This window comes from Tenebrio molitor, chromosome 3 (assembly GCF_963966145.1).
Source record: "Tenebrio molitor chromosome 3, icTenMoli1.1, whole genome shotgun sequence".
Taxonomy (NCBI): Eukaryota; Metazoa; Arthropoda; class Insecta; order Coleoptera; family Tenebrionidae; genus Tenebrio; species Tenebrio molitor.
The window spans coordinates 17719757-17863935 of NC_091048.1; the positions used below are offsets into that span (position 1 = coordinate 17719757).

General features: G+C 32.9%; 2 protein-coding genes and 1 long non-coding RNA gene across 4 annotated transcripts; all 3 read right to left on the reverse strand.

Annotated features, from left to right (window-relative positions):
• Positions 1–540: 540 nt before the first annotated feature.
• On the reverse strand, positions 541–87772 carry LOC138125226 (5-hydroxytryptamine receptor-like). The gene is made up of 4 exons (XM_069040434.1): positions 87390–87772; positions 78249–78718; positions 6453–6696; positions 541–2446 (listed from the first exon to the last, which is right to left on the reverse strand). The coding sequence occupies exons 2-4, from the start codon at positions 78631–78633 to the stop codon at positions 1561–1563; spliced, it is 1515 nt and encodes a 504-aa protein (XP_068896535.1). The 5' UTR covers positions 78634–78718; positions 87390–87772; the 3' UTR covers positions 541–1560.
• On the reverse strand, positions 22174–22680 carry LOC138127119 (uncharacterized). The gene is made up of 2 exons (XR_011158102.1): positions 22399–22680; positions 22174–22331 (listed from the first exon to the last, which is right to left on the reverse strand). It is a non-coding gene; the product is annotated as an uncharacterized lncRNA (long non-coding RNA).
• Positions 87773–105013: 17241 nt separating the features above from the next.
• On the reverse strand, positions 105014–107538 carry LOC138126781 (uncharacterized). Of its 2 annotated transcripts, none has more exons than XM_069042559.1 (5): positions 106655–107538; positions 106300–106584; positions 106040–106247; positions 105627–105985; positions 105014–105566 (listed from the first exon to the last, which is right to left on the reverse strand). In XM_069042559.1, exons 1-5 carry the CDS (start codon positions 106766–106768, stop codon positions 105078–105080), a joined length of 1455 nt encoding a protein of 484 aa, XP_068898660.1. In that variant the 5' UTR covers positions 106769–107538; the 3' UTR covers positions 105014–105077. The 2 variants fall into 2 exon arrangements, with proteins under 2 accessions (XP_068898660.1, XP_068898661.1); XM_069042560.1 differs by having other exon boundaries at positions 105623–105985.
• Between the last annotated feature and the right edge of the window lie 36641 nt (positions 107539–144179).

The window sequence follows — 144179 nt, forward strand, 5'->3', positions numbered from 1 at the left end:
TTCTCAAATTCTGACAGTGTCGAACAAAAAAAGATTTTTACATCCAGTGAAAAAAAAATAGTCACTTTGACAACTGATTTAGATCAACATTTTTTTTAATCAGTTTTCGAAAAAGTTGTTTTTTTGAGCAAGTGCTTAATATAAATGGAATATTTATATGTATTTGCAGTAAAGGCGCGTAACGTGAGCGTTCCACATTTGGTGAACATTTAGTAAAATCGGTTAATATCTAGAATGTAAGCAACAGTAAAATAATACGAAACATTGCTATTTTCGTGAAGCTGTTCTCATTCTGCAAAGTATCATTATTTGGTGTTCACTAAGAATTTTTGATGTTAATTTAATTTTTTGGAGGACAGCGCTAGCGGTGTATAATTTAATTTGGTGAACATTATATTAATACCCTCTTAAAATTATACATTAAAAAACATTAAAAATTGAGTTTGTAAACGGAAAGTTTAAATGTTTTAGCCGCACACATTTGCAGTAAAATACTAAAAATATTGTTGTCGAGATTGACATGTTTTTTAACATTGATTTTTTTTTATTAAATTTTTTACATGAATATACAATATCGTTAGGTAATTAAAATTTAATACATTTATTATAATAGAAGAATAATGTAACAATATTTCGTTGGCGTTTTTATCATTCTTAGGGCTCAAAAGTATGATAAGAACGATCCAACTTGTATTCGTTTTTTTACAGTATAATTAATTAAGAAACAATATCACATTAGACATATACACTATTAAGGGAAGCACTTTCTTGAATTTTCCTCAACAAATTTAGAATTAACGAAGAGGGAAAACTATTATAAATATACATGCCATAAAAACTATATGACAGACCATAATTTACTATCAGGACCACTCGATAACTGAATAATAAAAAAATAAATGCAGTATATTATGGCCCGATGTTTTCCCTGGTTGATTGTACATCACATTTTTTCTAAATACTATCTAATAACATCACAAATAAAATTCTCAGTGTTATAACTTTATTGCATTTACAGTGGTATTTTACCCTCTAATAGTATCTAATAAGTGTTTATTTTTAATAATTTGGATAATTAAGCTATTTACAATTTTACTTTAGTAACCTACCTTGTTGTCGCCTTAAATTTAACTTGTTAGTCTTTCATTTTGATAAAAATACTAAATTGGTCTCGTGTAAATGAAAAGGTGACATAAAAGGGACAAAAGAAAAAAAACTGTTCAATGAAACGGTGGTGGTCAATTGATTAAAAATTCAGTCATAGTTCGGATGAGTTTTTTGTGACCTGCACAAAATCCTCACAGTCCGTATACCCGTTTTGTATTAAATTGGTTTCATCTCAAGCATAACTCTTCTACTCAGACTATGTTCATGTTCACTACTACTACTTTCACAGTCTATGGGCGATACAGTGTTTCGTGATCGTTTATCGTCGGATCAGTCACATTTAAAGGTAACATTTCTTGGACCAGAAGCGACAGCTGTCGCGGCTACGCTAGCGGCTAGTCTAGCAGCTATGGGATGTTCCGTATCCGAAGGAAAACGATCACTTTGCCGCCATCATTGAAAATGTCTGATTCCAAAATGCTTGTTCCTCCTGGCGTAATTCCTTCCGCACAAGATCTTTTTGAAAGCGTGCCGAAACTCCGGACTAAATATGGTGTATATAATCGGATTCAGCGTCGAATTGAAATATCCCAACCAAAGGAAAATCGAGATCACGTATTTTTCGAACAAGTTCGCGTTGATTGGCAACAACACCGCCATTATGAAGAACGGCAACCAGCACAGAACAAAAGCACCAGTTATTATGGCCAGGGTCTTGGCCGCTTTTCTTTCGCGTTTCGAATCTGCACTGTCACGTGATTTTCTCTTCACGGGGTAATGTTGCGGTTGGTATGTCACGCTACAGTCGGTCGTCGTTGGCATGTCTGCCTCGAGACCGTTAGCGAACGACGTCTTTTCAGGGCTGGAGTTGTTGGAAGAGACGGTGGTGAATGCTGTCGTCGTTTCGGAGATTGTTGGTAAAGGTCGTCCTATGATTGTCACTACTGCTGCTGCGATGCCTCCGGTGCCGCTGGCCTGCGCCAGGCCTCCTGCTATTCCTCCTGCAGCAGGATTCTGGGAAGAGGTGTTAGCGCCGCTTCCTATTACTTGCCTCCTTCTTATACGTTTTCTGGCAGTTTGGAATATTCGCCAGTACAATATTAAAATCACCAGGAGAGGTAGGTAAAAGGAGGAAGCTGTTGCGAAGATTTGATAGTAAAGATCTTGGCTGATTAAACATTCCTTATCTCGTATCCTGTCATCCCAATGTGGGTCTTTCCAGCCGAGCAGCGGAGCGATGCAAACCAGAAATGAGACGAACCAAATTATGAAGATCATCATTCCTATTCTCTTCGACGTCCTTTGGTGAATGTAATCTATATTGGTGACAGCCCAATATCTGAAAAATTACACACAATGTGAAGTAGGAAATTTCAATTTTATTATTATTGAACGTAGTCATATTCCAATTCTGCTGCAATATTAAAATTATTTTTATAATACTCGTAAAGTGCATAAAATAACTCCGACTCAAGATGTTATTACGTTTATCCTTGTGCTTTTATATCCATCTGAATAACAGACACTTCCTTGATGTTTTCAGTTATTGTGAAAATCCATCGCCGTAAAATCTATTTTAACGTTTGTCCCTCAGCCCCGAAATTAGATGGCTGCGTGTGAAAGATAAAATTTTCAATAATGTCTCTACATTTTTGTACTTATTTAAAATTGGAAAGGTTGTTAACTGAAACCGACCAAGTGCTTGACGAAATTAAATAAAGTAAAAATGTTACGATTGTCGTCTTATTGAGTTGCATCGATCAAAGTCAATAGTGTAACCATATCTGCTTGTTCTGAATTTTCCATAATTTCGTTTAAAATTCCCGTCGTTTTCATCGCTAATTTATTAAGCCAAAGTCGTCGCATCCGAGATTTAAATAACGTTCGATGGAACTTCGAGGATAGGTATTTAGCAAAAGTTTGTTTCGAGTGTATGTGTAAAACGAAGAGAACTGCTCAAATGGCGTTTTACACTTGACTGCTTTATGCAAATACACAGAGAAAAACTCATTCGAGCGGTAACTGCGTCTATTGGTTGTGATACAAATCCATATTTATGCTGATCCCGCTATTACATTCATCATTCCTGCTGCAGTTTTACGTCACTACAGTGCAAGGGTGCATTAGAAGTTTGCCTATTTTATTTTCGTTCAAGGAAATAGTATTTTATTACTGCGGCTCTATTCGATAACTACTAATTATAGATAGGTACCGAAATAATTATAACGTTGTCACTTTATCAGTTTCGAATTATGCTCATTCTCCATAAATTGCGAATGTATGTTGGCTTTGAAGCCAAATGTATTTACCTCGTTTATTAATGCATTTAGATTCTACTGTGCTAACAAAAGACAAAACAGACCATTGAAATTAATATACAGGATGATTCAGTAACCTAATTAATACTGTTTGTCGAAAAAAACGAAAAACAAAAGATTAACTTCTATTTAACGGAACAACTTACTCATTTTTACACAACTGAAAGGTACCAAGAATTCCAACAATTACTGGGAGTGAGTTACATAAAAACCTGATTAAAAATTTATAGTTCGAAATGAATCACTTATTCCTCTATTATCAGTCAGTAGATAGTATCTTCTTAAAAAAGATATAATCCCCCTTAAGATTCCACAAAGTTGAACTGGTTTGACAACTTTAAAATATATTTCATACAAAAAATTTAAGTATTTAAGTATTGAAAACGAAATACGTTCCTTGTAAAGTTTGTCCAGCGAGATATTATACATAGAGAAAGTAGCGTAAAATTTGAAATATATTCTTCAAGCAGTAACATTTTTACCCTGAAATTATGCTCTAATTAATGTATTCTAGTGCGTTTTGTAGTTTTGGGTCAATTTAATACAATTTAAAATCTCCCAATCTCTCACTGGACGAAGTATATTTGTTTTGTAGGTAATGTTTCACGATTCATAATTTCTGAGAAGTCATCTTTTAGAGTCGGAACACATTTAGTAGTAGATACATATACAGTACGGCCAAAAGTAAAGAAACATTTGAAAAACAAGTATTACTTCTTTTTCTGCGTTTTATTTAAAATCAAACTAGGAAAAAAACATCGTAGAAAGAATCTGAAAGATGCAGTCATATTCAATTTTAGATGACTATAGGTAGTTTCTTTTGAGTCGGTATACATCTGCATTTCCAAACATATCAGTTTTTGCAGATACAATTCGAAGTTTTTAATTTGTTTCTTTACTTTTGACCGGTATCGTACATATTATTTAGTGGGTCCGTAATAGCCATTACACCACGCGAGTTTAGAATGCTATACGTTTGGACAACTTGATAGTCTATTCTTTCTATTAGATACCGTTATTTTCATTTTGCATTTGTTGCTATGATAGGCCATGCGAGAAAAAGAAAAAATATCTGTATTTTAAATTTCATAAAAATCCGTTGGCAAATAACCGAAATGTTAGGCTCGAAAGTCTTAGCTGAAACACACTGTATAATAATAAAGGTGTAATATTATTCCTTGTTAAGCTTTCCCGTTTCACATTTTGCCCATATTTTATTACTTGTGAAACATTCAATATCTATTTTTAATTTTTATAAACACCAAAGAATTTTAAAATACGAGTATACAGTGTCCCACCAATTTGCATTTTGCGCATGTTCTACAAGATTATTATAAAAAATTTTAACACGTAGTTGCCGGGATTCATGGAATATGTACGAATTTATCGCCTCTTCTGAACAATAAATTTGTTTTGTGTTATGCTTTTGTTTTTATAATGTTCCAATAAAATTTTAAACAATTAAATACCTAGTCGTATCTTGTGGGCTAATTTGGTTTCAATTATTTATTAATTTTTTTTTTTAAATAAAATTTCAAGCCCCTTGTAATTACACAACCAAGTACACACATTAATTTATGATTTGTTATAATATAGTTACGCTGTTTTCACAGTCAACTACGATTTAAGAAACATTTAATAACCATGTAGGGTGGAATACTGTTCAGTAGTGAGGGATCCGCTCTATAACATTCTTACAATTGCACTTGAACGTATTCAGTGGAAACTTTGTATACACGTCTATCTCAAAAAATGTAACTTGCATCGGGTTTAAAACTTTCCACGTGAAGAACTACTAAAGGCGGTTGGTAGACAGTTGTATGCGGATGTGATGTTTCTACGAGTATATAAAATTTTGCATTGCTATGTCGACTGCACTTCATCATTAGAATAAATAAAAATTCGTGTCCCAAAATACGAAGTTAGACGCAATACATCAATTTATATTCATGTATGACTTCTCGAGAACAAATCAACATATGTATAAATATTTTCATTATTGCCTAATTATTGCAAAGTCATATCGATTTTCAGGGTACCTACTTCACGAGTGATAATGAACCCGTCGGAATTGAAAATGCAACCCACAATACACTTGCAAAATTAACCTTAATATTGCCCACGTCGATGTCCAGGTTAACTTTGCAAATGTATTGTGAGTTGCATTTTCAATTCCGTCAGGCTCATTATCACTCGTGAAATACCCTGTATCTGCTAATAAAACACCTAATTTACTTCAATCTGAAAAGACTTTGGCTTCAACAGTTTTTTGTTTTTTATTTGTGTCCGTCGAAGTACTCTTAACTTCCGGAGTTTTCAATATGAATTAAATTTTTAGGAATTATTATTATCAACTATTTTATATTCTTTTTCTTTAATGACATTCTATTATTTATTGGAAATAAAATATTATTATTATTCTACTTATTGCGTTATTAAAAGAAAATTCCTAAATGAATTGAAGAAAACCTACTTTCTTAATTCTTTAAGGTGTAGTTTACGTTAACAAATTCGTTTAATGTCTGAATACGTTATAGATAATCCGACTAATTTTTTTCTTCTAAGAACGAAGGGAAGCTCAGCTTTTACTTTCGAGCATAAAATTAAAGTCTCTCCCTCATCTCTTTTCTTAACTCAATTAAACATAATGAAATCAGGTAAGAATTCTTCGACACTTTAATGAATAACTCAATCCCAGTAGATAATATAAACTTCTGAAACAGTCTTTCAGAATAATTGTGTTTCTGTCGTTCAAATTATAGCTGGGTGTTTAAGGCACCGTTAAATTCGATTACGTAAGAGGATTTATTATTCGGTTATAATCAATTCATTTTTGGGCAATCACAAAAATATGCGTCTGCCGTTCGGTTAACAAAAAAAAATCGTTGACCTGAACTGCGAGGGGTTTACGGCCTAAACCGCGGCATGAAAATAATCCGGTCAAAGCCTTTCTTTATAAGTCATGGCTAGGGGTTGCGAATTTTATTTTCAGTTGATTAAAAGAGGATTGATGGAAGATTTAATTACCTGTCCAGTGCGATGGCCACCAGGTGCAGGATCGAAGCCGTACAGCAGAGGACGTCACTGGACGTCCACATGTCACATAATTCTGGCCCCAGAGTCCACTCCTGGCTAACCTCGTAGACTGCCCCTAGAGGCATTACTAAACAAGCCACGAGGAGATCTGCCACGGCCAGGGATAATATTAAGTAGTTTGCTACGTTCTGAAGGTTTCTTTCCAGGAGGATGGCCGCTATGACGAATACGTTTCCTGAAATTAAATTCGCAATAATCAGAAAGAAACAAAACGATTCGATCTGGGACGAAATTTATATCTGGCGTGTTGAACATTATTAAAGAGCGGTGGTGTTAGGTTTAACTCCCATTTTCTCTCGCCAAAGTTTTGTGTGTTTTGTATTCCGTGAGGAAACGTCGTAAAGCTGCAAAAGATACAACACAAACATTTCCCTTTACAATGAAAATGAGTAAAAACCATCTTTTTTACTAAAGCAGATTGCGTGCCATACTGTTTGGTATTCAGGGAAAGTTTCAAGTCTACTTGTAAATTTGAGATATCTTAAAGTAATTTTAATAATCATTTAGAGGATGGCAACCCCGATGTGTTTACGGCATTAGTTGGGCGTGGCTTCTTGAAACTTTTATAAGAGCTTTCGTACCGCTCCTCAATATATAAATAATGTATTTATTGTATATCTTCCACCAGGGAAAAATTTATAGTGGTAGAATATTTCATACCGGGTTATAGGAGGTAGTATATTTTCTAAATTATCTTGAGAAAAATTAGGGTATAAAGCTGAAAAACTGTAACGCTTTTAACATTGTTTATTAACGTACTGGAAAATACGAGTATGGTCGTGTCTTATTTTTTGTAACATGGCGATGCAATAATCATTTAGTCAAAAGCTTTATATTATTACACAAAAGATATTTTATTGAATCGTTCTGACGAACTGTTTCATATCCTGCACAATTAAGCTTTTCAGCTTACCGGTCATCATTTATCACATCGTCGTTACCAAAATATCCCTTTTGATAAAACGGTTTAGTGTATTTGTCATATGCATATATTTAGTTTACTCAGAAATATGCGATAACAGAAAAGTTGCAATATCTTTCGTGGAATCGAATAAAATTGAACAAGAAGTAAACAGAAACGAGTTCGTCGTAGGCAGTACAATTTTTGTTTGTATTTTGTGAGTTTCTGATGTTACGGAATCAAAGTTAAGAATTCTTGGCGCCACCACTAAATATCACCTACCAGTAAGAAAATTGTTAAATTCAAGATAAGTACAATTTTGCGCTTAAGAAAAGTTACTTATAACTTCCTCTATAAGAAGATATTCCAGATTCAAAAAAAGTACAAAGAATAAAAAAGGACATTGACAATAGCACATTTTATGTAATTGGTTGTCATAACAATTATACTAATTATTTTTGTACAAAGGTAGATGAAACCAATGAATTTGTTACATTTAGGGCCAGTTTACAGAAACGAAATTAAGTTAATCGTAATTAAATGCGGGATTAAGTGAACACGTGATCAGATTGAACCAATCGAATATTTGGATTCGTGGGTTAATCGCGCATTAAAATTTAATTCGAATTAAATATTTAATTCTCTTTCTATAAACTGGGCCTAAGCATTTTATACTAGGAAATAACCTTTTAATATTAAAAGAAGAGTTAAAGTGTAACGTGAAGAAAATAAGAACGAATTTATCAAGAATTTACAAAAAAATGAAAAGAAAGAAAATTATTCAAACAGAATACAGTTCTGCAGTCTGGAAGAAAGAAGGAAATTGCCTACAATATAAAAAAGAATATGTATTCTAGAGCGGAAAATATACCCGTATCTTGCACTAATTTAATTCGTGTTATAATTTACCCCAAAGATACATGGAATGTTTTTAAATGTTGCCACATTTAGTGCAATGAATAGGTCCATATCTTCTACAAAAAAGAAGATTGATTTTTTAAATATTTTTACCTGATCTTTTAATGACTACTTAAAAACATACTGCTAAGTTGTTCCGCGAATTTTGGGGTACCCAGTATACAGGGTGTCCCAAAAATAGCGTACTAACTACTTACTACCGTATTCAGGATGTTTAAATGTACACGAAAAAAATATGGAAAAAATTTTTCAGACAAAAAAATTTATTATTATTATTTTTATTATTAACGGTAATACAATGTAAACAAAGATGTACTCGTACATCATTACCTTGCAATGTTACCGTAGTGGATTTAAAATATTTTTTTCGATTTCCAAAGCTTCTAAATTCACTATTGTGCAGGATTAGCTATTGGTAGTGAGTAATCCTGTACTTTGTGATAATATGTACGATTAGACGTAGCTGTCATGACAATTTAATACATATATTTCAAAATAATTTTCCTGTTAAGTGCCACTTTCAAGGACCGCCAAATTAGCAAATAAGTCCAATAGAATTTTTTAAACATTTTTCTGACGTTTACGGTAGTCTCTTCTACACCGTAGTGCACCGTTAGTATGCGATTTTTGGGACACCCTGTATCTCTAGTAAACGCTATTAACCAAAGAACAATTACATTTTGGAGAAAGACAAATCAAAGTATAAATATGATTTTTTTAAATTCAAGGACAATTAATAGAATTAAAAAATTCTATATTGCTGCATGCACATGTCGCACCTGTACTAAGTACAAGAAAAAAGCGGAAAATGACATATTTAGGAACCATAACCTTAAAGATTTTTTTATATGGAAAACACGCTATCTGAAGTAATAAATACAAGACCATACTTCCAATATGAAAATAAGGGACTTAAAATGCACCACAAAGGCTCATTGAACTTAAACAAATGTTTGTTACTCATTAACAGTAATTAGTTATTTCTAGCAATGTGCTTTTGTTGTTGTCTACGCAAAAAATAAACATTTTAAGATGCTTACTTTCGTATAAAGAATGAGGTATCATTCACTGAATTTATTTATGTAACATTTAGAGCCAGAAATAGAATGAAATATTTAATTCGAATTGAATTTTAATGCGCGATTAACCCATAAATCTGAAACTTCGATTGGTTCAATCTGATCACGTGTTCAGTTAATCTCGCATTTGATTACGATTAACTTAATTTCGCTTCTGTAAACTGGCCTTAGTATAATATCGAGCGATCAAATTAATTTGTAAACGCGTCATCCATGGATTTGAATCCGTATGTCTTTTGCGATTGATATGTCGAGATCTAACCTGTGTTTCGCGCTGTAATTTATTGGAGGGTGGAGTTCAAGTAAGGACATACGATTTCGGATTCATGGATAATTCGATTACAAATTAATTTGACCGCTCTTTACATTCTAATGATGACAAATGCCTTTAATCGAGCTTCCCAAAAACTTTATGGTTAGAATTACCTAGCTGTACCTAGCATTAAAAGGTGACGATATTATTTTGGCTTGGTGTATCTTTTCGTAATAAAAAAACATCTGGATAACCAATATATCGTTGTGGAATTATAAGAAATCGGTATAATGATAACAGTGTAGAATGGTTATTTATGATATAAGTGTTAAAAGTAAGATTTTCTTTTGAGAGAAGGGAAGATTTCGGAACGAGCGCAGTGTGTGGATAAACCCTTCGAACAAACTAAAATCACTTTTCACATGAATATCATACACTATTTTTTTACAAACAGTACAAACACCATTAAAAACCCTTAAAAAATGAAGTTATGTTAAAAATATAATTGAATGCAGGACGCAGAAGAGCATGTAGTCATGGAGTGTTGCCTATTTTCAACACTGTCCCTCGATTGTAGCTAGGTAGAGCTTATTATTCTGGTATCCATGGGTCTTTCCGTGCTGCTCTGTCAAAATGTCATTGTGACAAACGAGTTGTCATTACTTTTAACACTAGTGGAAAAAAACTTAATTTTTAATGCATATTCGCCGTGTTAAAAATTGACTTTTTACTAGTGTTTGTAGAAAAATAATATTATTAAATAAATGAAAACATCGAATCTGAATAGCAATATTTACCTAATTGCTGTGTTTATAAAATCAGTGAGTTTCAATCTACATAGTATATAGTATGTAGTAACCGTCACACAGTGGCGTAATTACAAATTTGCGTAGGTACTTGTACAAATGTTTTCATTATTTTGTCTACACCTACATCTTTGGCTACAACATTCTCTATAGTTAGAAAGGATGATTTTCTGACAGTTCTTGAGAAATTTTTATTTAGGTAATGATCTTTCTGCGCTTGCAGTACTCATTGGCCATGTCAAGAGTAATATTAAAGCCACAATTATATTTTAGATACTATTACAGTTTGTCCAGCAAGAGATTGGTTGACATAAAAATCACAAAATTCTACGTCGAGAAAGTATTGCATAGCGGACGTAAAATTTGAAATACATCCTTCAAGCAGTTACATTTTTGCTTTGAAATTATGCTCTAATTAATGTATCCTAGTGCATTTTGTAGTGTTGGGTTACAAGCCTACAATTTAAAATCTCCCAATCTCTCGCTGGACGAAGTATAGCATCTGTGATCTTGGACAAAATTAAATATTCAAGATAGTTAAAAATTTAATTTATTTATTTTGGATTATCAGTCACACATAAATCTGTTGTGTGACTTCTAAGCCGAATACCTCAGTTAGATCTTTATTATAAAATTTCTGCAAATCCTTTCCGATTTTTAAAATCTCATCTATACTTAAATTTAAATAAACACTTGGTACGAGGAAGTAAAATTTTTCATTTACATGCAGAAGTGATTTATAACGTTGAGACAACTGTGGTATTATAATGTTTTCCGACGACCACTATGAAAAATGCGTAAATTCGCACAAATAACTATTATTGAAAGTTGGCTATTGCATGCAAATAGCGAACCCGTGTGCAATGAAACTGGTTAGCCAATCAGATACCTTCTAGCCTGTGCGCAATGAAATCATTGCACACAGTTGTAGTAACCATGGCCACCAATGTATGTTTTGTCCGCAGCTCTGTCGAATAATATTTGAAGTTTGAAGGAATACCGAATATTAGCGTTTTTTTTGTGGTCGTCGGAAAAGTATCATGTATACCACGTGTTGAAAATTCGATTTCAACTCTTGATATACTTTTATACAGGGTGTCTCAGAACTCGCGGATCAAATTGAAACTGTATATTCCTTGATGGTAATGAAGGTAAAAAACGTTTAGAAAAATATTCAGGGTGCAACAGCTTTTTAGTTATGAATTAATCAAATTGACCAATAGAGCTCGATCTAATTTTCCCTTTATGAGAAAATTGAGTACCTTCCCTCAATTGCCAAGCAACGTATAATTCGATGAATAATAAAATTATTTTCAATATTTATCTGGTCAACTTGTCGAAACAGACGTCAAAAGTGACAACTACTTTTGAAATAACCAAAAATGGGATAATTGCGCCAAAGGCAGGTGAACAATTGTATAGAATCTAAATCAGGGAACGCAAGAAATTTCTTCTGGCAATGAATGAAATATGATTTGTTATGAGTGAAAATTTCCAGAGCAATTGTAACCTTGAGGGGTATGGGAAATTGACGGGAGGGATATGATGAATTGAACCAAGATTGAACCTTTGTTGATGGAAGGTAAAATGGCGACGTTGCGTCAAGTGAGTAATAGATATTACTACCTTAAAAATCTTAGTAAAAAGTGAAATATGCAGGGCCTGTGAAGTGAATCGGGATCACAAGAAATTTATCCTGACTCCTGTGCATACACTCTGCATCTGCAACGTATTAGCGCAGCTACACGAGCGGGACTCGTCATCGTCGAAATGAAAGAAAAGACTTTTAGGAACATTCTTGACATTGCAAAAAAGCTGGAGTTACACGTAGGTTTTGAACAACAGATCAAGCATAGTGGCAGTTTTGAAAGAAAGAAGATAAAACTGCATTGAACTAACCTATTTATTTTAGCATCATTATTAGTAAAAATTTAAGATTAAATTTTATAACTGAACGATGTAGAATGCAACAAATGAAATAAGAAACATGCAAAATAAAAAGAATAATTTATAACAAGTGTTCAAAATGACCACCTTTCAACTGAAGGAATAGGCGAGCTCGTTTTATTAAATTTTCCCTTGCCAGTCTAAGCACATTAGGAATACCTAACAGTAGCCAGTGTTTCGTGAATTTGGTCATTTAGTTCTTCTAAAATATTGATAGGTTCGCGGTAAATATAGTTCTTTAAATATACTTCTTCTATCGTCGTCATCAAAGGACTGAAGAACAGCATCTTCAGTCTCTGCTCTGGCGTTCTAACTTCTCGCGGGGGACCACCAATTTCTTGTCAGGTAGGCACCAATTACCCAGTGTCTCGAGCACGGTACACCAACCGTAGAAATACGTTATAATTTTGATATGGCAAACGTCGTGGAAAACGTATTGCATATTCCCTTGCATCCTCACGTGCATTGCGCCGGCAGTCTCCATAAATTATGGGCATTTCGGCATACTCTGACAATTTCGAATCAAATTATAACTTGACGTTGTCAAAATCTTCACAGTTGCCCAAACATTTACTTGAAATTCTATACCATTCTTACTAGAATTATGTTGCTAGGCAATTCAAACCTTTGGTTAAATTTACGTGAAATTCAAATTAACAGCGTCCTTCTGATTGGTCAACTTTAATTATTCATTACAAAAAATCGATTATACCCTGTCCTTTTTTTTAAACGCTATTGCTTTCAGTTATCACCAAGGAAAACGCACTGTAAATTTGATCCGCGAGTTCTGGGACACCCTGTATATACTATTACAATGCGATAAGAAACATGAAGTTTGAATCTGGATTCCTTATCATCATGACGAGAGTCACACATCAAACTAGTTTTTGACTTGTTTTTCGGCTTCTTGCTTAATGCTGAAGTATGTAGTTTTTCCTAGTTCCTAATAATTTTTTGTCATTTTCTAATTCAACTGAAGATGAACTGGTGAGTCCAGTTGAGTTGAAATCGACTGATTGCTCACTTTTATGTAATGTTTTTTTAATTTTTTTAGAACGTAATTTCGAACTTTTGCTCTTGGCTTCTTCCAAGGTATTCTATTTTCTTCTCTTTGTAGCGCCGCTTGTGAAGCTCATTTTATTGTGTAAATTAATTTCTTATAAAAAAATCGTAACGTTTTTGTGCATTAACTATTTAGAAACTGATCATATGATCTGTAAATTAATGTAAAATAATGAATAATGTAGGTACAGATTATTGCACAAGAAAGCAACGAAAAATTTTTTGTATTAGTTATACAGGGTATAATTGAAATGCGTGGACAAATTTTAACCACGAGCTACTGGCTTCATGTAGAACTCGAAAAGAATATTTGAAAAAATCTATGTAAAAAAATAAAATGACATTTATTTTTTGAGCTACAATTTTTTTTTATTGCTTTTATTCTTCTACGTTGTCCCACAACCTCGTAGGTAAAATTTCGGCACATTTAAAAAATACACCCCCTGTATATCATATTTTATAAAATGTACGCCAATGCGAAGTAGCCTCTAGGAAATATGCTTTAAAACATAGAAACCGCATTGGTGTAGGGCGGCTGGGATAAGAAAAATGTTCATCAAGTCAGTGAAAATAATGCAGTCGCTGCACTCAAACGCAATTTATGCCCTTCAAACCCCATCTCCAGTCCTTCCCGTCACACCCCCGACTCTTGCTGCAAAATTCACATAGTGCCGTTCGGATTGCTCTTAAAAGCAAAATTATATGTCAACGACATTATTAAATAAAATTCAGTGCCAGTTTTCTGCAGCGTTGGAAAGGATTTTAATGTTTTTGATCTTTTTGTTGGACTATTATTTATTTTCCTTATAGTTATTATTATTTATTTGACATTTTGAATTACATTTAGGCATTATGTGTACATGAATGACGAAATTTTTATTTTTGCCACATTCGTCCTTATTACCGAATCTATTTATACATACAAGTAAAAATTAAAAGCTACGGAACTAATGGAAGCGTGGGTTATTAATATCAGTAATTGTTTGTAATGTCCCTCTTTTAATTGGATTTTAGTTACACTATTAGTTTATGGACGTAGTGTTGACGTCACATTTGGTAACAACATAACAGGCTGTCAATAACAGGTCGAAGGGGGGGATAGAAAGTGGGCAAAGAGAAAGATGGCTTTTACATTTTGACATTCAATAATGGATAATGACGCGAACTCAAATTTAATATGTATTAATGTAATCACAGTGGAGCTGTCGTCCCATAAATTCGTTCATATTCTGTAATTTTATCTCGTTGCAATTTCACCAATCAGTATGTTCTGCGATCGCTATTGACACACATTTTCTTTTTAATTAAACTCAAGAACCGAGATCAACCTTGAAAGTGATTGCATTGCGCCGTGTAAAAAATGATAATATAATTTAAATCCAGGTAATAGAAGACTCTGCGGAGAAATTGGAAATTTCTGACGTCACAACGTGTAATATCAACGACCCCTGGAGGTTACGTGGAGTCAAGTTGCGCTGAATTTAGCTGAACGTGCATCTTCGTTCACATAAGGATTTTCAGTAATTAGGTTACACATTAACCTCTTGTGAATATTGACCGGGTGTCAACCCTTTTTGACTGGACAAGAGGACAAGATAATCTGTTAATTTAATGTTTTGTTATCAAATCCAGGTTGCGGCTTCGTTTGCGAATATTTAATTAAATCGACGGATTTGCTAAATGGTTGATCAATTTTTCCGAGAGAAACCCTCCGGAGTTGAGTGAATACGTGAGATTTCACCGGAAACGTGAAATATATTTTAATGACAGAAAGCTGCCGGTAGGTGGGGCGTAAGCTTGTCGATGCTTTACCTGTACTTCAAAAGGCTTTTCACTTTTCAACTGAAATTTTACAATTTTATTTTATCATGTAAGCTCTTAACATTATTATGTCGGAGATTTCAAAGTTAATGGAAATTAGAAATTTGATTTGAGATTATGTAATTTCAAATCGGAAACCTGCGCAGAATTATTGTTGGCATTTATTTAAATGCTGCAATTTGCGGATGAAATCGCCAGTTTCGGATGGAGGTTGGTCTTTTGTGGCCTCTAAAGGGTTTTATTAGCAGGAAAATTTTCCGCATACGTTTGCTCGCAAAAAGTTAATGTTGGTTGCATTAAAATTTTAAAAGGTTTTTCTTCCAGTTTACACCGACATGTAAATCTTACAATAGTTTTCCGACTAGTAAAAATTAACCCTGTTATAATTCTCTATTAAAAAAGATTTATGTACACATCATTTGCCTGGTTTTATTTAAAACTGCGGTACGGATGAAAAATCCGTCCGTCAGCTTCATATGATTGATAACCGTAATAAAGCATTTTCTCTCGCAAAAATCTACCTAGTCACAAAAGATGATAAAATATCGATGCCGAGGTACCTTTGCACTGCATTGTTTTTAGAACCTTCACTTTATTGTGGACGACAGACACCCTAAGTCAATTTCTATTTTATCCTTTATCGTTCACGATTTTTGTTCAATTCAATTTCATAAAATTGAGGTTTTTATTAAATGTTTCGTGTATTTACATACAGAGTATTTCACGAGTGATAATGGGCCCGACGGAATTGAAAATGCAACCCACAATACATTTGCAAAGTTAATCTGGATATGGACGCGGACAATTATCACTCGTGAAATACCTTCTATAATTATTTTTTAATTGAAATTAAAAAAATTAAATTACTTGTGAAATTTTATTTAATCTATAAACTAGTGCTGCTAACTGAATCACGATAGCTCAATTAATTTTTCTGCGATTGCATTATAACGTGCTTAAAGAATTTTGCTTGTTGATTTACAGCGGTAGTGATGGAACAAATGATACAGTCAAAAGTAATGTTTCACAACTTTTTCTTCTCCCCAATTTAACAGAACTTCCGTTTTTGATTCTTGAGCTACTTGCAAAAAAGGAAATGTTTCAACTTACGCTTGTGCTTGTTTCTTCTTCTTTTATTTACTTAATACACTTTTCATGCAAATCTTGAAAAGATTGTCGCCGAATCTTTTTTTACGGAAACGTTTTTAGGAAACAGGGAGACATTATTAAGCCGGCACAATATAAAATTGTTGTTTTGATTCTTTAGATGCGTCGCATATACTCGTAAATAAGATTTCAAGAACGCTGAAAATTCCACATTTTTTTAGCTACACAGCAATATCCGGGATCAACTGCTGCTAAATTAAATTGAGAAATTAACTAAAATATTTTTTAAATGTATGTAAATTTGAAATTTTCTGTATTAGATTTTTTATCTTGAGAAGGAGAAGATAATAACTGCAGTTGGTGCGGTGATTTGTTGGACAGCAGAAATGGTGTCAATATTAATGTGGCTTTTTGTACGTCGTACAGTTGGATGTAATTAGGGTGTAATTTTTAGCAACCTGAGCATTTTTTACGGCACAATGTGGTATAATTAGTCTCATACAAACGGTCGAAATGGGAAAAAATCTAATTCGAGAAGTTGAGCATGTCCTCTAACAAGCCCATTGAATGGTGTAACAAAAAAGCTCCAGAAAGTATTTTAATCTGAAATTTTGTTCAGACCGCAGAAGCCATATTCGGTTACGGCTGTGAAGCGGCCAATGGAATAAAACTAACAATGATGCAATTATCTGACACTGATCCAGTCATTATAAGGGAGCAGCATAGTTGATTGCGGATTTCCCATTTGAAATCCAACTGTCGGTTCATTTCCAATTAGCCTGGATTATTCAAGCGTTATCTTAAGGTAGTTCCACATTAACAAAGGCTGCCAAACAGAAAACAAACTTCCTGGGTGAAAAGCGGCAATGCATTGACGTCACAAGTGATCGGTAGCACCGGGAAGCATCACAAACGTATTCAATCATAGGGACAAGTGAAGAAAACAATTATGCGGCGTTACCTTAAGTTTACGCCAAATTGTTATCAGCACGCAACATAACGTTTGACATTAACCTCGAAAATCGTTTTTTTTACGTGCCACCGCACAAATATGTCTTGATTATGAAAATATTCCTTCTGTTAAAATATGTATCAGTGTGGTAATGAAACTAGGAGTGCGTGAGGACATAAAACAAATGCCTTCACCATAAAAACAAACGCCCTTACACAACAAAGTGGAAGGTTTTTATTGCTAAAATATCACCTACACTACACTTAATTAAAGATATGCAAACATTTTTAAAGAATATAATATTCCACCATATGGTCTTTTGCTGAAGTTTTTGGCTAGCAATTACACATAAGTGTCACTATAAAACACCTTCACAAAACTCTCTTTTTCTACTAGAGTTTGGAAAACTAACATATTTGAATACTAATTAGAGTTAGGAAAAGTAGAATATTTCAACAAGGACGGAAATAATGTTTCAATACTAAAAGTTAAATTTTGATTGTTTCCTGAGATACGTAACATAAAAAGTGGTTAAATATACCGTGAGTTTTTTATTTCACTGAACATAGGATTCATGGATCTGTAAGTTTGGTTGCCTATTTCAAATGAATTGACTTGTCCATTTTAGAACTGAACATAGCCATTTTACATTGTATGTTAAGCGAAATAAAAAACGCAGTGTATAAACTTTCCCGTTTATATCGCGCGTTCGAGTGAAATCCTGGGCTGAGTAGGCCTTGGAAAAAGTATACCGTTTAGAACAGTGTAAAGTTTGAATTTCCCGCCGTTTGACACGATGACATTTGTTTATGTTTAATCGGGACATAATCGAACATGTTTGTTTTCCGCAAAGGGTGCCCTTAAATATTTGCTTCGAGAATAGGAATTGTTGAGTTATTCTCTTTTTAATGTAAAAGATTGCAAAGAAAGAAAAAAAGAAAGATTTTTTGGCTCTAAATTTTAGGTTAGCTGTCAACAATATCCAATTAATCTACGCTTTAAAAAAGCACAACAACTGACGGTTTCCAACGCCTTCCCAGCCCAGGATTTCATTTGAACGCGCGATATTCCTAACTTGACATCTGTCAAAGTCTGTTTTTTTAGGACTGCTTAAACTAACACGAAAAACGTTGTTCAATATTCGTGTGCGGACATTTTTCAGGTAGTTATTCGAACTGTTTTGCATATTGCTCAATATCAAATTATTCCCTATATCAGACATTTTAATAGAATTTCCGTAAATTTACTCGAGCGAACACCTTAAACGCCTTCACAAATTTTGTTTTTTTATAAACAAAATTGTTTCTCTATAGTAATGAAAGCAGAACAATTTTTATTCCGCTTTTTAATTTAGAAAGAATTATAGAAAATTAAAAATATCCAAATTTAATTAATTTTTTAAAATTTCATTAAAAAAAGTTAACTATTTTTCATTTAGTGAAAAAAGTAATGATGTCATCAACTTTGTTTAACTTGGTTTTAATCCATGAATGAATACAAGGGTGTATTTTTAAAATGTGCCGTAATTTTACCCACAAGGTTGTGGGACAACGTAGAAAACTAAAAGCAATTAAAAAAAATTGTAGCTCAAAAATTAAATGTCGTATTATTTTTTGACATAGGATTTTCGAAATATTTTTTTCGAGTTCTACATGAAAAATTTTTTTACGCATTTCAATAACACCCTGTATATTCTACAAAGAAGTGATTTATTAAAATGAAAATTGAATAACAATTAGAACAATTCGTAACATTAAACCCACCTTTCTTTAGTCCACTAGTAATTTCAGGATGTTCATCTGAATCACTCATTTTCACTTTTATTGAGATTGACAGAAAACTGACAATAAAAATAATTGCAATAAACATGTAACGTTTCCTTAGTTACCACAACCGGCTACCGCACTTGATCAAAATGGGAGCCCAAAATTACAATTAAAATAGTTTTGATTTAATTGAATTTAATTTTTTTTTTATAGACAACTCGTGTTAGCGTGCTTTTTTTTCACGCGTGTGGATTATTCAACTCGCCTACGGCTTGTTTAATAAACTTCCACACTTATGAAAAAAAGTTGCACTTCTAACACTCGTTGTTTAAATAACTATTTCCAAACTCCAGTAAAAAAAATATATGTGCAATACGTAGGAAATCCATTTTATTTCCGTACACGGCATGCATGCCTGATACGAAAAAAAATTACATTTCCTAACTTATTGCACAAATAGCTGTTTCATTATACAAATATATTATACTAAATTAAAAGCGTCAAACTTTAGTGGAATTAATTTCTACTAAGAGTGACGTAAGGAACAATTTGTAGAATATCCTAAGAAGTAATTATATACTGCTCTAGCATGATGTTGCACTCTGGCAAATTTAATATTATTACGCGAACTCCCTTATTGAGTTAAAAGTATTGATTTTCGATAGGGTTGTTTCTATTAAGTTTATTATTAGGGATAATGTTATATTGCTATAGTTAATTATACGAGTTGAGCACAGCTTTACTATACCGTTTTATTCAACTTCTCAGTGAATTCCTTGACCGTGAACTTCCAACTGATCTATCATTAGTTGTTAAATCCTTTTCCGTGAGAACTAAAAATATTTTTTTTGTTCGACACTGTCAGAATTTGAGAATTTTGTCCTGTGTGATGGATTTTGATAAATGTCACAACTTGTCAAAACGAAACGTCAAGCTAATTTTAAAGATTTTAAGAGATTTGGAGCCGAACAAAAAATCGTTGTATTCAACTCGTTCGTGTGTAAATTGGGCCTCTTTTGGCATGAGTGGGTCAGTTTAAAACGCGAGTGAAACGATCTAAACTAAAATGTCAATTTAATAAATGGCGATCAAATTAATTTGTAATCAAGTTATCCATGAATCCGAAATCATATGTCGTTACTTGAACTCCACCCTCCAATAATCACGTGTTCAAGATAAGAATACATTCTGATTGTCTTATACCTTTTACTTTTCAAAATTGTTTTAACTCGTCATATTTGGGTTAAGTAGTAATTTTGTTTAGATGCTGATTTATGTTAAACAAGTTCCTACTAATATATCCAATTTCGTTGCTCTTAACAACGGCCGTTAAAGTAAACTAGAATATCCGTCGATTTGCAACATGTTTTGGACGAAGGGATGCATATTTGCACTATAATCTTTCAAAATCTGGATTGGTGACAGTGAAAGTTCGCTTTATGCAAGTTTTTCTGTCAGGAACGTTCACTATTAGTAGTATTAGTACAGAATTTTCACCCTTCATCACATGTTAACCAACATGTTTATTGATTCGTGTCCTTGATATTCCCATGATTAAAATGACCTAAAAAGGGGCAGATGATACAACTTATCATAACAGAACCTAACATTTACCTTCCACAATAAATCATTTTTATCATTAGTTTTTTCTAAAAATAAACTGATCTTGTCTTGTATCAATACCTTAGACTTTTTCGCCTGATAGCCAACTGTCTTTTTTTCAAAAAAGGTACCAACTTTAGAAAATTCGTTACATCAATGCCATCCCGTATGTTCAGCATGGCATCAGCTTCAACACTGAATACGTGCTCCATAAACTTGAACTTTTCAATATTTTAAATTTTTTCAGTAAATAAGCCAATACAACATTTTTCGACATCGTTTTCACATTCTTATTATTACATCGGTCTCTAAAGTCACTGTAACATTTTTCAAACTGCAGTTTCGATTTTTTAGGTATTAAATTAGGCACCGTACGATTTATAATATTTTTTAACTCTGGAGGAGTGTACACGAAACTACAACGTCATAATTATCAAAACAAATTGTTTTATTTAAGCCAACTTTATATTTATTGACAGTGAAGTAAATTTTACTTGTTCATTTTATAATTAAACATTTTCAGTTGCACAAAAAATGTTGTGTAGGTACACCTTGGCCGCGAAATCCTGTAATTCTGGGATTGTTCTGCCGCGACCTCCGCGACAATAACTAATATATTCCTTCCTTTTTGGAGATCTGTTAAAGGGTTTACACCTGCTGGCCAATCTATTTTTTTTTAAATATAAATAATAAAAAAATTTAAGCGATTTGGAGCCTTTAAGGGGCTCGTCAAACAAAAAAACGTTGTATTCAACTCGTATGTCTGTCAATTGGACAAAAAACCCCAATTTACACAAGAACTCGTCAAATAATGTCACAAATTAACACAGGGTGTTTTCGAAGTTGAGGCGTTTCTTTTAACATGTGATAGTATGCGTTGTTGCTGCGGCGTCCAGAGAGTACGCAGAGCGACAGAGAGACAGGACCGGACTCAAAATTTTAGAAAACAATAAAAATATACAGTGAGCGGGAAAAGTATGGAATAAATTCCGTAAAAATTAAAGAAAATTTTTTTCAAAAAAATCTTTGGACAAGTCAATTTTAGTTTATAAAAATACATGTTTTAGTACCAAAAAAAATTCCAAGCAGTTGTTTTCGAGTGATGACGTCATCGATGCTTTTTTTAAATGGAAACCACCTATTTTTTTTTCTTGATGCTGATAGCCCTTTTAATTGTCTAAATCACGACCTTCTAAATAGTCGAGACGCTTGACTCTCTCCGGCCTGTTCATTTTCGGCGTTCGCCGTTTGGCGCTACTTTGCCGGCGCCGAAATTGGCGCGAAACGTTAAATGTCAAAAAGATGACATGTAAAATGCTATTTGGAGACGTGTAAGGATTATAAAAAGACAAAAACATTCAATGAATTGGCTTCAGAAAGTTTAAATATTTGCCCAGGTAGGGATTTCAAAAAATCTTTTAATCAGTAATAGACTTGCAATAATTTAAAATGTATTTTAAAAATATTCTTCACTAACATAATGTTGTAGCCAAGCCTTTCCAATAGTGCTGCTAATGTACCGATCCCGACTGAAACATTCTCTGTCACCGCAAACACTCCTTTGCCTGCTTAAATCTTCATTTTCTTTTCCTTCGTCTACTTCCAATGTTGTGGGTATTATAACAAGTACTGAATTCCGTGAAATAATTAAATTCATACTCACATCTCCATAAATTTCGTTGTATTTAAGAATATGTATATTGGGAACGATTATCTATGCAATTAATATGCTTAACTAACCGAAAATTTACATTAAAATGTAGTAATCATGTCTTTATCCGACAAAGTGACAACACAATGACAGAAAGCCAAGTTTCAAACCGCGTGGTTCCGAACTCAAATCGCCCGTTCGCTAGCGCCAAACGGCTTACAAGTGCATAATGGTATTTTGCTCAAATGAACAGGCCGGAGAGAGCCAAGCGTTTGCGTCTCGACTATTTAGAAGGTCGTGGTCTAAATGACAGTATAAAATTTTTGTTATCTTACATAAGGAAATTTTTGAGAAAAAAAAAAGTTAGAAAATAGTTATTTATTTAACGAGTTCGTGTGTAATTTTGGCTTTTTTTGGCATGAGTGGACCAGTTTAAAACTCGAGTGCAACGAGAGTTTTAAAGGTCCACGAGTGCCAAAAAAAGCCCAAATTACACAAAAACGAGTTGAATACAACGTTTTTTTGTTCGACGAGCCCCTTAAAGGCTCCAAATCGCTAAAAATCTTTAAAATTAGCTTGACGTTTCGTTTTGACAAGTTGTCAAATTTATCAAAATCCGTTCACACAGGAGAAAATTCTAAAATTTTGACAGTGTCGAACAAAAAAATAAATTTTATAACGAACAAAAACAAGTCAAAAATCAAGTAGGTAAATCAAACAGTCAAATGTTATTGTCAATTTCATTCGTATGTGTTATTTGTTTTACAAAACGTTTTCGAAAATGACTCATTTAACAGAAACATAACGTATAGAAATTTTAATTTTGATTGGATGCGGGCATAAAACTAAAACAGGGGAATTTCTTCATAAACTTGCTTATTGTTAACAAGCTGGGGGATGGCAATTCGAACATTTAATTCCATAATTTTAAGTACTTACTAAAACAGTTTTTGACTTGTTTTTGTTCGTTAAAAAAATTATTTTTTCCAAATTTATTTTTTTTTTCTCAAAAATTTCCTTACTTAAGGTAAAAAATTTTTTATATTGGCATTTAGACAATTAAAAGAGCTCTCAGAGTCAAGAAAAAAAATAGGGGATTTCTATTTAAAAGAACTATCGATGACGTCATAATTTGAAAACAAATGACTGCTTGGAATTTTATTTTGTATTAAAATATGTATTTTTATAAACTAAAATTAACCTATGCAAAGATTTTTTTGAAAAAAATTTTGTTTAATATTTAATGAATTTATTCCATACTTTTGCCGCTCACTGTACAATCAGTTATCTCCGTTAATACCAAGGTTAATACAAACATTTTACTAAGAAGATTTAGGCTAAAATTGTTAAGAATAACGTATAGTACCTCGTGTTACAAGGAACGCCTCAACTTCGAAAACACCCTGTATAAGTCGGTAGCCTTTTAAAGACTCTTCTCTTTATTTGCGACAAATACCTCCAAATAATATTTTTCGTTGACGAAACAACGAACGATCAGAAATCAATCGACAAAAGAATATTCAATTGCTCGTCCGCCTATTTATTCTTTTTGATATATATATATGTATAAATGAAACCCAAATATTTCCATTATTCGAAACTAAATAAATTATGACGCAATAAGAATACGTAAAGGGATTTTTTGTTCGACACTGTTAGAATTTTAGAATTTTCTCCTGTGTGAAAGGATTTTGATAAATGTCACAACTTGTCAAAATGAAACGTCAAGCTAATTTTAAAGATTTTAAGCGATTTTGAGCCTTTTAGGGGCTCGTCGAACAAAAAAACGTCGTATTCAACTCGTTCGTGTGTAAATTGGGCTCTTTATAGCATTCGTGGATTACTCATCCCATAAAGAGTCCAATTTACACACTAACTCGTTGAATAATATACCGTAAGAGCAAAAAAAAAGCCATCAAGGATAGCTATGAAAAAGAAAGTGCTGTGTCTTTGATTAAGAAATTCGTCATGCATTATTGCATTTTTTTTCCTTGCAACTTACAGTGCATAAGCGCATTCTGGACTGTCATAGCTGTCATTGACGGCATGTTTTTTTGCTCTTACGGTACTACCATTAAGAAAACAATACAATAATCATTTCTACACCGAATAATGTAAAGTTTCATTATCACTATACTTTTCTGAGTAAGTACTCATTATTAGTTATTAATTAATTGAACTATGTTATCGTGAAGAATTTCGATTATCTGTTAATTATAATTCTCACCGATGTTGTTATTATAGGAGACATAAATTGAAATTTTTATTTAGTTAGCAAGAATTAAGATTTTGGAATTACTTAGAAGAGTTTACTCGTATTACGATTATAGGCGTTTTGAATTTTTCGTGTCTGCATCGTTGTTTGTTAATACCTGTTAGTTCTTTTCCATGTTAAAGAAGTTTCCGTTTCAAGCTTGTAAAAAGGCTTTTTGTGGCTAGCTTTAAAACTACTTTCACAGGAAAGACCTAACACAACAGTTGAGATTTACACGGTCTCTAATCTAACAGCATAATTCCAACTTCTTTTTTAGATTTTTGTATTAGTTTTTTTGTAGGATATTTAAAGTTGCCTTCGATTATTTCTCTGTAATTAAACTTTATATAACACTATGAAATTAGGAATTGAGACAAAAACTATGTTTTTTGTTCGACACTGTCAGAATTTGAGAATATTCTCCTATGTGAATGGATTTTGATAAATGTGTCACCACTTGTCAGAACGAAACATCAAGCTAATCTTAAAGATTTTAAGCGATTTGGAGCCTTTAAGGGGCTCGTCGAACAAAAAAACGTTGTATTCAACTCGTTCGTGTGTCAATTGGGCTTTTTTGGCACTCGTGGGCCCTTAAAACGCTCGTTTCACTCGCGTTTTAAACTGGCCCATTCGTGCCAAAAAACACCAATTTACACAAGAACTCGTCAAATAAACTACTATTTTGTAAACTTTTAAAAGCAAAGCTTCAATTGTTTGACCACTGGTATCTCACTAATGTTACTATAATAATATTTATCTTCAAGCGGTCGAAAATCGCGCCTTTGTGTATCTCCATAAAGATGGTTAAACTGTCATTTTTTTTTCTGAGCGGAGTAGAAGTGCTTCAAGTTCTAGGAATAGAAGTGTCCCACAGGCGGCTCGACCGGGTCAAATGTAAGATCATTTGAAGTATTTGTCACGATTTATTTATCAATTACACGAAATATTTAATAAATAAAAAATCCTCATTAAGATAAAGCCTGTAAAAAAGCGAAATAACGAAATGATTATCCAATATTTAACCGATTCGACTGTGGTTAAAGACGAGCCGCCCGTTGTGGGACTTGTGGGCGGGTCCATGGATGTCAGATCAGATGTCAAACAAATGTCAAAAATAGCGCAAGATTGCCCTTCAGTGTTAATAAGTAAACAGTTGTAAGTTGTAATCGTTTGCTATTTACGTTTTGATAACGACGCCTCCAAAATTGATGCAGATCGCGGCAAACTCAATGTAGATCTAATCTGACCACAGTCCCGGGCGAACAGTACATAAGATTTGCTCCTGATGTAAAGTTTCTGGCTACATAGGTAAAATTCTGAGTTCGCTAGAGGAAGAATTAAAAATTATTATTTTAGGTTAGGTCTTACTTATCACTAAGTGTGATCGCTTTCGATGCAATGAAATCACCAATTTGACAATGAGAGATGTCGAAGATTTGAGCTTTGGGAAAGTTTTACGTGGATTTTTACAGAAAGTACATCGGATAGAATGGACAGCATTGTAGACTTTACTAATATTATCGAAACTTCAAGTACTAATAACAAGGGAAGTAGAAATGACTAGTGCCTTAAAATTTGGAGATTGTACTGCAAGAAAAGAAAAATTAATAAGTGAGTTCATGCTCGATTTTTTTTTGTAGATTACACCGCAAATATGGAGATAAATATGTAGTAATTATGATATTAAAATATAAATATTAAAATGACTTTTACATTTACGGCCGTCGGCAAGGCAACGGATGCGAAATTAAATTTCGCGGCCTGATTTAGGCATTTCGCGTACGGTTGCACACAATGTATTTACAAAATAGCTCCTAGTATGTAGTTTGACTATTACGTACGAAATAATGTAGTGCTTAGTGCAGTTGTAAATTTTAGTTGCGTGCTGCTGGTTTAAATCTTAAATAGATGATATCAAACCATGCAGAACATGGAGACTAATTGAATTGAAAGTTTCACATATTGAATGAGACAAGATGGAAAAATTAGTTTTTATTGGTATTTTAAATTACAGACTATCTAGATGCAAGTTACAATAAATTGCAAATTGAAAGAGTTTAAATATTCTTGGTGCAAGAGTTGAAAAAGTGTCAAGGTTTCATTGAAAGTATTTATTGGCACTACTGTTTATTTGTTAATTGTGGTATTTTTCCGGTAGTTTGTCAATTTTCGTGAATAATACATATAACGGAATTGTTATTAGGCAATTTCACCATGTATGATTGTTTGATATTAAGTATATCGTGCAGATTTGTCAGTTGATAATAAATAACATTCGTGTGTAACAATCGACAATTTCGATCTGTTTAATACATGGAAATACCTTGACATTTTTATAATGGCCTTTCGTGAAGTAACATTATTACAGTGAGATTAACTAAATATCATTATTTATGACAGTTGATACTCCTTAAACGTAAAGTCGAAGAACACTGTTAGAAAACTTAAATTTTGGTTCAAAGCTTTAAGAATCTTGAGGGATTAACGAAGTATAGACTTTGTTAATGACTGTCAAAGTTATAAAGTTTTTATCGTTGTTGAAGCATTTGAAAAGCGAGACGTGATGCAAATAACTAGAAAGGGATAAGTTCTATAGGGTATTAAAAGGCTTGATGAGGGTGGCCAAGTTCTACTGCTGACATCAACTAATAATGTTATCCGCAGAATATACAGACTTTGCCAACTACGCGAATCGAAATGAATCAAACGTTGAATAATTCTCAGGTATCGATCAAAGTGTCCAAACTATGCTTGCGGCCTTTCTTCGCCTCTAATCTGTACTATTCGTCAGTTCTGACAACATTATTTCAGTGAGTTATAGATTTTTCAGGCTGTGCGTCAGTTTTCGGCCAGTATTCATTTTAATTAAACGGAAAGTTTGATTTATCTTTGTATAAGCTTATCGTTAGCAAATAAGAGGCGTCTCGTAAATTTTCTTAGATTCAAACTTGAAGTTGACAACGAAATTTTCTTGGGTTTTCGTTAGAAATCAATTGTTCGATTCGTGCCGTCAGAATGAAACTTTTGAATGAAATAAGAAGTAACGTCAGGAACTGAAAACTTGTTTGATAAAATGGTTTCAACTTCCAAAAAGACATTAAAGACTAGTGAAATATTTAAAGAATCTTTAGAAAGAAACTTCAGATACGAATTTATTTCAAAGTGTGTAAGCAAAGGACTTTACATTTTTGTTTAGATGGTTGCATAAAATTTAAGGCATCCAATTTTAAACTTCGTTAATCTCTTGTGTTAAAGGTTGAAATGCAACTTCGCACTCTAACTTTATTAAAAAGTTTTAGCTCGCATCATTAAATAGAAAAATATAAACAAAACGAGCGATAAACTTTAATGCGAATAAAGTTTTTTTGGTCTAACAGGAAAGCAGTTTTTGATATTTCGTTTGCGCCATTACTTTGAAGTTTGCATATTTGGGCTAAAATTATATCCGGCCAGTTTTACAAGCAACTGCAGTTTTTAATGTTGTTTTGAAGTTACTTTACTGTATTAATAAAACCACAACACCACAACAATCGTTTTCTGAAAAATATAAAACAAAGGTATTCGCTAGCTTTTATCCAAAGCTTTAGTGTTACAAAAAGATATTTGCAACATAAATTCGTTGGTTTTAAATAGACCCCCGACCATTAGAGATGCAATAAAACAGAGTTCTAAACGTGATTTACAGTACAGCTTCTACCACAAGTGTAAGACGGTTGTAAATTTCAACTGAAATTTGAACTACCCATTTTGTGAAAAAAATTTAATGTAGGGACAGTGAGAACATTGTGGCTTTAAATAAGTATCCGTAATAAATTTCAAACCAGTAAAGTTGCACGCGAGCTTTCGAATTATTGCTTAATTGCTACGGCGATAAATTATGTGAGCTTTCAACTTTAGCCAAACTATATTGTGCACAGTATCCTAATCCTTGGCGGTTTAAATATATTAATTTTGTTGCAAGAGTATTTAGCACAATTTTTTTAGGTGACAGTATTGCGGTTTGGTTTTCTGAGAGTGTTAACCCTAGTAAAGTAACAAAAGCTCTTGGCTTTCGAAAATGTTTATAAGGATTGACATATAGCCTCCTTTGGGAGAATCGTTTTTCCTTTAGAGGCAATGAAACCCTTACAATCCGGTATATACTCCAAAAGGGTGTCATATTTCTTTTTTCATTTGTCACCGAGAAAGTAGGTAATTTAAAAAGTGTTCATTTACTTGAAAATGTACGGTTCATTTTAAGAAATTATTATTACCCTTTTAGTTTAATTCAAGCGAAAGAAACGAAGTTATTCATTTAAAAAAATTAATGTTCAGAGAGGGTTGTTATTAAAGATCGATCAGTGGGTAAGCTTTAACGTATTTTTCGATTTTGAAATGATGGATACAAATTGCACACTTTAAAAGACTGAGAAAAGTTCAAAGTTTCGTATAGACGCTTTGACACCCTCTTTCTTAATTCTCGAAGCTTTTCAAGTTGCAACCCTTTTAAGAGGAGAGCGTTTCTCCTGTCAAGTTCGTTTAATTACACATGACCGTTTTTAATAATGTTATTTTAATATTTAAATTTCCGGGTGGTTCTCTAAATTATATTGATTATATTCTTTGTTTTTTAATTGAAAGAGCATTTGAATGTAATCTGTTTTATGTTATGTTCGAACGATGATGTTTGCATCATTTAAAAGTCGCATAAAATTACCGTCCGCTACACGAAAATTTCCGATGTGAAGTTTTTTCGCTCAAACTTTTTCTACCCAAATTATTTTCATGAAATGCAATTTCAAGCATATTTTAAAATTTCATGCATCGTTTCAGTGCATTCCTTGTTGATTAAAATTGTCCATTTTGTGAGAAAAGCGTTTACTAAATTAAATTTCGAAGTTTATTTACTCAGACTGAAATAAATCACGCATAAAAACACAAACCGTTCAGATCGGATCTGACGGCCAAAAATTCGAAGATATTGATTGAAAGGAAAAAAGGGATTTGCACGTTTTCCTTTCAACCTAAAATACATTTCATTTATTTCCATTGAATTATTTATAACAAAACCGTGGAAAACCATTATGGAATTTTCAATTAAAACACAAATTCAATATAGCTGCGTAAGGTTACGTACCAAATATAATATTTCGTGGTTCGACAAGGTATTATAACAGAAGGTTTTTTTGTTGACAATAACAAAAGCTTAGGTGAAATTTGATTAAATAATTTCGGCGGTGCTTATCGTGTTTTCAATATTTTATATAGCATATTGTTGTTTTAAATTGTCTCTGTTATGGAATTTTAATTCAATCCAATCTTTTTAATTGGGATTTTTTTTGTGTTTTTGTCAATTATAATTTTAATTTTGTTTATTAATATTATTAATTTAAACTTGAGGTGGTGATGACAATGTTTGGTGAGCTGTTTTATATATGGAAAACTTTTTTTTAACTTTCCTTACTAGTAAAAAATAACAAACGATTGATAACAAAATATAAGCACAAAGGGTGTTGTCATTAATTAACTGTTTTTACTTTTCAGAGCTTCCAATTTACATCATAAATAATATTTTTTAGTGGAGATATTTTGTTAAACGGTGCTAATAACATTAGCAATAATTAAATGTAAGTGCAGGAAAAATCTGCTTTTGTTAGTTTTAAAGATAATTTTACGAGATAATAATTCACACGTTTTTGGTAATACTTTGGGTTTCTTGTTTTGTGTTAATTAACGTAATGAGAAAAGGCGGGAATAAAACTTTGTCCCTTTCGCGTATAACGTTGACATTAGATTAAAATTTGAATATGTAGCAAAGACAAATTTATCATTATGCAACATAGTGCCTTTGATATATTGTTAAGTATTTCTATTAATAGCTACCTTTCTGGAACGGTAAGTAGTTGTATATTTACATTAGAGACGTTAAACAAAGCAAGATAAATGAATTATGTGATTTTGTGCAAACAAACTAATTTTTATTTATATAAGTGCAATATCCGGAGTATTTACAGGAATTTTCAGAAAATTCAAGGAAGAAATAGTTCAAAATTAACCGACAAAATTTAAAAAGGTAAGTAATGGGTTGAAAGAAACGTAAATAAATGGCAATATATTTTTTGTTATTCTTTGATGACATATTGTAACTAAATCTTAAAAATGGATTATGTTTTCAATATCAATTTTTGGATTAACATCTTGACTAAACATTATGTACGAGTATTTGCAATTTTCACTCATCAATACAATGTAAAGTATAACCTTTCAGCAGCTTGATCTGGCCTATAAAATTTTTATGGCACATATAAAGCTTAACCAAACTGGATGGCGCAGCAATAGAATTTAACAACATTGCTTTTCACCGTTAAAACAAAAGTTGATTTCTAAAGAATCTTTTAACAATGGTTTAGATTTCCATTTCAGTGTATTATTTATTAATCAATTAGTTCTTGTTCGCAATTGTCTATATGTAAGACAAACTTATAGTGTATTTATTAATAAAATATATTTCATTCAAATTTGAAGGAAATTAGATGATGTCAAATCGTTTTCTTAATTTTGAATTAGTAGTAGTATTATAATATTCATCTATCCTTACTTACGAGAAAAAAATTGCTGTACCGTACGAAAGTGACTGTTGTAATTATCTGAAGAAAATGTACCTATACAGACTCGTGAATTATATTTCAAAATAATTATGACATATGTAGGTACATTGTGCCATATTTGCAACTTCGCAGTTTATGTTCTTTATGCCATGATTTACGAATGCAATTTTGCGATTGGCCATAATCCATGGAACAATGAGTCATTACTCACGCCCGTGGCCAGCATTATGTGTTATGTTACGCATATACAGGATGTTTCTGAAATACGTGTGTTAATTTTAACCAGTGAAAGGACGCGCCAAATCATAGAACTTTTCTCTATAACATTTTTACGAAAAAGCAATACAAATTGATTTAAAATTTGGAATAAATTAACCATCAAAGTGTATACCCGCCTATGGGTAACGGCGAACATTTTCTGTTGTGATAGAAGCAGAGCTTTGTTAAAAAGTTCCATTGTTATAGAAAAAAATAAATAATCAAAATTTAGATTCTCATGGTTACAAAAAATAGAAACTACTTAATCATACAAAACGACTCGTTTGGTAAAAATTGTGGGGCAAAAAATCTTGGAATACTTTTACGAATTTTACAAAATGTTATAAAGAAAAGTTTCATAAATTGGCGAGTTCTTTCACTGGTTAAAATTAACACACGTATTTCAGAAACACCCTGTACATATACAGGTGCTCCACTTAAGACTTTCCAGTCTAATATCTCGGTTGTCAATGGATTTTTATGAAATTTATAATGCAGATATGTTACACCGTGAAGATTCAACTAGTAATAGTAAAATTACCTCAAGTAAAAAAATGTAATTTTAACACATGTTTCCTTTGTTGAAAATTCAGCCCAATTATTATTAGATTGTTAAAGATAAAAAAATAGATGTCTACACAAACAATTAACTAAATCACTCGTCTGATCCAACGAACAAATTAGATTTTGTTGTTAAAAATTTGATCTACGTTTTGAAGGTATTTGAACAGTCCTCTTTTGAAACAATTGATGAAACGTTGCCAAGCAACATTTGTACACCCCTTAAAATTTGTCAAAAGTGGGAGCACTTTATTAGAAAAGTAAAATTGTATAAATTTATTGAATAGTAGTTTATTTGACGAGCTTGTGTGTAAATTGGGCCTTTTTTGGCACGAGTGGGCCATTTTAAAACGCGAGTCAAACGAGCGTTTTAAAGGCCCACCAGCAAAAAAAGGCCCAATTTACACACGAACGAGTTGAATACAACGTTTTTTTGTTCGACGAGCCTCTTAAAGGCTCCAAATCACTTAAAACCTTTAAAATTAGCTTGCCGTTTCGTTTTGACAAGTTGTGACAATTATCAAAATCCATTCACATAGGAGAAAATTCTGACAGTGTCGAACAAAAAATATTTTATTAAACAATAATGGCAGAAATTTCAATATTGTTGAAAAAGGAAATACATTTTTTTCCCTACCGGTTAGAAATGTAGGCTGTGGATACCTCATTTGAGGTGAGAAAATTCAACTGCAAGTAATGAATGGCCTGCATATTTTTTTGGAAGTTGGTAATTTAAGACACGGCCAACAAAGATGAAGTCGATTTCCCGTATTTCCGGAAGTGTCGTCATTTTGAATAGTAGTTTACTTGACGAGTTTGTGTGTAAATTGGGCCTTTTTTGGCACGCGTGGGCCATTTTAAAACGCGAGTGAAACGAGCGTTTTAAAGGCCCACGAGTGCCAAAAAAAGGTCTAATTTACACACGAACGAGTTGAATACAACGTTTTTTTGTTCGACGAGTCCCTTAAAGGCTCCAAATCGCTTAAAATCTTTAAAATCAACTTGACGTTTCGTTTTGACAGTTGTGACATTTATCAAAATCCGTTCACATAGGAGAAAATTCTCAAATTCAGACAGTGTCGAACAAAAAAATATTTTATTTGAACTTGGAGCAGTCCATTATAGTCGGCTACAAATTTTCATATTCATAGGATTTTGGGAAATCAGAAAGTTTTTAACGAACGGGCTACGTGAATCGGCCTGTATTAAAAAATTGTTTTTCCCTACCGGTTAGAAATGTAGGCTGTGGATATTTGAGGTGAGAAAATTCAACTTTCTCGCTAAGGTAAGAAAGGTAATCATGAAATGTTTTTGGTAAAACTGTACCAAAATACAAATGTCAAAAGTGTCAAAAGTGAAATAAGTTATGTATTGATAAATGAAAGCCACTTCAATAAAGCAAGTTAGTAGATCAATCATATAACCTGGAAAATAAACAGATAAGCTAGGTAGGTAGATTACTTTACCCTGTTTATTTCAAATTTTCGAACAAACGTCAAATCTTCAAATGCGATGACAAGTTAATTAAACAAATAACCCAGCCTACTATTCAATTCTCAAAATTTTCGTTTTAATCAGGAATATAACCATCTTTTTTTGGCTTTTTTCAACGAAGTTGTGCCGGTAGGGAAAAAAATAGTATTCAAACCTTGTTAAGAAAGTGCCCTTGCAGACCTTTAGTCCAGTCAATATAAACATTCGACCTTGCAAAAGGTCATGTAGTTCTGATTTTTTAATATGTTCTTTGGACCTAAGCCAAGAGTAAACAACCAAATTTGCAACTTCGAAAGACTTGTGCGCGCTGCGTGGTAGCCGAAGAACAACAACATTTTCGCACTATTTTCAATTTTTGCTCAATATCTCTTAAGATATGAGTCTAACAGAAAAAGTTGACGTTATCTTTTTTAAACAAGATTAAATTCACTTCAGTTTGAGGTCTAAGCAAACGTTGTGCGTCCAGCAGTTTCCGAGATACAGCTCTTCAAAAATTGGGTATTTTTTCCAAGAAGTGAATTTTTTTTGTTTATTTCTCTTTTTTTATTAGATATCGTCAAAAATACTCGCCCCATGAGAAAAATCAAGGGCAATGAACTGGAAGCGTATTTATTTAGCTTTAAACTGAGATCTGATGGGCAGCTGCAGGTCCAATGCTTCTCTAAAAAGTGGCATATAACCGAAAACCTCGAAAAAGGGAATTTGGAAAAAATAAATGAAAACAAGTTTTCAGCGCATCAAACATCACGTATAGGGCCTAAACCGATCAAATAAGTTATTTTAACGTAATTTAGTATGTGTGGTTAACAACTTGAAGGGAGTCTGTGAAGTCGGTGGAGAAATACTGCCCTCAGCGCCAGACTTGTTCTGATTGTATGGAAAATCATCAACTAACCCAAGTATGCTCCTTTGGAACGGGTTCATTAAGCAGGTGACAAGTGGTCTTGATTTTTATGGCTCCAAAAACCTGCTTCGTTACTTTTGATCAACCACTGTTCTTTAAGGCCAGAGATATTGTTGAGGGTGGCCAACATTCTGAGTTAAGCTGCGTGGTTGTGAGGCTTGGAGAGTTCCATCTCCTCATGTCATTCATGGGGGTTGTATCGGTGCAATAATGGCAGGGAGTTGCTTGAAGGCGCTATTTATGACTATTTATACAGATCACAGGCCTGGACAAGATGCTGAATGGTCATGCCTATTCACGAGCTGTACGAGCACACATTTTGAGTAATCTGATTTTGGCTCGCATTATTTTGGATGAGGTAGACTTGACTGGGAAAGAAAGAGCCGAAACTGAGAATAAGCTACGTGAGAGTGAGAGGTCTCCCATCTTGTTTGTAAAGGAAAATAGGACTTACCAAAGCCTAAGAGCCAAATTCAAAACTGCATTGCATAATTTGGAAGGTAATCAAAGCTGTGGGACCAATATTTTCACATGTTTACTCCCGTAAAACTATTCATCCAGGCAGAGCGTCAGGGTGATTAAGAACCTTCACCTGTATACTATCGATAAAATGCTACCTTGTTTTCACTCAGTTGGTCACTATTTCTTCACAAAGAGTGCCCACTTATATTTGCAAGATATGATGGCCTCTAGAACAGCGGATGGATCCAACTGAGTTTAAGATATTCATAGAACAAAATTTTACAATCCGCCGATCCGATAAATTTTGGCTCGGCCTATGGTCAGATTTGATTGCTGATGTGGTTTATGAAAAGCTACGGTGGATTGGCACATGTGCGTGGAATCTCCAGCAGTGAGCTAGCACAGTGGACAGTAAAAATGGGGTTCATGATAAACATACTTGTATATGCCAGGACATGTATCCACCGGAGATCAAATTAAAGCGCGCCAATGAATGAGAGGAAAATAATTTTTGGTCGATCAAAATCAAGACCACTTGTCACCTGCTCCATGAACCCGTTCCAAAGGAGCATACTTGGGGTGTTCGATACAATCAGAACCAGAACAAGTTTGGCGCTGAGGGCAGTATTTCTCCACCAACTTCACAGACTCTCTTCAAGTTGTTAACCACACATACTAAATTACGTTAAAATAACTTATTTGATCGGTTTAGGCCCTATACGTGATGTTTGATGCGCTGAAAACTTATTTTCATTTATTTTTCCCAAATTCCATCTTTCGAGGTTTTCGGTTATATGCCACTTTTGAGAGAAGCATTGGACGTGTAGCTGCCCGTCAGATCTCAATCGAAAGCTAAATAAATACACTTCAAGTTCATTGCCCATGACTTTTCTCATGGGGCGAGTATTTTTGACGATATTTAATAAAATAAGAGACGTAAACAAAAAATTTTCACTTCTTGGAAAAAATACCCAATTTTTGAAGAACTATATCTCGGAAACTGCTGGACGCACAAAGTTTGCTTAGGCCTCAAACTGAAGTGAATTTAATGTAGTTTAAAAAAGATAACTTCAACTTCTTCTGTTAGACTCATATCTTAAGAGATATTGAGCAAAAACTGAAAATGGTGCGAAAATGTTGCTGTTCTTCGGCTACCACGCAGCGCGCACAGGTCTTTCGAAGTTGCAAATTTGGTGTTTTACTCTTGGCTGAGATCCAAACAACATATTAAAAAATCAGAACTACATGACCTTTTGCAAGGTCGGACCCTTTTTTATGTTTATATTGACTGGACTACTTAGGCACTTACAAATCTCGCCTACGGCTCGGTTTATAATCTTTGCACGCGGTCTGCAAGAAAGCACTTTCTTACCTTGGTTTGAAATATACTATTGCAATAAATAAATAACAATAAAACATAACAATAAACCTCAATTCCACCTGTATTTGTGCGAAGAGGGGTGACCAAAATTCGACGATAGTGCGCATTTGTTTCATATGCTTCCACGTTTTTGCATCTGCAGCTACGTTTAACACAGTTTTTTCTTTTTTCTTGCAAACCAGACGTCTTTCAAGGACGAGTTTTTCCTTACAGCATTTTTTATTGACGATCAATTTTTTGATATGCCGGGTATCAACCACCAAATCTGTCCATTTAGGCACATTTAGAATTACAGATATTTAAAAAAAAATATCAGTTGCTATGAAATATATTTGTTTAATATTGTATTGACAGTTATAATTATCATCCGTACAAACTGGTACAATGCCATCTGAAAATTTTTGACGTAGACGTAGATAGTAGAATTACTTTTTGCTAAGAAATGCAGGAAATGGCAAACAAAGACAAAAACTTTTTGTCTTCTATTATTACCGATGAATGTACATTTCTACATTTACGTTAAATAATGACCCAAACAACCAGAACACTCGATATTTGTCTCAAGAAAATCCGCGAATAAATTTAACTACAAGAACGCAATACCCTCAGAAAATTAATTTTTGGGCTGGTATATTTAATAATCAAATAATTACAGTAGGAAATTTAAATTCACAAACATATTTAGACATTTTGATAAATGAGGTTGGCCCTCAATTGAAGAAGTTGCACATGAAGATCAAGAGATTTTGGTGTAATGTCCAAGCCATTTCCAAATCGCTGGATTGGCCGTGGTGGTACCATAAACTGGCCGGCCAGATTTCTGAATCTTGCACCATGTGACTTCTTTTCGTGAGTCTATCTTAAAAACAAAATGTAAACCACACTCAATTTATTTGAGGTAGTACTTATAATACATTATTTAGCAGAAGTAGAAAAAATACTTTCATAAATTTTAAGTAAAGTAAAGGGTGATATTCATAAAAAATAGAACATACTTGTAATTAATAAAATGTAAGTAAATAATTTTCCAGAATTTAAGGAGATGTAGTACTTAATGTAGCATCAGCATATGCTTAGAAAATCATAGAGAGATAAGTTTCTACAACTGTCTATATTCATAAAATACCTACTAAAATAGAGAAGTTACTCACAAAAATAAGCATATCCTTATAAAATCACAAGTCTGCTATTCATTAGACTTACTCGTATAAGTCAATTGACTAAACTAGGCTATGCGCGTCATACCAAAAAATCAAAGAACTGATATGATGATTCAAATACATTATATACTTTTAGATTGAACTGATACTTTTAACTAAATACTGATGCTTATAAGTATTTGCTCATAAGTAGATACTAATTTTTATGAATATCACCCAATGTTAACAATAGGAACTTCTAAATTCTGAAAAAATATGTTTTCCCGGCGCATCCACCATATACATGCACTGTGAACATAAATAGTCTCCCTTCCGTTTTGAACTGGGCAAGATGGAGACATCGGATAAAACCTGGTGTCTAAACGCTGTTCAAAAATCAAAAAACCATTGTGGTGCAAATGACTTATCTGTCACTGCGATAAGTAATTGGAAATGTCATGAAAAATGTGTGTTATTTGCACCACAATGGTTTTTTGATTTTTGAACAGCGTTTAGTTTCAAACGATGTATCACATAACCTCTTCTGCTAATTGAAATTACAAAATTGACAGTACTATCTTTACAGATTCATTTTTCAATTTTTTATTATTATTATTATATTATATTATTTGATTCAGTTTTGTTGCCTATATCTTGCGTGGTTCAAATGTTAGGAGAGAGGAGCTTTTCTGTTCTACTGTGTACTGATACTGATACGATCAATTTGAACCTAAATTTCATATATTTTTTTTCGTGTCTTCGGCCGGAATTTGGTAATTTGTAGATCTCGAAATCGTCCATAAACACATGTCTTGCGGGCCTAGTTCGGCAAAAAGTAGGGATTTTGAGTTGTCAGCAGTTTCGGTTGGCAAGTGTCAATGTCAATTCTGTCCATGGCTGTTTATAGAAACCACGTTATCAAAAACTCATATTCCTTCCAACATCGATTTGACGATTTTTAGGCAATGCGGGGTTGATTACGTTTTGAGCGACTTCTTGAATATGGATTGGTGTATCCATTATGCCAAATGGTTGAGGAAAATATCAGAAAAAACAAATGAATTAAATTTAATAAATGTCCCTAATACCAATTATTAAAACAAGTGCTTTAACTTTCATTTAACAAATACATATCTGCAAAAGTCGGCACTAAAAATTGTGTCACACGTCCAGAAATGGTTTTGCGAGTACTCGGATTTGCAAGCCTCGGCTATCGCCTCGTGATACAAATAACTATTAATTTGTGGTATAAGACAACTCTCAAACTATTAAAATCACTGCAAGATTTGTTAGTTTAGTGAGATCCTATGTACCCTTAGGCTGACATGTTAATATAATGAAGTAAATTCCTTTAATACTACATAATGTAATGTGTTAAAAACAAATACTTTAAAGGTGTGGCATCATGTAGGTAGTTATTGCTTTTTAAATAAAGAAAGAAGAGAACATACTGTTGCGGAACATTTTGTAATTGTATTGTTTGTAAAACAGATGTATTTCGAAAGAGGAACAAGAAATTTAAAAAAATCGTTCCGTGATTAAACGTGTTTTTGTGTGTAAGCCCTATTACTCGACGTTAAATCATCACTCTGTATGCATATTTCACAGAAGTGTCGCGTTTAAATAAGGCGCTTTGTCATCGGTCTAACACTAATTAGTAATTACAACGCAACATGCAAAAAGAGCTTTTGGGATTCTCGAAAAACCTGTGCCAACGACTCACGTCAGTTTTTAACTAATGGATGTTAACTTTATTATTTTTCCATGGGTTCCATGCTTTATTAAGTCAAACTCCAAAGTCGATTTAGTCTTATCGCTTTATCTTCATATAAAAGGTCCTTCACTCTTACAGTAAACAAAGTTCTCGAACTCGACGGCGCATTGTTTGAAATACGAATTGAAACCTCTCAAGTTTCATTAAACGTCAATTTCGACTTAACGTGGAGTTGAGGTAATTGTAACTGGTGCACTCTGATGTCACAATGCATAAAATTAAACTGAAACTTGTACACTTTGTTGCTTGACACAGTAGTCGTCTACTTAGATTGGTTGAAATGATAGGCAAAAATATATGGGGTTTGCTGTGAAACCTGGGTGATGTTTGACCGTTGATTTACATATCTGTTTGGCGTCGGTCCAGGTCTTTTATCAATCATGGCAGTAAAGTACAGTGAAGTGGGTAAATGGAGTTGCCGAAATGCTCCATCATCAGATACTAATAATAAGTCAGTTTATAAATTTATGATATAAACGAATGCATTGATGAGAATGTGTTCTTAGGAACTAATTTAGCTGGACCCGTTGGCTTTCATTCATAAATGCTAAAGCTAAGAAAAATTCAATTAACCGAGAAGAATCTCCGGTTTTGGCGAAAACACGGTATACTTGATTATTAAATTCCTATTAGAAGAAAGTCTGATGGATCGATATCGATTTCATCATTTAAACAGCACGAAGTAATTTCATTTTGTTTTTTTTCCCTAGGTTTATAAGTCGGACAAGCCCTCTTCCATTAATTTCCTATTTCCGTTCGATTGCAATAAATGCGGCTCGTAATATATTTTTTATTTACATTAAGCCATTGTGAAATGACTAAACCAAATACAATTTCCAATGTACTGCTTCATTCCTCGGAGAGTTGTGGCCAGAATAAAATGACCTTAACAATGTTTGCCTGTCTAATAAGTAGACCCCGATACAAGGTCGCCTCGTTTACATTTGCAACCACTGAAATTTATGCAGATTTGTAATTTTAATTTGGCCCCGGGGTGTTTGGGGTCTGATTTATCCGACTATTGGGAGTGAATTATTCATCGTATAATAATAATCTTAAGACTCTCTGAGCCGTCTGAGCTTGATTATTTGACGCGACGTGTCATAAATTAGGTAGATTTGAAAAAGGAGAAGTATGCAAAGATTAATGACGCGTCTAGGTTTGTAGTGTGTGTAGAGCGAGCAACAGTTTTGCAAATGGGGAGAAGAGCATCCGACCTTCAGTGGAATAGGGGTAGCACGTTAGTGTTATCAAAGCTCCCTCAGCAACGCTGAAATGCCTCAGTTGTTGCGACTAAAAAACTGAAAGGCTGAAAATTCATCCGGTTTGCTTGATTCATTTCGCAATTACCCGAGCCAGCAAATTATCTTTACGACCGTGATTGATACTTTATTTGTGTAATTTCTTGCCGAGCACTCGAGACCATATTGATTTCGAGGTTGAGAGGCCATTATTAATGCCGCTCGAGTTGGTGCAGTATAAATAAAACCATATTGCCCCCTTAATCTACCGAAATAGGAACAATCCTTATTGCAACAGTAATTTACTGGTTATCCAGAAATAAAGAGAGAACGTGTCACACCAAAGGAACGGAAGCTGACTGGGTGCAAAAAGACAAATGAAAAACAAATATTTTCAAAGTTGTATGGAAATTTATATTTCGGAGTGTTATTTCGAATTTGAGAGAAAATGTACCCCGTCTGGCGAAGCTTCGGTTCCGGAATGTTCGTACCCGACGCCGTTCTCAAACAACGTAAACTTCAGCACTGTGGAAGCAATTTAGCGAAAAAAAATCATCTGTTGCTGTCAAAAGATTAAAACACCTAACTCAAACTTTATTCAAATGAGGCTACCCGTTCAAAGTATTAATTTTCACTGACGTCACGTTGCCAGGTTACAATATGACGTCATTATAATAGAATCATGCAATATTAAAACTAAACTTTGTTCCCTCGTGCTTGTCGTAAAACTAACTTTGTACTTGCTAATCTCGGTGCACGTCTGTTACAAGTGCAAATTTGATAAACACTAGATTTAATGGTCAAATGCGATTACAGTCTAATGATCGATTGTAATTATTTCGCTTAAATTAATTATTTGTTTTAAAAGAAAAATCAATACGTGCAATACTTCCGAGTATAAAAATGCATATTCTAGCTTATCATCGTGGCGTCTTCACATTTACTACAGGCCGCAAATGGTGGTAATAAATTTAAGAGCACACATTTCTAGTTCATAAAACTAAGCTTTTATTTAGAAGTTCCTATTCGTTTCAGAAACCAGGTACATAAAGCATTGTCTGACCTACATTGCTAAAGCGTGTGCTTTGGAGCCAAAAATCATTTGCTTTAAGTATAGTGCGATCAAGAAAATTTGTAATCAAGTCTGCCTTGGAAATGCTCGTTATTGACCTGCACCGACAGTTAGATAGAAAAAATGGCAAAAGTGATAAAATTAAATAATGTTTTATCATTAAACACAAATTCTTAGGATCACTGCTAGTTCATTTATTATAAAATTATAAAGGATTGTCTCAAAACAGAAGGTGAAGATAGGAAGTTTTTTGTTGATCTTTTATGTAAACGTGTCGGGTGGTGTAAGCTACAATCAAATATCTACCAAGAATTTAACGAAAAATTAAAATTAACCTTAAGAAATCAGTTAAGTAAAAGCTACTATTTTTACGTTGTACATGTAGAAAATACAGTGTGGAATAAAATGATTTACATCTAGTTACCTTTGCATTACCCTTGTAAAAATACGAAATGCCGCTCTACAAGAAAAAGAAAGCCTAACCTCAAAATATTCCAAAATTCCAAATGTGATTTATTGCGAAGGGATGATATGAATGCAAAGTAGAGATTGAAATTAAAAAGGAGCTAACAAAAGCAAGTCACAGCTAGTGTTGAAAGTGGCCACCAACGTTTGTTAATTCAATTTAGTAAATTGTAACAATTGTCAATTCGATTGATGACATTTATTGACAGAACTAATAGTTCGGCACTTCAAAAAAAAAGTAGAGCGGTACAGGAAAATTTACATGTGCAAAAATTCCAAAGGTAACTAGATGTAAATCATTTTATTCCACACTGTATAAATATGACGACTAATGTACTTATTTCTGTTACAGCCTGTATACATGATAAGATGTACAATAAAAGATATTATGTAATAATATAAATTCCTATAAACTATACGATTATAAGTATTCTATGAAATAAGCGACATGGTAAAAATGATCTTATATTTTTTGCAATGCCCAAAATAATCAAAGTAACGTCTGTCGAGTAATGTTATTCCACCAACTGGAATGTTTCGTGCTTTTTGCCTTAGAATTTCTTCACAGTTATGGGCCAGGAGAACCTTTGCCGAATAAATTTGGCCAAGTGGTGAAACTGTAGAAATTTTTCTAGTGTGAATAAATCTACCATTTCGTTTCAATGGATTCAGTCTCCAATAGAATATTTCGCAGTTATATATTAGATAAAATTCCACCAAATCTTCGTCAAAACCGTATATTTCATGAGCGTCTTTATATATTGGGATTGAATTATGCCAGTGTTTAATAAGATCATTTATACTTCCTTTCCACGTACAATATTATTTTACACATTTGTGTAGATGTAAATCATTTTATTCCACACTGTATTAAGTACTTATATCAAATTAAATTATGTAATTTTATTTACTCGTGTCTTCAAATTAAGTAATTCTGATTACTAATTTGCTGTTTTATCTCCAAGGCTGACCCGATTACAAATTTTCGGGGTGATACGATATTTACGTGGTTACATCAATAAAAAAAATGCGAATATAAAGACGAAGACGTTATACAGTTGTTGCTTAATCAATCATATTACATACTTCAAAATGACTCGTGACTAAACTTGTCTTACATACTCGTATATGAGACCTGTACTAAATAGTTATTTGTGTATCAAGGCCAAAAAGTGCATCTTTTTTGTCCGAGTCTGGGTTTTCTAGTCGAGGCAGAGCTGAGACTTGAAAACAGGCGAGGGCAAAATGCACTTTTTCTCCGAGGTGCACATTAAATTTTTTAGGCAACCGCACGAACTACAAAGCAAAAGACATCCTTGAAAAAATTACAAATTCATTATAGTAATACATTTTAACTACAATGGTACATAAATTAGGTTCATTTCTTTTTGATTTAAAATTTAGAAAAACGGTTTATGATAAACCTACTGAAAATAAGAATATTTACTCGTATTAGTGAAAAAACAGGTGATTGTATTTGGAAAAAAATATACATATAAACAATCAAAAAAATAAAGAATTCAGCAAAGCCTGACATAGTTGGTCCAGGATCAAAGATGTCTCATGATCCTATAAAAATGGACAACACATTTCCATCTTGATAAATTCTTTTATTAAACAGGTTATCAATGTCAAGTCATTAAATTTTATCTTCAAAGTTGAATTATACTGTGTAGAAACTAGTTATGGAATAAATTCAGTCATTTCAAAACTAATGATAATGGCATTTGTCGAAAACGCTAAAACAGGTCAATTTTGTTTTGCCATAATGCTTATTTTAAGTTGCTTCAATTGTTCATGACGTGATCCATTTTTGAGCGGGTAGGCTTTGAAAATATTCAGGAAACAAATAGTGCGTTGTATTCCTTGCGAAGTGGGCTTTCAAACAAGGTGTCACTTTTGAAAAAAAAGTTAGGGGTGGTTGCGCACTTCCGGGAGGAGATATGCAAAAACCATACTCGTTTGTACCAAAATATAGGCAAGGAAAAACAAAAATCGACTTGTTTCGGTATTTTTTACAAAAATCGCCCATGTCCAAGTTACGAATTTTATTCCAGTTAAAGTTTCCATACTGTATATAGTTCACTCAAGTTGCAAAAAACCACTTGTCATTTGAAACAGCATTTTTTTCATATTTTTGAACCAAATAAAGGCACAAAAGGGCCAGAAAATCATAGTTTGGATTGAATATTTTCCATATAAGTACAGTTTTAAAATAATTTCAAATGACTAATGCTACAAAAGTGCTGTTGCAAATGCAAAAGTGGTTTTTTGCAACTTGAGTCAACTTTACCTACAACGTGTTTCACATAAGAGTACAAGCCTGACGATCTCAAAATTCCCAGTTCCCAATTCCCAATATTCGATGAGTAACTAGGTGTACGTAATAAATAAATAATGTTTTGATAAAAAGTAATTTGTACGTCCCTGATTTTTTAAAATTTCTCCTTTTTCACATATTTGTGGAAAAGCTCTCCAGTCATTATGTTAGTTAGGGGTGTCCAAAACCACGATTTATAATTTTTAATGAATCTGGTTCCCATTGTAAATATTATTAATAAAATCTGGAATGTAACACTTTATAACCATGCCAAAAACGTAATGTATTGGAAAGGATATACAGAGAGTCCCAGAACTGCCTCCCCAGAGAAAAAAAAGGAGTATTTGGGTAAATGTGATAATCTGCATTTTAAAGAAAAAAAGTCCTATCTCAAGCGATAATCGAGAAAGAACATCCTAAATTTGACCAATCAGAGTTGAGCACCATCAAGATGGGATGACTGCAATTTTACGTTGCCGGGGTTTCGAAGTCAAAATTCCAAGTAAACTTTTCGCTGATTGTTGCGATCTATATCAATAATTATTTTTGCTGTCTAGCAATCTGTTAGATTTTTTAGTAATACCTGAGGACGAGCTGTTGGGATTGGTGAAATTGAAAACTTTATGTAACCTACAGGAAAATTTATTTTAGTTATCTTGGAGTCTCTTTTGCTGTCGGTACTGTTTTCTATGGAGAGGCATTTCCTTGCTTAAAAGATGTTTTCTTTTTTATTGTTCATCCGATTCTTCTTCATATTCGAATAATCTCATTTTATAATAAACAGCCTGCTCATTAACCTTTGATATTTTTTTCTTTAGCAATCATTCTTAATTCTTTAACGGTTTTACTAATGAGATCTCGTCTTTGACTCCGGGATCTAAAGATCCCCTTGTGAAACTTCGGTGAACTCTGAGTATCAGATCTGTATCATCTGTTTGTTCATATTCTTCTTTAATTAAATTTTCCAGATTTGGTTATTTTTTAATTAAACCACTTTCGTTGAAATAATTTTTTATATTTAGAATAGTTTTCTATACAGGATGGCCCACAACTGCCTGCCCATTCGGAAACATGCATATAATATAGTCAATTCTAAACCTAAAATTCCTTTGCAAAAAAATTCTTACTTTCTGCGTTTGGGAGATAAGAACGTTTGAAAGTTACCAATCACGAAATACCTCGCTCCGGAGGACTGCGGGAACAAAATACGTCAGTGTCAGCGAACCTAATCAAACAGTTATCAGCATCAAAAGGTTCGTTCACCAAAAAAATGTACACTTGAATTATTTTTCACTCCTTAGCAACGTTTTTACTGTAAGCACTACGCCTGAGTGAGAGCTTCTGGGATTGGTCACTTTGAAACCTCTATATCTACCAAACGAAGAACAAAAGACCTTTTTTTTCTGCATTTATGCCATTCTCATTGCTGTTACCACTAGCACATTTCCACTGGGGAGGCAGTTGTGGGCTATTCTGTATAGCAATCGATTTTAATTTTCATCCACTTTTCATAAATAACATTTATAAGTTTTATAAATTCCTCAAGACTCATTTTAAGCAGTCGATCTTTTCTTATCATACAGGGTGTCTTAAAATTATCGTATTCCGACTTTAGGGCTTAGTAGGGGACATTCTATTGATCAAGTAAAAATGTAAAAAAAAAATTGCTGTCACTTTGAAAAAAATATCAAAGTTGCCAATATTTGTTCAAAAGTACCTGATCAATATTCTAGCTATGTTGTACTTCCCTTTTGAACAAAAATTGGAAAAATAAAACTTTTATTTTTTCAAGATAAAGCTGTTTTTTCAAGAAATGTCTTTTCATTTATATTTTAATATTTTACATAATCACCCTCACCATATTTCAAAATGAATGTCAACTATTTATATTTTTTATTTGAAGAAAACATGATGAAAAGTTTGAACCTTCAGACCTATACCGGGTATCAACCACCAAACCTGGCCATAGGTACATTACACATATTAAAATAAAATATGAGTTGCTATGAAATATATTATTGTGTAATGTCATATTGACAGCTATAATTATCATCCGTACAAACAATGCCATCAGGAAACTTTTGATGTAGGTAACGTAGAAAGTAGAAATAGGTATTTTTGAAATTTGGAAAAGGGAAGAACGATCACAGGGCAGTATTATGCTCAATTATTGAACAAATTTGACGAAACAATAATATGTTTCATAGCAACTCATATATTATTTTAATATGTGTAATGTGCCTATGGCCAGGTTTGGTGGTTGATACACGGTATATTTTTGTAAAGACCCCCCCTATATTTTTTATTTTATTTTTTCGAGAATCCTGAGATTTTTCCCTACAAGACCCCCGACTTGGAAGGAATCTGAAACAACTTTTTTTTGGGTTTTAAATGTGACTTCAAGCAGTTAATTATTAATTAACATTTTATTAAAAAATATATTTTGGCAAAAATTAACAATTCAATGATTGTTATTTTATTGTCATTACTCATTAGGCATTTTGCAGTAAAATTGCTTTGAAAAGTATAATCACTTGTCAACTTTGACAAATAAATGAAATCTGCTAATTGTTCTGGCAGCAAAAAATCCATGGAAATATTGTTCAATGTTCAGCCCATATTACCCTCGAAAAATAAAATTGTCCCAGATTTATCTGAACATGACTGTACGTATCTGGTGTTCATTTAAATTTTCGGTCAAAGTTGACGTTTAAGAATCGATTGTGAACGCACTACCAATTACGGATCACGATTAGCTGTTTAGATCTTACGTTCTTACACGAGTGGTGTGTTCACAATCGACTCTTCAACGCCAACTTTGACCGGAAATTTAAATGAACACCGATATGTGTGCTCGCATCATCATCTGCGTGGAGATTAGCCGTCTACCTGTTTTGTTAAGTTGATGTAAAAACACTTGAGTGTTTTTTTAATTATTAAATGCGGAAATCCAAATTAATTAACAACTTAAGTTGCATCTTGGGAGTAGCGAATTGGAGGGGTCTTAGAGGTTGTAGCACCACAACGATGAAAGATATGGCTGACTTTTATGATGATTAAAAATGGGCATTTAACTGCTAAAAATAGGTTAAAATATCAATTTGTCCTGACAATAATTAGCCTTCGACTTTGAATTGATTTTATGAGATTTTTATGAAACTTAAGAAACAGGGGTATTAATTAAAAGTATTAATTTGTCCTATGTAGGCAGTTAAAAATAAAAAACGAAAGAATAAAAAGTATGAGTGATTTTTATGATATAAAAAAGGGAAATTTTTTTTTAAAATAGGGTAATATTTATGATATTCGTAGTTAAAAACTTTGGTTAAAATACTAATTTGTCCTATACAGGCCTAGTTTACTACTGAAAATAGGTTTATGTTTGAGAAAACGGCTCGTGCAGCGAAGAAGATTAACTCGCTATTGGACAGTTGCCAATCCAGAAGTAGGCCACACATAAACTTTATTATCCAATAGAAAAGATATTATCTAATATCTCTTTAGCACGGTGAAAATTTGTACAACCAGTTGCTCACTTTTTTATTTTGACTTTCCATTCATAATTTTTTCTAATGTTTTATAAGTTTATCTCAAAATACTATGTACCTATTCAATTTTTGAAACGTACCAGTTTAATTTCTTTTTGTTGTGTAAAGTATCCGATCACTTTTATTACAGTTGCTGTAAGTTATTAGAACAAAGTTTATCTGAAACGTGACCGGTAAATAATGAAGCTATAGAACGAAGTTATTCCAACAGATCTTATGACTTGCACACTAGGAAGGCGGCCTATCTGGTGAAAAACACTTTGGTTTTTTCGTACATACTGATATATCGTTAAGTATGAAAAAATAATAAGTATCCGTCTGAATACTTCAGACGGATGTTGTATAGTTAAGAAGTAAAGTGATAATTGGGGTTTTATTTTCCAGTATTGCACCCAAGTTGTTTGAAAATTGAAAATTTTAGTGCTTTAAAGTTAAAAGCTTTTATAGCTTTGAGACATTCTTTGGCAAAGTTGGCAATGTCGACATATACTGAAACAATACCAATATGAAAGTTTGAAAACTTATACTTACCACAAAGCAATCTATCATTTATGTTGTTTGTACATACTTCTTTTCTTTAGATGAAAATATATGTTTTATACGAAATATTGTTTTCACAATTAAATTAATAATGAATGAAGTGTTACCAAGTCGTTCTTTAGTAGAAGTGGTAGTATTGATAACATACTCAAGCGGAAAGTTGTGTTAAATCTTTCTAGAGGAATCACGAAACTTTTAGATCATTCATAACCATTATGTAATTGTAAACTACACCCCCTAAGATCGATGCAACTTCTACATTTATTTTGTGGTTATAAAATTTATTATCAATGTAAACTTTATATTTTATATAACGTTTTTTTCAAGAATTCTTGCTTTAGAATATTTTATTTAAATTAAAATCTTCCGTAACGAAATTTTATGAAATTTTGGTTTATTAAGTAACTAGACAACATTGTCTAAATGTCGATATTTATGAGTACATGAATAAACAACTAAAATCCACAGAAATCGATACACGAAATAACATTATTTAATTAATTAAATGCCCAGAGAGAATATTTGATTAATAATATACCTGACACTATAGCAAATATAAAACAAAAGTCTTTACATGGGAGATATTTTAAAGAGCTAGAACAGCCAGAAATTAATATTCAAGCTTCTCATGCATGGCTTAAAAAATCAAATATTCATCCTGAGACTGAGGGTTTTATATTTGCAATACAAGATCGTGTTATAAATACAAGAAATTATAAAAAACACATATGCGGTTTACAATCGATCATCGATAAATGTAGGATTTGCGGAACTGAAGGGGAAACCATTGAACACATCATTTCTTCTTGCACCGTTTTGGCTCAAAGCGAATATAAGAAACGTCATGATATATTCGCAAAAATTATACACATGAATTTAGCAGTTAAATTCAATTTATTAAAGGATACACAACCACATTACATTTATAAACCAGAAAGTTGTTTAGAAAATGACAATTACAAATTATATTTTGATCGCACAGTTTTAACTGACATTCACATTCAGCATAACAGACCAGACATAATTATTTTAAATAAACGACAAAAGCAAGCATATCTTTTAGATATAGCTGTTCCAAATTCACACAATATAACACAGACATATAATACAAAAATTAATAAATATTTAGAACTATCCGTTGCTATGAGAAATCTTTGGTGTTTAGAAAAAATTTCGATTTTACCATTTATAATTTCAGCAACAGGAATAGTACCACAATCTCTTTTTAAAAATTTAAAAATTTTGGACTTAGAGAACACATTGGTGGTTGAAATTCAAAAAGGTATATTATTATACTCATGTCACATTGTGAGGAAATTCCTTAACATTGACACAGAACATAAAACACAAAAAAGTCAAAATGTGGAGGCGAGACGCCGGTAATTATGTTGATAAGCACTGCACTATTACTTGATAGTATTATCCGTAATAGTGTATGTACTCCGGCAAAATTGCCGTGCCGCCGGGTGGAGGTGGGATACGACTAAATTCATTTACAGAATAGGTCCGTTCGGATTGTACATATACCTACATGGTGGAAACTTTAACTGGAATAAAATTCATAACTTGAAAATAGGCAATTTTTGTAAAAAATCCCGATTTTTATTTTTCCTTGCTCACATTTTGACGCATATGGTTTTTGCATATCTGCTCCCGGAAGTGCGCAACCACCTCCAACTTTTCTTTTTCAAATGGAAGGGTATGTTAAGTGACACCTCGTTTCAAAGAACACTTCGCAAGGAATACAACGCACTATTTGTTTTGTAGATATTTTCAAAGCCTACATTCTAAAAAATAAAAACCAATTTTATAAGTTTAACATTATTTAATACAAAAAATGTTCAAAATGGCCACCGTTTGTTTGTTGGCAAATTGCAAATCGATAGTAACCTGGATCCCTTAGGTTTTGTAACATTTCCGGTGTGATTTGCCTAACTTCATGCCTAAAACCGAAGAATATTGAAGCCCTAAAGCAACGTTTAGGCATGAATCATAAAATTAGCCAAATCACACCGGAAATGTTACAAAACCTAAGGGATGCATGTTACTATCGATTTGTAATTTGCCAAGAGAGAAACGGTGCCCATTAGCACGTAGGCTTTGAAAATATTGTTATACAGTGTGGAAACCACTTATCGAATAAATTCAGTAATTCGAAAACTAATGACATTTGTCAAAAACGCTGAAATAGGTCGATTTTTATTTCTCATGGTGCTTATTTAAGTTGCTTCACTTGTTCATGACGTCATCCATTTTTGAGCTATGACGTCATCACCATTTTTTTTAAATCACAACACTGACTTTTTTTTCTTTTTCTGATAGACCTGACTACTACCTAAACGATTAATGAAAAAAATTGGTACCTTAGATAACAATTTTTTTGAGAAAATGACAAATTTTACTTCAAAAATTAAATTAAATTTTTAATGTAAAAATTTTAATTGACCTTAAACAGAAACAAACAAACATCTAAGGTTAACAATAAAATGTAACGCAAATGTTGAAATTATCCCCCGCCAACTTTTGGCACTGTACACCGCGCTCAATAATGTCAGGGCTGATTTGTTCCATTTCAGCGCGAATTCTCTGTCATAAATCTTCTAAATTGTTTGGTCTATCAAAGTAAACCCTCGATTTTAAATAACCACATAGAAAAAAAATAAATACATTAAAAATTAAATTAAATTTTTGAAATAAAATTTGTTATTTTCTCAAAAAAATTGTTATGTAAGGTACCAATTTTTTTCATTAATCGTTTAGGTAGTAAGAAGGTCTATCAGAAAAAAAAGAAAAAAGTGGGGGTTGTCATTTAAAAAAATTGGTGATGACGTCATAGCTCAAAAATGGATGACGTCATGAACAAGTGAAGTAACTTAAAATAAGCATTATTAAAAACAAAAATCGACCTGTTTCAGCGTTTTCAGCAAATGTTATTAGTTTTGAAATTCTGAATTTATTCCATAAGTAATTTCCACACTGTAGAACATCAACCTTTAGTTATAAGAATTTTATCATAGAATGGAAATGTAAGCTTATTATTTGATTTTATTTATTATCTTCATTCTCCGAAAACAAAAGGGCAACCAACCCCGACACAAACCAAAATTCTTTGTCTTATATTTATAAAAATGTGTAATATCAACAATTATGTCAACTTGAACTATAAACTTGTAAACAGAGAATTTGGTCGCGCGAACACTTACATTTTCACACCGCTTATCACTCATTCAAAATATATATAAACCATCACTCTCGACAAGACACTGAATTACGATTATAACATTTAATTCATTCCTTCGAATTCCATTATTGTTAACACTTCGTTAGTACTTATACATCAATACAATATAAAATCGAGTATTTTGAGTAATAAACACATTAAGAAGAAAAGTGCATTTGTCTCTCCATTACGAGGTCTCATAACAATATTCAAGAAATAAATAGTGGGTTGTATTCCTTACAAATTGGCCTTTCAAATGAGGTGTCACTTGATATACCCTTACGTTTGAAAAAAAAAAGTTGGGGGTCGTTGCGCACTTCCGGGAGCAGATATGTAAAAACCATATGCGTCAAAATGTGGGCAAGGAAAAATAAAAATTGACCTGTTTCCGTATTTTTTACAAAAATCGCCTATTTCCAAGTTATGAATTTTATTCCAGTTAAAGTTTCCACCCTGTATGTGTAAAACTACGAGAAATATAGAGACTACAAACATCAACGGTTAAGATTCCAGAAACAATGCTAATTACCAAATAGAATATTTCCTTAACTATTGCACAACAAAACATTTTTAGATTAAACTTTTAGAATAATCACATCACGTTTCCAACTGACATTTCGATTGCAATTCTCATTACTGCGCCTACAAATTACCAATATAATTTACACTGATGGATTGTCAACAAAACAGAAACATGTCATTGATTGTAAATGATGCTTAGTAATACAAATGTGCAAAATCAACGGAAGTCGTTTTTTTGCAACAACATGCTGTACCAACAATTTAACATTTATGGGTCAATTAGTGCTTCAGTTCATTAGCAATTCTTTTTTAGATTAGTTCCTTTTAACTTAATTGTGGATTAGCCCTAGGTATACATATAAGACTAAAGAGGAAAAACAGAGACCGTTACTCAAATTCATAAAGAAACCAACAAAAACGAGGTGAACAAATTCGCGATTAACTTCTTAAAAAATAAACTAAATTAGTGGATATGTGCTTAACTGCTTACACATAATACATTATAGTTATAAATTATGTAGAAACGAGAAGGCAACAACATCGAGACGTTATAGAGCAGGTATGGGTTAAAAGCTTATACTGGAGGAAACCAATCTAATTTAGACTTTCGGTTCTTATTTTTTATTTTATTAAATTTTGATGTGTGCGAAAACTAAGACAATTTTCAAGAAACATTTTTGTTTCGTTTTGTATAAAAATGATTTGTTAGCCAAGTTAAGTTACGCCTCTGCATGTGACGCACGTCTAATTCAACCTGCTAAAATAGGAGTTATCCACCGAAGATATTTTAAAATTCAATTTGAAACTTATTTCTTTGTGCAGAAATTTTATTTAACTTGTGGGATTAAAAAAAAAAATCAGTGAAGTGTGACTGTAATTCAACATATTTCTTTGTTGACATACAACGCAGTTTGTCTTTGTGGGCGAATTTAAAAATGTACCACTGTTATTACATTTCTCTTTGAGTAGACAAAACTAAGCTAGCAAAACGTTGTTTTAATTTAAAATAATCGCAATTAAGTCGACTAAAAGGAAATGTACATGACAGGCAATTATAATTTATCGTTTTGTCAGAAACCACATTTCAAACAGTCTTGGAAGGATTTATGAAGCTAGAATGTGGTCCTACTTAATATTTTAGGCTACTGTAATCGAGTGAAGGAGCTCGTGTGTGTTATCCCGGAAAGATTTATATTGACTTGGGGTTGAGCAAGCAATTTATGATTTTCGGGACTGACTATAATAATTTCAGTGAACATTACCTTAGAAATGCTTGAGTAAATAAATCTTCTTTTTGCTATATTTCTTGAAAAAATATAGCGCTCTATTTATAACGGGCTTTACTTTTTCCTTTTTGAACTGTGATAAAATACCAAGAAGTCAGGAGTGTTCTAGAAACACATTTTCAAGTTTCATCTCTTCGTGTTTACAAAAGTCGACGGAATCTGCGTGATCACAATCGCCTTAAAGCTTGATCTATATTCCAGAGCTAAGTTTAAATGGTTCAGTTTTCGGTTCGACATTCAATAAACATCGCATTGCTCGTGAGATCTTTTGTTGTAGCACTGTTTTATGTTTCCGAGTTTGAAGTTATTTCGTTAAATATTATGAGAGAATGGGTGACATGGAAACAAATAACTACTTAATCACACGCTGCCTTAACATCACCCAAGAATTTATTAGAAACCGATGTTAGTATGCATATTACATACAGTGAGCGGCAAAAGTATGGAATAAATTCATTAAAAATTAAACAAAATTTTTTTCAAAAAAATCTTTGGACAGGTCAATTTTAGTTTATAAAAATACATATTTTAATGCAAAACAAAATTCCAAGCAGTCATTTGTTTTCGAGTTATGACATCATCGATAGTTTTTTTAAATGGAAGCCCTATATTTTTTTTCTTGATTCTGATAGCCCTTTTAATTGTCTAAATGCCAGTATAAAAATTTTGTTACCTTACATAAGGAAATTTTTGAGAAAAAAAAATAATAAAGTTGGAAAAAATAAATTTTATAACGAACAAAAACAAGTCGAAAACTGTGTTAGTAAGTACTTAAAATTGTGGAATTAAATGTTCGAATTGCCATCCCCCAGCTTGTTGACAATAAGCAAGTTTATGAAGAAATTCCCCCTGTTTTAGTTTTATCCCAGCACCCAATCAAAATTAAAATTTCTCTAAGTTGTGTTTCTGTTAAATGAGTCATTTTCGAAAACGTTTTGTAAAACAAATAACACATACGAATGAAATTTACAGTAACATTTGACTGTTTGATTTACCTACTTGATTTTTTGACTTGTTTTTGTTCGTTATAAAATTTATTTTTTCCAAATTTATTATTTTTTTTCTCAAAAATTTTCTTATGTAAGATACCAAAATTTTTATACTGTCATTTAGACAATTAAAAGGGCTATCAGAATCAAGAAAAAAAATAGGGGGTTTCCATTTAAAAAAACTATCGATGACGTCATAACTCGAAAACAAATGACTGCTTGGAATTTTCTTTGGTACTAAAATATGTATTTTTATAAACTAAAATTGACCTGTCCAAAGATATTTTTGAAAAATATTTTGTTTAATTTTTAAGGAATTTATTCCATACTTTTGCCGCTCACTGTATATACATATTTTTTCTTCAAACGTCCGTAAATTATGATATTATCCTGCTGCATTGATAATGCTAAAGTGACACTTCATTGTCATGGCATCTAACGAGCTGACGAGCGGCAGATAAAGTTATTATCTCCGCTGAGGGCGTTCGTGAAGTTATTATCTCCGCTGATGAGCGGCAGTAAAGTAAACTAGCTAAATCATTTGAAATTCCTACCTGGTTTCTTAACATGTCTTAAATAATTTGTTATGAAGGTTTGAAGAAAAAATAGTATATGTTATTGGGAGCAAAAATGGTTTTATGTGATTTGGATGGTTTGTCTGCCTCACTGCGTTCGGCAGCCAATCTACCAGCCGCAGCACATAAAACTTCATTTTTACTCCTCATAACATAATATACTATTATAAAATTTGTGATTTCTCCAGAATTGTAGGAAATTAATACTCCAAATCCTTTGTTTTCCTGATAAAATAAAGAATCAGGTTCTGTTTGGTGTCTTAGATAGTTGGAGAACTATAAAATTCGGGAAAGGCGGCGTTTGCATGAATAAATCATTTCATTTTTAATTAAAGCCTTTATTTAAGCGGCAATATTTTAGTTCGTTAACGATCATAAAGTAGAACTTCTAATTTTCAGTTCTTAGTGAACTTGACAGTTTAAATAGATTATGTTATTCTCTAATTGAATAAGAAAATGCGAATTGACTTTATCAAGATTTTTTGTTGTTGTTATTGTAACGGTTGGTTATAAAATGATAACCATCAAACTGTCATTTCAATATTTTCTCTGCGGTAATTTACTTTTTTATTTACTTATAAGAACAGATCTTTGCTTTACTGCAAATAGTAGCGTCAGCTAGCGTGATGGTTTAGTTACATTTTCATAATCACTGTTGATTCATTATAAAGTTAAAATTAAAAAATATGGAAATTTTACATGAGATAAATATAGAAATAAATAAGTACCACAAAAAAAAAAAACAGAAAGAAAACAGGTTTACTCGGTGTCATCGCTGAATTATGGAAATACATACTACAAAGTAATTTCATTGTTTAAGAATGGTAATAAGAACATCGGACATCTAATAGGTGAAGAAATGAAATTTAGAAAATATCGATCTGTGATAGACGGAGAGTTCACATTACAAATACATTATAGAAAACCATAGAGAGTTCAACAAAGAACACTTAGCTTTATAGGCTTTGATAAAACGTTCGATAAGATTAACTAAATTATATATAAAGACAAAATATGATACACGAAACACTTAATTGGAAGAACGGAAAGTCTATAAGAAAGAACTCCAACGAGTACTAGATCTAGGAGAAAAATTAACAGAGGATGTCCAAATAAATAAAGGAGAACCTACATATTACAACCGATTTGTAGAATTAGAAATGAAAAAAGACAAAATAAATCAAACATATTTAACATCAATGAAAGAATAGAAGAAAATAGGTGAAAGGAACATCTAGGTAAATAGAATAAACAAAGAACTCCTACTCCTGAAAGTACTGAATTATAAATGTAGAGTAAGAAGTGTACGTAGACAAGATGAAGGCATGTACATGCCTAATACCTGAAGGGAAGGAGAAGAAATTTCTTCTGCGCGCCGACTTTATTTCGAAGTATTATCAGTGCATATTAATTTATGTGAAGTATAGTGAATTCTTTAAAATATTTTTGACACTTCAATGTTAGTAAAAAAGATTTAATTGGTTAGATTGCTCCAAAAACAATGAAGGAAATTACATGAGTAAACACGTCTGTTTTCTAATTGTAATTTCCCAATTTCATCATCTGCGAGGAGCTATTGTAAGTTAGAGGTATTGGATTCTCTCATGGCCTATGACCTTGGAAATAGCTGTGCGAAAGCGGAGCAATAAACCAGTGAAAAATCTGTAAATGAAAACTGAAAACGTCGACTACTTTATATGCAAATAAACGAGAGAGAATGACGATGTTTTCCGGTCGGTTTGTAGCGCCTACTTGAGACCGATATTCGTTGTTTGCGCAGATATGACTCACAGCCCATGAGAAAATCCAACACCTCTACTAATGTGTATTTGCAACGAATTACACGACTCGAAAAATGAAGACAAGATCTGAAATTGTACATATGACTGTATACATGTAGGTACGCGTATTAGGTCCTGTTTTGATATTTATAGTTCCTATGGCAAACTTTACTCTTTATTAATTAAAATAATGCTTTCATAATGCTTGTATGCTTGTCATACATGTATCTTGGATGTTACTGTTAATTTATAATTTCTGAAATATTGCTATGTAACAACCCATTATTTCAATTTGTAGTGGATGAATATACCTGTTTGTACTTTGACTGTTTAGAATTATCACTTTACATCCGTCGTGATGCTCAAAAGCAAATATTTGTGGTCGGGTGAAGAACATTCGACCTGAGTAAAACTAGTTTATCTGTTGCTCCGCATAGTCGATGGCCATAAAACATTTCGCTCCCAAGCGTTCTATGTCCGAAAACTGAGATGTCACTAGATACACCTCCGAGGGATGAAATGCGGGAACTAACCCATATTTTCAACGCGTTCTCCTAATTTGGAGAACACCAGATTTATAACCTGACGAGAAATATAAATTTATACCTGCACAAATAGCGCTTTTTTGATTTATTTAGGCAATCCGTAACAAAGTTTTTTTAATTACCCATTTTCACCGCGGGAATCGTTTAAACGCTCATTTTCGACTTGCTCTCCAAATTGAACTAATTTTTCTTCCCGAGACGGCGTTCTCCTTGGATTTTATATGAAAGCAGGTATATTCTCTGTGGCAACATTTTTGTCGAAACGCTAACAAAAATTTATACGTTTGTGGACCTGGGTTCGACAGAATGATTGGTATATGTACTGGGGATTTCAGGTGGTACGAATATATTTTACATTCAGTAAATAAGTTTCAGGAAAAGTCTGGTGCTCTTCAAACTTGTCACCACCCACTTTTAATAAGAGTTATGGTGTTTAATGTAAAATTACAAAAATCTGTAACTTTGAAATGGAAGTTGAATTAAATTGAGGTAAAAGAACACAAACACGGTGTAATTTAAACTGACATCGCAATGTATTAAAAAATTTGGTTAAATATTTAAGGGAAATTTGCATTGTGACGTCATACTATACGTTGACAGCCGTTTTATTACCTAATGTTCGTGGCTCGTACATTTTTCATTAAAATCCATTACGTCGACGTTGCCAATTTGAGCTTATCCGAGCTTTTCGCTCAAGAGTGGAACAAAACACGTCCTCCTTTTTTGTTATTGTTCAGAAACATCGGCGCCACACTGAAAGCACCTTAATTACTCATAAATAACAAACAACTGACCCGGAAACTGTCGTCGACACATATAACAGTAATAATGGCGTACGGTGTAATGATTGTGTCAATTTTTGATACCATTTTGCCTTATACAATTTAGATCACGTGTTATTGAATCCTGACCCTTCATTTCCGTACAAAACAGGGCCAAGGCAAATTACAAAGCTGCGTCTCTTGTAGGTGAAAACGGAAACAAAAAAAGAAACAATAATTACATTTATATGCCACTAGAGTTCACCAATGTCAACCAACAAACCGTGCAAATGCGATAAAATCCAGTGGCAAACGAAACAGCTTTCGAATTTTCATGACTCTGCGAATTTCTGTGTTGAGCAAAATTTAATTTATTGTAGAACAAGACGTAGGTCTGAAAAGCAACGTCTCAGTTTTTTTGCGATATTTAGGATTATTACAGCGAGTACTGAATTAACAATGACGTTGAGACCACTTAAAGGAATAACTGAAACTAATTATATGCCCTTGGTGTAAGGAGGTTTTGTTCCATTTAGCTCAGCAGGAAACAATTTCTAAATGAGCCAAGACAAATGCGATTAAATTTGAATTTCATTTGAGAGGGCTTTTTACAATAAAGCGTTAAAAAATGATTGCAGGGACATATCGATTCGGTCATAAATTTACAAATGTTTCACACTTGCGCAGATGCGGCCGTTAAATTTAACGACAATGCATGGGGATTAGCTGTCGGTGGTAATTTCTCTAAAACTGTGGATTGACGGGAATGTTAATGCGGTAAATAAAAATTCCAGGTTTGAGAGATATTTGTTCTGTCATCAATAGTCGGAGCCATTGTGGCGGATTCTCTTGAATGTCTGAGAGGGAAACAGTCTTATCATCAAGTATAAGGATTTGGAAGCAATCATAGCACAATGAAGTGGCTTGTCAAAGCCAGACTTATCTGTGTTCCTCTTCTAAATTGAAAGCATCCGAACATTATGTCAGTAATTAGATGTTTTGTATCAAGAACATACGCCATTTTAATTTTCTGCGGCGAGAGCTGGTGCTCTTTTCGCGATCTGACGTGTTACTTCCCCTTATCCACGTCCGCTATTTCTATCACAACTGTCTTTAAACTAATCCATTGCACACTTCTAGACGTCTATATGTGTCCACCAAACGAGTCTGGAGAATTGGACGGAGACGGTAATGGTGATTTTTGAGAGGAATTTCGAGAATGAGTTAGGGTTGGTGTAATATCATTACGGCATATGATGTATTGGTTATTTTTCTTGAGGGAATTTTTCCATTTTCTCCGTTTGAGCAGATGTTGGAATAAGCGGCAAGTTTAATGGGGTGTCCAACTCGCTTGCAATATTCTGAATTTAGATGTTTCCAGACAATACAAATGGCAGTTATGGTATTAAGGGCACGCAGAAAGCAATATTTGCACAGAAGTACGCACGACCTCACATAACTGTTACATTGGATTATGTTTGTGTTTCCAATATTGAAGATTTACTCTGACTTGCAACATTCCTAGATTACTAACCCGTGACTAACTTAATACGGGAACATTTGAACACATGCACGAGTAAAACACTAATTAAAATTCATTAATAAAATTATTATGAGAGTCATTTCTGTTACTTAGTAGAATTGTGTTTTTAACGGCCTGAATCATGATTCCGACGTTCTCAAACGTTAGATGGTAATCATTAAAATGCTGGAGGGTAGAAAACTTGGTATGTCAGTTGCATTACATTATTGTCTAACTCTGTAACTTTTAGAGTAACGAATATGACTGGAAAACCGGTTCTACATATCACGTGTAATACGTTCATAGTTCGCATTTCACTAGGTAACTGGATTAGTTCTGCACTGAAACTTTGCTACTGCGGGCGAATCAATTGAATGTTTTCAACAGGGAGAAAGCGGAAATGGCGAATTTAATATAGCGAGGCTCGGATTTAACTGAATCTGTTCTTCAAAAATTACAACTGATGGAAATCATGTTTCGGTGTTGTACACCGGAAAACACACCAAATGCAAAACAATTCGGTTGAAGAGTATGAGTTGTTACGGCATCAGCGTGTGAAATTATATTTTTCTGCTCTTATTCTTCATGCATTATTCAAACAGTTCTGCTTCCGTATCGTGATTTTAACATTCCTAAGAGCCTTTTTATTATTCGCGTTTTTTTTTTAAATTATAGAATTGTGTTATAGAGCAGGGTTAAAAGCTTTTTCATTATTTGTAGATCTTTTCAGTTTTTGTCGGGGAAAAAATTCAAATGCGGCGATCGACCAGTTTAATTTTGTTCGTCGTTTTATATTTTTGTGGAGCATGAATGCAATTAAAGTAGCTGCAGCCTAAGGTCAATTTAGGACGGATATTGGATTCAATTGAGTGGATGTATTTTAATTAATTATGATTTCCCAGAGCAGGATTTCAGTGGATGCACCTCGTAGGTACTCAGAATTTCAGTGATCTTTGCTGTCGTAAAATTCCACCATAAAAGACAGTGGCGTTCAAGGGAAATTATTTTGAACGGCAAAATAACTAACTCTCATATGGAAAACCGAGTTCGTTTAATAATAATAGGATTAGTGATCACGTAAATTAAAATTTCGCCGTTTTCTCTTTGTTTGAGAATAATAAATGTTTGAACGGTTTTTTATTAGTTTTTTCATCGTTCTGCTAACATTGTTGGCGAAACACTTGCTGGCGTTTAACAGAAAGTTTGGTATTTTAGAAATTTAGTTACTTAATTATTGTTATTTCATTAGTTTTGTCTAATTGATGGTTAAAACAAATAAAGACAGTTAAGTGGAAGATTAAACAGGAAGTCAGATTAATGAAAATAAGTTTAATGGAAAACAATTTATATTTTGTAATAATAAACACGAACATAAAACCATATCTGCCATCAAAGTTACTACTAAACAATAATATTGCTCATTTTCACGAAATTGTTCTAATCGGGCAAACGTGAATTTTTCTAATCAATAAAAATATTTAGATTTTAAAAGTTCAAGGTCACACGTCCCAAAATCTTTCCTCTGTAGGTATCACTTCCTTTATACCCACTTACTAAAACCTACAAAACTAATCTTTTTTATTATAATGAAAGAATTTTTGTATGCATTTTTGTTAATTGTGATCATAAGTTGCTCACTTTGATAAAAAAATATGTGAATTTTTTTTATAACAACAAGACAAAAGAATTAGGAGTATAATTTAGAGTCCTTATTGCCAGCCTGAACACATCCGAATGAAATTGTCCATTACAAAAGAGATACATGTATGTGTGCATCTATTTATTTTTTTTCCTTATTTTACTTAGGTACATTTTGTGACGTAAAATGAGAATATATTACTATCATAAATTTCAATCGTCGCCTCATATCTATTCTGTTTTGCTTTCATTAAAGGACTGAGCACAACGATAGTCTTATTATCCTAATCTGGCAGCGCTTCTATTTGAAAGTTGTTTCGACGAAAGCACGATGGATTCGAACAAAGACGAGTAGGAAACACAACTCGGTTGAAAATTCAGCATTCATTCAAGTACTTCAGTCAGCAAGCGACTTCTGAAATGAAAATATTTATTTTTTTTATGTCCATTGCATTAGCATAAAGAGTTTTTATCCGCCATTTTCTCGTCGAATACTGACGTTGATGGATTCTGTTGACACGACTTTAACATAACATATCCATATTCAAAACAGGAAACTTGTAGAACATTTTTCTCCATTGGGAACCGATGTTAGGACAATCGAAACATATTTTTATATCCTGCTCCACTTAAACAAACATTGTGCAGAACGTATCTGAATGCCATTATCATACTCATTTATACTTCTACATTAAGCATCTGGGTTCAGCTGTCAGTTGTTGATACTATTCATAACCGTTCTACTATTTTCAAATATAAATACAAAATGATTGATTGTATTCATTTATTAATTCAGTTATGCCCATTGTGCCGTATTCTCTCCTCTGAACGAATTATTTCAGGTGTTGGGAATTTCAATTTTCAGTTATTACCGAGGAACTAAGGGAAGGGGTAATGTGATTTGGGAGAGAGTGGGAATAATGCACACCTTATTCAGCTTCGTGCCGTTTTTCTGAATTATCTTTTTAACAAAATAAATATGCAGACAAATGTCCCAGATATACAGGATGTTTCATGAGTGATAATGAGCCCGACGGAATTGAAAATGCAACCCACAATTTATTTGCAAAGTTAACGTGGAAACATAAAACATACTTAGCTGTGAGTTTTTGGAAATTTTGGAATAAACGTCATTCGCTTGGTTAAATGAAATTGTGAAAAAACGAAGAGGTTTTGGGAAAATGTTTATAGTCTGCATGAGGCGCAACGGCACAAGCATATTTATTACATATTACATTCGCCATAAATCAGGATCGTGCCTGTTTTCTCATCGTTTCGAATATATCTTTTAATCAGTCAGCCAGTTGTGACATTAAAATTATTGGAAGCAAAACCATCATGGATTTATTTCATTTTAAAACAATACGATATTTAAAATAGCCTTAACTTTGCAAATGTATTGTGGGTTGCATTTTAAATTCCGCCGGGCTCATTATCACTCATGAAATAACCTGTATGAATATCTGTTAATTTACTAAATATATTGTAACAGTCTAGATAAGCACGATTAGTAGACATTTTTTGTCTTTGGGGCACTTTTAAATAACGGTTGGCCAATGAGAATTTTGTTCAGTCACAAATTGTTGTCTTTGAATAGTACATGTGAAATAAATACTCAGGTTGATGCATTTTTTCCCAGGTTTAAAACGACACGAAAGAAGTCACAGACTTAATAAAAGTCAAGCTGCATCAAACGTTTGTAGGGAGAATATTTCAATGAATGCTACAGGATGCAATATTACAAGTCGAGATATGAAGAAATCGTTTAAAAAAAGTAATATGAACCGCGTTTCGAAACGAGAGTACATCATGGAATTTTTTTATTACTTGGAACACCCCGAAGAGCGTCAAGGTGACTGAATTTTTGATAAAATGCAAAATCGACGTAGTAAACGTCGTGAATAAAATTATAATTTATAAGTTTAGATTAGGTGTGCTTTAGAGTTCCTCTACGGTATGATAAAAGTCGGGCAATAATTCTGGAAGTTTGAAAGAAGAGGTAAGAATGATTAAAGTGAGTGGAGAAACGATTTCGTAATATAATTTAGTAAATTTTCAGCGGTCGTTTTTAACTTCACTGCAGTTTTTGTCTGGTGAGTGTGGAATGTTGGACTAGCGCAATTATTTAAGTAACGACTCTCGCGAAAGCTGCAAATACGACTTTATCCTTTCAAGACGGTTGTTATCTCTCAGGACGATTTCATATTTTTATTTTGGAGCGCTAAGAATTTCGTACGACATGGTCATTAAAAGTGTCTTAGTCTATACAATATTTTCTTTGAAAATTCCCAACATTTTTACTTGACAGGCCTTTGAAAATAACTTTTATCATCCTGTCTGAAGGAGTTGTATCGTTGTTAAGGAGACTCTCTAGAGAATCGTGCTTCCAGTGATGATGACTCTTTCTTGAACGGGAACTAGTCGGAGGAAAAAAGATAAGTTGTATAGCTCAGACACTTGCCTTTCAAATAACAAATTGGCACAGACCATATTTTATATCACGACAAATCCCAGATGCTCTCTCAAATATCATATTAGATTCTCGATGGGCTTGGCTAGCATTATACCGCGTCATGCAGACCAAAAAAATTCCATTAATTTCGCACAACGAGACCAATGCTAATTTATCAATTTCAAAAAATGCGGCAATTTTCAATGGACTAGAAGATTTATTTTAATAGTAGGATACACAGATGATTGAATCATTTTGAGGGTGCGCGTTGCCTCGTTAATTTACGTGATTAATTACTTTTTCAAGATTTCACTCGATGGAAGAAAAACTCTTGACCCGTTTCACGAGAAAATATTAAAAACGTCACGTTCACGTATTTCCAAATGGAGGAAATGCAAATCTGCCACTTGACAGTCGTTTAATGAATTTCATTGTGTTATATCGCATAACAGACACCTGTAGTAAACCTTAAGTGACAGAACAAGAGATTTCTGCATTATCAATTAATTGTGCTAATTAATTCGTTCGTGATAATAGAGTCCATTTAATTCTTTTTACGAGCATGCCAAGGTAAAATGAAGTGAAATTACTTGATCTATGATTGGGGAGGGCGACAAACGACTTTGTATCCATGGTAAATTATGTGTTCATCAATAACTTTATAGATCTATTCACAGCTGCTCCACTGTATAAATTAAATTACAATCGAAGGTCTAAATTGGTATCGCAGTTTGTCCATTACGAGTATATGCGAAATTTACTACGCAAGCATCGATATTAAAACGAACTGATCGATTTAAGAAGACTGCTGTCCTCCTCTTCATATTCTTTCAATCAACAGTATTTCTTCGATGGGGGTCGTTAAACGGGGAAAAGTCACTCTTTAAAGTCAAAGGTCGTCTGCTTTATGTCTAAGACTGTGTAAGGGAACTCGTGTAGTGTATTGAGAAGCGTCCTTGGAAAGGCAAACTGTGGTCTTTCGTAATGAATAATTCAGATTTTGTCTGAAAAGCGGAGATGGACGAATAAGGCACACCGCTACAGAAATGAAAGGACTAATCAAGCTGCTGGGGCATGACGCACCAGAAGGAAGGTATGATTCAATAATTAAAATCGCACAAATGCATGTGCATCATAGTAATCGGTTATACCTGTGAAGAATGTACAGGATGTACCTACTTATTAGTCCAAATTTGGACGCAGTCACATATGAAATATATTTAATAAAATTATTTCCTATTTATGTTTATTAGAAACACAGACTTGTATAATCTGGGATTTAAATATTGTCTCGCACTACATTGTGGAGTACGATATTATTGGATGTTATTTTATGCTCTTCCAAGTCATAAAGGACTTACCATACCCAAGTTTTAGGAAGAAAATGAAACTCTGTTGATTACAAATGCCCTTCGTCGGTCGATGAATCATGAAATTTAAAATGTTAATTATTCACTTTGACAAGTGAAAAATTATCTGTATTTTTAGCATAAATAAATAATAATAAACTATTATGTAATGTCGGGCGAGGTCAGTGTTTGAATGATATAAAATAGTGCTTTCAAAGGAATTATTATCATTACTTGATAGAAATATCTGTAATGATAAATGAATCCGGACTGAATGCCGTGTCTCCTTTTTAGAATAATTGTTATTATCTGGGCTGTGAATTCCATATTTTTCATCCTAGACTACATAGTTATATTATATGCGAGTTTGCAAAAGTCATTGCCTTTGGCACTTCGGTTAAAATTGAAATAAATTTATCCTGAATTTTAAATTGTTGTGTTTCAATCACACATTTCTATTTGAATGAATATCGAGCATTGTGTTTGCATTTATAAAATATTTTTGCCCCCCAACGGCGCATTATAGGCCGTCATAAAAAATTAAATTTTATATTTCTTCTAAAAAATATCAATTTCCATACAATTCTTTAAAGTAAAATGCATTCACATTGTTTTGGCATAATGAGAGGCCATGAAAATTTTCATTTAATTTGGTATATAACTAAGGACAACGTAACATTTTATCTGCCCGGCCCATTACATTTTCTTAGTTACCAATCAATAGGTTGTGTCCAAAGTTAAAAAAAATAAACCATGCCTCCCACTATGCCAAAACAACGTGAAAGGTGTTTAGAATAGAAATTGTACGAAGCAAATACTCTGTATACTGTCAATCCAAAAAAGTATGTATCTACACGGTTTGGAAGAAATTTTATGGATTTTAATTTTTTTCATTTTCTTTTACATACTCTAGCAAAGAGGTAAAAAGTTAAATTTCTTCCCAATAGAACATTTTCGGTGTCTTTTAGCATAAGCGAAAAATATACATCTGATTGTCAACATCTAATTTTTTTTGGGAGTTTACAATTTGGTGTCACTACAAAAAATAGGTTTCAGTAATACAGTAGGGTAGAGGTGTTGGATTCTCTCATGAGCTATGACCTTGGAAATATCTGCGCGAAGGCGGAGCGATAAACCAGTGAAAAATTTGTAAATGAAAACTAAAAACGTCGACTACTTTTAAATTCAAATACAAACAAATAGCCGAGAGAGACACGAAACTAACGTAATGAATGAAGATCCGATATTCGTCGTTTGCGCAGATATGACTCATAGCCCATGAGAAAATCCAAGACCTCTAACATTCCTTCTAAGTACTGTTCCTTTGGATTACATTTTCACGATCACGAACTATTGTCCCAATTGGTCTTAAACCAAGCTAGCTTAATTTTTCAAAATGGATAAAATTAAAATTAGAATATCTCAAAAAGCTTTCGTCTGTAACGTTTCACTTTTTTTTACATAGACGCGTTAAAAGGATGACCTCTTTCATAATCCGTCATTCAAAATGTACCTACCTAGTGTACACATAAAAATTTAAAGTTGGGTGATTGGGGGCGGAGTGATGATAGCTGTATTGAGTTACGTCCCCATATATACTGACTCACATTCTAAAATTTAAAATTTGTAACGTCAACGACACACGACAGACAAACTCAGGCGAACTTCTCGCACATACACCCGGTATATACAAAGTGTAACGGAAATTTTATAGTACTGAATTCACATTCGGGGTATTGAATAGACGTGACGTTTGTTAAGAATATCCATTACATGTATGTGTAAATTCACGTTCAGTTTTCACCAGTTTCAGACAGGATTTTAGGCAAATGATGTACTCATAATGTACACAAACGCTGCAGATTTTAATCTATCCTATCGTAGTCCTTTGCAAATTTGGGACAATCTTAGCAGAGGTTTTTTTAAGGAAACTGTGCAGTGTAAACAGGTGCTTTCGAAACAAAAGCAAATCAAACGAAATTCTTAGACACAGTTTCATAAACGATTTGCTTTTACACTTTTTAAAAGCAAACATGGGAGCTTTTCTCAGACGCCGTGTTGAAAGATAAAATGGAGTAGGTTAATAAAATTTTAGATGTCTGCTGCAATTTAGAGCATCTAACGGCCAACTTAAGTCCATTATCGGGACTCTTGAGTGACGTGGTAGACAAGGAAAAGTGGTACATATCGATTTTCTGTGTTGAGTATTTTCTCATATATTGTGTTTGAAAATGTGATGTTAATTTAACGTAAGGATTTATACAGTTCAATTCAAAGTATCTAACTGATTTAAAGTGTAATAGGTAACTTCTTAGGTAAAATTTTGTGTCAAAAAATATCTTGGAAAGAATTTTTATCGTTTCTTAGAGAAAGGTGACTGGGTTTATTTGGTCTCATCCTGAACAAATTTGGTTTCACTTTTCCCATATTATATTGAAATAAAATTCGATGTAAAAGCAATTCTGAAAGATTACTTTAAGGAAAGTAAATGGAAAATTTAATAAAAAAACCTTCAGTATATGTTTGCTCAGATTAAATCTTTACGCACAAAAAATTAATTACTTTCTTGTTACTAAGAAGTGTTGGTTTCAAGTTGTTAACTTTAGTACAGTTTTTACGGAAGGTCTTGGAGATACGTTGAGAATGTAATTTATTACTTCGAGTAAAGTTGCATTTAAGATTTTTTTTCCATTTTGGACGTTATTTTTCCTTGCTGCAGTCTGATAACTTTTAAAACTTGTATAGAAAAGTGTACTCTATAAAATTTAATCAAAATTTCTCATAACCTGAAAATAGTACCGAGTGATCAAAAAGAAAACAAATCAAGAGTGCTATCTCATCTTTTGTTCGTCTTAGGTTGACTCATACGAATCATTTTATTGATTGCCTACCTCTCGAAAAATCTATTAAATGATTAATAATAATTAATGCTTTATCTTCAATGGTAAAACCCATTTTATCACTTATTCTGGGATAATTGTTGCTTACAGTAAACGTCTGTAAACTTTGGCGAAATCGGAAAGGTGTTTTCTAGTGGCGTCGCGCTTGGCAATGAAGCAGGTAAATTACCCATTCTTACGAATCTAAAATGTTGCTCTTGTTTATTTTATACATTTTCTCCATCGTCAGATAATAATGATAAAATGAAAAATTATTATATTTAATTTCAACGTCTAAAATTCATGAGGTATGATTTACATATTATGAAATAGCGTTTGACACCACAAATTGTGTACGCCCATGCATTAAATAGGTACTTATAGTATCTTTATTTTAATAAGGAATTTTGACAGCAGCCATCACTAAACCGAACAAAGACACTACTTAAAGAAATTTATTGTTATATGTATTGTGCCTGTCAATCACTAGACGGTCGCGGACAAAAAAATTACTCAGAATATGCGTAGAATTCCGCTACGACGACTGATAATTTGCAGCGCCTACTCTGATTTGTTTTCTTTTTGATTATATGGTATATATCGGGTGTTTTTTTAAATTTCACCTCGTAGTAGGCGTTGTAGAGTTGACTGTGAACGCACCACACGTGTAAAACGTAAGATTTAAACAGATGATCCGTGATCCGAACCTGGATAGTGCGTTCACAATCGACCCTTCAACGCCTACTATGAGGTGAAATTTAAAAAAACACCCGATATCTACTAAACTTAAGTGAATATATTCAGAAATATACCTAGATAATATTGTTCGAAATTTCCTATTTTTTTTAATTTTATATCAGAATCGACAGACGATAAACCAACCAGCCTATTAAAAAAACTGACGTGGTACTCGTCGCTCATAATAATGCAAAGTTTTTAGATTTAATTGTTGATGGAATAGAACTGACAATTTAAATAAACAAGCAATGACTTCGTTGCACTGATGACTTATTGTTTCTCTGAAACTGTTAAATCCTTAGACGTATTCCTGTTATTCAAAATTCAATTATTGTTTTTTAGTAGCAGCTGTGGCCTCCAGTTGTAAGTTAAACAGATGGGTAGTGGTATTTTATCATGCGCATTTTAAAATTTTTGCTACACATGGGGTGCATATTTTACGTTTGATCTAAATTTTTCTTGAGGTTTCATCATTCTTCAATTACATAATTACTTAAAATAATTATAACCACATTAGTCAATATACTATTTTTACTCACCAAAATTGATTAAATTGTAGAGTAGAGACTAATTTAGTAGGACATGGTCTGATCAGATTAGACCTATCCAGTAGGTACACAGCGATGTCGGACACATAATACGACCGAATTACCCTATAATGCCGAGATTGTGGTACCAGGACAAATATTTATCCATTTTTATTGTTTTAGCTATAAACACGAAAATAAAAAAACACGAAGTGTAGTTTGAGCAAGTCATTAAATAAACAAAGTTCCTAGCAACAAACAAATTACAGGATCTAATCAGTAATCACCGTAAAAATAAGTCAAAATTAGATTATTTGAAGGCTGCGGTATATATATTTAATTGTTATCAGTTGCAATAGATACAAATTTCTTTTTAATCACTGCTGCTAACGTGCCTTTGCGTGTAGTAAATAAAAAGTATGCATGTCTACATGTGTAAAGCTTTCAACAAAGTTTTGTTTAAAATTATCGTGAAATATGAAATATTCGATGGATATATAATTACCAAGCTTGTAAAGTAGCACGCTATTGTATTAGGAGTACGAGAGATATAATTAGCAATTAGTTGATAAATTATTCAAATATGTTCGATTGGTAAATCTATGCAATTTAATACTCGACCGCGGCATACCATCGAGTTTATAAATGAAGCATTTATTTATCATTTCGGCTGCCCATATTTGTTGAGATTGTTTGAAGTTTAACTGTCACATTTTTGTTCATTTAAAAAATGCCTGAATAGTTAATTGATCTCGAAATCTCATATTTTATTTATTCGAATTTTCAGTCTTTTAATTATTATCCGGCACAGTATCCGTAGCTACATGATTCACTGAAAATGAAAACAACAATCACTTAATTAAAATTTTATATTCTTTTTATCTTTTTCTCATAAAAACAAAGTAAAGAAAGACATTTTACTCATAAAACAGGAAAGGAGTGTTTAACGATTGACGGAATTTTTTATACCTTCCTACACAATCTTCACAATATTGTCTTCTGCTTGTCAAGGTATCCTTACCTTCGTTATTTGCTAACGGAATAATTAACAGCATTTTACCCTTTGAAAAGAATTCTATTCTTGGAGCACAATGGGATAAATGAAAGTAATATATGATTCCGATGTGACACCACTGATCGGCATCACGTCTCAGCTTAATCTAATGTCTTTCCAACAACAATGCCGAATGTTACACGCGACACGGAAATGGCAAGGAAATGGATTCGGAAATAACTCATTGAAATCATTTTTTATGTCTTTAAAAGCAGATTTTATTTTATTGATAATAATCTGATTCTTTATAAATGTTAGAGGTATATACAGGATTATTGACGTAAGATGACGAGCCTGACCAGGTAAGAATGCAACCCAAAATACATTTTGCAAAGCATACGAGTACATCGAGATAGCTTTATTAATTGTATTGTGGGTTGCATTTTTACCTGGTTAGGCGTGAATAATCCTGTGAATATCCTGTTCACGTTGGATTGAACATTAGTGGTGCAAATCGCACACATTTGGTATTAACTTTCATATGAATTGTCATAGTAACAGGTCAGTCATTTGCACCACAGCTGTTCTTCCCAACGTGAACAAGTATTAGAGGGCATTTCACAAGTGATGAGCCCGACGGAATTGAAAACGCAACCCACGATACATTTTTAAAGCTAATGTCAAATTCGCTTAGTTAAATGAAATTGTGAAAAGACAAAGAGTTTTTGGGAAAATGTTAATTGTCTGCATAAACGCGCGACGGCAGAGGCATTTTTATTACATTCGCCTTAAATCATGTCTGTTTTTTCATCGTTCGAATACATTTTAATCGTCGTATTTTAACTTTTTCCTAAATATCAGTTGTAACAAATAAAATTATTGGAAGCAAAGCTATCATGGATTCATAATTTCATTTTAAAACAATACGATATTAAATAGCCACATTCATTGCATTTTCAATTCCGCCGGGCTCATTATAACTCGTGAAATCCCCTGTTTATATCCTTTATTTGCATTAGTGAAAAATTAAATAAGAGAATTTATATTCCATTATTGTTATTGTGTTACCAAGTTAAGACTTGTTTCTGTTCAATACACTTAACAACAATATCATTAATTCTGCTTAATGTTCATTTCTCAACTGAGGGTGACAATATTTATTTATTTATTTAAGGATCACATTTGGAGAATCATCAATGTTAATTGAATAAATGCACCGTTAGTCGTATTAAAGCTCGGATCTGGGTCAGAGTGAATTAAAACATGCTTTGTGCGCATTATGTGATTTGGAACACACTAACTCAAATTATTCTATTATAATCAAGCTTACAAACCAAAATGAACGGAACCGTAAAACGAATCCAATATAGATCGAGTTGGAGAAAGTTTAAATGTCAGAAAAACCACACATCTAGGTTAGAGAGCTTGTGAATAAAACGAAGTTTTAGTAGGCTTGTTTTTTTATTCTTCCATTTGCTTTAAACAGATTAGCGATTCGTTTATGGTTGAATTGATAGGAATTGGTTTCGCGAGGAAATGCATCGCACTGCAAAACCTAATCGGATATTTATTGAATTCACCGAATTTCTCCTTAAATTGAATAAACCGAGATGTTATTAAGCGATACCATTTGTTCCGACATTCGACGAATGAAAACAAATTTTAAATGTGCAAAAAAAATCAACGTTGGATGCTACTAAAAATGTACTACGGTGTGAAAGTAAAAGTATTTAATTTTATCGAATACGGGACACCGTGAAACATCGACGCTTTATTATTATATTAATAATTTTTTCGTTACGAACGTAGCCACATCTTTATTAATGTTGTCTAAGTACGTTAAAAGCTGTTTAGGCTTAATAAAAATTGTATATAGACGATATTAGGTCTCATGGGAGCGATCGACGGAACAAATTGGATATAAAGTAACATTTAATAAAGGATCGATACCACAATAAGTAAGGAACACACATCGTTTCTTGTTACCGGAACACGTCTTGCCTTCAGCTGTTGTTCATTAATTATTCTAATGTTTGCGATGCTGCATTTTAGATGAAAATAGAGCGCGCCCAAAATAGCAAATTCAGATTGAATTTAATTGGCCCATTACATGAATAAACACGGCCAATTCGAAATGAACATGACGGATGTACATCGGTACAAAAAATCTAATGGATGAGACGGGGTGTTGTGGGGAAGACTGTATGTAGCTGAAAACAGTTAACAGCTGCTGTGTTCACACAAAACTTTCACGGAAATTAACTAACTAACTAGTGATTTATTCGAGATGTCAGGTCGAGGTGGATGTTGGAACTTGGAAAAATTATGTTCCATTTAGTTGTTGTCTTCATGAAAAAATGAGACTGAATTTCTCTTCAAATCGTACATGGAGATGGTAGTCGGTTTATATTTAACTTTTCGATGGGAGTAGCTGCGGATTAACATTTAATCTATACTCTAAGGAGATTTAAATATGAAAGTGGTATTGATTTATGAGTTTATGAACGAAGTTGTTGGATATTGAAAAATTCAGTACTCTTGCTTAAACTGTATTATTATTATTGATTAAATTATTATCCAGACTTCAAATCCGATTAGTCTGACGCTTTTTGTGCAAGTTTTAATGCAACCTTTTAAATATTAAAATAAAACTAAAAAATTATTATTGAGGAGTCAGATCAAATTAGTCTTTTTTATCAAATTGTGACGTTCTTGTGAACGTTTTAACACAACCTTTTCAATGTATGTTACGAACTAAATCTAAAAAAATCATAAACAAACGGAACAGCAAAAATGGTGGATGCGCCGGGCAAATTATTACAAAAATATTTTATAATTTTTGCCTTCTATGGTCTCGTTTAAACTGAATCATTATTGTTATTGATTCAATTATTATAGAAATTTCAAATTTGATTAGTTTTTAGTCAACAAAATAATGACGTTTTTTTAAGTTTTAGAATTTTTACATTCTCTGCTTTGATGTGCTTTGGCGTTTAGAATATTATTTCCAAATGTACCTAGCAAAGTTTCTTATGTAGGTACACGTCTTAAAGCCTTAAAACAAATAAAGACTTAAGACTTTTTAAAGTACGCTTGCAATTTCATTAGGAAGATTCTTTGCCGTTTTGTTGAAAGAGACAAGATATCTGCTTTAGTAGATTGGAAATTGATTCAAGTTTAAATCAATAGGGTGTAACGAGTACCGGAGGTTTTACATTTAAATGAAATTATTAATTACCAGAGTGCAAAATTAAAATTAAAGCACAGTTAACGGTGAACAAAATTAATTGTTGAGATTCATGGCGATATTTTTCTTCTTTCATCCAGTAAGTTTGACGCATTATTTTATTTAATGCAAAATATTGATTTATCGTTCACTTTGATATTTACAGTATGTGGTTATTTACAAAAAAGAAAAAAAAATGAAATCAACGTTTGTTGAAGCTGTAGCGGATGTAAACAACATACACTGTGGAAAATAAACATACAAAACAATTACAAATCGGAAGTAACAGTTAGATTTTCCAAATGTGTTAACTTATAAGCTGATGTGGCAACAAGTCAAGTTGTTATGTTGTTAATTGATGTTAGTGAGAACCTTAGCGGTGAGGATCCTAAACACAGCATTAAGCTTCCTTTTATGTTTATCATACTCGGAAGGGTACAGAGTTACCGAAACTTCTGTAGAACTTTGCACGTTGTTTAAATTTTGATGTCATAAACTTCAAAATTATACAAATACCGGCAGTTAGAGGTCTAGTGGCAAGAATTATATCCTCCAAAAAATCTGCAAAATTAAGCGGAGCACATCTGATGTATGTACGACCCTGGTAAATGTGGGTAACATATGGAATGTGCGGCATACCAATTACATACCTTATTAATTACAATGTTCAGGGTGGAATGCAAAATTCAGTCGCGAAATTTGCCTTGGGAAAGATCGTGAAGGAAAGTAGTTTGCTAGGTTCGAGTTTGGAAGAAATGTACAAACAAAAACGTAATGACCATCTCTAAAATTTTACGTCGACAACATTGTGGCGAACTTTTAAAATTAGGTCATGACGTCCCGTATATTACGCTGATATAATTTCAAGTTCATCCTCCATAAAACCGTCATCATAGCTGCAATATCCTAGGTAATCGACTTTTACATTCCATGTTTAGATTTTAATTTCGTTCGGAGTCCTCGTTAAACGTATTCGTGAAAATTCCATTCTGGTTTGTTTGATTAGCAGAGCATGAATATTTTATCAACAATTTTAGGAGAGATTTTTAAAATCAATTTATCGATACGGCACCGACATTGTTCGACGGCAAATATCAGGACCGGTAAGCACGCAGCATTGACAAGGGATTGTGCTTAAACTCTCGTTACTTCTACAACAACCTTTCCGAATTCGGTCGGCTGTCGAATGGAAATTTCATCCTTATTTGCCTTTCTAATTAAAACAAACATCAATTAAAAATAGCAATAAAGTTAATTCGTTAATTTGCTTTTAATTTATGGCGTCGAATTTTACAACGGCTAAAAAGAAGAAAAGTGTTATTATCTCCACGATTTTAACTTGCGTCCTGGGATAAATAAAAAAGGCTGTTTCAGTTAAATGAGCAATCTTATTTCAGATTAAAAAAGTCTTTGTCTGATAAGATTCCGAGCTTTGAGGATAATTTAAGAAGTTGAATTTGAAAAATTATTTTGACCCCAAGTAGAAACGCTCGATGGATCATTAAGCTCTTTGGTGGTGTTAGAGGACTATATCAGCTTTAAATAACGTTTCATTAGGCTCTGTGTTTTTTTGCATTTTACAGCTAACGATAAATCACTTTTCATGCAGCGTGCCATTTTTAATATCTCATACTCGACAGTACACTCTTTACTTTACAACAGAAAATTACCGACATTGCATTGTTTAACAACATTTTTGTTTAGAATAATTGGGCGATTATAATTTTCATCGAGGGTCGTACTTATTAAAAATTAGGTAAGCTGCAGAAATTCATAATCATTAAAATACAGAAGTATAGAATAATTTACTATCTGTCCTAACTTTGTAACGCCTTTAACGACATTGAAAGCAAAGATGTTTTAAAAAAGATCAAAATGACCTACAATGGGAGAATATTGAAAAATATATGATCAGTTTTATCTTTTTAACATTTTTGTCAATGTTGAAGGTAAGAGGACGCGTTTTTTGTATAAAGATTAAATTGATATGCAAGAAAAGATTTTTTTTGCATATCTTAATGAAAGTGGCACTTTTTTACACGCAAAATCGTAGTGAAAGTAGCGCTTTTTTACACGAAAAATCGTAGTGAAAGTAGTACTTTTTTGCATCATTTTATTCCATCACCTTGGAGATGATTGTCAAAGCATACCCATTTTTTTTGTAATTTTTCATAAATTCTTTTAGACCAAATTTCTCAACTTATATCGATATGCAAAAAAACAGTGTGTACAACACGTTATGAAAGTCTCTTTTTTTCACTTATTTGCTTGATTAACTCGGGCTGCGCCTTCGTTAATCAATGTGCAAATTCGTGAAGAAAAGTATGACTTTCATAACTAGTTGTACAAATAACTATTTTTGTGCTTTGACTAAACATAAATAAAGTTAGAACCATTGAAAAACGAAACAAACCTAGTAAAAATTTTAAATAATACATACGACTCACTTTTATTACGACATGATTTATTCCTGTATTGTTCAATTAATCACATTATTTTAAATAAATCGTATTTTATGAACCACAAACAATGTACCATAATTTACCAGTTATAATCGATTCATATTCCTACTTTGCAATAAAAAAATTGTTATGTTTGAAATAATTAATTCATTAATAAAATCTTTAACAAAATTTAGAGACTAAATATATTTTTTTGTGAACCGTACGCGAAACGAGCCCTTCGTGTACCTAAAACAGGCCGCGAAATCCAATTTCGCGGCCGTTGATTTTAACGACAGCCGTTAAAGTTAAACGTCATTTTAATATTTGATACAATCAAAGTTTCCAGGTAAGACTGCCGTTTAGATTTTTCGGGTATCAAATTACACTGCGCCGCAAAATTAACGCATAATTTAGAAAATTAATCGTATTCCTTTTTAGAAAATTTTTCACTGCCATTTGGAAACCAAAAATGTTCATTCGCATTATCTTAAAGTTTAAATCCACTTTTCATAATGCATCATTTAAAATTTAAATTTACAGGCATTTTAAAAGTTTTTACACAGTATGCGCTAATTTTGCGGCGCAGTGTAGAAACCGCAGAATTTATAATAATATATACGTACTTTTTAACTCTAAAACTGAAACATTACTTTCACTACAATTCTCTTCCGACAATTTTACGATCATTTACAAAATGAATTGTTTTATTCATGTTACAGTGAAGTAAATTTTGCTTGTTGGTTTTATAATGAATACAAATTTTCGATTGCACAAAAAATGTTGTGTACACCTTGGCCGCGAAATCCTTTAACATCTTTGAGATTGTCTTGCGTCGCCGTCGGTGACAATTTTTCTCTCGGTACGTTAAAGGATGATTTCGCGGCCTTGATACACATATAACCATTTTAGTTGAATAAATGAAGTAGGTAGCAAAAAAAGTTAATAAACGGTAACAATTTTTTGTTGTTTGTTTAAATGCGTCTTAAAACAAAATTCATTATTTTGTAAATTAAATTTTATGTAGGTAATAATTTTATCCGGAAAGTTTGTTGGACTGCGGCTTGTTTTCTGTTTATATTAATTTCACGAACGTACTATTATTTCAAGTTTGATTGATGAGTGAATGTTACTCACTAGAAAGTCTCAAATTCATTTGAAGTTTTATGTAGAAAGATGTTAAAACTTTCAGAAGGATATTTTAAATAACTCTAGTTAGAAATCTGAATTAGCCTGGAAAACGCATAAAAAATAATAGATTTTGTATTTAGTCAACTTATCTCGCTGCGAGTCTTGTGAATGAGCCCTTAAAGTTCAGTCAAATTAAAATTCTGCTTGCATTAATTCAGAGGAAGCAAAAAATATATCACTGGTATGAGTCGACTTATTAGAAGCTATTGTACATTTGTACCGGAGGAAATTTCCAGACTAAATAGATAAATAGTCTACTCTAGTGAGCGTTTCAAAGTAAAGTAAAGAATGGAAATTAAAATGTTATATTTTTCAATGTTAAAAAACGTAAAACTCTGGAAATTACTTCCTACTGGCATTTAAGGTTGTAATTTATGCAAAAAGTGCATAAAGTAGTAGATTTTGTACGAGCCGCAGGCGCGTACAACAATCCCATAATGAGAAAATAGTTATTTACGAACCGAGTGCGGGAAGACATTTTTCGCGCATGAGCGCATTATTATTTAAGGCACGAGCGATGAGGAAGCGAGTGTTTCATATTTTTTGAAATGAACATTATGTCTGATTTGTCGTGTACCCCTTGTGAATAGGTGGCGCGAATTAATAGTGATTTATTTTCACTCTTTCGAAATGTTCAACATCGAAATTGGAGAAACGATGTTTTGTAAACCAGCTTTTATTATTAGCAAGTCAAATTATTTTCAGTATGCTCAAAAAGACCAGTGCTTTTTGGATGATTTTGAAGCACTAGTGCGCGAAATCTACGTTCACGGTTAAGTGTTGGGGTCGCAAAATGTCATTGTGAAAGTAGTGAGTCCAAAAAGACACTTTATGTATGAGTTCCATACAATCTTTTTTCCACGACTACCTACGATTAGGAAAATAATCAACAACAGTATACAAATAAAAATTTGACGGTTTTAAAGCCAAGATCGCGAGATAACTTCACGGTTTTCAAGATCTCGGCGTAGTGCCAGAGCAGATTTTTTTAAATTACAAGACTCTATAAATTGTTTAAGTAATTTCGTAAGTATGTATTTCCTTCGGTGCATGTTTGATAGTCTAATAAATCGATTTGTGCCAATCATTATTTTTTTTTTATCTTAGGCAATTGATTAGATGTGTGGCGTCGTAGATCATTAGTCATTACGAAATTCCACGTTCAAACTTTATTTACAATTAAAACTTATTTGGTAAAATCACAAAAATTAAAATTTCGTTCTTACCTATGACTGTCGCTAGTATGATGAAACCCAGCAAAACTGCAATCCCTACCATTGTTATGATTTTGATGGTTTCGTCTTGTGGAGAATAAGTAAAAGTTCTGTTCACGGTAAAATTCAAACTAAAATTGTTCATCAAAGTGTAGTTCGGGTAGAAAAATAAATCGTCGTATTTTTTGAAATATAAACTGGAATTCTCGCTGAAAACGATAGGGTACCATACGTCATTATTTTCTTCGGTCGAGGAGGCTATGGTGATTATGTTGTGGAAAATTGTCGACTTTAAAGAAAAATTTTCGGGCGGGGCTGTAATTACCGACGGCTCTTGCTCTTTTCCAGACATGGCAGCGAGAGGTCGCCACAAATGATGGTTTCTAACGTAATCCATTTTCTCCCACTAGAATTCAATTAACACTTCACATTGTAGTTTATTCAATTTGGGCTGTGTTGTTACTTCCACCATTGCACAAGATCTGAAATTAAATCAAATGCGTTATAGGATTTGCGTTAAGGAAGGTTTAGTTGTTGCTTTGAAAGAATTATAACCGTGCGTCATTACAGTAATCTAATAAGGTAGACAGGATACACAAATTCACCGGGTATACAATACTGATATAGCGATTATTTTCCACTTGGCGTGTCTAGAAAGGGCGGCGCAAGTTTCAATTTTAGATCAAGAAGTAATACCAATTGGAAGAACAAAAGTCGGAATTTTTTTGTTCATAAATAAAAGATGCTGTGATTATTGAAGTCTTGTTACAAACGTACAAAGAACAGTGAAGAATTTTCATATAAATGAGAAAATCAACATGAAATTGTTGGCAACCGGTTAGAATGAAATATAACCGAGTGTCGATTAAAAACGAAGAAATTATTGCCTAAAGGTTAAAGTTGACAATCCAGTTTTACGGTTCGATTAAACTTTTGACAAGACAAACAACTTTTTAAGAAAAATTGTCGGTCTTGTAAATTCAGATTGGATTAGAAAGTAGTGAAGCTTCTAGTGTCCCTAGTTCAATAACAATGTTTTCAAACCTTCTTTTAACAACACTTCCAGGAGGATTTGTCGGCGAATAAGCCACGAGTCTTCCCCTCGTTCTACCCGATTTTCAGATAAACATACAAAGCAAACCATTTTAAATTGTTAAATGCGAACGAGATAGAGATAAGTCTTCAAATAGAGCATGAAAGAGATAGAAAAGACGAATTTAGTTGCTAAAGCCACCAAAGATTATGATAATGTGTTCGTTCTGAAACTGCGGAAGGCTTTAAAATCAAATGTCAAGATAACGATTACAAAACGTTTTAGGTCATACGAAAACTGTTCAGACATCTCAGATAACTTTCAAACTGCACATTTTTCGTAGATCTCTTAAATTCAACCGAAGCTGCATCTTAAATCTAAAATCAAGTTAGAACGTATTCTCGCTTCACGTGTAGTTCTTGGATATTTCACGTATGGTGGAAATCTAACTTTAGGGTAAACGCATTTGTCAGGTTTACAAGAGATATTTTCAGGAATGTGGTAGAAAAGCGAGAAAAATAATAATAGGCTATAATGGAGGAAGCTACGTGACCGGTTTCGATGTTGTAAAAACATTAATATTTGAGGGACACGTTCTCTTTTATATACACTTCGTATAATACTTCACGGTCAGATTGGTCGGGGATAGCTATTATATCAGTGAAGCGACACACCCTCATTACAACCAAACCATATGAAGTGTGATTAGTTGTTTTAGCTGATGTAATTTATGCTATACAGTTATTTTTGGCATCGTTTGATGAAATAAATGAATGCAGGTTTTTTACTAAAGGGTTCTTCATAGACTTTTCTTTATTTATTTTATTTTAGTAGTTACTAGTAATGAAAAAGTAGCAATATCGCAATTCATTTTAGTAATAATGCTTATTATACAACATAAAAGTGTGTAAAGTATTACTTTATTTTATACAATAGTGGCAAGTGGTAAAGTATGGTTTACATAATTGTCTCTGTAAAGTAGAATTATTACTACAAAAACCATTAATAAAACTACATTGAATAACTTAGATAAGCAGCTTAAAGTGGAAAACTGTTGACGTTTAAATTTAAATTATTTCCATAAAATAAGTGGTGAAAGAATTTTACCAGAAATTATTTTTGTAAGATAAAATATTTTTTGTTGCCTTTCCATCTTTTATGTAATTATTGCCCTCGCTGCGCTCATGAAACTTGATCTCGGGATAAAAATATACACTTTAGTCCCTCGTCGTATAATATAGTATGATCAAAAAGTCTTTGGATCGCGATAGCAATGAAATGTAAAAACCATCTATAGAATTCTTTACTTCTAATGCCCGTAGTTTTTATGGTACTTCAAAGTAGCGCTAATCTGTCACGGAACTCATTTAAATAATAAAAATTTTATGTTCTCTTTAAAATTTGAATTATAACCTGCTGACTTGAAAGTTGTCAAGTAAATATCAAAAATAATTGAAATAAATAATTTCATAGATAGCTTGTTAATTCCACGGCAACCCTGATCCAGAGACTCAGTTTATGAAACACTCCGCTGCGCGTCGTGTTTCAAATTAAACTTCGCGCTGCAAAATGTAACTTCCCACACTCGATTGTAAATAGCTATTTCAGTGTATAATTTCAAAATGTATAATTATGCAATTTCATAATCAAGTTCATTCCATAATAATTAATTTGTACACGTTACAGTTGCAATTCGGTGAGAGATGATACGTAATTACTTTTATAAATAATTGCGGAAGGGATAAACCGGATCTGAAATTATCTGTGGATAGAAATAATATTAAATTAAAGATAAACATAAAATTGTTTGCTTGATAAGGTCAGATCATTAAAACTAACTTTATATGTAAGCCTCTTCAAAGTGTGAAACTGATTAAAATCATTCAGTCGAGTCCATTCAAAATTTATAATGAAGCTTAAAATGAACAATAAAAAATTAATTAAAAAAGGCTCATTGTTTAGGTGGTGGGTTTTGTGTTGCGTGAATATCTTTATAACTATGTTGTCGCAAACTTTTTTATTTCTCGGGGCGAAAGGACGGTTACTGTGTGAATACAATAGATATGAAAATAATACAGGATGAGAGTGTATAAGAAACTTATGACAAGCAGTGATCCTAAAAGTAAATTGTTAACTAGAATCAACAGAAGGAAGATTTTTTTGCAGTAGTGCCTGAAGCTCTCTCCATTAATTGTGAAATGGATTTGACAGGATAAAAGCCTAGGAAATCGCAATTTATCTGTGAATAGTACACGTCAACTTAGCGAACGATTTCCCAATTTGGGTGTTTGCTCTCAAACCTTTAGCTTAGAAACCTTATTGTGAAGCACTCGAAATTTCCGTCAAATTGATTTTGATCTGATCGATTTTCGTGAAAATTTAATAGGGTGGAGAGATTCTCAAACGACATCCGTTCAACTCCGTCCGCTTAATTGGTCGAAATGTGGTGATTTGTTGTGTGACATACGCACATGCATTAATAATTAATGATCGCATTGACTAAACGACCAGAAATGAATTTTACAGCGGCATTTAGAATTACTTATAAACAGTCTCCCCTTGGAACGATCAGGAGTCAAAATGTTTGCGTTGTCGTTTTGCATAATGTATGGAAATAAAGAAAATTCAATCAAAGTTTTTGATATCGAATTTTTGTTGCATCGGAAAACTTCCATTAAAACTGAAAAAAAATCTGTTAAAATTCCAATAAAAATGCATTGTTTACGTATCGAGAAAATTCATTTTAATTGAAAGATGGGATCTTTTTTGCTTCTCTTTAATTCATTTTTGACAAGAAATTTATGTGGAACAACACAATTTTTGTTCCTGGAGATTAAGTGTTATTTTCTAACTGTGTGTACAGTATAGAAGTATAGAATTGGGAAAATATCCTTCACAGACTTTGCGTTTTATGACATGACAATCATATTTTGAAATTTACTATTGAGAAAACTGTCAAATTTGCATCAAATTTATATTATATAAAGTTTGTCCAGCGAGAGATTGGTTGACATAAAAATCACTAAATTCTACGTAGAGAAAGTAATACCTAGCGCAAGTAAAATTTGAAATATATCCTTCAAGCAGTAACATTTTTGCTCTGAAATTATTCTCTAATTAATGTATTCTAGTGCATTTTGTAGCGTCGGGTTAATTTAATACAATTTAAAATCTCCCAATCTTTCGCTGGACGAAGTATATAAACGTATAAGTTACAGAAATAAAGTGTGTGGAGAATAACAGCATTTTTTTACTTTCGAGGTATAAACAATTATGAAATAACACTTGCTTCTTTGGCAGAGGTTCTTTTCCAATCTGCTGGCTAAGCCTTTCAAGTCTTTCAGCGACTTTTTAATATCTTCGTGCAAAGAAATCTAATAATAATGCATTGCCGCAACAGAAGTGTGAACTGGATGTTGTATCTTCGTTGCAAACAGTAAAAAGAAAACAATTACGACGACGATAATGGCTTCTAGATAGTCCATTACATTATCGATAAGTCATTTCCTTTCTGACCAATTTTTTTACCTTCGGGAACAAATTCAGGGTTAAATGTGAATTCTCATCTGAGACATCAAATATTAAAATTCTTATTAGAAAAGCGAAGTTTGTGTGGACTAATGGCGTTTTTTTTTTTGTATTTTTGAGGCATAAATAATTAGGAAATAATACTTATAAGCCAGGCACAAAAAAGCGTTACATAATGCTGCGATTTTTAGAATTCCGTTGAAATTTGAAACTTCACGGTATTTTTGAGCGTAAATCATTCGGGATCTAGTAATCAAATAAAAATAAACCGCTTAGTGTAAGTGCAAATAAAAATAAGTACTAGTTTAATTTGCAGCAGAATTTTACGAGTTGCAAACATTTATCTCCAGTCTTGAGAAATAAATAATCTTTTATTGTTTTTTAATTGTTCACAAATATTCAATTAAAGCTTTAAGGTGATATGTTTACTTCCAACTAAAAATATTATTTACGTCGTATTAATAGTGTTATTCAAAATATGTTATTGTTTGGTGTTTTATTTTACTATAAGAGTTGAATAAATATTTTCCTAAATATGTGGATCCATACTGGGAGTTCTCATGCATCTACTTCCGGTGAATTTGAAAGTTACAAATTTGAAATTTTAGAAACTAAGGCGAATAGGGGCACGTAATTTAACATAGATGTCACGTTATAACTCCGTTCTCAGCCGCCCTTAGCCACCACCACTTAAAAATTTTAAATGGGGCTTTAAATTTTTAATATAATAATTATGAAAGAGGATACGTTTTTTAGTACATCTGTGTAAAAAACCTATAAATTATGAAGGAAAGTTTGTACATTTGTTTAAATTTAATACTTAATGGAGCATAAAAATGATGATTTATGCGATTAATAATAACAAATAACAAAAAATGTTTAATGTTAGAATCTCAAAATTTATTACTATTTCAATAATAGTAGGTAGATATACTTAATCGATTTTTCTAATTTATAAAATATTAATTTTTTTTAAATTAAAAATGAAATATCTCAAAAACATTCCTTTATAACCGACTACTTCTTTGCAGAGCATATTAAGAAAAATTTTCTCTTTCATAGACTGTCATTACGAACAGAGATTATTATATAAAATTTTAAAATGGAGTAACTGGGGACGTCAGTAGTAACGCGGGAACTATACTACGTTATTTCGCTCTCAAAGTAGACATGCATGAGTGAGAAAATAAAAAGCAATGAACGAACACTATTAGCATAACATCTCGGACCGCCACAATATTTCTTCTGGGTTATATGTAATTAGAAGAACTGTCAGAAGAGTAATGAGTTAATGACCCATAACTATATCATCACCATTTTGTATGAACTACTTTAAATACGAAGAAAATTAGGAAATTCTAAAAACATGAAATATGTCCTTCTTAAAATCCCAGACTTCAATTCAATAGATTTTCCCTAAGATGAACAAGAACATGTTATAGCAAATAGGGTAATTGCGAGCATTAATCCACTCGAGAGGTTTTACTAGAACAATGGAACAAAATAACGGTTGAAATTATTCAAAAACCTGTGCACAGAATACCGAGAATCTGTGAAGCTGTTGTAAAGACAAGGCTGAATCCTTCGCTGAGAAAAAAATTCAGTTCATTAGAAAAGTGTTTCCCCTTTTTTGCTAGATGCTTCATTTTATTTACATATTTATTTATTTTTGTCAAAATTGTAATTAAATAACTTATGACAATAGCATTTCTATTTTCGGTGTATTCAAAGTAATAAACGGTAATGTATATCAACTAAAAAAATATTCTTATTAGTCGATAAAATTGGAAGTGGATAAAAGAAGACATTTTTATGAAAAAAGCTTTTAAGCACTATCAGAGAATTTGTACTTATTTTCATTTACACCTTTTAGTAACGTTTAAAAGGGATCTTATTAGGAATACGGTATATGTTGTTCGCATTACAAATAATAATATACCCCGACTTTGGTGTTTGATTTATACATACACTGAGGAGCAAAAGTAACGCAACAATTCGATAAATCATAAACTGTTGAGTTTTAAAAAAAGAACTAAAACAGTTTTTAATTTTAATTTCACGTTTAATGATGTAAAAAAATTTTTATACAAGGTGTTCCTTGTCAAAGTAATGACGTTATCATCTATTTTTTTAAATAGCAAGCTATATTTATTCGTCATCATCATTACATTAAAAAAAAAACGAGAAAAAAATTGTTGAAAATTAAAAAAATATTTTTATTATCTTCTTTATTAATGATTAATTTATTAACTAGTTAGTACCGAAAGGCATTGCTATTAGGTCTATTTAGGTACGTATATAGCACTTATTTTTTATAATTATAAACTTAAAATTTTGTATTACTTATTCACGACATTATTGCCATTTTGACAATTAACAGTTATCAATTTTTTTGTTCGACACTGAGAATTTGAGAATTTTCTCCTGTGTAACAAACTCGTTAAATAAACTACTATTATAAATTTCCAGTAAAACTTCTGTCACTAAGAAAATAAATTTTCAGTTACATAATTAGTTAAAAGGTGGTACAAAATGCCTCAATAAATCGACAGTTTTACCTATAGAATTAACATTTCATGATCGAGAAGTCTTTTTTTTAAACAGTTACTGTTAAAATGTGTTACGTAGTTTTAAATGTTTTTAATAAGTATACAGACTGATTCACATAACTTTCTGACCCTATGTAACGAAATTTAAAAATGACAGTAATCGACAATATTTCTTTTTATTTAAGAAACTGACTCATCAATATCATATCGATCCTTTCGTCATTGGAGCACATTTTAATTAACAAAAATTATTTCAGAATTATACAAAAAGGAACTGACAAGTGATTGTCAATAATGCCAGGAGTGTTCAGATTTCATAGTAAATAAAGGTGAACTTTGTCCAGTGAGAAATTGGGAGATTTTGAATTTTATTAAATTAACCCAACACTACGAAATGTACTAGAATACATTAATTAGAGCATAATTTCAGAGCAAAAATGTTACTGCTTAAAGGATATATTTCAAATTTTACGTGCGTTAGGTACTACCGTGTGAGCAACAAGTACTGATTGAGTTGGCAATAAATTCTGGTGATTTTTGGTGACTTTTATGTCATGTTCCAACGAGAAAACCATGTTATTAATAAACGATTACAAAAACCAAGAATTTTAAATTTGAAATGTATACCAGCTGTCAATAATGTCAATAAAACAAACCGAAATAGGTACAATTCACAGTCTTGAAAATTGTATGTAAATTTTTTTTTTGCCAACTGAATCAGTTATTGTTGCTCACCCTGTATTTTCTCTACGTAGAATTTAGTGATTTTTATGTCAACCAATTTCTCGCTGGACAAACTATATCAAGTTATCACTGAATAACGATTACTGGCTGCATTTATAACTTTCTTTAGGGTCGGAAAGTTATGTGAATCAGTTTGTAGTTAAATAATTACAGGAAATCTACTTATTAATAGAACGTTTATTTGAAAACGATTCGTAGCTTTGTTTTTAATTGAAATAATGTTCTTCGAATTGTAGTGATATTGTTGAGATGACTTCGTGGGACAAAATTTCAAAAATTCAGACATATGCTGGAATATCCCGTTGCCCTTAATAAATTTGAAGCCGCTTCCTGTTAAAGCAGTGTTTTAACAGTGTTTTAAAGGAGAAGTGTTTTCAAAAAAGATCTTATTTTAACAAATGTTACTTCTAGATCATCCGAAATATATGTAAACAATTAGAGAGATTGGATTTCTACGACTTAAGAGATTCAAAAATAATGGTCTAAATTTTAAATGGACTCCAAATTGTAATAGTAATAAATAATAATATAAACATGATTATCGACAAAATGAGAAACCACTGACTAAAACGGTAAATATTTTATTATAGTAAATAAGAGAGAAGCTTCACGTTAACTATATTTTACTACATTTAAGAGAGATATAAATACACGGTTTCATTTTGTATTTTTGCAAACAATTAAAAACAACTACCGACCCCTATAGTACTACGCAACAATTTATGAAATAATCCGAACATTTCGGTTAGTTTCGATATTATAGTGAAAAGTAGTGACAGTGAAACTGATAATTTTAATAAAAATTGTTTCATTAAATATTGCAAATAGAAGCGTGATATGTTTTTTAAAAGGTTATGCAAACAACACAATGCCATTTAAAATAATCTCAATTTTTGCTATCAACGATTGTTGTTTTTGAGTTTGTTATTATTCCGGAAAAAGTTCACCTGTTTATGTTTCGAAGCTCTCACACCGATCGTAAATATTTTATTTGTTGGCATTTTAAATGATCAAAATATACAGAAATTTCAAGTGCTACTGACTTGTGAGGATTTGGGATGACCAATATAAACTTATTCAAAATGTAACAATATCATCCTGGAAGTTTCAGGCTATAAATACGTTCAAGAAATAAACGACAAATTGTTTTGTTAGTTTTTTGTCTTAGTAGACGAAAGGGTGCGTTTCTCGCGTGTTACGCGTAAAGAATTCAAATAATTCACTTGATAGGAATTCAAAAGATTCGTCGTTCAACAAAAATGTGTCGGGGGAAAGATAATTCTATTTTCCTCTACTTGCCTTATCATCTCACCAGTCCTGTCTCATGTAAGCTTCCGGAAAAAATTGCCCCCCGTCCAAACTATTTCCTATACACAGCCCCGGAGTCGTGAAAAAATTCTTTCACAAAAGTCAGTTTTATGTTCGAACGTTTCGCGGGTCGCCGGAAGGTTTGTTCGACGACACCTCTCGCTTGCAGGACGCCCGGTGAGAATCTACAAGTTTAACAAAACCGACGCTCCTGTTGTACGTCCCGACGCATACGCAAGCGTATGTTTTCATCTCTTTCTAACTATGTGTGTCGACTCTGACGTACTCTTAGTGCAACATCGTGTATGGATTAGGCCGGAGCGGCGCAGTTTATTGATGGATGCTGTATGGACAATCCAATTAAAATTAATCGTATTATTCGCAACTTCTACTGTTATTACTAACGCAGCAAAACCTAAACGACGCCTTAATGCTTTTAATAGTGAAATTTCTATTTTGTTTTAGGACGGATGAGTTCAGCGTAATCGTGTAATTACTACTTCGCCGCCGTCATAATTTCCAGCCTAAAGTATCTAATAACACGAAGTTTATTTTATCCATGAAAAAAGATTAATACATACTAATTTTAAAATAAATTGGCGCGCATCTAAAAGGGTCACTTTCTTTGACATTTCTTTTATTCTCGTTATAAAACAATTTGTTTTGAAGAAATTGTGTTTGTTTATGCAGACAATTTAATTAAACTCTTGTGAACTAATTTTAATCCAATTCATTTGAAAGAGAACTTGTTTGCTATTCCAGTTCCATTCAGATATATAAAAGTGGACAATCTAATTATGGAAATATGAACACACTATACAGGTTACGGATCACGGATCAGCTGTTTAAATCTTACGTTTTACACGAGTGGTGCGTTCATAATCAACTCTTCAACGCCTAATACGAGGTAAAATTTAAAGAAAACACCAATATTATATTGAAATAAAATAATATAACTACATATTTTATAATAATACTGATACAGCGGCGTAATAATTGTAAAATTTTGGATTTTGTGTTGCATAACATTAAATTTTCGCTGGAACTCTACGTTGAATAACTCTGTACTTATATCTGTGGCGGTCGTGAAAAAATAGGTAAGTCGAAAATGTTAATTTTTCAGGGCAACGATTCAAAATTCCACATCATTCCTAAAATCCTGTAATTAAATAGAAACTTCTTTCTACCTGTACTTGCTTTCAATATAAGTAAATTTTAAACTGTGAAAATCTGAATTATTTAACTCCATGATTTATTATTAAGGTGTAAACATCGTTAACTCATTTTTGAATTTATTTGACTTACCTACTTTTTCACGACCGCCACAGATATAGTAATTTGGATTACTAGTCCAGAAAATGATATTTTGCGAGTGTGAGTGGTATTGCGTAGCCAAGGCGCCTAGCCTCGGCGAGCAACACGAGCACTCGCAAAACATTTTCTGGACGTGTAATCCACAAAATTTTTCATGCCGACAAATTTAAATCATTTTTAAAAAGTAAAAATTTTGTTTCACAGTCGGAATCGAACCCGCGACTCTCGCGTCCCTGAGCCGAAACGGACTTCCTTAGGATATATTCTATCGTGTGTTCCGCAAAAAACCCACTCGCAGCAAGCCATGACAAAAGTGAAGTATGTCTTAGTACCAGAGGTGAAATGAACTACTAAAGTAAATTTATAGGTTATCTGTCATTCACAATATGATGAAAATTTGTAAGTAACAAATGAACTACTTCCAATGATCCTAAAATCGACATGACCAGTCTATCTATCTCTATAGTCATGGCTTACTGCGAGTGAGTTTTTATTGGAACACACGATATATTAATTTATTCAACCAAAGTAACTTCTATGTGAAACTTTAAACAATTAAGAGTCAATGCTGCCTGCCCATTCTCTAGTGAATGTTTAACCAAGGTCAGGTCAGGTCAGGTACTAGGCCGGGAATTTAACGTTCACGGCGGATTTTGAATCTTGCAAAACCGTCGATAACGGCCGGCCGCATGAAAATAGTTGTATCACAAGGCTAGAAAATGCCATTTTGCAAGAGCAAGAACGGTTTGTGGAGCAGAGGCGTCAGCCGACATTTTTTAGCCGTGTAATACACAAAACTTTTTCGGTCAACAAGTTATTTAAACCAAAATATAATAATTTTTGTTAAAAAATCACAGGATATGGAATTTATTTTTCTTTCATTGGCAACGTAAAAGATCCAAGAAGCGACTGTCACGACAAATTTCAATCAATTCCTCAAATGTTCAAAACCGTCGTCGTCCAACCTAAAATCTTTCATTAAAAATTCGAATTTTTTGCCAAGGCAGGGAAATGCCATTTACTTGACGATTTAGACGAAGGGAAAATCAGTTTTTCTAGATGGAGCCCGAAAAAATTTTTTGTAATACACGGGAATTTTTACTTAAGATTTTTCTAAATAGATGGAATCTCATGAAAGGGGTGAATATTTATACGGAATTACCAAAACTGACAAAACGGACCAAAACTGATTTTCAAATTATTAACATAAAAAACTTATTCATAAAATTTACCCATCACTTATATTAGCTATTGAAAAATTTAATTTATCGAAGGTAAAATAATAAGACCTAATTTTGTTATCGGATAAATTTTTCAATTTGTCGAAAACTTTTTGCCTTGACAATTTTATGAGTTGAATTTGGGCATTTTTATTCTGATCAGGCCCTAGAGCTTTAGCTCGAGCATAAATGTTTAACTGAAAATTGGGAAATTTATCTGATATAAAAAATTAATTTGTGTTATTTTTGACAAAATTAATTCCAGAATACAAACTTTAACGTTAGGTAATTATTTATTTATAATAGAGTTATCAAAAACACAATCATTAAAAACAATTTGAGAATCTGACAGGAGTAGCATGTAATTTTAACCACTTTTGACAGATGAGAGAGTAGTAGGACGTTTTTTATCGCGATAAACATTTTTGATTGAGTAAAAACTGGTTCCTCGATTTGCCAATCCATCAATCTCTTAATAAACGCATCGTTACTTAGATCGGGCCTATCTCGTTTAAAATGTGTGTAGCACTGCAACACACCACGTTTTGTCTCAAAAGACACAACTTTTGGCATTATGCACTTGCAGTAAACCCTTTAAATTATTACTTTGTGTTGTCTAATTTAAAATAAATTAGAAAAACGGCAAAATGACATTTATTGATAATTTTATTTACTTTTTGTTTTAGAATCATCTTGCAACATAGGATATCAAATTTAGTTAAAAAAGGTTTACAACCAACATGAAATCAAATATAACTACTACTTTCCTCGGTACTACCAATTTTACAAAATTAAAGCATGGCAACCTATTGTTTTTTTAAAGATGGAATAGATTATACCGGGACATTTTTTTTAACTCTGAACATAGTCCATACTTATTCCCTATGTTCAATTTTAAAAAACACAAATCAATGCATTGTGAGTTGCTATGCAACCAACTATACCGAACACCAGAGATTTTGAAATAATGTTAAAAATTGTTCCGATTGATGGAATTGGTCTATCATGTGTTGCATTAGAAATGTCACGCACATTTCTAATGCTCTGATTGGCATAGAATAACTGCATTATGTGTATTTCTTCTTCTAACAACTTGACCATTTTGTTAAACTGTCAAGTACTTATTTTCGTTACCTTGGTTACGTGATTACATACATGCATTGACCTGTGTTTTTTAAAACTGAACATAGTGAATAAGTATGGGCTATGTTCAATGTTAAAAAAAAAATCCCGGTATAACTCACGTCTCACATGGTACATTTTTGATTAATTTCATTGGTTAAAATACAGAAACAAACACAGCTGTTTTTAATGAATAAAATTGGTCAAAGTGACAGAAATAGTGCTGTTAACCAGAAAACGTTTCAACCAGTAGTCCAGTAGATCACCATCGATGGGGAGATGCTAGCGAAGAAGAAATTCGAAAGTTAATTGAGAAGAAAACTCCAAAAAAATGTTGAATTGAGTATCCTGTAACTGTAATTATTTATTGTCAAACTGACAGATCGTTTAAAATTTGTGACATTAAAAAAATATATATTTTCTGTGAGCGTTCAGTGTTCAGTATATTCTCTCACCAAATATAACACGTGTTATGATTAATCAGCGATGAATATCACTCGTTAAAACCTATAGAAAATTGAACTCGTGCTACTCGTGTACTTTGTCAATTTTCATAGATTTTGACTCGTGCTATCACCGATGATAATCATAACACTAGTTATATTATCCGCGATAGTACAATTTATGGTTTTCATGTTGGTAAACTCCGTACGGTGATAGACTGTACGTTTTTAAATTCTAGTTCCAAAACATAAAGCAGTGAAAAATACTAAACTCTCCATCTCAATTGTTTCACGTTATGTAGAAAACCGTTGTATTCCTGCAGATTAATTCCCGACACAGTACTCTCTGGGTCTGTCTTCTGTCAAAAAACGTACAATCTATCAGAGTACGGAGTATACTACCAGACGCGGCTACCAGAATCCTCTAAAGTCTAGAGGATTCTGGCAGCGTCAGCCAACACGGGCGAATATCCTGTTTCAATTGTTTTTTGTCAACCATCATAAAATTTCCCAGAATTTTAAAATTCTTACTTTTGATTTAAAAAGGCTTAAAAGGTGCAAAATAAAAAATTGTATAAAAAAACCCGTTTCATACAACATATTCCATTCGACCTTTATAAAACTCACGCAACGCGACTCGTTTTATACACTTGGATTCATGAAATAAACACTTCCTTATGAAACTCGTTTTTTAATATACCGAGCGATCATTTAAAAAATAAATCGATTCTGCTTTGGAGCCTATGCTATAGCATGGGTTGCCATAGGTAATACGTCGACTCGATTTATTTTTTAATTGATCGCACCGTACTATTTTAGAATTTGCGTCTCTAATGGGTCTATTATTGTATTCAATTTGGAGCCGTTTATGCGTATCTATTAAAGCACTCGCGGTTTAATAAATTTGTAAGAAAATTTTTATCAATATTTCAGTGTATTATTGTCATTTACTTACACCAAAAAACTTCCAATATTCAATGTTCAAACTATACTTTTTAACATTTGTTGCAGATGTAGTTGCATCCCCAAGTATGAAATTCAAATTCGAAATTTTTTTGTCAATCATACCTCTTTGTAACTTAATCCGTGGACATACTGTATACTCATATTTTATAGGACTAGGAGTAATACATATTACATTTTATCATTACTTGATAATAACATTCGTAATGATAAATTAATTCGGCCTGAATACCCTGTTGCCACCAGGTGTGTGGTGGGTCAGAACATAATAAATACTAATGCTAAGTAATAATAATAATACTTGATTTCAATATCGTCGGTAATTTATAACGTCATATGTATAAACAAACTCTGACGTGGATATCGTGAAAAAGTGGGGGTAATGGAAAATAAATGACAATATAAAAATAGGGCCTTCAAAGGAATTATCATTACTTGATATAAATATCTGTAATGATAAATAAATCTGGCCTACATGATGTGCCTTCTTTTTATAATACAATTTCAAATAGTAATTTGTAGATAAGGATTATTTGGATGATTAACAATCGAATGGTTTTGTCCTTGAAAGGTGGTGTATAATCTGTTCATTTTGATTGTGACCACTCCCCAGTAACTTTTCAGTTGCTAGGTTATTGATAGGGAATTTTAGGTAACACTAAATCCAGTCGCAGTTGGCAACTCTCGGAGGCGCCATTTTGACAGAAACGTCACGCTCACAGAAGACAGAACGGAGAATAACTTGCGCAAATGTTTTTCGACGTACATTGTGCGCATATCTATAAAATTGAGTTTTGGTACAAAATTTTAGAATTTAAAAAGAAAATGCCAGGTCGTCTTCTCAAAGTTGGGACCAAACGGTTAATATTGACTTGTTTCGAGGCATTTATTGAAGCCAACGGGAAAACAACTTAAAGACGAACATCACCAATAAAGTTAACTCTATTTGTGCTTTTTTGTTGTACATTTTGGCTAGGAAGTGTTGTAGTTTGATACCTTCTGCCTTTTCATCCCTTGTAATTCATTTTTTTGAACTTTCTGTCTGATTAGTTTTTATCTGAAAATATTTGTATTAATCAATGCTAATTGATTAGTAATCTCCAGGCATTTTTCGCGTTTGTCTTATTGCCAAATGACCATTTCCTTCGTTCTTCATTAATATCGAGAATTGCATGAGATGATTTCGAAGTTTTTAGGTACGTTAAATAATCTGTACTTGGATATAACCCCACTTTTCAACAGACGTGATCACAGAATCAGACAGACGTGTATAGTTTCTCCTACTTCAAATATTGATTTCCATTATTAATATTGATTAATACATTAAAATCATTGCTTTACTACCATGGTCAAGTTTTGACAATTCTGATATTTTCACATCATGTTCACACCACACAAATATGAGTATTTCGTGTAAAACGTATGCATCACACAGCTAAACAGCGCCTACTATGTTTTTCGTTGTGGTCACAATCAAAGTGAATAGATATTATGTTTTAGAATTGTATTTGAAATACCTCAGCATACTCGGTCATCAATAGGCTTGTAATACCGTGTGAACAACAATTACTGATTGAGTTGGCAATAAATTCTGGTGACTTGGGTGACTTTTATGTCATGTTCCAACGAGAAAACCATTTTATTAATAAAAGAATACAAAAACCAAGACGTTTAAATATGAAATGTATACCAACTGTCAATAGTGTCAATAAAACAAACCGAAATAGGTACAATTCACAGTCTTCAAAATTTCATGTAAGTAAAATTTTTAATTGCCAACTGAAACAGTTATTGTTGCTCACCCTGTACAATACATATAATAATATCGTGTGTTCCAATAAAAACTCACTCGCAGTAAGCCATGACTATAGAGATAGATAGACTGGTCATGTCGATTTTAGGATCATTGGAAGTAGTTGATTTGTTACTTACAAATTTTCATCATATTGTGAATGACAGATAACCTATAAATTTACTTTAGTAGTTCATTTCACATCTGGCACTAAGACATACTTCACTTTTGTCATGGCTTGCTGCGAGTGAGTTTTTTGTGGAACACACGATACAATCTTAGTCAAAATACAGTGTGATTTTGAAAAGTGTGCAGATATTTTAACTTGATAGTAGGTACTATTCCGGACACGGAATCTTGGCCACGACTGACATTTAACTGACAAATATGTGTGAACTGGCTTTTATTGAATATAACCCAACTTTTGACTTGATAATGCCATTTCCCTGCTTTTTTGATGTCACAAGAAAAACTTCAAAGTGATTTTTAATAATTGTCATTTATTAATGACACTAATGACTGGTTTACATAATTTTTTTAGAAATGTCTAAAAATTGTTGGCCAAGATTCCGTGTCCGGAATAGTACATGCTAAAAGAAGGCAAAATAACCCAACTTATACAACATTTTACAAATTTAATGGTTTACAATAGAATCAAAGGAATCAGTTTTTTTGAGAGTCACTTAAGATTTTCAAATTTGGCGGAAAGTTTTGACATACGACAACCCAAAAAAGTCGAATTTTTCTGTCATTCGAGGTTGTGTTTGTTTGATTTTTATCATTTAAGCTTTTTGAGTACCATCGTGAATTATTCATGAAAAGTTATGATAAAATAGTGCCTGTAACTTATTTAGAAAACAACAAAGGCTTAAACAAAGACGTAACAAAACGAAGTAAAGACTGTAATTGTGAGGAGCATAAAATGAAACATAAAAAATGTTGCCCGAACTGCCTGCCATCGTTTGCAATGCAAGCTTCAACATGACGTGTGGTTGGTTTTCAATTTCGTGAAGAATTTTTTCTTCAGCAACTAAAATGCGATTTTCTCGTTGGTGACCAAGATCATGTTTACTCATTAACGCCCGCAATCGCGAAGATGCTGCACAACGTTCACAAAGGTTTGCGAATTGGAAAGCATTCTTTAAGGAAACCTTTCACCGTAGATTCGCTGTCCTAATGTCCACGGGCTTCCAGGTTAGTGAAAGCCATTAGTGATTTAAATTGAGGTTTTTGTCAAAGTGACTTAAAACTTAAAGTTTATCGATTTTCTATCTTCTATTCTAACTTTTATTTAATTTTCTTCTGTAATGATGCACTGCTTCTTTTTTAAATTTATGTGTAATTAAGAATTTTAATAATACACTAATTGGCACGCAAATTACATCTCTGTAGTTTTGGTTAAATTTACAAGAGAACAACAATAGTTGTGAATGATATATGCATGAACTAATTTATTTTCTTTTGCTGCAGTTACAGTAAAATGACAATTTACAAACTTACAATTTTCAAATTTTAAGGCACCAATAATTCAAGTAATGCAACTCCTAGGATTTGGAATGTTTCAAGTCCGGTTACAAAAAAGAGCCACTTCAACCGTTACGCGATTTTTGACCGCTTGAAGATAAATGTCATTGGTGTTAAAATGTGAAATGAGATTATGAGACTTTTAATAATAATTTGTTCGCTTATAGAAGTGTTTTACAGTATCAATTAAGAAGTTATTGGTAATTATATATTTATGGAAAAAGATTGCCTGCAATTTTTATTTATTTACGCTATGGCGGCCAAAAAATTTTAGCCGTCAATTTCTGTCCCTTCAAAAAAAAATTGTAAACCATACTTTATTGTCATTATGATTACCGACTTGATTATGATTGGTATTTTTGGGTGGTACTATGGCGGCCAAAAAATTTTAGCCGTCATTATCTTGACATTCCCATAAATTGTAAATAAACCTTTAGGAACCGTAACCCCACTTTCGATTCTTGTCATTTTGACAATCAATTTAAACTGTTTAAAGCTCAGATATTCCAAAAATCCAACATGAATGAACAAAATTAGAGCAGTCGTACATAGATAATCTCAGGTAAACGTTCTGTGTAGTAGAAATGACAAAATAATTTCCGAGTTTTGAAATTTACCGCAAAAAAAATAACATTCATAATCAAGACGGTAATCATGATGACAATAAAGTATGGATTACAATTTGATTTTTTCAAATGACAAACAATGACGGCTAAAATTTTTTAGCCGGCATAGTACGGTGGGCGGCAAAAAAAGTGAGCCATCATTTAAATGTCAGTGTCATTAAAGCATTAATTACACATTTGGATTTTGACGTAACAGAAAAGTGATGGCTAACTTTTTTTCCCGGCCACTGTACATTTCAAAACTTGAAATTATTTTGTCATTTTTTACTACACAGACGTTTACCTCAGATTATCTATATGCCGTTCACGATTATTTTAAACACGCAGGAGGCCGCGATATTTTTTTGTTAGATTGGCGTCAGGCCTGTCATATGACGTTTCGTTTTTAAATATTAGCATTGTTGTCAATTCCGTCATTAATTTAGTTAATAATAATTTACCCAGAACTGCCCTACAAATATGTATGTTTCATTTCAATTACAATTTTACGATTATTGTTCCTAATGCGTTCAATTATTTAAAAAATGTAACAACTTGGGAGCAGTGTTCGGTTGAATTATAACCTAAAATAGATTTATTAAGACAAATCACAATACTGCCAACTAAAATGTCAGATTTTCATAGATGGTCCGAATTTGAAATAATCGTGAATGGTTTGTTTATATGTACTATTGCTCTAATTTTATTCATTCATATCGGATTTTTGGAATATCTGAGCTTTAAACACTTTAAATTGATTGTCAGAATAACAATATGCATGTCAAAATGACAAGAATCGAAAGTGGGGTTACGGTTCCTAAAGGTTTATTTACACTTTACATGAATGTCAAGATAGTGACGGCTAAAATTTTTTGGTCGCCATAGTACAAAAATTATTGCAATAGTGAACAAATGAAGGAGAAAATATTAATAGATTTTCATTTGTTTTAAATTACAACCATAATAGTAATTAACGTTATAAGTCCGGGAACTCATAGTTTACAGTACGAGTTAGACGTTTAAGGACGAGGCGACGAAGGAGCCGAGTCTTGAAACTCGAAACGAGTACTGTAAAAAGAGTTCACGGACGAATGTCGTTATGTATTTTTTTGTTTGACACTGTCAGAATTTGAGAATTTTCTCCTGTGTGAACGGATTTTGATAAATTTGACAACTTGTCAAAACGAAACGTCAAGCTAATTTTAAAGATTTTTAGCGATTTTAAGGCTTTAAGGGGCTCGTCGAACAAAAAAACGTTGTATTCAACTCGTTCTTGTGTAATTTGGGCTTTTTTTGGCACTCGTGGACTTTTAAAACTCTCGTTTCACTCGAGTTTTAAACTGGTCCACTCATGCCAAAAAAAGCCAAAATTACACACGAACTCGTTAGATAAATAACTATTATTTCATCCTGCCTCAAATTTCGGTTGAAAGAAACATTGAAATTAATTTAAAAATAATTCAACAAAAGCTCCAAATCTAGTCACATTTTTGGAACATGATTAGCAACTGCTGTTTGGCAATTGTTTATTTTGTTGAAATAATTTTGTGCGTCAAAATGACTTCTAAAGCAAATCCTCCAGAAATTGTAAGAAAATCTGCAGAAGCCTGTGCTGAATTAATACCTAGCAAGTCTGGTGAAAGGTATCAAAAACAATTCAGCCATTTTTGTAAATGGAAATCAGAAAATAATGTGAAGAAAATTACGGAAGAGGTTGTGCTGGCTGGCCTATTTTTTAGATTTGGTTTAAATGGTTGTATTATTTTATTTGCGAACTAACGTTTTTAGTCTGAGAAAGTAAGTGCATCTTCTTTGTGGCCGAAATAGTTAAATTGTTAATTTGTATTTAGATGTAGTGTTGAATAAAACATTTCTTAAACCTGAATAATTGTTATTGCGATTGTTACTTTTATGTTTCCAATAGCAACACTTAACCGGCGTCCGGCCGTTTTTTGCGTTTTCCCAGATTCAAACTGATGACGTAAAGTATTGAAATTTGACACAGGATGAAATAAACAAATTGGCGTGGGTAGTTAGTACCATCCTAACGACACTTTGATAATTCCGGTTTATAATGGTTGAGTTTTACGAAGAAGTCTTTAACAGAATCGCCTAAAATATATAAGGGAAATAAACTAGGCAAAAGTGAATAGGAAATTTTTCCATTTTTAATATTTTTATAAATACAGTTTAAAATGTGTAGTGAAATGTGTTAGAAAGATAAATATATACACATTAAATGTAATGTTTCAAGTACCTGTAACATTTAAAATTTATCTAGTGTTTAAGAATACGTGCTTTCCAAGAAAAAATGTGGAATTCCCTATTCATTTTTGCCTAGTTTATTATAATAGATCCTTAGCTGAAAACGTTTACAAATGCCTGCAACGTTATGTTAAAACTAAGGAGCGAACAAATATTAAGGACCAGTTTATACTTAGAAAGGGAATTAAATATTTAATTAACTAACTTCGATTGGTTCAATCTAATCACGTGTTCAGTTAATCTCGCATTTGATTACGATTAACTTAATTTCGTTTCTGTAAACTGACTCTAATTATTTTAGATCTTTAACTATTATAAAATTAAAAACCAAATAACTATTTTTCACTACTCAATTGATTTTAGTATTGTCCAATAATACTTACACACATTTATATTTTCCAACCTAAATATTGACTATAACAATACAATATTTTTGTTTGAAGAGAGAGTGTCATATTATTACTTACAAATAGATATTTAATTTTTAGGATGAATGGTAATTGAACCAAAGGGAATATAAATATTATCGACGATAAGCCTCATTATTTTATTTTGTTCTCAAATCGAATTCTCTAAAGGAAAATAAATAGTCATTATTTTGTACCCTGCAGGTATAAACTCAATGTGTTACAAACGAACAAAGCAAAATGAAATTAAATTTTTTATATTTAGTGTATGTAAAAGGATTAAGGCTTCATTAATTTAATTTTTGAACATTTAAAAGAAGATGAATGTTCTTTACAATTTTCCCTGTCGACGAAGGCAATAACACAATTGTCTTGGACACTTTTTTCACTAGCTGCTACTCCCCTATTACGAAAGTTTCCAAATTTAACTTTTTAAAAAATCGAACACCTTATCTCACATTCTTAATTCTACTTTTTTTTCATTTTTAGTTTTATTTCAATTTTACGAAAGTCTAAGACCTGACCTGACCTGACCTAATTACTTTCGCAAGGCAACAAATTTTAATTCTTATTCATGTTCTGATTCTGATCCACTTCAACTTTATATATTCATTTAAACTAAAAAATTTCGAATACCTACACCTCTTATTTTGTTGATCGCAAAAGTTCATGGAATCTTTTGAAAACCTGACTCTAAAATTTTTTGAGTTGAAATCAAATGTATGACTTTGCTGGGTCAAGCAAACCATTTTTGTTTATCTGGATCAAGTCTAAATTCCCAGCATCATAATTCATAACTCACTGGTTCGTCGAGCAATATCCATTTCACAAATTTCATGTCTTCAAATGTGTACATCATAAGAAGGCACAGACCATCTAATTCAATCCATGCCTCGTAGTGGTGGAGAGTGTTCTACAACCACGGTTAACCAATTCGTTATTAAAATGTTGTGAAGTAATGTTATTGGAATTGCATGATTCTATTACGAGTATGATTTTATTATACTGTGAAGATAAATACAAAAATAAACAAATCTATGCAAACAACACATTTTCTCCAATATTCTTTTTTGTTCTTTACTATACAAAAGCCATGTAAAATAGTAATTATATACCAAGGTAGAGAAGACATTTTTTAAGCCGAAGTAGTTTATTATAAAGAAGCGAGGCTTAAAATTGTCTTCTCTAGCGTGGTGTATATATTATTTTTTTCACTACTAGATACGTTAAAACCCTTTCTAATAATAATTATTAATTAAATTTGTTTGTCCCATGCGACGATCCGAGTTCTCATTTTTCAACGGTTGCTATGAAAATTGAAAATCGTCTGTCTACGTTAACCAATAAAATCAAAGAAAATCTTTCGTTGCTAGGTGACGGCTGTTCATTAGGTTCATTAGGTTCACTAGGTTAATAATGAAAATTATTAACCTTGGGAGAGAAATTCTACTTCTGGGGTCGGTTCGAGAGTCAATAATGAAGCCTTCTGAGACTAGTAGTGAAAAAAAAATATTATTTTATTATTCATAAGATTTTATTGAATTGTGTTTGATATTGACGGTATATCTGGCGCCGTTGATTTTTTTATTGTCAATAATAGTCCTGTCTGTCAGAATGTGTTTTTTAGCGAACATTTTTTTTTTGCATTCTAGTATTTTTTAGTATCTGTTACCAATACGGAAATGAATTATTTATAGATTGTAGACAAATTTTATTTTTATTTTATCTACAGAAATGAAATAATGATTTGACTAAAAATGCACATTATCTGAGGCACAATGCTAAAAGCTTTTCCCAAATTATTTAACAATTGTTTAATCAAGAAGTCGGTAATGTGTGTTAGTTTATTTATAGTTAAACCGTATTTGTCGATTTATGAATATTTTATAATTCCAGGGGACCATGATTTTGAATTATATATGTACGAGTACGTACATGAATTATATACTTTTTGTAGAGAATTCAATAATTGTTTTCCGATAAAAATGTAACTTAAAAAAAATGGAAAAAACACGCCTCTTGAAATAAATGTTAATTAATTTTCCAAGTCATATATTTGTGAAACGAACTGTAAAACGCTGTTACAGTAAAGAAAATAATTGAGAAAGTTGATATTAATTGGATCGAAACAAGTGAATATAACCAAATTAACAACATTAATTTGTTAATGAGTGTGTGCATTAACGTCGATTTAAAAATAAATTTAGGTGATGCCTCACTAACGGAACATCTGTTTTCATCGTTTCTTTTCTAAAGTAAGCGACATCTTTTAAGGTGAAAAATAAAGGAATTACAGATGTCTCGTATCTGCTGACAAGGAGCTTCCGAAAGCTTAAGGTTTGCTGAATAGTTATTTTCTATGGATTGAAAGGTGTTATTTTTTATGTACAAATAATCTCAGCTCAAAGCAACACAAATGGTAAGGCTTCCTTTTATTAATGAAAGGCACTAAACTGTGTTTTAGTTAAATTTGAACACAATAGCATCCTCTATTCCAACGTCAAACACGACACTCGAACAAAAGCATTATTAAGGGAGGGTACGTGTTCAGAAAATTATTGCGTGATGCCAACAAAATAATTAATAACGCAATCTTATATTTTATAACGGCACATTTAGTTTGACCGTCTCATCGATCATTAAATTAATGGTCATACCATGTCGGAAGAAAAGAATCAAATCAAATAATAACTCAACCGTTGATAATATAAAAATGAGCACGAATAGAGGAGAATTTCGTTTACTTTGCACCCGCGGGAATTAAAAGAAGCATCTGTTAAAATATCTGTATTTAAAAATCGAGTTCTTCTAATTGAAAATAAATATTTGGGGTTTCCGGTACATAAAACTTTCTTACATTTATCAAGGGGAATGCGAATGGTATTACTATGACGGATGTGGGATTTATGTCACCAACACATTTTTTCCTCAGACGTGTTTACCCATTAATCATCGATTTTTTAGCTATACACAAATCATTCTAGGTACACTGACTTTATTCGAAAAGTCATTGCAAAATATCGCCAAACCTTGTCACATTATATATGAAAAGTTATTATGTAAATGTGCCAAATTGCTATCTAGAGGAACGTTTCAGGAAAAATATGATTTTCCTAAATTTGATGTGAAATATGAAAGTTTCAACACATACGCCCAGATAATAAAAATCTGAAACGTTTCAAGCAAATTGAACATGAAATATGAATTGTACACGTGGCAATTGTTGTTTAGAGTTTTTCATAGGTATATGCTTCTTAAAAACTTTGTTGTGTTATCTTCTACGGGGTCACATCCCAAATTTGTGTGGGTTTTCAACGCCAACTCGATGGGACAATCATTTATAATGACCCTGTATACAGGATGATTCATCTTTTACCGCCGGTGGCAAAATGACCCTTAAGAATTAAGAAACAATTATGAAATTTACAGTTTTGATTTGTCGAAAAATTTACTTTCAGCCGGTATAATTGATTTCAAAAATTTTTTTTTCTATGAGCAGATACATATTTATAAAAAAACTATTTTTTAAAAAAATTTCATGTTTAAATTTTTGCATCAGAATGTGGCTAATGACGTATAAAATCAATATCTGCAACCCTTTTCGAAAAATCTTTGATACTTTTTGAATTATATCGATTTTAATGGAAAAATTGCTTTTATTGGTAGTTGTTGGCTTTTAGGGTTGTAAATTTTCCTTAACAATGACTACCCTGTAAAAATGACCTGCTTAGGTGAATTTACGATAGGGTTTGTAAAGGACCCACTGCTGTGGTAATAAAGACCTTGTTGTTAAGATATTTGGACATTATGTCGTAAATCATGAAGCAAATACAAATTTGAATATCAAAATGCGTTTATTTTAATAATACCATAAGCTAAAATTGATTTAACATAGTAAAATTGTGTGAAAATACCTGAGTGTGCATATGCCTTATGGATAATAAATTAGGTCTGCAAAGTATGAAAGTGAAATCATAATTTTTAAGGTCAATTTTGCCACCGGCGGTAAAAGATGAATCAGCCTGTATATTACCTTCTCACTTATAAATAAAGTGAAAAAAAAAATCTGGTGGACTTAATATCATAATAAGCAAAAACGTGTTCAGCGAGCTTCATTGTCTTGACATAATAACAATATTAGTGTTATTATTATCTACATGAAAATGGATCGTGTATGCATGAAAATTATGTCTTTGTTATCCCCGAGAGTTTAAGAAAGTTTTGTTGTATCTATATTCATTTGCTAAATTAATGAAGTTCTCTGGACTCCGAAGCTTTACGGGGATATTGTAGTCACACAGCAAGTACCTAATTGGCCATTATGTATAATACAGAGTGATCAACAAGAAAACAAATCAAGAGTGCTACCTCCCTCATCTTTTGTTTTATCGAAACGGCTCTCTTAGCTTAATCACACATACGCCTATTTGCTGTACACAATCGTTTTATTCGTTACCTACCTCTCGAAAAATCTATTATTAATTAATTAATGCTTTATTTTCTATGATAAAACTCATTTTACCACTTATTCTGGGATAATTGTTGCTTATAATTACAGGAAACGTTCGTAAACTTTGCCGAAATCGAAAACTATTTTCAAAGTATCAGTGGCGTCGCGTTTGACAATAAAGCTGGTAAATTACCCATTCTTACGAATGTAAAATGTTGCTATTGTTTACTTTATAAATTTTCTCCATTATCAAATAAAAATAATAAAATTCACAATTATCTAAAGTTTGAGATTACAAATTGTCTACGCCCATGCATTGAACGTTTATTTGCATATGATCCGCTACGACGCGACGTGACTGATAATTTGCAAGGCCTGTTCTGATTTGTTTTTTTTATCACTTGTACATACAATATGACCAACAAAAAGGACGTGAGTTGACTATGAAAAAATATATAAATAATATTAATTATATTAATTAAGAAATCAAATATTCACCCTGAGACGGAGGGTTTTATATTTGCAATACAAGATCGTGTTATAAATACAAGAAATTATAAAAAACACATATGCGGTTTACAATCGATAATTGATAAATGTAGGATTTGCGGAACTGAAGGGGAAACAATTGAACACATTATTTCTTCTTGCACCGTTTTGGCTCAAAGCGAATATAAAAAACGACACGATATATTCGCTAAAATTATACACATGAATTTAGCTGTTAAATTCAATTTATTAAAGAATACACAACCACATTATAGTTATACACCAGAAAGTTGTTTGGAAAATGACAGTTACAAGTTATATTTTGATAGAACAATTTTAACTGACATTCATATTAAGCATAACAGACCAGACATTATAATTTTAAATAAACAACAAAAGCAAGCATATCTTTTAGATATAGCTGTTCCAAATTCACATAATATAACACAGACATATAACACAAAAATTAATAAATATTTAGAGCTGTCCGTTGCTATGAGAAATCTTTGGTGTTTAGAAAAAATTTCGATTTTACCACTTGTAATTTCAGCAACGGGAATAGTACCGCAATCTCTTTTTAAAAATTTAAAAATTCTGGATTTAGATAACACATTGGTAGTTGAAATTCAAAAAGGTATATTATTATACTCATGTCACATCGTGAGGAAGTTCCTTAACATTGACACAGAACATAATACACAACAAAGTCAAAATGCGGAGGCAAGACGCCGGTAATTATGTTGATAAGCACTGCACTATTACTTGATAGTAATATCCGTAATAGTGTATGTACTCCGGCAAAATTGCCGTGCCGCCGGGTGGAGGTGGGATATTATACTTATTACTAGGGCCCGGATTTTAGGCAATTAAAAAGTCGGAAATAGGTGCCTAAAATAGTCCCTTAAACTACTGCAAATAGTCCCTTAAAAACTGAAAATAAGCCATACTAGGTCCTTAAAGTTGTGGTTAATTAAATTAAAAAATGTGTTTTTAAAGTTTTAAGTAGGTACACACAACAAGATATTTACTAATTATTTTTTATTAATTAATATACAATACTACAAGTTTGTTAGTTATTTACATTGTTACGTATTTACATTGCATACAAGATATTGCTCTAAATTTTCTACTTTAAAACATTGTCGGTTATCCACCAAAATGGACTTATATTTTGAAAAACTTCTTTCTACCTCGCAAGAGGTAATGGGCGCAAATTTGTAATAAATTTCTTCCATTTTGGTGTCATGTTCCGGCACATCTTCACCTCTAAAAATTCTTGCCAATTCTAGAAGAAATTTGTATCCAGGATTTTTTTCAGTAACATCTTCAAGTTTTTTTAATGCTACTGCTGCTACAGGGCCTGGAGATTTTTTTAGGGAGGTAAATACGTTTTCAACAATTTTGATTGAATTGGTTAAAGGTAACCCATTTTTTTCCAATTGAGTAATACTTTCGCAGATTATTTTAAAATTACTGCGAACATAAATTAATTGGTTTTTTATTCCGGGTTCCTTCATTATAGACTGTGCTTTTTGAATAGCAACAGCAGAACTTCCATCAAAGGACATGACAACCTGTGAGTAGTTAAAAACAGTTTAACAATCAATTAATTTGCTTATCTTTTATATACTTACTTCTTTAATGGAATCAAAGTGTTCGCTGTAAAACATAGCAGCCTGAAGCCATGTTCCCCATCGTGTTAAAATTGGCTGTGGAGGCAGTGGCATTTCTTTTAGTTTTTCTTTGTACATTTCAACTCTCAAAGGTGCCTTAACGAAAATTTTTTTCACGTTCGAAATTAAATTATCCACATCTTCATATTGATAGCGAATTTTTTCAGCCACTAGATTTAAAGCATGCGCTAAGCATGTGACATGCACAATTTTTGGATAAAACACCTTAAGGTGTCTACCAGATTTTATCATATATGGTGCTCCATCCGTTACAAACAAAAGAAACTTTTCAGCAACAACTCTGGTACTCCACAAGATTTCTACGCATAGAAATTTTAAATCAAAATAAATTTAAAAAAGTGAAAAACCCTTACCTAAAGATTGATTTACGAATCTAGCTATTGTCTCATGATTTGTTCTTTCTAATTGTTTAGACGCCAAAAGATAAGATTTTCCAGGTTCATCTTCTGAAAGTTTCCCAACCAGACAATTCGCCACATATCGCCCAAGTGCATCTGTTGTTTCGTCAACTGAAACCCATATGTTAAAAGGATCCAGCTCATTCCGAATGCGGTCAATAGTCTAAAAGTGAAAATAATTTTAAATTAAATATTAAAAGATAGTATGTTCATACATCTTTGTAGCATTTTGGTAAATAATTTTTCCGTAAAGTAGACTCATCCGGAATTTTTCTACCACAATATTTTGTCAGAAAATTCTGAAACGCAGGATTTTGTAGTTTGTGCCATGGTATATTGGCAGCTAAAAAGACGTTACAAAGTTCCATATTGAATGTACTATTTGCCGATTCCTCCAAGTTCTGTGTCAGCAACGTTTGCCGAAGCGGTGTCATAATGTTCTCTTTATGGATGGCCGTTTGCTCATGCTGTTGCAAGTGACATTTTTTTTCGCATATAAACTACAAAAAATAAAATTTTCAAATAAGTAAAAAATATAAAATGACATATTTTTAATTATGCTTAACTTACCAGTTTACCACAAGCTTTACAAAACATTTCTCGGGTTGATTTTATTTCATATAAATCTTTCTTGCTTGTCCACTGTAATATTTTTTCGCGTAAACTAATTTTTTGTTTCGGCATTATGTTCACTTTAAACAGGTTCACAAGAAACACGACCACTGCACGGAGATAAAGTAAACGAGAAATGACAAATTTGTAATGCTTATATTTACGTCTCCCACCAAATTTCAGAGGAGATGGTTAATTTTATATTTCTTAAATTTTTAGAAAATGACACCCTTAAGGTTTCTCTTATTGTTTCACTTCGGGATTTTAATTTTCGTTTTTATGGCAAGGACCATTTTATAAACGTTAAAGCTTCTAACAATACCTAAGTATCAGAAAACATTAGACCGCGTATACCTGCACCCCTTCGAACAGAGGCAAACAGATAAACTCTGTAATTTATGCCAGTCCAGTCTAATGGTTTGTGGTACTTAGGTATTGTCGGAGTATTTACCGCTGACATCATGGTCCCAACCGTAAAAGCGAAAAAGTAATTCCTGTATTGTACTGCACTTTGTACATTTCAGTAATTACATCTCCTTAAATTTTAAAATCATAAAGCATTGTAAATTTTATTGAGGTACCACTTTTACATTTTCAATACCGTAAACTTCCCAGAATTCGAAAATTGGGAAAAAACCGCAAAAATGAAATTGATTTTTGGTCATTTTAGGCATGTTCAGGCAGTTAAAAGGTAAAATAGGTATTTAAAGGGCATTTTAGGCCGAATAGGCAGAATCAAATATGGCTCTAATTACTCTAATTAAGCCAGAAATCATTTATAGACAAGTTTCATACATGTGCCTTAAAAAATAAAAATAGTCCATTTTGCCTAAAATCCGGGCCCTACATTACTTATTTAAAAATTCAAAATCTTAAAGCCTTAGTGCTGCTAGATACAAAATTTGTATTTCTTTGAAACACATCGCTGTCAAAAACAAATACGCCATTCGTTAATAAATTTGCCTTCAACTCCTGTAGTTGCAAAATATTTTGACACGGGTGTTGCAAATAGTCGATAAAATACAGTTGTGACATTTACAATTTAATTTTTTGCCGTAAATGAAAGACGGAGAAGTTTGAAGGTCAGCAGTCATGCTTCTCGAATTATTTATAAAATAAGGATAATTGTGTAAGTCGCAATTAGTACCAGTGTTAATAACGAACGAGATCGATAACTTTAAGTGGCATCAGGTGTTGAGGAAGTAAAGTAGGAAACTCCAGCTACAATAGCACCCGCCTAATCGGAGTCTAAAAGTTTCTTTATACGGACAGGACTTTGTTAAGATCTTACAATGTCTTGCAGTCGGTAGAAATTCTTTCGTCGCCTTTTAAATTATAGATAAACAATGGACATGCTATTTCCAATTTACTATTTACAATTATTTGTTAGTAAAATGTATTACTTGGTCCGTTGCAATAATGTTAAAGTTAAAAATATTTCGAAGTTACCTCGGGAGAAATTCATTATACTAGAAATAATGGGATGCAAATTTAGTTTCGCTTCGTGTCTGACAATTGTAATTAAACTTTAATTAAGCCTGAAAAAAAGCTCGAACTAATCATATTTCTCGTTTTCCTTCTTTGGCAAGTGTAAATTAAACATTTCATTTCAAGATGTCTGTCGCTCGCTGGTATTTCTCCTTCATGTAAATTCAGTTCAGACACTACTTTGTAAATAATTGCAAACAATTGCGACAGCTCGTTTAGAACGTAACCGTAATAATAATTCGTCTGAGGACTACAATTTGCCAGTCTGAAAACCCCTTGTTGCAAAAAGATTGCTGTTACATACTAGCTCAGTCACACTGATACGAGCTTGTTATTCCTATTCAACTAAGTATAAGTAAAGATTCTGTTTTATTCTTGCCGCTGGTGGTTTACAATCGATCTGATAACAAGTAAAATTTAGTTAATTGGAATGAAATTTTTGTTAATGAAAGTGTTTCGTAAACAATGGGCACAGATTATTAGTTCGTTTAGTAATGATAAAATTGCAAATTGTTGGTACGTAACGAGCTTCTGACATTTACACTAAACTCACGTACTGTCGTTATGTGTGTGAGATACTATCAAGAGCATATTAGCCGACTACAAAAACATATGGTCCTGTATTACGTTTACGAAGGTGCATGAACCAAATTATCTCGTAATATCTGATTTTAGAGAAAATATGTATTTGTTTTAAATGGAAACAAAACAAACGAGATCACTAATGGCTCAAAAAATGTTTTCCAGAATTATCGAGGTCTTGCCATGTTCTCCAACTACAAATTATTTTGTATGCGGGTTGTGCGTATCAATCTTCAGCATTTACAGAAATCGTTGACTTGAAAGTGTGTCGCTATGTTGGAAATAACATCCAAAGGGTAAGGGTCGTAAACTTGAACAACTTTTAACTATCTCGTGGTAATTCTGGTTAGTGATTGAAACTAACTGGAGCGAATACTTCGAGTAATACAAAGATTACGTACCAGTTCGCTGACAGAGGTGAATAATGTTCAAATATTGGCGATGAGATTAAAATGCATCTTTTCCGACGACCACTATGAAAAATGCGTAAATTCGCACAAATAACTATTATTGAAAGTTGGCTATTGCATGCAAACAGCGAACCCGTGTGCAATGAAACTGGTTAGCCAATCAGATACCTTCTAGGCTGTGCGCAATGAAATCATTGCACACAGTTGTAGTAACCATGGCCACCAATGTATGTTTTGTCCGCAGCTCTGTCGAATAATATTTGAAGTTTGAAGGAATACCGAATATTAGCGTTTTTTTTTGTGGTCGTCGGAAAAATATCATGTATACCACGTGTTGAAAATTCGATTTCACACTCGTTTGCTTAAGCCATACGCCTACGGCTTGCGGCTCAATTCTGCAAACTCGTGTGAAATCTTTCATTTTCAACTCTTGATATACAATATACTATTTTGCATATTGTAATGAAAGTGGCACTTTTTTACACGCAAAATCGTAGTGAAAGTAGCACTTTTTTACACGAAAAATCGTAGTGAAAGTAGTACTTTTTTGCAATTGAACACATCACTTCTTCTTGCATCGTTTTGGCTTAAAGCGAATATAAGAAACGTCATAATATATTCGCTAAAATTATACACATGAATTTAGTTGTTAAATTCAATTTATTAAAGAATACACAACCACATTATAGTTATACACCAGAAAGTTGTTTGGAAAATGACAATTACAAATTATATTTTGATCGAACAGTATTAAATGCATGTTTTTTTTACAAAAAAAAAAAATATAAATTTTGGTAATTTAGGGAATTTTGTGACAGTTGGTGACAATTTTATTTCATAGTTAACATTTAAAGTAAAATTCGAAATTTGAATCTAGACTAAACATAATTTATTGTCATTTTTCGTTAAAAGTGAAATTGCAATTAAAGGTGAATTATCCAGAAATACGGCAAATAGCAGAGAATACCACAGTCAATTTGCTGTCTGCAACGTGTGTTACCAACTGAAAAAAGTTCCTAGATTTCGGATGTGTTAACAGATTATTTTAGAATTTGCGGCTCTAATAGGTCTATTATTGTATTCAATTTGGAGTCGTTTATGGCTATCTATTAAAGCACTCGTAGTTTAATAAATCTCTAAGAAAATTTTGATCAATATTTTAGTGTATTATTGTCATTTACACCAAAAAACTTCCAATATTAATATTCAAACTCTACTTTTTAACATCTTTTGCAGATGTAGTTGCATCCGTTAAAAATTTAATTTTTTTATTTAAAAATTAAAACAAGGGTGCAAATTCTAAAAGATAACATAAAAAACTCGTTTTATAAGGGCATTGGCGCACTCGTCACATAGAAAACTCCCCTACAGGTCGTTTTCTACACCTGGGACTCGTGCGCCAAATCAACCCTTATAAAACTCGTTCTTTAATATACGGGGTCGTTATAAATGTTTGTAACAACTAGTGGGCGTAACGGCGCACCTAAAGCATAGCGCACAGCCATCTACGATGGTACAATCTTTTATAATGACCCCGTACTGTGAACGCATTCAAAATGAATACTGTTAACGCATTCAAAATGAATACTGTTAACTCATTCAAAGTGAATACTGCTTTGTTAAAACAGCAAATTAGAAAAAAAATTCTGTTGAAGCTATACATGTTCACTCTCAAAGATACCCAAATAGGCCTATTTCTAAAGTTTTTGTCTAACACTGATTTCTTCCAATATTTCTTCTCATAACCTTACATAGAAAACAAAATGTCATTTTGATTTTTAAATGAAACTACTTTGATTCCTTATTTGTAAAACTTTAAAGATGGTATCTAGCAATTTGAGCTTTTGGTATTTTGTGTTGCATAACATTAAATTTTCCCGGGAAGTAGACGATGAATAACCCTGTTGTTTCATTTTTTTTTATTATTCCAACTAACGTCAATGATTAATTATTATATTCAGCGCACATTGCAGTTTTCCTAACTCAGGTTATTGTATTGAGTATTATGTTGGGCGAATTTCCCGAAATAGGTACAGTGGAGATTCAATTAAGTATTAAAATCTCAAGAGTTTCTGGGGCAGCTACGTGCACTTCATTTTTTAGTTGGGCGGGTTTTAGTTGGGTGGCCAACGAACCTCTCTGAAGCATCGTGGTAACGAAAATCATAATAATAAATTCTATGGACTTTTAAAATAAATCTCTTCGTTGAACATTCTGACGGCGCTAAAAGTACAAAATTAATCTAAAGAGCTGCGTTGACAGGTTTCACATCTAGTAAGTCAAAATTATCTGTCACAACTAATTGTGAAATTAGTAGATAACATGGTTTTATGCCTTTTTTAATTAACTTAATTACATAACATTTTTGGTTTATAATACAAACATTTCCGATAATAATGCGGAATCTGGAAAAGTGCCCCGAATACTTGTAGCGTTTCCACGTTGAATGGCAAGGGAAATCCTTTCGAAAAGGAATTTCTTTGATTTTGAATCGCCTGATTCCGCAATAAGTCGGGTTCCTATAACATTAATGAAATCGATGGCTTCTTTGCACCAAGGGCCTAAGGTTTCAAAGGCTAAACCTTTAAATATGTAATTTGACGAAATAATTGAACTATATTTGCTATGTTTGCGTTTGCAAGCCATTTCAGCGGCAAAACCTGAAACTTCAGAAGTTTTCAAAACGTAACTGCCTGCAAGTGTATCTACAATAGTAACGTCCCAAACTAAAGGTTGACCTTTAATCCATGGTACTAAAGTCATCCCATCTGGGCGTTTTCCATCATCCCGAGACAGTCCGTTTGGTTCTAAAGTTGAATTAACATGAATAGAAGTCAAAGACCGGTTGATAATAGAATTAATTTCAGCGTGTCTGGAAAATCTACCACTGCTTTTTGAACAACTTAGACCGTGGATACCAATTTCGTCAACTTTCGCATTGCATTTGCAAATATCTTAAACCAATACAAACTTGGAAGGAAGTGTTATCTAAAAGAGTACCAATATTAGGAGAAGGTATTGCATGTAACCAAGATCCTAATTCTCTGCATTGCAAAGCCTTAAAACGAGCCAAGTCTCTAAGTGAATGAAAGATTAAGTCGTTGGCAATTATTCGTTTGACATTGATATTATCCCAATTCTTCTTGTGGAATTGCCTTTTTTTATTTTTGGTATATCTGAAAGTTGACATTTGTGTCAAATATCGGGTATTATAGATATTTATTTAAATGTATCCTCAAAGTTTGCGCTGAAGAGTCGATTGTGAACGCACCACTGGTCAATCGTCAATGCAACTCCAGAGTTAAAACGCAAACCTAATTTTAACACAAATAATGCAAAAAGTAAGGTTATATTTAAACAGCTGATCCGTCATCTGTAATCCGTGGTGCGATCACAATCGACTCTTTAAGGCCTACTTTGAGGATAAATTCAAATGAACACCCAATATAGGAATCAGAAATATAAGAAAAAGGCAGTATTAATGAGATTTCAAGGCCATGGGTAAATTTTCAAAACAAGTCTTCGACTCGGGCCATTAATAACTTTATCAGCAATGCACTCAAATTTTTTTTCGGATAGAATCAATGCATCGGGATATTATAAATGACTATTTAATTCATCTGTCACTTAATGTTCATCAACCAATGAAACAAACTTAATTTTAGTGATTTCCATGGTTACAAAAGAATTGCAGCGGATATTGGACTAGCAATCGAAGTGAATATTTTAAACAAATGAAAATCTTCATTAAAAATTTTTTTTGCTGCGAAAAACGAACATAAAAATATCATTTTCTAACAAATTGAAGTGTACAATTTGAAAAACTGAAAGAAATTTGAGAAATTTGATTCATTAAATACACTCGCGAGCAAAGAAATCGACCCACCTCACACTTTTGATTTTGAATGAATTTTTTTTAGTCGGCAGGAATCAGATTTAAACAAATAATATGTCGTTTAAAAGACCGTTTATTAACGTTTTAAATGACCTTAAATTTTCTCAGATTCCTTTTGTTTTCTCAAGTGTAGAGCCTTAAAACAGAAGTTATCGCTATTTGTTGGGTCTCTGCACGAAATTTTTGTTACATTTGTTGACATTTGACATTAGCCACATTATCCGTGAATAGAATGGATACCACACCTGAGGTAGCTGCCCAAGTCGTTGCTTGCATACAACTTGGGCATAGTCAGCGATTTGTTGCTGAATAACTGAATCTGAGCCGATCAGCGGTTCGACGGGTGTACCAGCGATTTCAAGACACTGGTTCCTTCAATCAGAGACCAGGAACAGGTAGACGTCGATATACATCGGAGAGAGATGGCCGCTTCATTGTATCAACATCGTTGAGGAACCGTCGACTGAATGCTGTTCAAATTCAACGGCAGCTCCGTGATGTCCGAGGGGTGGCTGTTAGTGAGTGGACAGTGAGGCAAAGACTGCAGGAGACGAACCTGACACCTCGCACACCTGCAACTGGTCCAAGGCTGACTGCAGCTCATCGACAAGCACGGTTTCGTTTCGCACGCGAGCATCTGAATTGGACCTTAGACCATTGGATGTCTCTTCTGTTCTCCGATGAGACCAGGATATGTCTCAACGGCAAACATGGAAGAGGACGAGTGTACCGGCGACCCAGAGAACGATTTGCCCAGTGCTGCATCGATGAACGTGTCAGTTATGGCGGTGGTTCCTGTATGATCTGGGGTGGGATATCTGTAGCAGGGCGAACTGAAACTGTATTCATCGTTGGGGCAGCCCGTGGTCGCAATAGAAGGAGTTTGACAGCTGCAAGGTATGTCGGAGAGATTTTGGCAGACCATGTGATGCCCTATGCTGGGTTTGTGGGCGACCAGTTCATGTTAATGCATGACAATGCAAAGCCACACACTGGGAGAATCACCAGAGAGTACCTTGCAGAAGTGGGAGTTCGAGTTTTAGAGTGGCCAGTATGTAGCCCCGACCTAAACCCCATCGAACATCTGTGGGACGAGCTCAAGAGAACAGTTCGAGCCAGAGCTCCTGTTGCTACGTCCATCCCAGAACTGATGATGGTTGCAGTGGAAGAAGAGTGGCATAACGTTCCACAAGAAAGAATAGTAAATTTGATTAGGTCAATGCCCAATCGCGTGCAAGGCAAGCTGTTGTTAGAACGAGGGGAGATAATACGCGGTACTAAAATTAAAGAATTGTTGCTATAGTCTTGTTTAATTTCATTTTAAGGCGCTATACTTGAGAAGACACAAGCAGTTATCAGAGAATATAGGCTCATTGAAAACGTTAAGAAACAATCTTTCGAACGACATATGATTTGTTTAAATCTGATTCCTGGCCACTGAAAAAAAAATGCATTCAAACTTATGTGTGTGGGTGGGTCGATTTCTTTGCTCGCAAGTGTGGTTCTCCAAATACGACTCCTAGTCAGTGTTATGCAGATCATTTTTGCAATGGTGTCACAATCGTGTCAAAAATAAATAATAAATTACTCCCTAGAATTCGAACTTTTAGGGAAATAACGTTTTTCATATTGTATGTAACTAGAATTTTCAAAAGTAATTTTGAATGCCTAAGGTTGGTTACAATTGAGAGATCAAGTCTAATTAAATATGCGACCAGAAACCAAAATTGATTGTGAAACGAAAAAACATCTATTACTTAGCGAGAAATAGAGCCATATGAAACTGTTACAAAAAATTCGCTACTTTACAGTTACGATGTCTTTTGTTTGTCACCAGAAACCACATAGACTCCAACCTAACCAAATTTATGGCAACCTAGTAACGAATATCCCTAAATCCTAGGGCGTAATTTATTTTTGACACGATTATACTCATGTCAACGGCGCTTTCGAATTCGACTCGTACTACGCATTCGTCAAATTCATATTCCAGCGCCGTTGACATTCGTAACACCACCACAAAAATAATCGGCATAACATTGGCTACTCGTCGTATTACAACTGAATATTTACTCATGCGGATAAAATTCGATTTAACCAACTTCTTCCTATAACTTCTTTCGATACATTCAACACAAAATCAATTTTAGGATTTAAAAGAAACATCAAATTTGACATACAACAGAAGATTTTTGTCAATTACATTTTAGCCTTTAAACAATTAGTGACGATTGTCACAGTAAAATTTTTGGCAAATCAGTGAATAAATTTTCTGGTGTGAGACGCCCTGGTAAGCGCAATAGATCGGATTCAATCATCATTCTCGGGAAAATGCTTAAGAAAATTGTTACAAACAATCTGGAATTCGGATTCCAAGCTAAACGCTCGACCAGAAACCCTATCCTTCAACTCTACACGGACTCCACCCGTCATGCCAACTTGAGAGAGTGTACGCTCGTAGTCTCTCTAGAAGTCTAAACCTAGACATATAGAGCGCACCTTTGGCATGAAGGGAAGGACGGCACCCTCCACAAATTTATCTTCTTTCAATTCAATCCTGGATTTATCCGAACGACGAAATCCTGCCTAGAAAACCGCACCTGCAGTATCTACATCAAGAATAAAATCTCAGCTCTAGTCCAGATTCATGGCGGAGTCCCCCAGGACTCTTTTCTATCCTCCTACCTGTACCTCGTATAGTGCAGTGATTTTCCAGTTTCAGACACATCCAAAACCAAAATGAGAATGTTTGCGGGTTACATTAGGCTATAGATGTGCTCAAAAAACCAGGAATAGGGGCAGAAAATAATCCAAAGGAAACTTCGGACCGTTCAGCGCTGAATGTAGGAGATGAAACCAAATACTCTAAAATCGCAATCTTTAAGATCCATCTCGGGTTGAAGTCTCTCTAATGCCAATTCTATGACCTATCCCTAAACTACCTACCGGTTCCCCAAGCAAAAAAATAGTCCGATACCTCGGCGTCATTTTCACCCACAACTTCTCCCTCTACACAAACCTCCAACAAATTACAAAAAGTAAGAAACCGATCCAACCTCCTTTATCACATCCGTAGGCACATCCACGAATGCAATTTAAAAACATTCAGCAACATTTATTAATCGTCGGTTATCAAGCTCCAATCCGTAGAGGGAGGCGTACCTCCCTCTAACCTAAAACCATCGACCAAATAGTCACTTGCGAGAGAGGGATAATTCGCTGAATATTCCGACTCGCAGACAGACACCCCAGCTATCGAGTACACCAAGACACAGGCAGTACCCATATTCAAAATCAACTCGTCACGCTACAGCAATAATATGTTGCCAGAACCCTGAACACCGACAACTCCATTGCGATCCAAACACTCCATCCGTCCCATAAATTTCCAGTCTCCAACGTCACCTTCATGAATCACATCCTCAAAATCCCCAAACTCTAATAAAAAATAACCCCCTACAGTTCTACCCTCCACCTCCTACCCAAAACTCTCGCCCGCACTCCAAGAAATTGTTGAAGACACCCCACAGACTCGCTTCCTCAAAAGCCAACAACGAACCCAACAACCTATCTCTCTTTCATCCATTTGCACCGCTTATAGTTAAATCAGTAGTTAGTTAACTCTTAATTAACTTTAACCACTAGTTAAAATTGGAAAACATTTCACCGAACGTCCAACTGGTAATAGTTAACTAACCATGAGTTAACGAAAGTTGGTAAGCCTGATGGTTAAAATACGGTAGGCGTTTCTAGTGTCGCGTCGGCGCAGGCCTGCAGCAAATTCTGCAACCGAGAGCGTTGCCTTAAAATTTGAAAAACTAGGAACTATGAAAGCAGAAATTGCTCAATATTAATTGTGCTATGTAAATACCCAGTTGGATGACCATGAGATAGAAGTGAAGAAGAAAAGGGACGCAGAAATATTTGAACTCAAGAAAAAAGCGTTGATGTTAGAGATAGAAATTAAAGAAGAGCAGTTGAATGCATTGCGAAATCTTAATTAATTGACTATTGGTTGTTATTTTTCAATTTAAAAAGTACAATAACCTACCTCCAAACAAGTTGTTTTATTTAAGTAGATGTAAAAATTCAAACAGAAACAATTCAAAGAGTCTAAAAACAATTACATACATCTAAGTTTTATACCCTTCGTTGAAAATAATCATTAATTAGAATTCTTCCCTACACACTTTCTACAACTTCTCTCTCACATCATCATTGTTGACGCCAGGTATTTGGCCGTCCCGAATCAATTGTTCCAAAATATGATTTCTGCAGCTACGGGGGTGCTGCGATGTCCCCCATATTTAGTGCAGGCTTATGTAAAACTGACGTCGCAACTATTATTGTTAAAAATTAAACGACAACCGCAAGCCAAGATAAGAAATCTTCGTTTTAACACTCCAAACAACCGTTCGGCTACATTCCTTGTACTTAACCGTTTTTGTTTCCCCCATAATTTTTAATGTTAAGATTAGATTTTTGTTAGGACCAAACCGAATGTATACAATTTGTTGTTGGATCACAAATCTGAAAATGACTCTAATTACTGACTCTATACAATAATATAATTGTACATCAAGAAAACAAAAATGAAACAAATAATAGTTATTTACACAATTAGTGGGATTAAAGCAATATTACAGGATTCGAGTGTGAAGATTGCTGATGACGAGGGCGTTAGCCCGAGTTCATCTGTAATCACACGAGTTTCCTGTAATATGCTTTAGCCCACGTGTTATGTACAAAATTTTATCTAAGACCGCCCCGAATTAAAAAAAAAGGTAAATCTAATTTTTTTCCGCCAGTTTCATTACACCACTCAGTGGAATAATGACTTACTTATCCCACTGAGTGGGGTAATGAAGCTCACTTATCCCACTGAGTGGAGTAATGCAATGCGTCCGGTAATGAAGTTCCTTATTCCACTCAAATGAGTGGGATAAGTGTCATCTATCCCATGGGATTAGATAAACATTATTTTAAAACCTAAATTGGGCTTGAAACGCTTTTGCATAAATGGTACTATGGCGGACAATAAATTTAGGCCGGCCTGTCATTGAGTTGACATCAAAATGTGAAGCTGGCATTATGTTCAACTAACCCCATTTTCGATTTTTGTCATTCTTGTCATCGTGACAGCGATAATCAAAATTAAAATTGGGAAAAGAAGCGTGCATCATAGAGAAGTGCTACTACAAATCAGTTATGCTAGTGCGTCATGATCTGTAAGTTATGAAAAAGGCGAAGGAAACGCCAAACAGCTTGAAAACCTTCAGTTTGACAAACTGACACATCAGTCATAATGACAATAAATGGTCGCTTGCATTGACTTTTTTGAAATGTCAGAAATTTGCCGGCCTAAATTTATTGTCCGCCATAGTACGAGTTTGATCTTTACCATGCCAGGCATGTGCAATTCTGTTGATTTGCTGCTTCTAAGAATTGTTCTACATTTGTTTTAATTTCCCAAAACCGTTCTAATTAGTTTGTAATCTTCACTCACTCTCTCTCACTCACATATTTGATGTTACGATTAGTTGTTTTTTTTTGTGTTTTCTACCAAATCCGTTTCTAATTTGTTTTGTTACTTTACTAATTATCGCGCGTTCAAATGAAATCCTGGGCTGGGAAGGCGTTGGAAACCGTCAATTGTTGTGCTTTTTTAAAGCGTGGATTAATTGGAGCAGTTGGCAGCTAACCTAAAATTTAGAGTCAAAATTTTTTTTTTCCTTTGTTTGCAATGTTTTACATTAAAAATAGAATAGCCTAACGATTCTTATTCTCGTAGCAAATATCTAAGAGCACCCTTTGCTGAAAACAAACATGTTCAATTATGTCCCGATTAAACATAACCAAATGTCACTCGTGTCAAACGGCGGGAAATTTAGACTTTACACTGGTCTAAACGGTTTAATTTTTCCAACGCCTACTGAGACCAGGATTTCATTTGAACACACGATACAAGTACAAACGATTTTTGTTATTTTGTACGATGAAGCGTTTTGTTTCACATTTGATGAAAATTTGAGAATGCTAAAAAATCAATTAATTTGGCGTTTCTCTCAATTTGAAATTTGCTATTCAATTATTCCCTAATTTTAACTGCCATTTTCCAAAAATGACAAACGAGTGTTTTATTTAAGGATTTTTCCCCATGAACATTTGTTACCTTTTTACCTGGCTTTGTCCTACAGACACATATAATTTCAAATACGGTCGACAAAATTAATCTAAGTACTACATTAACATTACCACTTTTAGGGCCAGTTTACAGAAGCGAAATTAAGTTAATCGTAAGCAAATGCAAAATTAACTGAACACGTGATCAGATTGAACCAATCGAAGTTTCGGATTCATGGGTTAATCGCGCATTAAAATTTAATTCGAATTAAATATGTATTTAATTTTCTTTATATAAACTGGCCCTTAAGGATTATTGTGCTGACTAAGACATTGAAAAACATCAAATTTACAACAAACAAAAATTCCGCCCCAAATGAATGGTGTTAAGGACGTTTCATTGAAATTATTAAAAAATTAAAATTCTTAATTTAGCGAACCTATTCGGAGCGTTACAGTATTTATCTCCACTTAAACGATGGTTTCACCAACCCCTCTTGTAATATTTTATTGAAAAAAAGCTTCAGTCGGGGAATTCTGACAGATAATGGGAATTTCAGCTCAGTATTGGACAAACCACTAACGAAATTAAATCTTTTCAGCCAAGTGTTCAAGGTGCTCTAATATCGATGTTTCACCTTTTTACCTCTCACTTATACGTATACATATTTACCATTAACTATATTAATACTAGGTATATTAACAGGAGAATCGCCCTCAAATGTCACATGATTTATATTGACAAATCACAACTGCGAATTATTTGAATAGCAACCAATCACAATTTAATTAAGCGGAAATTTTCCCTAGGGAAAATTTCCGATATAATTTACCTAGGGAAAAGTTTTTTCGGGCGATTCTCTTCCGAATATACCTCGGGACAGATACAGGGTGACTGACGAAAAACCTTTGACGCTGTATCTTACTTATTTTTCATCCGATTTGAATAAATGGCACATCAAATGAAATAATTCGAAAAGGACTTCATTATTATCCTATTCGATATTTTTTTCGACATCTATTTTTTGACAGACGATAGCCAACTTTTGTTTTTCAAATTACACTCTATATATTTTTTTATTCGTTCTTATAAAGAATCTTCTTCTGAATATTCGTGCATTAAAAGAAAAAACAAAAAATGTATTTTATTTGAAAAAAATTGAAAATCAAAAATCAAGTACATAATCAAATTTGTAAACTATACAATAGTTATTCATTTAACGAGTTCGTGTGTAATTTGGGCTTTTTTTGGCATGAGTGGGCCAGTTTAAAACTCGAGTGAAACGAGAGTTTTAAAGGTACACAGGTGCCAAAAAAGCGCAAATTACACAAGAACGAGTTGAATACAACGTTTTTTTGTTCGACGAGCCCCCCCAAAGGCTCCAAATGACTGAAAATCTTTAAAATTAGCTTGACGTTTCGTTTTGACAAGTTGTCAAATGCATCAAAATCCGTTCACACGGGAGAGAATTCTCAAATTCTGACAGTGTCGAACAAAAAATCTATTCTAGTTGCTCGCAGTTTTCCTCAATGCTGTTGCAGACACTGTCGATACCTTCTAGAAATACCCACCTTTGCAAATTTCGGGGTTTTTTCTGACATTCTCGCACTACCCTTTTTTTTAACTCTTTTTGGGTACCTGGTGGGGTCAAATAAACATTGTCTCGAAAGTTTCGAATGAAGATAAAAAAATCCAATGGATTCAAATCTGGGGAAGTAGCGGGCCATCGAATGGCTCCATGAGCACCCATTCATCGTTCACCAAAATGATTTAAATGATTTAAAAATACAAAATTCACGCGTGCATTACGTGGTATGGTGCCGTTCTAATGAAACACGACTCTATTCAACACTGCTAATGGTATCTCATCCAGAAAGTAGCTTATTTCGTTTGATAATAAATAATATGATATTTTGTTTGATCGAGACTGCTATCAATAAAAAAGGGACTCACTAGTCCATTCTACCTCCAAAAATGCCACACCACACGTTAACACTAAATAGTCTTTGGAAATTTTCTTCCACAGCAACATTATTATTATTATTATCATCAAACTGATTTGACAAATGAATATTCAGAGCTTACTTAGTCATTTCGAGCATTTAGAACAAACTTCTCTCTTGTTTATTTTGGTCACTTGATTTTTAAATTTTGTACATTTACTCTTTAATTTCTCGACTTTTGTCTAATGAATGGGTACAATTCTTTGCATTTTTATATTCAGAAGACAAATCTCTATAATACTGAAATGAAAAAAATGTACAGTGCTATTTGAAAAAAAGAAGCTGATGTTCATCTGTCAAAAACTGGACGCAAGTATTTTTTTTTATTAAGTTGGTATTGAAGTGTTTTCAAAATTATTTCATTTGACGTATCATTTATTCAAATCGGATAAAAAATAAGCAAGATACAGCATCAAAGGTTTTTCGTCAGTCACCCTGTATATATCGCCAGAAATTTTTTCTTGCAGTCCAACACTCGTGTTTGTCGCTCAAAATTACCCTCGGGCTGGCGCCCTCGTGTAATTTCCTTGCTACAAACACTCGTGTGTCAGGACTGCTCGAAAAAATTTCCGGCAATATATCTGTCCCTTGATATATTATACAGGCTGTTTGATGAAAAACGCCTCAACCCATAACTTTGTTATTTATTACCCGATTTCAATGAACAAAAAAATCAAAGATATGGTTTTTCAAGCGCTACAAAACAGCCATAAAATGTTTTTTTTTTGGCGTTATCTTCAATAGCTAACGATAGTCAACTTTTTTTTTAAATGGACACATGTAGTTTTTTTAGGCTTGGTCTGGTAAGGTTTTTTTTTCTGGATCTAATGATGTATTGAAAGTTATCATTTGGTTCATAGCTAACTGAAAAAAAAAACATTTTTTTGTGGTTCAGCTTATTATAAAATTTTTAAGAGTGTCGTGAAAAACAATCGGAATACAAAGTACGATAAATGTCATCTAAACGTCAGCTTAGAAGTTTTCATCTGCTTTTTTAAACTTTTTTTATTTAAGTATAAAATAACATTGTCAGTCATGCAGGATAGCAGTCATTTGACTATTATTTTATGTTCGAGTGTAATAAAAATCGTAATTAGTCAAAAACAAAAAGTTGATAGAAAAAATAATAATAATTTAAAAAAAAATATTTTTTTTTAATTATTATTTATGTTTTACAAGAAAATGATAATAAAACTCTTCAAGATTGCACCTGAAAATTTTCAAACTCACACTTGACATTTGTTGCTATTTGTATTCCAATTGTTTTTCACGGCACACTTGAAAATTTCATAATAAACTGAACCACAATTAAAAACTGTTTTATTTTTTTTCAGTCAGCTATGAACCAAACGATAATTTTTAATACATGGTTAGATTCAGAAAAAAAAACTTTATCAGACTGAGCCTAAAAAACTACATGTGTCCATTAAAAAAAAAAAGTTGACTATCGTAAGCTCTGAAAATAACGCCAAAAAAAAAATTTTTATGGCTGCTTCGTAGCGCATGAAAAACCATATCGGTTTTTTTGTTCATTGAAATCGGATAATAAATTAAAAAGTTATGGGTTGAGGCGTTTTTTATCAAACAGCCTGTATATGATAATAAATTAACAATCAATAAAATAATAAATATTTGTGTAAAGCTAAAATATAAATTCCTGCCTACCTGCCACATGGTTCATTGTTGTCTTTTTCGTTTTTTGTTAATGTCCAAATGATAAATTGTATTAATTTTGAATTAACAGATGCTGAAACGTTTGCAAATAAAACATTAAAAGTAAAGAAAGTAACCGAATATGAGATCTCCCCTAATACAAAATCTCTATATATGTTCGTTCTTAGGTATTCCTCCTACTGGGGTCACTGACATTTGTGATAAATGGTAAAACAATTAACAATACACCACAGTAACGTATTTTCAGTTAATAGCATGCATAGCATTGGAATTTATATACTGGCCAGCCAGTGTTGGGTACAGATGTTGCTAATTAAGGCAGACTATAAGCACATTTGTATGCTGAACTGCATAAAAAGTGAAACACCTAGAAGCCGTTGACCAATTTTATAAATAAATTCATGAAAGCTGTATTGTTTTGCGATAAACAACAGACAAAAGTTTTATTAAAAAATAATATTAACAAAAGATATTAAATTTAATAACGAGTGGGTGCGCTGAGGTTCATATTCTACGAGATAATATGTTTTCTATGAGATGGTCTATATATGTTTGAAGTTTCTCTTCCCAAGCTTCCCTAATACGTCGTGAAATTTAACCCAAGTCTCTTGGGACCATCAGCAAGTTATTCAACCGCACTCCAGTCATGTCCCACATATGGTGAATCAGCGATAAATCTGGAAGACGAGACGATCATATTACGGCCGCTACATGACGGTACCGCTACCCTAGGAAACCGTAGCCTAACGCACGCCCTCATTCAGCAGGGTAACTACAACATTCCTACAACACGTTAACGTAGCAGTGCTTGTGGCCAAGCAGCTACCCTGCTGAATGAGGGCGTGCGTTAGGCTACGATTTCCTAGGGTAGCAGTACCGTCATGTAGCGGCCGTAATATGATGGTGACTACGTCACGAAGGGTTGGTCAAAATGACCGTATTTGTGGCGGTGAACACTGATGTAAAGTAACAAGACGGTGACGGTGGGTTAAGTTGAAACATATTTTCGTATTTTATTCGGAGCGTTCTAATTAATAATGATGGATGATCTAGACTTGACAGTATTAATTTGTTTGGAGGATGAAGAGTCATCAGAAGAGGAGTCAAAAGAATCTGATATATTCAAAAGCCGTGCAACGGAAGGTGCATATGAAATTTTAGTCCGTCGTCACCTGCACTGCAACGAAGAAAAATTCAGGACATATTTTCGCCTAACTTCAGTGTTGTTTGATACGTTCTAAACTACTTACATTAAAGGTGATATTACGTCAAAACCATGCAATAGAAATAAGAAGCCAATATTTGACATCAAAAATAATCTCGTGATTTCTCACAAAATCAATCAAAACTTCATCTTGTTCACTACTCTAGGGAATATTTTGCGACATTGTGAAAAGAAATTTACCACCGTACAGCACAAAAACGTTGCAAGAAGCGTTGGCCGCCCTACTAGCGACCCCTAGAAAAATTACGGTATCGTTTTATTATGGGACGGTGATATCCACCGTCCTCTAACAATCCAAGAACATTTAAATGCATGGGCACGTTTTATGTGACGTCATTCACCGACACCTTACGGCCGCTATTCTTGGAAACTCAAACTTTATCGTGTTGAAAGAAAGAATTATTTAATCCCTCATGGTATGGAATTGCAACCGGTGTAGCCTTGCATTCCTGCCAGGAATAAACACCAAATGGACCTACTACCTTGGTACCGTGGTGTTCAAGCGCGAATTGCAAATTCCATCGTTTTCCACGACGGCACCTCACCCTTCGACCATCGGGAACCCATAAACAAAAACAGGATTTATTAGTGAACACCACACCCAGTTTCTATGCTGGTTGTACCTACCATTCTAGTCTACGAACAGGATGTCCTTGAATCAAGGGTAAGATTAAGATTGGATGGTAAAAATTCAAACCAATTCAAACTACGTCGCATAACATTAAACCATTGCAAATACTTCTGGTTGTGGCAAGTCTGTCTCTTAGAGCCATAACTCTTTGACGGCGATGTTCTCGACCCCAGATCTCAACAATCTCTCGATTGTTGCCTCACTCCCATTCAAATTCAATTTATTGGTATTCCATACTTCCTCTTGTCCATAATTCATCCTCGCGCAAAATCACTCATTTAAAGACAATTTGCATGTTGACAAACTGAAGGCATTATTAACACTATTGTGGAATGAAATGTTAAAAGAAATTGTGACAGGTGGGTCTACGCATAGAAAAAAAGATAATAATAAAAAAAAAAGAAATGGTTCAAAAATCAGGATAAGCGCGCATATGATATGACCTTCGTAATCTCATTTTTATTTTGCACGGTAATGCAGGTATTGTACATATTTCGTGAAAATTTCTGTCAAAAAACGTCAACTCTATCCTACACAGTTGCCACATAAATTTGCATACATAGTTGCCATACTTATCCACAGTCATTTTGAATCACCCAATAGATGAAATGAGAGAAACAGAAAGTGGAATAAAATAGAGGTGCTAGGTTGGTGAGAAATAGAAAAAAATTGCAAACGCAAGGCTCAGAAAAATCAAGACAGGGCAGGTCTGGTCTGGTATGGTCTGGTCAGGTTAGGTTAGGTTAGGTTAGGTCAGATCAGGTAAGGTTTGTTCGGTCTCTACATGTTCTTCGAGAATAAGGAGAAAGTGATTTTTTTTTTGCACACTCAGAATAAACCCGACTTGAGGATGGCGCGTTAAAATAGCGTGGCCTCTGTGCAACAAAAAAAGAGTAACACCGTGGACCCTACGCAAAGATAAGAAAAGATCATCATAACCCCTAGGCAAGGGTCCTAAGCATGGTCCTTGCTCAAGGTTAAGAGAAGTTTCCTTGTAACAATTAAATCCATAAACATATACAGAATACCAAAGCAACGAAAAATAAAGAGTAGTTGTCCATTGCAAAATGTTCCTCCGACGACCCCCAACTCGGGAGAAGAATGAATGAGAGACTAGATGTGTTGCAATTTGAATGTGTATTTTAACTAAAGCAAAGTTAATGAAAAAAATCGGCAAATCAGGTTCCAAATAAGCACTGTATCTGATGAAAGTCACCAGTGATCATCTGGAGTAGAAGTTTCACAGTGAGGTGGTGAAGCTTCACCTTGCACATCGGGTTCGAGATTATATCGATAAAAAAAGTTACCGAAAACTAGAGAAAACTATTGGGAAAAATGGGTAACCCACAAGATGATGTGAATAAGGGTCGATTTAAAGTGTGTAAAATGAACGGAGTTAATTGTGACAATGTGATTAATGAAGTCAAGGTACTGTGTCGAGTTGATTAGTATCTGGTGTTTTGATTAACTCGAAAAAGATGTACACTTAGTTAAAAATGACCAAATAAAGTACCATCATGATTAATCCATAATCCATGTTACTGTTTTGTGTCTGGAAACAGCTTTAAACATAACATTGGACCAACGGAGTATGGTAGTCGTATCAGTTGTGAAAGTAGTCAGAAATCATGAAATGGATTCCAAAGAACAGCAGAGCAAAAAAAGTTTATAATGCAATTTGAAAAAAAAAAGTTGACTATCATCTGTCAAAAACAGAACTCAAGAACAATTCAAATTGTAGCCCATTTAAAACGATTTTTTTTGACACATCATTTATTAAAATCGTATGAAAAATAAGGAAGTTACAGCACCAAAGATTTTTCATAATACACCCAGTATAAAATATATACAAAGATAAAAATAAAAGACTTTTCTCTAAGGGCATCAAATTACTTCAATATTATTACACTAAATGTGTCAGTATCGTAAATAATCTATACAGGGTGGAACAAAAGTAAAAATTATTGGCTGTAACTTTTTAATTTGACAATTTATGAAAAAATGTTTAATATAAAAGTTGATTGGTGTATTATCTTGCATCATCTGGTCTTTCTAGTTTGTTCCTATCTTCTTTTGTTTCGCTGCTATGGCAACCAACTTTGGTTTTTTAAATAGCAGCCATACATTTTTTGGGTGATTTTCAAACAAGCATATCTTTCTGTGTTCATAAATACAGTTTTGCCATAATGGGGAAAAAGAATAAAATTTTAAAAAAAGGTGTAAAAATTAACTTACTAAGTAATAAAATGCAATATCAAGAATGCCATGGAAATTTGACAATTTTTGTTGAACATCATGCATGATAATAAACCAAACAATTTTTATATTAAACATTTTTTAATTTCAAAAATTATGAAAAAATGTTTAATATAAAAAATATTTGGTTTGTTATCATCCATGACGTTCAACAAAAATTGTCAAATTTCCATGGCATTCTTGATATTGCATTTTATTACTTAGTAAGTTACATAATTTGTTTTTTTTTTTTTAATTTTATTCTTTTTCCCCATAATGGAAAAACTGTATTCATGAATACAGAAAGATACGCTTGTTTGAAAATCACACAAAAAATGTATGGGTGCTATTTAAAAAACCAAAGTTGGTTGCCATAGGAGCGAAACAAAAGAAGATAGGAACAAACTAGAAAGACCAGATGATGCAGGATAATACACCAATCAACTTTTATATTAAACATTTTTTCATAAATTGTCAAATTAAAAAGTTACAGCCAATATTTGATACTTTTGTTCCATCCTGTATATTAATACGTGAAGGAAAACCTTTGTACCCCTTTTTAAGCAAATTACGCGCACGGAGGAGTGTGAGATTTGGCATAGTTAAAGTTTATGTGGAGAAGGAGTGCAGAAAGATAAAATTTATGTATAATATACAGGGCGTTCACAAAAAAAGAGACAAATCCATAGCTCCCTTATTTATCGGAGGATTTTAATTATCCACACACCAATTTAAATGGTTGTGAATAAGCTACAAAATAGCATACTAAATTCACGTAAAACCCAAAGTGCTTCAAGGTTAAACCGTCAAAATATGTTTTTCAAATAGGGACACATACTTTTTTTTAGTAATTCTGATAGAGATTTTTATTCTGAAAACAACAATGTATGACATGTGTAACCTCATATAAGAAAAAAAAAATAACACTACATTTTGAAACAGATGACGAGCACAAAGCGAGAAGCTATCAAAATTCATTGCGTTACAAAGTAATAAATTAACCAAATTAAGTTAGTTGGAAAAACAAATGACAAATATGTAATAACATTTGGGATTGCACGTACAGAGCGCAGTTTAAGCATCGACGATAGTAGCATTTTTTTAACTTTTTTTTTGTATTTTGGGTAGGTAAGTATACACTTGTGATACACTGTTCTTTTTAGAATAAAAATCTCTATCAGAAGTGTTAAAAAAATTATGTGTTCGCATTTGAAAAGACTTTTGTTGCCTATTTAGAGCCATTTAATTTGGTGTATAAATAATTAAAATCCTCCGATAAATAAAGGAGTTATGGACTCATATATCTTTGTCGGGGACACCTGTATGTTACAAATAATATCAAAACAGTCATTGTTTACGTTTTTGGAACGAATGCAGAGTGGATGATTTGATAATTGATTTAATCCCCCTCGCAGTGAAATCCATTCCAAGAGGGAGTTTATTGAGATTATTCATTAAAAAAAAAACTCTTCGGAGTGAAATACAAAATTCTTTGACTATTAGTGGTTTGCCACCACATAAGTTAGTATTGAAAGTTAATTGCACGTTTTACTTATCAGAAACTTAAATACAAAGGAAGCATTAGTCTATGGAACAAGAACACACATCAAGTTTATGCATGATTGCGAAGTTTTAACTGGAACCGAACGCAATAAGAGAATTTTGATTCCACGTATAAATTTAACAAATTCAGGTACTATTTTACCATTTAATTTTCAAAGAAGTCAATTTGCGATGACAATAAATAAGTCTCAAAAACAAACATTCGAAAAAATGGCAATTTTATTGAGACAGCCAGTTTTCAATTGTACGTCGCAGCAAGTGGAGTTCGATCATTCAATGGTTTGAGATTTTATATTTCCGAATATAACGGCCAAGGGCGTTTAGCAAACGATGAAATTTTATTTTAAGTTCAATGGACAAAATTTTATTTTTTTAACTGCCCGGTTTTTTTGTTTCAATAAAAAATATAGGTATAGTCCATTTTTTTATTATAGTCCGATGAGCTTAGTCCGAATCAAGAAGTCGACATGACCTGCGTCTGCTTTCGACATTTGACAGCAGTGCATAGTTCTACCAATATTTGAAAATTTATTTAGGCAACATGAGACAGATATTGTGTTCTTTCGTGCTTTCTTGGTATTTCTGCAAATTCATTCCTCCGTTTTAATTTTATCTTTCAAAAAACCGCTCCCTTCAGAACGCTTTTGATAACTATTTATCAACTAATAGGTCAGATATATTAAGAATTGTTGAAAACAGCACAAAACAACCACGTTTAGACTGTCTTTCTTTCTTCCTAGATTTTGTTTCGGCAACGCCATGAACACAGAACAGCTCTCTATGAATTAATTTACCCCCTTACCTGTTAACTACCAGTCTTGCAAGTTTCCGCGCAATTCCAATATTATTTTTGCAATTTACAAATTCTGTAAATGAATCTGTCCACATGTTTTTCGTTGGCATCATACGGAGGACATTTCAAGCAAAATTAAACAAAATTATCACAAATAATGTGGTTAAAACGTAACCTAAAAATTTGACGTCGCTAATGTAATAAACGTACAACTCGTGTCTTGCTCGAATCACACATGCTAAAGCGAGATGCATAGTGGGACACGCTTAATACAATACGTACAAGAATCCAATAGTTTGTTTACATTATGTTGAAAAGAGATAGCAATATGACAGTTATTCTGCTTTTTAATTGATACATCGGACTATAATTTAAAAATGGACTATATAAAAATTACGAAACACGTGTTCTCTATTTCATTTTTCATTTTTCGATAATTATAGAGGTATACTCTTTGATAAAAAAAAACCTCAGTAACATTCAAATTTAAAAATTTAATGAAAACGGTCGAATTTCGACCGCTGGGCAACCTCTAGTTATATTAAAAAGGTAAGTTGGTCGTAATATTACAATCAACCTATAGATATGCTGATATGCAATCAAATAGATTTATTAAATCTTGTTTTTGACGTGAATAGGACGTTCTTATTAATCTGGGATGGCCAAGTAAAAACAAGAAATCGGAAGTTTGGAAGATAATTTGAATCTGTTAATTTTCGTAAACACGAAACCGGTGCGAAATTATTTAGGTTTTGCCCGGAAACTTTTAAATAGGGACTCTAATTGCCATAAACCGAAAGTTTACCTCGCGCGCTGCCTATTGTTGTGGCTCAAGGCAATAAATCATTAATTACGACTGTAAAGAAACCCAATTTGCAAAGTTTAAGATAAAAGATTCAGGTGGCCTCGTTAGGAATCTAATTAAAATAACGCGTTTTATGAAACAACCAAACTACTTCAACTTTTTGCCCTCTTATTATATTCTTTACAAATTTAATTTCGTTCTTATGTTAATTGCGGTGCTATGACGCACTTAGATTCGAATTTTCTCCCGGATATTATTCGTTAGGGAAAAAATCGTTTACTGAAATTAGTTTACAACTAGGTTACGCAAATTATAAACTGATAAAGTTAAATTGCCGCTATCGTCCCTTCATTTCATTAAATTTCGTTAAATTAAAAGGAACTGATACGTCCCTTTTACTAATGTGTTCATTAGTATGCCATCCAATAAAATCATACCATAACTATAACGTGTTGAGCAATGTTTGAATATTTTGTTAAAGTTGTGGAAGTTAAAAATTTAAAAAAAAAATCAAAAGAAGTCAATTTTTTCCGAAATAATATGTTTATTTTGAAGATTGGTTCCATCAAATTCTTGTATTAAAATGTGAAAAATAAGATTTGTTTCATTAGATGGCAGAAAATTCCACACAACCCACATACCTATAGAGATTGTTTCATTGTTATATATATTTTTTGCAAATATACGTTTTCTTTAATGAAGTTAAGCACTTGTAATTTCTGTGAAATAACGAGTATGCAAGAAAAAATATGAAAGGTAAAGTATTTCATTTCTTGTAGAACGTATCGTCCTGATTTAAATGAGCAATGTTCGAATACAATCAAGTGTAAAATACAATATTCGCACAGCAGAGTCATGGCAAAGTTAAAAATGGATTCCAGGTTTTAAAATTTGTGCAGCAGATTTATTTCAGCCAGATCGAGTGCCTGTTTGATGTACTTAAGAATATAAATTATTTTTTACCGAGCCGAGAAACCAATGCTAATACGAATAACCGCAGCTTTAACGGACCGGAAGAGAAATCGTTTGATGCAAACTCAGCTTCTTATTAATGCGGATTTCTGTCTGTAGGGCTTTTAATATTTTGCCGAATTAAAATTAATGCCGAAAAATATACATCTCTCGAGCCTGTCTACGCAGCATATCTGACAGCTACTTTTTATTAAACTACCCTCGTTTTTACGTGATAAGTTGCTTACAATGTTTTTTTCTGTGTCTCCTGCCTGATAATTGTCGGCGTTACAAATAACAAATCAAGCTTATTATTAGATGTATGCTCACGTTATGTTGTCAAAATAATATTGGATAAGAGAGTAGAAAGGGACGCCGCCGACATAATTATTAAAATGGCTGTTTATTTTAGGAACGAATTATTGTATGTATTTGGATGTACTTATAAATATTTGCTTGAAAACAGAGGGACCCAATGAAACAATCACATTTTTTTCTAATTGAAGAACAGTTTACATTGAAGATAATTTTTCAGTCGGCACATTTGGAGAATTTACGGTTTTATGGACCTCACTAAATCAAACTTTGAGTGTAGAATTAACCGCGCGGTATTATAATCAACCCCGAATGTTACACTCTCAGTCATGTGTGAAAATACGGTCCTGTAATTGTTTGCGTAACGTGGTTCTCCCATTACACAGGTTACGTATTTGTCTATTTTTCTGTATAAAAAAAAAAAAAATACAAAAACACTTAATACAAATTTGCAAAACAATACTGGTTTTTCAAATCTAGAAATACTGCTAAAAAATCAAATTGCTTCACTAAAAAATTATTTCCTCAATAGAGCTCGTGATAACACCTTTTTTAATGCTTTGGTTTCCGCCGATAAAGGCTACACACCTTTAAATTTAAGTAATAATATAATTTCAGATATTGTTAAGTCAAATATACCTGACACTATAGCAAATATAAAACAGAAGTCTTTACATGGGAGATACTTTAAAGAACTGGAATAAACAGAAGTTAATATTCAGGCCTCTCATGCATGGCTTAAGAAATCAAATATTCACCCTGAGACGGAGAGTTTTATATTTGCAATACAAGATCGTGTTATAAATACAAGAAATTATAAAAAACACATATGCGGTTTACAATCGATAACTGATAAATGTAGGATTTGCGGAACTGAAGGGGAAACAATTGAACACATCATTTCTTCTTGCACCGTTTTGGCTCAAAGCGAATATAAAAAACGTCACGATATATTCGCTAAAATTATACACATGAATTTAGCTGTTAAATTCAATTTATTAAAGAATACACAACCACATTATAGTTATACACCAGAAAGTTGTTTGGAAAATGACAGTTACAAGTTATATTTTGATAGAACAATTTTAACTGACATTCATATTAAGCATAACAGACCAGACATTATAATTTTAAATAAACAACAAAAGCAAGCATATCTTTTAGATATAGTTGTTCCAAATTCACATAATATAACACAGACATATAACACAAAAATTAATAAATATTTAGAGCTCTCCTTGCTATGAGAAATCTTTGGTGTTTAGAAAAAATTTCGATTTTACCATTTATAATTTCAGCAACAGGAATAGTACCGCAATCTCTTTTTAAAAATTTAAAAATTTTGGACTTAGAGAACACATTGGTGGTTGAAATTCAAAAAGATATATTATTATACTCATGTCACATCGTGAGGAAGTTGCTTAACATTGACACAGAACATAATACACAACAAAGTCAAAATGCGGAGGCGAGACGCCGGTAATTATGTTGATAAGCACTGCACTATTACTTGATAGTAATATCCGTAATAGTGTATGTACTCCGGCAAAATTGCCGTGCCGCCGGGTGGAGGTGGGATACTGTATTATAAAAAAAAAAACAGAACAAAAATACAGTTTTCATTCATAATTAGTAGTTTTTTTAACCAGTTCGTATGTAAATTGGGACTTTTTTGGCATGAGTGGGCCAATTTAAAATGCGAGTAAAACGAGCGTTTTAAAGGACACGGGTTCACACAGGAGAAAATTTTCAAATTTTGATGCAAGTCGTTAGTAAAGTATCTTTTTTTTACTCGGCGGATTTGCGTACTCGCTTCGCTCGAGCGGCAAATTTTCCTTCCCGTAAAAAAAGCGGACCAAAAACTCAGATATCACTGATCTTATAGGTAAATTGCGGACCAACCTGGGGATTAGTAGTATTGCTTAGATGGTTTGGATGGGATGGTAGGGGATGAAGATGGGGTGTACTGAAGACATTGTTTTACTTATTAGTTATTTGCACCCACTCTTGTTATTATCGTGCCGACATCCACATGAGTTACCAAAAAGTCACAAGTGAAAGAGGGAAAAACCTTGATTATTGTAAATGGTTTTACATTTTGTCGTAAAAAGTGTTGAAACTTTTTGGACGTGTAGCAACAAAATGTGCTATGCTAAAATTTTCAGTTGGTGAAGAATATATAATTTCCCGACGAAATAAAATACATAACCATCAATAAATCAAGCAAAATTAAACACTCAAATAATAAATGCTGGTGTTAAGAGAAAAGCTATGGAACAATTTTATTCAGAATAAATATTTACAATAACACTTTAACTCACGTATTAAACACAATTACAGAAAAAGAAACAAGCAGTATCAGAAGAAATATTTATAATAAACGTAGGCAACTGCCAGTGCCGATGTGAGTTTATATTTTTTCAAAAAAAGGGATCAAAACCAAACTCCGGTTGGTTCTATAATTTATTTATAAGATGGGTGCCCAATTTAGGTACAGGTACCGTCGCCCGAAACCCCCGCCGCCGTCCTAGCTAATCCTCTCAGGTATCGGTCCGCAATTTACATGGGTCTAGGCCAACTCGACACCAAACCTTTGAAGCAATAAACATTGACCGGCCAACTCGACACCAAAAAAAGCAGGTAGTTTTCAAAGACAGCCCAAGAGATAGGCCAACTCGACACTAAGCGCCCACTCACTACCTATCTATATGATCCCCCTAGTAGAGGGTATTTCCTGAAGGGCAGGCGTCTTTTCCGCATCAACCATTGCTTATAACACCCCCATAACCGCAGGTACAATTTTGGTGTACTGCTTTTCCGCTCTAGGAGTTCGAGAAATTGCACTTTAGTTCTTAAGGAGTGCGTTATAGACACTTTATAATTTTTGTTTGCTACGCACTATTTTATCGTTCTACCTTACGCACCCAAATATTAATATTTTTGTAAAAACTCTTCTTGAGTATCAATGTTTTATACTCGTACTTATACATAAAAATTCAGAGTATTAGAACGCAAATAATTGTAAAAACCAAAAAAGTAAAAGAAGCGGAGAAATTTGTATCTCAGAAAATATTTGAATATGATAATTCTCAAATATCAGAATATGATTATGTAGATACAAAATGTCCCAATATTGGCGTTCAAACTACTTACTACCTTATCGAGGATGCTTAAATGTACACCTACATGAAAAAAATATGGAAAAAATGTTTCCGACAAAAAAATCAATTCTCCTATCCCACCTCCACCCGGCGGCACGGCAATTTTGCCGGAGTACATACACTATTACGGATAATACTATCAAGTAATAGTGCAGTACTTATCAACATAATTACCGGCGTCTCGCCTCCGCATTTTGACTTTTTTGTGTTTTATGTTCTGTGTCAATGTTAAGGAATTTCCTCACGATGTGACATGAGTATAATAATATACCTTTTTGAATTTCAACCACCAATGTGTTCTCTAAGTCCAAAATTTTTAAATTTTTAAAAAGAGATTGGGGTACTATTCCTGTTGCTGAAATTATAAATGGTAAAATCGAAATTTTTTCTAAACACCAAAGATTTCTCATAGCAACGGAGAGTTCTAAATATTTATTAATTTTTGTATTATATGTCTGTGTTATATTGTGTGAATTTGGAACAGCTATATCTAAAAGATATGCTTGCTTTTGTTGTTTATTTAAAATAATAATGTCTGGTCTGTTATGCTGAATGTGAATGTCAGTTAAAACTGTCCGATCAAAATATAATTTGTAATTGTCATTTTCTAAACAACTTTCTGGTTTATAAATGTAATGTGGTTGTGTATCCTTTAATATATTGAATTTAACTGCTAAATTCATGTGTATAATTTTTGCGAATATATCATGACGTTTTTTATATTCGCTTTGAGCCAAAACGGTGCAAGAAGAAATGATATGTTCAATGGTTTCCCCTTCAGTTCCGCAAATCCTACATTTATCGATGATCGATTGTAAACCGCATATGTGTTTTTTATAATTTCTTGTATTTATAACACGATCTTGTATGTATTGCAAATATAAAACCCTCAATCTCAGGATGAATATTTGATTTTTTAAGCCATGCATGAGAAGCTTGAATATTAATTTCTGGCTGTTCTAGCTCTTTAAAATATCTCCCATGTAAAGACTTTTGTTTTATATTTGCTATAGTGTCAGGTATATTTGGCTCAACAAATGAAGACAAATGAATACAACACTGAAGACATTGTTTTACAATTTTACATCTTATTATTATTATTAACGGTAATACATACAATGTAAACAAAGATATATTCGTACATCATTAGTATCATTAATTCATTACCTTGCAATGTTACCGTAGTGAATTTAAAATCTTTTTTTTCGATTTCTAAAGCTTCTAAAATGCAGGATTAAATATTGATAGTGACTAATCTTGTACTTTGTGATAATATGTACGACTAGAGGTAGCTGTCATGACAATTTCAGACATATATTTCAAAATAATTGACGTGTTAAGTGCCACTTTCAAAGACCACCAAATCAGCAAATAAGTCCAATAGAATTTTTTTAACATTTTTCTGACGTTTACGGTAATCTCTTCTACACCGTAGTGTACCGTTAGTACGCCAATTTTGGGACACTCTGTATAAGATTAATAATTAATTAGCAGTCTTGTAGTTAATATTTAATTGTAAATGTCCTATAAAAATAACATTATATTTGTATATTATAAAAAAATGTATTTCCTTATCTCATTTTATAATCCCTGATATATTCCCGCAAGAACTCTAGTCACTGGCTGCGATATTAAAGAGGGTACCGTCCCAGGTAGACAGTGCCGAGTTGGCTTGACCGCGGTGCCGAGTTGGCCGGTTATCCATGGGCTACCGGTGCCGAGATGGCCTGTTGTACTTTATTGCAAATTTTACCTAGGTATAATAAAGTGCCGAGTTGGCATCCGCCCATTTACATGTGGGATTAAGAATCCCTAGACACGATACCTCCTTAGAGGGTCCTTTTGGTCGGCAATTTATATGCGCCCAAAAAAAGTATTACTTTACTCACTTGTTGCATAAATAACTATATATTACAAGCTACATCAATGTGTGTTATTAACTAGAGAAAAATATTGTTACCTAAAAACTGAACAGATATTTAGAAAACTACAATATAGCTATTAGAAAATTTTCGAAAAGGACTCAAGAACCAGAATAGAATGTGAATAATTGTAGCATGTGTAGCATCTTTTTTTTGTGAACGATAACGTCCACTTGCTCCAATTTCAGTAAGAGTCGGTGTACAACAAAGCGTTGCTAAAGTTGGAAAGAACGGTACAATACCTCAAAACCAAAACTTATCGATTCTACGTACCTATCATAGGTCTTTGAAATCAGCTCCGCAAAAAGTTAGAAACGGAAAAATATGCAGGATGTTCCACTTAATAAGAATGACAATGACGTATAACCGGAACAACAATGACGTCATGAATAAACAATATAAAATAAGATATGTGTAATTAAAAATAAAAATTCACAGATTCCTAGAATTTTTGGAAATATTCTTATATTCTCAAGTAAAGAATGCATTCCATGTACGAGTACACACTGTATAGTAGACACAACAGCAGCTGCTCTCATAAACATGTCCGAAGACGATTTGGGTCAGTTCAAGGTTCGAAAAACCAGATAATTCTGCTTGTATTAAAATTTTGGCGAGAGTCAACAGTGAAATCATCCAGTTGTTGGGCAATTGCCATGACAGTGTTAATTATGAGATCTTTTCGATGAATTTTTTTTAGTAGCAAAAGTGGATTTTTGACTTTACTCATTCTCATTCGCGACTGTCGTAACATGAGATAAAAAAAAGTTAGTTAAAGTCAACTACAGACGAATTTCAGGAATATTATACCGCTGAAACAGCCGACCATTGTTACGACGACGTTTACCAAGTTATGAGAAAAGCTGTTAAATTATTTTAATCAAAAAAATTTCAGTATTTTTTATCGCATCCTAGATCCTCAGTGTTATTTTAATTTTATGTAAGTATAACTGGACTCAACGTAGTTTACTTTTAAGGATTAACTAATGTGAAGTTTCTGGTATGAAATAAAATATTATAAACCCGATTACTAACAGTAAGTTCTTCAAGAACTGTAGGAATGTAAAATAACAACGGAATAATAGATTTACTTGAATTTCTATAGCATAGATTATACTTTTCTAAACCACTCAATGGCGGTGCAAGAGATGATCTACTGAAAAATTTTAAATGACAACAGTCAAATTTTTTATTTTTTGAAAAGCACCTTTATGTTTGATCTAATAGTAAAAACATTTTTAAAATCAACCGATTAAAAGAAAAAAAATATCAGTAATGAACATGAATCCCGTTTGGCTATCTGGCAGAAAGTTGATGGAGCTCATTTAATGAGAATAAAATAAAAAATCGGACAGGTGCTAGACAACAAATAGCTATTTACGTTACAAGACCGGTAGTAACGTTTTTATGGACGACCAAGTGAATTACAGATCGAGCCCGATAGGGCGAGACTTGTAAACTAGCGAGGCCATAATGCGTCTACCGGTCGTGTGACGTACAAGATTTTTTAGTATACTGAGACAATTATTTAAAAGAAAATATATTTAAATAAAAAAAATTGGCTTTGAAAAAGATTGCTATGCCTTGTTACTATGATAACAAACGATTCATCAAAATTCAGTCTGTCGAAGTTTTTCATGTGGTTTCTTTCATTTGCGCTAACTTCCTTTAATAAAATAAATTCTCACTACCGAACCGAAGCAGAAGTCAAGTTTTCCTCCCAGACCACCTTTTGGAGAAGGTAGATAGTGCACGATCAAACTTATTGCTCCAAAAATCATCGGGAAGATATTTGACAGAGTACAAGTTGTTCTACAATTGGAGAATACGAAATAAAGTTGTTTGGATTGATCAAAGGGTAATGCTTGCCTTTAGAAAACCATTTCAATGATATAAGTAATTGTACATTTAATTTTTATATAAATAAAATCCAATAAATCTGACAAATTACTTGACATTTGCTACCGGCCGCCGTAGAAAGTAAAACGGACTAGATCATAAACATGTGTCTAGCGGACTCGTCGTCAAGGCAGTAGACACCTACTACAAGGACAGTATAGCGAAAAGTTTACTTGGAATTTTGACTTCAAAACACTAGCAACGCAAAATTGCCTTGATGGTGCTCAGCTCTGATTGGTCAAATCTAGGATGTCTTTTCCCGATTATCGCTTGAGATAGGACTTTCTTTCTTTAAAATTCAGATTATCACATTTATCCAAGTACTCCTTTTTTTCTTTGGGGAGGCAGCTCTAGGACACCTATATCTATATATTAATACGTGTAGGAAAACTTTTGTACCCCTTTTTAAGCAAATTGCGCGCACGGAGGAGTGTGAGATTTGGCATAGTTTATGTGGAGAAGGAGTGCAGAAAGATAAAATTTATGTATAATATACAGGGCGTTCACAAAAAAAGAGACAAATCCATAGCTCCCTTATTTATCGGAAGATTTTAATTATCCACACACCAATTTAAATGGTTGTGAATAAGCTACAAAATGGTGTACTAAATTCACGTAAAACCCAAAGTGCTTCAAGGTTAAACCGTCAAAATATTTTTTTCAAATACGGACACATACTTTTTTTAGTAATTCTGATAGAGATTTTTATTCTGAAAACAACAATGTATGACATGTGTAACCTCATATAAGAAAAAAAAATAACACTACATTTTGAAACAGATGACGAGCACCAAGCGAGAAGCTATCAAAATTCATTGCGTTACAAAGTAATAAATTAACCAAATTAAGTTAGTTGGAAAAACAAATGACAAATATGTAATAACATTTGGGATTGCACGTACAGAGCGCAGTTTAAGCATCGACGATAGTAGCATTTTTTTAACTATTTTTTTGTATTTTGGGTAGGTAAGTGTACACTTGTGATACACTGTTCTTTTTAGAATAAAAATCTCTATCAGAAGTGTTAAAAAAATTATGTGTTCGCATTTGAAAAAACTTTTTTTTTGCAGTTTAGCCCTGAAGTCCTTGGACATATATGTGAATTTATTAAGGTCTTTTGTTGCCTATTTAGAGCCATTTAATTTGGTGTATAAATAATTAAAATCCTCCGATAAATAAAGGAGTTATGGACTCATATACAGGGTGACTGACGAAAAACCTTTGACGCTGTATCTTACTTATTCTTTATCCGATTTGAATAAATGACACATATAAAGGCCGGATTTATATGCATTTGCATATTTTTTTGCTAAACAGCTTCGGATTACTTTAAAGTTTTCTTGGCGTTTCAGATGATTCTAAATAAAATAACATCATTCTTATTATGCATATTATTGCATATTTAGCAATAAATGCATATTTATTTGCATATAACGTAGGAAAACGCACATCTGGTCTAGCCGCTTCAAGGAAATGCCGCCTTTAATATGGAAGTTGCAAAAATGTGCCGACACTGCCGATATAGACTGGTCAGGTTTATATAGTTTGGTGAGAGAGGAGCACTTGCCACCGTGGTGCCGACAAAATTCTGGAATCAAATAATATCGGGTGTTTTTTTAAATTTCTCCTTGTAGAAGGCGTTGAAGAGTCGATTGTGAACGCACTACTCGTGTAAAACCTAAAATTTAAACAGCTGATCAATGATCCGTAGCCAAATTAGTGCGTTCACAATCGATACTTCAACGCCTACTATGATTTGAAATTTAAAAAAACACCCGATATAATTTATGCATTGGCATGGGGTCAAAATAATAATACTATATGACAGTTTCTCTCATAATCACAGCGGTTTCGTATGTTCAACAGCTTACTGGAGATAATTATATTCTTGTTAAATAAGATTTAGTAGCCAGTGGTGGTTATATTTTACCATTGATTTTCAGTGCATTAAAATTGTTATTTTCAGAATGTCTAAAGTAAAAGTGTACAGAAGTCAACAAATCCGTGAATGGATTTTACTGCTGACGGGAAAGTTATTTTTTGTCAAATATGTTCCAAACACAAAAAATATTTTATCTGACAGAAGACAAAATTTTACTGCAGAAAATTTAGAAAGGTATCTTGTTTGCCATTTTAATGGTAATTAAATCAACATTGTATTGTAATTGTACTGGGTGATCAAGAAGGACTGTTTAAGTTGGCAATACAATTAAGAAAATTTTTATTTATAACACTGTAACTGGATATGTTTTGTTGGTTTATTTGACAAATATCTGATATAGGTATAGCATTAACAACGACAAGCCACCAACAACCGGAAGTTACTTCTGTTATACGATTTAAAATACGATTCAGTGTTACCAACTTAAACAGTCCTTATTGATCACCCCGTATTATTTTTTAATTCATATAAGTTTTAAATTAAAAAAGCGTGCCTTTTTTTGATTTTTTAAAGCATATTTAGCTGCATATTTTGCATACTAAAGTGCATATTTTGTAATCTCGGAAGCATATCTTGCATGCATATTTCGACTTTTTTAGTGCATATAAATCCGGCCCTTACACATCAAATGAAATAGTTCGAAAAACACTTCATTATTATCCTATTCGATATTTTTTTCGACATCTGTTTTTTGACAGACGATAGCCAACTTTTTTTTTCGAATTACACTCTATATATTTTTTTATTCGTTATTATAAAGAATAATCTGAATAATCCTACATTAAAAGAAAAAACAAAAAATGTATTTTAAATGAAAAAAATTGAAAATCAAAAATCAAGTAATCAAATATGTAAACAATACAAAATCTATTCTAGTTGCTCAAAATTTCCCCAATGCTGTTGCAGACACTATCGATACCTTCTAGAAATGCCCACCTTTGCATTCGGTAAAAAATTTCGGGGTTATTCCTGACATACTGGCACACAGGTGGCAAAAAAGCGCAAATTACACAAGAACGAGTTGAATACAACGTTTTTTTGTTCGACGAGCCCCCCCAAAGGCTCCAAATGACTGAAAATCTTTAAAATTAGCTTGACGTTTCGTTTTGACAAGTTGTCAAATGCATCAAAATCCGTTCACACGGGAGAGAATTCTCAAATTCTGACAGTGTCGAACAAAAAATCTATTCTAGTTGCTCGCAGTTTTCCTCAATGCTGTTGCAGACACTGTCGATACCTTCTAGAAATACCCACCTTTGCAAATTTCGGGGTTTTTTCTGACATTCTCGCACTACCCTTTTTTTTAACTCTTTTTGGGTACCTGGTGGGGTCAAATAAACATTGTCTCGAAAGTTTCGAATGAAGATAAAAAAATCCAATGGATTCAAATCTGGGGAAGTAGCGGGCCATCGAATGGCTCCATGAGCACCCATTCATCGTTCACCAAAATGATTTAAATGATTTAAAAATACAAAATTCACGCGTGCATTACGTGGTATGGTGCCGTTCTAATGAAACACGACTCTATTCAACACTGCTAATGGTATCTCATCCAGAAAGTAGCTTATTTCGTTTGATAATAAATAATATGATATTTTGTTTGATCGAGACTGCTATCAATAAAAAAGGGACTCACTAGTCCATTCTACCTCCAAAAATGCCACACCACACGTTAACACTAAATAGTCTTTGGAAATTTTCTTCCACAGCAACATTATTATTATTATTATCATCAAACTGATTTGACAAATGAATATTCAGAGCTTACTTAGTCATTTCGAGCATTTAGAACAAACTTCTCTCTTGTTTATTTTGGTCACTTGCTTTTTAAATTTTGTACATTTACTCTTTAATTTCTTGACTTTTGTTTCATGAATGGGTATAGTTTTTTGCATTTTTATATTCAGAAGACAAATCTCTACAATACTCAATAAAAAAAAAATGTACAGTGCTATTTGAAAAAAAGAAGCTGATGTTCATCTGTCAAAAACTGGACGCAATATATTTTTTTCATTTAGTTGGTATTGAAGTGTTTTCAAAATTATTTCATTTGATGTGTCATTTCTTCAAATCGGATAAAAAATAAGCAATATACAGCATCAAAGGTTTTTTGTCAGTCACCCTGTATCTTTGTCGGGGACACCTGTGTGTTACAAATAATATCAAAACAGTCATTGTTTACGTTTTTGGAACGAATGCGGAGTGGATGATTTGATAATTGATTTAATCCCCCTCGCAGTGAAATCCATTCCAAGAGGGAGTTTATTGAGATTATTCATAAAAAAAAACTCTTCGGAGTGAAATACAAAATTCTTTGACTATTAGTGGTTTGCCACCACATAAGTTAGTATTGAAAGTTAATTGCACGTTTTACTTATCAGAAACTTAAATACAAAGGAAGCATTAGTCTATGGAACAAGAACACGCATCAAGTTTATGCATCGAAATACTATTGATTGCGAAGTTTTAACTGGAACCGAACGCAATAAGAGAATTTTGATTCCACGTATAAATTTAACAAATTCAGGTACTATTTTACCATTTAATTTTCAAAGAAGTCAATTTGCGATAACAATAAATAAGTCTCAAAAACAAACATTCGAAAAAATGGCAATTTTATTGAGACAGCCAGTTTTCAATTGTACATCGCAGCAAGTGGAGTTCGATCATTCAATGGTTTGAGATTTTATATTTCCGAATATAACGGCCAAGGGCGTTTAACAAACGATGAAATTTTATTTTAAGTTCAATGGACAAAATTTTATTTTTTTAACTGCCCGGTTTTTTTGTTTCAATAAAAAATATAGGTATAAAAATTACGAAACACGTGTTCTTTATTTCATTTTTCATTTTTCGATAATTATAGAGGTATACTCTTTGATAAAAAAAAACCTCAGTAACATTCAAATTTAAAAATTTAATGAAAACGGTCGAATTTCGACTGCTGGGCAACCTCTAGTGCAGGGTTATTCACCGTAGAGTTCCCACGAAAATTTAATGTTATGGAACACAACATACAGTTTAAAACAACCCCTTGATTTAATTTAAAATAATTTATAATTTATAATCCATGACATCATCATTGTCAATCATTTTAGAGTCTGACATTATAAAAAAATTCGTACGCCAATTTTACGCGATTTTATCATGTATTCAAACGATGATGATTCTGATCTTTGGTGAGTGGTGTAAAAATGCTGTTCAAGCTGCACATGTTTACTCTCAAACATACCCAAATAGGCCTATTTCTAATTCTAACGTTTTTGTCAAGCGTTGATTTCTCCCAATATTTTTTCTTATGACCTTACATAGAGAACAAAATATCATTTTGACTTTTAAACTTTTAAATTAAACTACTTTGATTCCTTATTTGTAAAACGGTAAGCAATTAAGCATGGTATACAGCAATTTCAGCTTTTGGTATTTTATGTTGCATAACATTAAATTTTCGCTGGAACTCTGCGGTGAATAACCCTGTATTTATTGTTTTGAGCACTCTTTTTGATAAATAAGTAAATGTTTTATTTAAAAAATGTTATCAGTAAGTATGCGTACTATTTGAATTTCAGTGAATTGCGACTACTTGTTAGGCACATTTATGCCTTTTACTCTACTTCACTTTTGGAATTTTTTTCTGCATTTAGTCACGTTCCTTTTCAAATTTTAATTAAATTATTCTTTCAAGATTTCTAAAAATAACACTCCCTTCCTTAATTTAAATGATGAAAGTTGTAGGGCTAGGTGTGAAAATTACTTTCTTTTGTACTTTGGTTCTCTTCCACCATGATAGGTACACGGAGAAAACTACAAAGCGAGTCGTAACTTTTCCGGAACTTTTCTAAAGTGATTGATTAATATCTTCAAC

Bases quoted from the DNA above. Each gene is read 5' to 3' on its own strand.
- LOC138125226 (XM_069040434.1), bottom strand. From the start codon at position 78,633: ATGGATTACGTTAGAAACCATCATTTGTGGCGACCTCTCGCTGCCATG. The intron at 6,697-78,248 runs GTAAGAACGAAA...ATTTAATTTCAG, and splicing joins CATACTAGCGACAGTCATAG to GAAACGTATTCGTCATAGCG. The intron at 2,447-6,452 runs GTAATTAAATCT...GTAATTTTTCAG, and splicing joins GTGGCCATCGCACTGGACAG to ATATTGGGCTGTCACCAATA.
- LOC138126781 (XM_069042559.1), bottom strand. From the start codon at position 106,768: ATGCCGAAACAAAAAATTAGTTTACGCGAAAAAATATTACAGTGGACA. The intron at 106,248-106,299 runs GTATGAACATAC...TTTCACTTTTAG, and splicing joins TACCAAAATGCTACAAAGAT to ACTATTGACCGCATTCGGAA. The intron at 105,986-106,039 runs GTAAGGGTTTTT...TTCTATGCGTAG, and splicing joins ATTCGTAAATCAATCTTTAG to AAATCTTGTGGAGTACCAGA.